General features: G+C 40.8%; 1 protein-coding gene across 2 annotated transcripts; it reads right to left on the reverse strand.

Moving 5' to 3' along the window:
* Positions 1-12,945: 12,945 nt before the first annotated feature.
* Positions 12,946-98,092, reverse strand: LOC126416493 (protein EFR3 homolog cmp44E). 2 transcript variants are annotated; one of them, XM_050084233.1, is made up of 17 exons: positions 97,705-98,092; positions 97,119-97,195; positions 96,890-97,017; positions 92,724-92,874; positions 92,472-92,624; positions 92,288-92,394; positions 85,266-85,409; positions 79,236-79,314; positions 75,435-75,570; positions 74,554-74,843; positions 57,465-57,637; positions 55,947-56,178; positions 55,729-55,857; positions 40,227-40,404; positions 30,929-31,056; positions 13,540-13,698; positions 12,946-13,458 (listed from the first exon to the last, which is right to left on the reverse strand). In XM_050084233.1, the coding sequence occupies exons 1-17, from the start codon at positions 97,784-97,786 to the stop codon at positions 13,288-13,290; spliced, it is 2,517 nt and encodes an 838-aa protein (XP_049940190.1). In that variant the 5' UTR covers positions 97,787-98,092; the 3' UTR covers positions 12,946-13,287. The 2 variants fall into 2 exon arrangements, with proteins under 2 accessions (XP_049940190.1, XP_049940191.1); XM_050084234.1 differs by lacking the exon at positions 97,705-98,092 and adding an exon at positions 97,480-97,586 and having other exon boundaries at positions 12,947-13,458.
* Positions 98,093-144,179: the final 46,087 nt, after the last annotated feature.

The raw sequence follows: 144,179 nt of genomic DNA on the forward strand, positions 1-144,179 counted from the left end.
AGAAGAAAGATTAAGGAAAGGCAAACCTATGTTTCTAGCATTTGTAGACTTGGAGAAAGCTTTTGGCAATGTTGACTGGAATACTCTCTTTCAAATTCTGAAGGTGACAGGGGTAAGGGAGCGAAAGGCTATTTACAATTTGTACAGATACCAGATGGCATTTATAAGAGTCGAGGGGCATGCAAGGGAAGCAGTGGTTGGGAAGGGAGTAAGACAGGGTTGTAGCCTCTCCCCGATGTTATTCAATCTGTATATTGAGCAAGCAGTAAAGGAAACAAAAGAAAAATTTGGAGTAGGTATTAAAATCCATGGAGAAGAAATAAAAACTTTGAGGTTCGCTGATGACATTGTAATTCTGTCAGAGACAGCAAAGGACTTGGAAGAGCAGTTGAATGGAATGGACAGTGTCCTGAAAGGTGGATATAAGATGAACATCAACAAAAGCAAAACGAGGATAGTGGAATGTTGTCGATATAAGTCGGGTGATGCTGAGGGAATTAGATTAGGAAATGAGACACTTAAAGTAGTGAAGGAATTTTGCTATTTGGGGAGCAAAATAACTGATGCTGGTTGAAGTAGAGAGAATATAAATTGTAGACTGGCAATGGCAAGGAAAGCATTTCTGAATAAGAGAAATTTGTTAACATCGAGTATAGATTTAAGTATCAGGAAGTTGTTGTCTGAAAGTATTTGTATGGAGTGTAGCCATGTATGGAAGTGAAACATGGACGATAAGTAGTTTGGACAAGAAGAGAATAGAAGCTTTTGAAATGTGGTGCTACAGAAGAATGCTGAAGATTAGATGGGTAGATCACATAACTAATGAGGAGGTATTGAGAGAAGAGGAGTTTTTGGCACAACTTGACTGGGAAAAGGGATCGGTTGGTAGGACATGTTCTGAGGCATCAAGGGATCACAAATTTAGCATTGGAGGGCAGCATGGAGGGTACAAATCGTATAGGGAGACCAAGAGATGCATACACTAAGCAGACTCAGAGGGATGTAGGTTGCAGTAGGTACTGGGAGATGAAGAAGCTTGCACCCTGTGCATGGAGAGCTGCATCAAACCAGTCTCAGGACTGAAGACCACAACAACAACATCAACCCTAATGTGACAAATATTTCACCACCATTTACCATTAGCCTATTCTTTCAATATCAACTTAAATTTTCCCCAAATATCGCACTTCTATAATTTTATATTTCAACCAGTTTTTAGGAGAGCTTTAAACTCTGGCACTTTGTCGCATTTTCTTTGGCAGTTAATCTCTAGGATTTTAATACTCTAGACTGTAGGAGGCACTTCTTTGTACCTTGTACTGACACTTCTGGGTCCCCTACAGCTATTGTTATCTGGGATGGACAGAGAGTTGCCTAATCTAAAAAACCTTTATGTGCACCTCACACACATTCAGCTACCTGGGTAGCAGCCTTTGATGTGTAGTGCACATCTGACCCATTCAGGGGGGACGTCATATTTCTCAGCCCTATGGCACAAGTCCAGGAAGTCACAGAACCTGAGACGTCTCTGGTTGAATCTTAAACTCCGTTTGTGAGGCTGGTCTTCTCAACAGTCTTTGCCAGCCATTGAAATGGTCCACATGTGACCTCAGAGCCAAAATGACAGGCACCGTTTGCTCAAAAGTGCACCACAATCTGCAGTTGATTGCACCTTGTTCCCTCAATAACTGCAGGAATAGCCTCTTCATTATGCAGAACGAGGCCCCCAGACATACACACTGAGTGCTTGTGATATTTTTTCCCATTTCTTGCTACCAATTCCTTAAGGGGTACCATTACTCGCAATATGTTTGAATAGCTTGCAATTAGTAGCCCCTACCCGTTTGTGTTTGCCTCCTCTCAAAACAGGTTGCAGCAGGTTTCCCAACAAGTGAAGTGAGAGTTGGTGGCTCCGTTTTTGTTTTACTGAAAGACAGCACATTGAACTTGTTGCTTAGGGAGACTGGTGTAACACCCTGAGTTCTCCCTGGTCCCTGTTTCCTCTGTACAGGGAGCCTAATCCTGCCACTGATGTGTCACTCACAATCAAATGGATGAGTTGCAATGGATCCTGTACTTGCTGCAGAGGAGACAGGATCTCCAGAAGAGGCTCATACTTGAGGTATCTTACCTCTATTACAAAAACTGGAGGAATCACCCGAACACATCTGTTTGCAACAGCTTCCAATCTTTTGACAGTAGTCCGGGTCATTTCCATCTGCTTACGAATGTCAACTCACTCATCATGTGTTCGAGAACAGCATTCACATTGAGACTTCATTGGAGCTGGTGCATCATTTCACAGAACAGTAAACAACTTTAAAAAAGGCTGCTCATTCTCTTTTAATTTCTGGATAAAAAAAATGTTCAAATGTGTGTGAAATCTTATGGAACTTAACTGCTAAGGTCATCAGTCTCTAAGCTTACACACTACTTAACCTAAATTAGCCTAAGGACAAACACACACATCCATGCCCGAGGGAGGGCTCGAACCTCCGCCGGGACCAGCCGCACAGTTCATGATTTCTGGATCAATTAAGGTAGAACTATTACTAATTTCCTACAAGAATTGAAGCAGTTTATATGTAAAATTACATTTATATTATGGTAAAACAAAAACCTGGGATAAAAGTTACTAATTTTCCGAAACTGTTTTTGGGGTTATATATATATATATATAGACACACACACACACACACACACACACACTCAGTGAGATTATGTGAAAATTAGGTGACTGGAAAGATATTGGAATCTAAAATTTAGAATGGGCACAAGATATGGCACAAGCTGTCTCACAAAAAATATTTGGAAGATGGCTTACATATGTAAATAAAAGTCAAAGTTGGGCGGGTGTTTTAGTTAGCTGAATTTGTGACACCTTCTATACTGATGTGCCAAGCTGAATACTGCAGTATTTGTTAATCGCACTGAAAATTTCAAAAATTGTGAAGTACCAACATAGCATGTCTTCTGCTTGGAGCTTCTAACAATGCAATGATTCATAAGCAAGAACATAAATATAATACGGCAACACAATCTGTATAGAAGACAGTACTTTCTAGCAATACAGATGGAAACACTTCTTAACAGCATGTGGTGTATTCAAATGTGCAACAGATAAGGTGATCAGACTAATCCTCACTAATTTTTGAGAAAATTTTTTGTGGAGAACAGCAGTTTTTTAGTACTTTAAAATGAAGTGAACAGTCTCGACCATTTGAGACTGTTTGTGTTCATTTTAATCCTCACTGAACTGAGGTGCAGCACTTTGTTTTGCCAATCCCTGCAGTTATCTGGTCATTGAAGGCCATGGCTTCCTCATACCAAACCACTTATCAAGCATACCTGTATTTCTATTGAAGTTTGCAGTGGAGTTCATACCTACCACAAATACTTGGGAATTTTAGAACTTCAAAAAGTAATCAGAGTCTGCAGTCAACTAACAAACTTAGATGTTAGAATATTTCGAATGCTACTGGTTTCTTAATGTGTGGTTTGATGTACATGGAAACACATATCAAAAGTGCAGTACACCCAAGCGCCTCCCCCCCTCCCACACACACACACACACACACACACACACACACACACACACACACACCAGAGGTACAAGTCAAGAGCTCCACTATAGTTCTAAACAGATGAAACTGAAACATTTACCAGGTGAAGATAGTGAACGGCAAAAATACATGTCATACTGCAACAAGGCAATTCATAAACATAAAATTTTGTTAAAAATCTGAAAGCATGGTGATGGAGAAGCCTATAGTGTTTGTGCAAGTGTGTGGAACAAGAACCAGGAGCCAAAAATGTGATTAAGACTTGTTCACAGACTTTTGGAATTCGTAGCTAACCACTGTGAAAATGCACCACATTTAAGTTTTCTGCCAACGAATGTATAATATTGATAATAAATTTAAGACTGATATTGCGGGAATTGGGAATTAGCAAAAAAGTGTTAAGACAACGAAACTTCCTGGCATATAAAACCTATATATGTATTGTGGTGTACAGCATGTTCAACAACTGGATAGTCAAGTCTGCAGTTTGCCACATTTTGAGGGTGGCCTTTCATGCAAGTAGACATGCCTTTAATTGATAGTTAACGTCTGTGATTGGACTGCAGTAGAAGGCGGAGGGTTGATGTGCAGGTAAGGTCTTATACCTGGGTCATCCACAAAGGAATGTCCCATGGGATGCAGGATTGGGTTAGGGATGGAGAAGGGTATTTTGTAGGTTGGGTGAGTGGGAACCCACAATTGTTTCACTTTTGAGGGCCAAATCAATAAACACCCCCCCCCCCCCCCCCCCCAAACCCCCTACAGGAAAATTAAGAGACCTCTGGAGAAAAGAGAACCACTTGTATGAATATCAAGAGCTCAGATGGAAACCCAGTTCTAAGCAAAGAAGGGAAAGCAAAAAGGTGGGAGTATATAGAGGGTCTATACAAGGGTAATGTACTTGAGGACAATATTATGGAAATGAAAGAGGATGTAGATGAAGATGAAATGGGAGATATGATACTGCTTGAAGAGTTTGACAGAGCACTGAAAGACCTGAGTCGAAACAAGGCCCCGGGAGTAGACAACATTCCTTTAGAACTACTGATGGCCTTGGGAGAGCCAGTCATGACAAAACTCTACCATCTGGTGAGCAAGATGTATGAGACAGGCGAAATACCCACAGACTTCAAGAAGAATATAATAATTCCAATCCCAAAGAAAGCAGGTGTTGACAGGTGTGAAAATTACTGAACTATCAGTTTAATAAGTCACAGCTGCAAAATACTAACGCAAATTCTTTACAGACGAATGGAAAAACTGGTAGAAGCGGACCTCGGGGAAGATCAGTTTGGATTCCGTAGAAATGTTGGAACACGTGAGGCAATACTAACCTTACGACTTATCTTAGAAGAAACATTAAGAAAAGGCAAACCTACATTTCTAGCATTTGTAGACTTAGAGAAAGCTTTTGACAATGTTAACTGGAATACTCTCTTTCAAATTCTGAAGGTGGCAGGGGTGAAATACAGGGAGCGAAAGGCTATTTACAATTTGTACAGAAACCAGATGGCAGTTATAAGAGTCGAGGGGCATGAAAGGGAAGCAGTGGTTGGGAAAGGAGTGAGACAGGGTTGTAGCCTCTCCCCGATGTTATTCAATCTATATATTTAGCAAGCAGTAAAGGAAACAAAAGAAAAGTTCAGAGTAGGTATTAAAGTCCATGGAGAAGAAATAAAAACTTTGAGGTTCGCCGATGACATTGTAATTCTGTCAGAGACAGCAAAGGACTTGGAAGAGCAGTTGAACGGAATGGACAGTGTCTTGATAGGAGGATATAAGGTGAGCATTAACAAAAGCAAAACGAGGATAATGGAATGTAGTCAAATTAAATCGGGGTGATGCTGAGGGGATTAGATTAGGAAATGAGACACTTAAAGTAGTAAAGGAGTTTTGCTATTTAGGGAGCAAAATAACTGATGATGGTCGAAGTAGAGAGGATATAAAATGTAGACTGGCAATGGCAAGGAAATCGTTTCTGAAGAAAAGAAATTTGTTAACATCGAGTATAGATTTAAGTGTCAGGAAGTCGTTTCTGAAAGTATTTGTATGGAGTGTAGCCATGTATGGAAGTGAAACATGGACGATAACCAGTTTGGACAAGAAGAGAATAGAAGCTTTCGAAATGTGGTGCTACAGAAGAATGCTGAAGATAAGGTGGGTAGATCACGTAACTAATGAGGAGGTATTGAATAGGATTGGGGAGAAGAGAAGTTTGTGGCACAACTTGACTAGAAGAAGGGACCGGTTGGTAGGACATGTTTTGAGGCATCAAGGGATCACAAATTTAGCATTGGAGGGCAGCGTGGAGGGTAAAAATCGTAGAGGGAGACCAAGAGATGAATACACTAAGCAGATTCAGAAGGATGTAGGTTGCAGTAGGTACTGGGAGGTGAAGAAGCTTGCACAGGATAGAGTAGCATGGAGAGCTGCATCAAACCAGTCTCAGGACTGAAGACCACAACAACAACAGCAACATCAATAAACAAATATGGGCTACTGCCTTAGGTACTGACATGGGCCATCCTATGTTAAATTACTTATTGCCCATTTGAAGGAATCCTAACACCTAAAATCCTTTGCCTGGTTCAGAGTCACCGATGACATTTTCATGATCTGGACTCATGACACAGGAAGCTTTGCTCTTTCTCATTAACCTTAACTACTACTCGGTAGGTGTAGCTTACTGTAGGTCACTGTTTAATTCGTTAATAATATTCACTAGATAACCCCTAGCAGTTTACTGTAGGTCACTGTCTTATTCTTTAGTATTCACTAGATAGTCCCTAGCAGTAATATAAGCACCAGATCTAGCTTCTATCATAAAATTTTATTATTTGTAATTATTGAGTGTCCTTTCTGCCAACTACAGTGCAACTGTTAACCTTGTGTGGCAGTAGGTTTCCTCAAGTATTTTATAGTAAATCAGTTATTAGCTAAATGGATAGATCTGTGTCTGTTGTGTGCAGATGCAGGAGGAGTTGGCCACAGTCCAAACACAGCTGGAAGTTTTGTTGGCCACAGTCAACAAGCTCCAGAGTGCCTCCTTGAGGTGCGGTGGGGATGGGGTGCCTGGGGCAGCCTCTGCTGTACTAGATGTGCAAGGGGGGGGGGGCGGGGGGAGGGGGGAGGGGGGGATGTCGCAGCTCTTTGTCACTGAGCCGACCTCAGGTTCAACTGAGCCGGCTGGCCCGGTGTCACCTCAGTGTGGGTGGTGGACTGTGTCGAGGTCTCAAGCCTTAAGGCGAAGGCTGCATGGGGGACGCAGGCTCCTGCCAAATCCCACGCACTTTGCTAATAGATTCAGTGTGCTATTTATGCTGGGGGGGGGGGGGGGGGGAGGCTGAGCTGGATCAGAATGCACCTTCTGCCAGGATAGTGGCCGCTCCTTCAGCAAGGTCTGGACAGGCATGTGAGGGTAGGTGTTTGTTAGTTATTGGGAGCTCCAATGTTAGGTGGGTCATGGAGCCCCTCAGGAACATGGCAGCTAGGGTGTTCACTCAGTCTGTTGCCTGGGAGCCTTGTCCGGGATGTGGAAGAGGCTCTTCCGGTGGCTATCGAGCGTGCGGGGTGCAGCCAGCTGCAGATTGTTGCACGTGTCGGCACCAATGATGCCTGTCATCGGGGTTCTTGGGAAATCCTTGGGTCCTTTCGACAGCTGGCTAAATTGGTGAAGGCGGCATCCATCTCTTGAGGAGTGGAAGCCAAGTTAACGATCTGTAGCATCATACCCAAGGTGGACCAGGGTCCTCTTGTTTGGAGTCAAGTGGAGAATCTAAACCAGAGGCTATGTTGACTCTGTGACAAAAATGGTTGTAGATTCCTCGACCTACGCTATGGAGTGGAAGGCTGTAGGACACCCCTCGATAGATCAGGGGTGCACTACACACAGGAAGCAGCTACAATGGTAGCATAGTACTTGTGGTGTGCACATGGGGGTTTTGTAGATTAGGTTCCTCCCCACAGGAAACAAACCATTGGCCTAAAAAATTACCAGTTCATGGCACTGATGTGGGTGTGCCAACTGTAAAGATTGTTAGTTCACCTAAACAGGTCATTCCAAAGGATTTAAATATGCTAAATCTCATGTTAGTAAATTGTTGAAGTGGCTGTAGCAAGATCCCTGAGTTACTCTCCGAAATAAACAGGAGCAATGCCAATATTGTATTACGTACTGAAAGCTGGTTGAAACCAGACATAAATAGCAGTGAAATTTTGAACTCTAATTGGACAATGTTTAGGAATGATGGGACTGATGCTATGGGAGGTGGTGTGTTCATTGCAGTTAAAAGCTGTTTAAATGCAGTTGAGATCGATACTGGGTCAGACTGTGAAATAGTGTGGATAAAGCTGTCAATTAGACAAGGATTTACCATTGTATTAGCATGTTTTTATAGACCACCAGCATCTGTAACAAACACCACAGAATGTTTCAGGGAAAGTCTTGAGTACATAGGAAATAAATATCCAAATTATCCATTAGTTATAGGTGGAGACTTTAATCTGGCATCCATTGACTGGGAACATTACATGTTTATCACAGGGGGCAGAAGCAAAGACACATGTGAAGTTATTCTAGTAGTGCTCTCAGCATACAACCTCGAGCAATTGGTTAGAAAACCAACTCGAGATGGGAACATATTAGATATCTTGGTGACAAACAGACCTGATCTTTTTGAGGAAGTTAATCTAGAAGAAGATATTAGCGATCATAATGTCGTTGTGGCTTCTATGTCAGAGGAAGTTGCAAAAAAACCAAAGAAACAGCGTAGCATTTTCTTGTTTGGGAAAGCAAATAAAAGTGTCATTAATGAATATCTTCATAGTCAGCTCCAAGCATTCACCGCGGGACACAAAGATATTGAGCATCTTTGGTCGGAATTTAAAGGTATTGTCCACCATGTGCTAGCGAAGTATGTGCCTAGCAAAAATATAGGGGAGGGAAAGGATCCACCTTGGTACAACAAACATATTAGAAAGTTGCTGAGACAGCAGAGAATTTTGCACAGTCGTTTTAAACATAGTCACTGCCCCGCTGACAAACAGAAATTATGCGAAATGAAAGCAGCTGTCAAGAGGTCAATGAGAGATTCTTTTAATGAATTTGAAAGCAATATTTTATCTGCGAGATTCTAAAAACAACCCCAAAAAATTTTGGTCATACGTAAAATGTATGAACGTTACAAATAATTCAATACCGTCTCTTGCTGTCAGTGTGGGTAATGTAACTGATGATGATAAACATAAGGCCAAAATTCTAAGCCCAGCTTTCAAAAACTCGTTTATGGTAGAGGACTGCAGCACCATTCCCCCTTTCAGTTATCAAACAAATGCAAGGATGGCTGACATAGTGTTTAGTGTATCTGGGATTGTAAAACAATTAAGATCCTTAGACGCCAGGAAGGCATCTGGCCCAGACAGTATCCCTGTAAGACTATATGTTGACTATGCTACAAATATAGCACCATTCTTATCCATCATCTATCAGAAATCATAGGAACAGCGGAAAGTTCTACGGGACTGGAAGAAGGCCAAGGTCATAGCAATCTATAAAAAGGGTAGAAAATTGGATGCACATAATTACCGGTCAATTTCACTGACCTCGATTTGTTGTAGAATCATGGAACATATTTTTTGTTCATACATAATAATCTTTCTAGACTCTGAGAAGCTCATCTGCAGAAACCAGCACGGTTTTAGGAAACAGCGGTCATGCGAGGCACAGCTGGCTGGTCCTCTTTGTGGGTGCATGATGTACAACAGGCTCTAGATACCGGCTCCCAGGTTGATACCACATATCTCGACTTCTGAAAGGCGTTCGACTCAGTTCCACACTGTCGCTTGCTCCAAAAAGTGCGCACTTATGGTCTATCCGATGACATATGTGGTTGGATAGAAAGGTTTCTAACAGACAGAGAACAGTATGTTGTCCTGATTGGGGTGACTTCAACAGAAACAAGAGTAACTTCAGGTGTGCCCCAGGGCAGTATAATAGGCCCGCTGCTTTTTATGATTTACATACAAAAACAATCTCGTTGATGGTATTTACAGCGGCATTAGACTGTTTGCAGATGATGCTGTAGTCTACAGGAAAGTAGTATCACACGAAAGTTGTGAACAAATCAATGAGGATTTGCAGAAAATAAATGCATGGTGTAATGACTGGCAGTTATCTCTCAATATTAGTAAGTGTAACCTATGGCGTATAACAAGGCGAAAATCCCAATTAATGTACAAGTAAAAAATAAATGACCAGTCATTGGAAGCGGTAACATCTGTCAAGTATTTGGCTGTGACTATTCGAAATTATCTCATATGGAATGATCAGATTACACAAGTAATGGGCAAGGTGAACTCTAGATAGTGGTTTATTGCCTGAATCCTGAAGCGATGCAGTCCTTCAACAAAGGAAACAGCTTACAATACGTTAGTTTGTCCAGTCTTAGAGTACTGTTCATCTGTATGGGACCCTTACCAGTTGGGTCTGATTCAACAGATTGAGAATGTCCAAAGCAGAGCAGCAAGATTCATGACTGGTACATTTAGCCATCGCGAGAGCATTACAAATCTCATAGAAAGTTTGAAGTGGGACACACTTGCAGATAGATGGCGTGCTAAGTGGAAGGGGCTGCTCGCTAAATTCCGAAATCCGATCTTCATCGAGGATGTACAGCATATATTATTACCACCAACTTTCAAATCACGCGATGATCACCATTCAAAGATAAGGGAAATTAGAGCTCGTACTGAGGCACTCAGACAGTCTTTTTTCCCTCGCGTGATTCGCGAGTGGAACAGACGGGGGGAAATATGACTTTGGTGCAAATTGTGCCCTCCGCCACACACCGCTTGGTGGCTAGCGGACTAAATATGTGGATGTACTCCCAAATCCGCTTCACCTGGTCCTTCTCAACTCAGTGAGCTACTTTCTCATATGGCTCCATAAACAAGTCTGTTCATGTCAAGTGTATCTACCACCAACAGTACGTCCACTCTGACGGCTGTTACCTGTTCAATATCAAAAAGTCTTTTCCTTACAGCCACTCCATCCATGTATGCCGCATCTGCAATGGAAAGCAGAAGTTACTGAAATATGCTAATAACCTTACCAGAGCCTTTATTGACGGACAATATCCAGACTAACCCATCTACAAACACATCTCTTGAAACAGCTCCTCCTCTGACACCAGCAAATCTGCTAACCAGCTCTCAACACTGATCACCTAGTATCATCTTGGCCTTGGAAAGCTCAGCCACATCCTACACCACAGATTTGACTAACTCTTGTGCCCTGAGACAAGAGAGATCCTACCACAAATGGTTCAAATGGCTCTGAGCACTACGGGATTTAACATCTGAGGTCATCAGTCCCCTAGAACTTAGAACTACTTAAACCTAACTAACCTAAGGACATCACCCACATCCATGCCCGAGGCAGGATTCGAACCTGCGACCGTAGCGGTCGCGCAGTTCCAGACTGAAGTGCCTAGAACCGCTTGGCCACTCTGGCCGGCGATCCTACCACATCGCCCAAAACGGTGTTCTGTTGCTGACCCAATCTACAGAATATCTTCATCCATACCTATTCCAATCCTGCTCCCAATCCTGCACCACATGAGTCATTCCCTTGTGGATGACCCAAATGCAAGACTTGTTCCAGACACTCAGCCACCACCTACTGCAGTCCAGTCGCAGGGATTTTCCACCCAATAAGATGGAGGGCTGCATATGAATGCAGCCATCTACGCTGCAATTACTGTGCAGTATTCTATGTGGGCACAACAGATAACCAACCATCTACTCACATGAACGATCAGCACCAAACTGTGGAAAACCACACACTTCACTATTCAGTTGCTGTATATGCTGCGGACTTCAGTACAGATTACTACAACTGCTTCACTATCCAGGCCATTTGGATACTCCTTTCCATGACAAGTTTCTCTGAACTACGCAGATGGGAACTGTCTCTCCAGCACACCCTGTGCTCTCACAATCCCCCTGGCCTAAACTTCCACTAACCTGTTTCTCACAGCCTCACTTTACCGTTTCCCTCCACTTTTTTGTAGACACTACCCCTTCTATGTCTAGATAGTGCACTGCCTTCTCTCACCACTCTTCCCCCAACCCCATGTGGGCATATTCTCTCTCTCTCTCTCTCTCTCTCTCTCTCTCTCTTTCTCTCTCCCTGTTTTTTGCCTCCTCCCTCCCTTCCTCCCCTCTCCCTCTCCTCTTTTGAACCCCTCTCCCTTCTCTGTCCATCCATTTCTCCCTCTTTATCTTCACCTTTCTCCCCCCACCCACTCTACACATCTATACCTCTAACATGCTCTAATCCATCAGAATTCCTTTCATCTTATTGTGCAACTGCTGAGTCATCTGTCTTTCCTCTCCCGCTTTGCACTAACCTGCTGATCACTCCTTCCAACTGTATCCTTCCCTATCCCTTTCTCCAATCCATCAGGCCAGGCTACTGCTGTCTAACAATGAGTGTCGCAAAAATCACAGTAGTGTGAATTTGAGTGGCTGTGTGTGTGTGAATGTGTTACTTTCTACCAGAAGAAGACAGGACTCAAAAACTAGTTAATACTGTGTTCTGTTGTGTGTGCTTATGTGCCACACATCAGTCTGCTAAAGGTGAGCCGTTACCATTCCTTTGTTTTATTATTCTTGTGAGTCATGCAAAGGGGATGTACTAAGTGTTAATATAAGCAAATTGTAACAATTATGCTGTTAATATTTGCAGTTCCTATCTACATGATAAAAATATAGAATTAAAACATTATTTTATTTTTATTAGTGTTAAAGCCTAAGAAACTGCTTTATGTTAAAAGTAGGAGTGACTGTAAACCCCCTCACACCAGAACCCAATCCTGAATCAGGGGTTGCCACCTGTAGATTTCAATTTGTTTCTCTGCTTCAAAGGAAATCAGAAAAGTGAATTTTTTTACAGCCAATGAATCTTCAAATACACGCTCCACCAGTGCTTTGATTCAAGAACAAAATTTTTGTTGACAGTTTCTAGTAGTTTCAGTGGAGTCTGAACGTGAATGAAGGCAGCTAGTTTGTATCTTCAGTCTCTCAGTTTTATTACACCATATACTGACCTTTTCTCACTCTTTTTGTATCTCCAAATAAACTCAAAACAAGCAGGAAGGGAATGCATGGGACACATAAAACAGCATTTGTGTTGTAAATATAGGCGCTAAGAAATACAGATCAAGAGCAGTGATATCATTCCAATTTCAATATTTATGGGTGTACTGTGAACATCTTGGTCTGAAACATACGAAAACAGCAGTGGAACAGGGAATAGTCTGTGGGAATAAAACTATTTTGTATTCTTTCACCCATTGTCGTAAGGATTTTATTTCAGTAGTATGTACAGGCATTCATTGATGTTAATTGCCTTTGTACAAAACATTATAAATGCAATAGTTCACTTTAATAACAAAGATGAAAACTGTACACATGACATTAATTACCTATATAAACAATGACATAATAAATTACAGGTTAGGCTGCAAATGACAGTATATGTAATTGCTGTACATAAATGTCAAACAGCATAAGGTGGATTTGTCTTTTATCAGTCCATAATACTGTTAAGCATGGTTGCCATAATCTGGCTGTAACAAACATATTTGGTTCAAGTATCTATACTACATTATCAACAATGCCTCCCTCATAAAAAATCTGAGGAACTGAATAACAACAAAATATTTTAATACACAAAAAGTTCTGGGAAGAGAACTTCATAGGCAGGTGGGTTTGTACGTACATTCTCATCCTGTTTCAAACTAGGCGTTGGTGTTGGAGGTGCCCTAATTCCATCTATTGGTCCAGCAGTTAATTTACTGAAGATCTCATTCAGTTTGTTCTGAAGAATATCATTCTGAAAAGAAATTGTGCAACTGTATTTAGAGCTGATCTTTATATACTGAGCACTTACTACTCATATCAATTCTTTCCAAACCTTGGCCTGTGTCCTTGAAAATAATTCTTCAAAAGCAGCTGTTCTGAAAGTATTGTTCAGCTGTATCTTCTTCTCCTCTTCAGCTTCCTTCTTGCTGTCTCCGGGGTCTGACAAGATCTTCTTCATTGATTCAAATGTCAGCTTCTCCTCCGGCTGTTTCTACAGACAAAGATAATTCATATAACTCTCTCTTCTCAGAATACTATTTAAAAATTGGAGAAAAAGTTTTTCACACAGATTAATATCTCCTTCTACTACAACAGTATGTGTTTCCTACAGTTATGTTGAAAATAAGTGAAAACTGACACCATACTTCTACCTTACTACTACACAGGAGTAAAACTGATATCTAGAAACTAATTGCTCTAAATATGTATCATTACCTCTTGTGCAGAAAATGTCTTACATTGCCAAAGCAGGAGCTGTATTGCATGGAGGGTAAGGAAGGACTTTGGGATTCAGAAGGGAAAACAAACCAACTTAAACTTCCTTCCATCACAGTCTTGGTAGCCTGCAAGCAATGATTGAAATACTAAACTCAAAAGGTATATATTAATTTTATACAGACAGGTCAGAATAAATCTTACTGTAGCTTCTCAAAAAGTCATGCAACTGACTTATATCATAATGGTTTACTAAACAACCACCAATGCCACAATTTTGGTGACATTTTAACCAGATGTTCAGTACTGTTAAATAGATATACTATTTAACTTTTTTTACAGAATGTTGAAAGTGCATTTGAACTCTTCTTATTACAGTCCTCTTCTCCATTCAGTAAACATTTTTCGACAAGTAGCCAGTGAGCAGCTCATTAAATGTTGATGGTTGATACTGTCATCTTGTAAAAGACAAGGTGGTATTAGCTACCATACTGGATCAGTTCTTATCGTTCACTTATAAAGTTAAAATTTTAATATGGCTGCAAATTGCAGCAAAAGTTGATATTTGTCGTATACATACACACAGAAAAAAAGCCTTAGGACCAATTGCGGACTGAATCCTACATCTCCAGATTTTAGGTCTGACGATTAATCCACTTGGCCACGTAACCAGTATGTCAGTGTACAATAGATATTCTGAGGACAGAGTAAGGTGGTGTATCCAGTGGCTCTGAAAACTTTGGTAACACACAATTTTCATGAGGAACAGTGTCACAGGGGGCAGCATAAAGCAGACATAATCATTAATATCTGATGTGGATGATTTTCCCGAGAGTTTTGTTAACTTACGCAAAAACTGCCTTTCTACTACGTGTTACATCACACAGGATATTCTGCAGGCTCAAATTAGAAGTACCAGCTCGCTGATATGTAAGAAACTTTGTATGGAGTTGAGAAGGGAATGCGAGACAAAACTGTGGCCTACTCTTGGTGTTATTCATTCTACACATTTAGCACACTGTGGAGGAATTCAAGTAAACATTTGGAAAGGCATATGAAGCTCAGGGAAAATAAATAAAAATTTTGAGGCATGCCGATGAATTATAATAATAAGAGATGGCAGAAGTCTTGGAAGACCAGTTCAACAGAATAGACAGAATCTATCAACGACATTGTAAGATAAACAACAATAAAGCATAGTAAGTATAAGGTAGGGGAGTAAATCAGGTGATGATGAGGGAATTAGATTAACAAATGAGACATGCAAATTAGTAGACGAGTTTTACTATTTGGACAGCAAAATAACTATTCATGGCTGAAGCAAGTAAAATAAAGCTGTCATCAATCTGAAGATTGGTTTGATCACCAGTGGGCTTTACTAGTCATGATTCTATAAGAGGTAGTATGCTGTTGCCTCCCTCCATCCTTTGAAACGACTTGCTCAGCCAGTTATACAGGGACCTAACAGTTTACTGTAGGCTTTGAACCACAGTGCAACTTGGCATTTTCACTGCAACGAATGTGGCCAGATGTGAAAGCACTAATAAATGATATATAAATCATAGGATGTAATGGGGATCAAACCAGAGACCTGTGGATCCCCTGTCTGCCACTTTACCATTGAGCCCTTGAGCTGCTACAGTCAAAGCAGAGAAGTTATAAAATGCAGACTGGTACCAGGAAAATCATTGCTAAAAAACAGGACTCTATTAATATCTAATATGAATTTAAGTAGTAGGAAATCTATTCTGAAGGTATTAAGTATTTACCTGAAGAGTAGCTTTGTACACAAGTGAAACATGGAAGATAAAAATTTCAGACACGTAAAACAAATGCTTTTGAAATGTCTTGTTATATACAAGAATGCTGAAGATTAAATGGGTAGACTGGATTACAAATGAGGAGGCACCAAATCAGATTTGGGAGAAAACAGATTTCTAACACAAGGGATAAGTTGTTAGGACACATACTGAAGTATCAAGGAATATTCAATTTGGTATTAGGAGGAAGAGAGTGTGTAAGTGTGAGGGTATAGAGTACTAATTGTAGGGGAGACTTTAGCTGATTACAGTAAGCAGGTTCCAGTGCATGTAGACTGCAGTAATTATGTAGAGGTGAAGAGGCTTGCACATGGTAGACCAGGTATAGACTAGGTATAGAGCTGTGCCAAATCAGTTTTCAGCCTGAGAGGCCACAACACGACAACATATCACAGCTGTTAAACAGGTAACTTGTTGAGAGAAACTGCTGCTCAAGCAGCCTATGTAAATATTGGCTGACAATCCTGCTAGGTCATACTGCTGTTTAAAAAATACAACTGAAACACTTTGTGATAAAATTAGTTCCAAAAACTCCATCAAATCAAATTCTTCAGGTAAACTTAACTGTTTACACTTCATAAGTTCATTTCTTTAGTTACTGTAACAGTTTTAGCTACTGGGAGTTTTGTACACATTTTGAGGGACGTAAATTTTATAGCTGGAGGAATAATTTTTTTAAAAAAGATGGGATCAATAAGTTTTTGTGTTACTTGAATGGCAAATTATGTTTCAAAAGTCTTATTGGCTGGGAAGAGGTCTCTTATGTTTCTGTTAATTCCATATCCAGGGCTGCCTTTAGAATTCACAGAAGGGGCAGTCAGTCAGGTTTCAGTATTTGGTCTTGGCAGTGTAGTGCTCAAAACAGGGCAATTATGTATGTTGTGATGAAGCAAGTTAGGATAATTTTAACTCCCCTCTTGTTTTGCCATCTGCCTCCTTAGAATTAATTTTTTTTCGATTTTAACTGATTACCATTAACATACATGAGTATAATCTGCATTTTCATAAAAGAGAACATTCCCTGGGCATACAGTCTGAGGCGGTGGGTGGGGAGCATACAGTTTTCTTTGTTTCTAGTATCATGTGAATGGACAAAATGGTTTCCCTCAAATAACTCAACAAAAATATAATAATCTCATATATGTACAAGGATGGCAGAGTTAATATTTCAAGTTTTCTAAATAATGGCCGACATGGTTCTTTGTGATTTGCAGTGCACATATTTCAAACGATTTTTTTTCCTGTATTTTAGTATCCACACTATGTTTGTCGAGTTACACCAAAAAAACAATGCCATACCAAATAATGGGTTCAAAGTAGCTTGTATATGCTACTTTTCGTGTGTCCATGTCAGTTGCAGTCGATAATATTTGCACTGCAAATGCAAAGCTGCTCAGTTTGTTTGCCAGGTATTCAATGTGTGTCTGCCAGCTCAAATTTTATCTACATTTAAACCTCATAATTTGACTGAGTCAACTTCTTCTATATCTTAGTTGTTGTGTACAATCTTAATCTGCTCATATTTTGACTGTTTGGTTTTGAACTGCATCACGCGAGTCTTAGATATGTTTAGATTCAACCCATTTAGCTGAAACCAAGTTTTTAAGGTACTGAGGGTATTGATGACAGATTTGGGAATTTTTTCTGAATCCTTATCTTCAACTAAGAAGTATCATCTGTAAACAGAACTGATGGGGAGCTGATATTTAGTGGTAAGCCATTAACATAGGAGAGAAATAGGACTGGGCCTAATATGGAGCCTTGTGAACACCCTGAGATGCTTTTTTTTTTACCAGTCAGAAAAATAATATGCACCATTTGAAGAGATGCTAACTCTTTGCTTTCTGTTGGATACATAGGATTTAAGCCATTGTAGGGCACTGCTACTAATGCCTTACTTTTCAAGTTTGTAAACAAGCAATGCATGGTTTACAGAATCAAACGTCTTTGAAAGGTCGCAGAGAATTCCTGTCACCTTATTTCTCTTGTCCAATGATGTACTTATTTTCTCAATGAAACTGTTTACTGCATCTATGATGTTTTCCCCCTGCTGAAAACCAAATTGACTGTTTTCGATTTGTGGCACCAGCAAGTTTTTCAAATATTTTAGATAGGACTGGGAGAATCGAGATAGGACAATAATTTCCCATGATCTCTGGGACAATCAAGATAGGACAATAATTTCCCATGATCTCTCTTAATCCCTTCTTGAAGAGTGGTTTGACTTCAACATATTTCATTACCTCTTCAAAATATTGATTTATTATTTGAGCTAGTGGTTTGCAGTTCTATTGTGTACCACTTTAATAACTTTGGTGGGTATCCCATCCCAACTTACAGATTTTATGTTTCTAAATGTTAGAATAGCATTTTCTACATCCTCCACAGAAACTTTTAAGAATTTTGTAAAGTTTTCTGAGTTTCCACCAAGGCCAAAGGGATTTACTTTGTTGTGATAATCTGTTACATCTACATCAGACTTTACTACATTTATAAGGAACTCATTAAAGTACTCTGGTATTTGAGTTGGATTTACAATCGTATTTCCTTCAATGTCAATTTTTGAAATTTCTTGGTTGCAGGCTTTAACACCTAACTCAGATTTAATGACTGACTACACAACCTTTGTCTTATTTTTATGATTTAAAATTAGCCTGTTATTTGCCAATTGTTTTGCTGCCCTGACAGCTCCTTTAAATGTGGTTTTATAGAGACTAACATATTTAATGACATTAATATCTTTATTATATTTTAGTTCTCTGTGCAGTTGTCTTTTCTTTACACTGGAAATTTTTATGCCCTGGGTAATCCATTTTACTTTATTTGTCATTTTATTGCTGCAGAGTTGCAGAGTCTAGGTGGAAATGTTTCATTAAAGACACCAAGAAAAATATTTAGAAATTTCTCAAAGTTTTCGTCACTTGAGTTAGAATGATCAAAAGGCCATGTTTTCTCTTTTAGCTTCTCACTAAATGTTATCAAGTTTTCATTGCTAAAGTTCCTGGTCATATGGGTTCTCATACGTGAAATGTTTCTGTCTGTCTGTGGCAGCTCAATGAACAATGCACAATGATCTGAAATACCTAGATCTAGACAAAATTTATGCACATCTTCATACACATAATTAGTTAGAACATTCTCAATACATCCTGCTGATTGCCATTGTCTATAGCATATTCAAAGAAATTCGATTTGAAAGCATATTTCTTTGCTAAGTCAATGAATCTTGAAGCATGGCTACTATCACGTGCGATATCAATATTAAAATAAGCAGCTATTACAATTTTTTCTTCTTTTTTTCTGTACAAAGGTCTTCTAGCATAATTTGAAGCTTAGATAAGAATAGATGTTGTTGACATTCCTGGAATTCTGTATACTGAGATTATTATGACATTTGCTAGTGAGTCCACTATTTCTATACAACAGCTCTCAAACTCACAGTAGATTTATTGGTGGCCAACTCCTTCTACTCCATTGATGAATTTCTTAGTAAAACCAACTGATTTGTATATAAGTACAACATAACTTCTGCACAATTTCAGTGCAGTAATGTGTTCACTGAAAATTTGTGTGTGTGTGTGTGTGTGTGTGTGTGTGTGTGTGTGTGTGTAAGTATAATCTAACTTCTGCACCATTTCAGTGCAGTAATGTGTTCATTGTAAATAAGTATTACAGTAGTTGTATTACATGTTTATTACCTTATAAATAAATAAAAAACGTTTTTTATTTTAAATTCAGTGCATTATTATTTGTAAAATGACTCTTAGTGTTCATTAAAAATGACGATCATTCCACTTGGGACCTGTGGAATGGTACATTAGCTTATTTGTTTTAGTTGTAAATATTTGTCATGTATTGTTGTTTTTCTGACATGTTCCACATCCAGGAGGACCTCCTCACTACGGATCAATTGGAATGAAAGTAAATCAAAATCAAATCAAAATCATTCTTCAATGTATCAACTTAACAGTGAAATAAGTGTTACACCAATAGGTGGTGTGTTAAAGCAATGACAGTGACTGTTCAATTTATTTGAAGGACTGTGAACTATGTAGTTATCTTTTTACTGCTCGTAGATGTTCAACATAAAACTATTAATGAGGCTTATGGAAAGTTTAAACAATAGTGCACTGGCCATACATATATAACTGTGTATTATTGGGGGTGGTGCCAAATGAAAGGAAAGTATGGTGAAACGCAAATGTGTACCTGTCGGCTACAGTATTTACAGTAGTCAGTCTCCAAATTACGAACCCCATTTTTCAGCCAATGTAGTAACGCAGTACATCAACACTGAGGACAACAAAAGAAATAAATAAATGCAGGTGGAACCGCTACAATGTCAGTTGTAATGAGCAGAAAGTGGCACTTATTAAGAACTTTTTTAGCTTATACTGAAATTTTGTAGTTGGGGTCAGAATGTATTTCAATAATACTGCTGTTGTTCAAAAAGTTTTGCCAGTGTAGTCATGGTAGTACAGTTGCTTCCATCTGGTTTTACTATGAGAACTTTGTTTTCTGAACACTTACAGTTGATGTATTTGAATGATTAATGGAAAATCTCATATATAAAGATGTGAAACAAATACTAATAGAGGGGCTGGCCAGTACTTACCTCAGCTCAGTACAGCCGATAGATACACAAAACAGAACAGAAAATTTACATTCCTAGCTTTCGCAACTTTGTTCCTTCATCAGGGAGGAAAGAGGGGAAAAAGGGGATAAAGGGAAAGTGGATTCAGTTACTCACAACCCAGGTTATGAAGCAACAGAGAAAGGTAAACAGGGAGGGTAGTAAGGATGGAGGCATGGTCGTCAGAGGGAAGCCAAAGATATCCTGCTGAAGTACTGTGCCAGGTTCAAACCAAAGATGATGCATACAGAAGTAAAGAGGTATATAGTATAAAGATAAACACAACTACGTAGGAAGAAAAGATGCGTGAATGGCTAAAGAGGAGAGGGGAAAAAGAAGAAGACTGAAGAGTAAATGGGAGTGAGGTTGGTTAACGTAGGTTCAGTCCAGGGGGATGGCGGGACGTAAGGATGTGTTGGAGTGCAAGTTCCCATCTCCGCAGTTCCGAGGGACTGGTGTTGGGTGGGAGAAGCCAAATGGCACGTACGGTGTAGCAGGTTCCTAGGTCCCTAGAATTATGCTGGAGGGCATGCTCTGCTACTGGGTATTGGACATCTCCTAGGCGGACAGTTCGTCTGTGCCCATCCATGCACTCAGCCAGTTTAGTTGTCGTCATACCAATGTAAAAGGCTGTGCAGTGCAGGCATGTCAGCTGATAAATGACATGTGTTGTTTCACATGTGGCCCTGTCTTGCACTGTGTATGTTTTACCAGTAGCGGGGCTGGAGTAGGTGGTTGTGGGGGGATGCATGGGGCAGGTTTTGCAGTGGGGTTGGTTACAGAGGTACGAACCGCTGGGTAGAGAAGGTGGTCTGGGAATACTGTAGGGTTTGACAAGGATGTTACGGAGGTTAGGGGGGTGACGAAAGGCAACTCTGGGTGGTGTGAGGAGAATATTGTCAGGGGATGATCTCATTTCAGGGCATGACTTCAGAAAGTCATATCCCTGGCGGAGTAATTTGTTGATGTATTCGAGGCCAGGATAATATTGGGTGACAAGGGGGATGCTTCTGTGCGGTCTGGGGGTAGGAACATTGTTGTTGGATGGGGAGGAATGTATTGCTCGGGAGATCTGTTTGTGCACAAGGTCTGCAGGATAGTTGCGGGAGAGGAAAGCACTGGTCAGGTTATTGGTGTAATTGTTGAGGGATTCATCACTGGAACAGATACGTTTGCCACGAATACCTAGGCTGTAGGGAAGGGAGCGTTTGATGTGGAATGGATGGCAGCTGTCAAAGTGAAGGTACTGTTGTTTGTTTGTGGGTTTGATGTGGACAGAGGTGTGGATGTGAGCTTCAACAAGATGAAGGTCAACATCCAGGAAGGTGGTTTGGGTTTTGGAGAAGAACCACGTGAAATTTAGATTCGAACAGGAGTTGAAGTTATTGAGGATATTAAAGAGTGTTTCTTCACCATGGGTCCAGACCACAAAGATGTCATCTATAAACCTACACCAGGCCAGGGAAGCAACTGTTGGGTCTCCACGAAAGCCTCCTCCATGCTGCCCATGAAGAGGTTGGCATAGGACGGAGCCATCCTGGTTCCCATGGCCATTCCCCTGATTTGTTTGTAGGTCTGGCCTTCAAAAATGAAGTAATTATGGGTGAGGATGAAGTTGGTAAGTGTGATAAGGAAGAGGTTTTTGGAAGATCTTCAGGTGGGTGTTGGGAGAGGTAGTGTTCAAGAGCAGAGAGACCATGGGTATGTGGGATGTTTGTGTAAAGAGATGTAGCATCTATGGTGACAAGAAAGGTTCCAGGTGGGAGGGGAGTGAGAACGGATTTGAGGCGTTCTAGGAAGTGGTTTGTGTCTTTGATGTACGATGGGAGTCTGCGGGTGATAGGTTGGAGGTGTTGGTCTACCAGAGCTGAGATACGTTCTGTTGGGGCTTTGAAGCCTTCTACAATGGGACGGCCAGGATGGTTCTCTTTGTGGATTTTGGGTAATAGGTAGAAGGTGGAGTGATTAGGTTTATGGAAGCCGTTGTGAGGCCTTGTGAGAGACCTTGGATTTTTAGGATTTTCTGCAACTCAGTCTGGGTGGAGGGAATGGGATCCTGGGTAACAGCTTTGTAGGTTGAGGTGTCGGAGAGTTGATGCAGTCCTTCTGCTACATACTCCACACGGTCAAGTACCACAGTTGTGGAGCCTTTATCTGCCAGGAGGATGACAATAGAGCGACCTGTTTTCAGCTCCTTAATGGCATGGGAATCAGCTGGGGTGATGTTGGGGGTTGTCGGGATGTTCTTCAAGAAGGACTGGGAGGCAACACTGGATGTGAGGAATTCCTGAAATGTCTGCAAGGGATGGTTTTGGGGGAGGGGAGGAGGATCCCTTTGAGAAGGTGGTCAGAACTGTTCTAGACAGGGTTCAACACTGGGTTTAGTATTTGGGGGCTGTGTTTGGGTGGTGAAGTGATGTTCCCAGTTGAGGTTCCGGGTGAATGGGAGGAGATCTTTAACCAGGGAAGTGTGGTTGAATTTAGGCATGGGGCTAAAGGTTAAGCCTTTTGATAGAACAGATATCTCTGGAGGAGAGAGGGATCTGGATGAGAGGTTTAGAACTGAATTGGGACTGGTGATATGTGGAATTTGACTGTGGTTATAGCTGAGATTTGGTCTGTGTGGGGTATGTGCTGGGATTGGGAGATTGAGTAGGGTGGCCAGGCTAGGTTTGTTGGCTATGAGGGTGGTTTGTTGAAGGTGCTATTGTGGTTGGTGTTTGTGAGGGATAGGGAGAGGGACCCCACTTCTTAGGTGTTGCACTAGCACTGTGGATAATTTTTTCAGGTGGTGTGTGGCATGGAACTCAAGTTTACAGCTGGCTTCTAGAACGATGTTCCTGAGTGTGTTCTCCAAGCAGGGGTTTGAGGGGTGGATGAATTTGAAGAGAGATAGGAGCTGTTGGGAGTGGTGGTTACACGAAGTAGTGTAGAGATTCAGGACAAGTTGGGTAAGGGCTAAAGATTGAAGGTTCTGGAAGTCCAGGAGAGACTGGTGGAAGGAGGGATTGCACCCAGAGATGGGAACTTTTAAGGGAAGGTAATTCCAAAGGTTAAGCACGCCCGGAGGAAAAGTATGTGGGATTGCGGTTTGGCTAGGGTGAATGCATGTTTCCAGAATGAATGTAAATAATGTGGTATAGGATTAGGGTACATATTGGGTAACTGGTGGTTAGGGAAATTAAATAACTAAAGTTAAATAGTAATAATAAGAAGGAATAAAACAAGGAGGGAAGGACGAGAAAGAAAATGTGTTGGTAATGTTCAATACCAAAGGAAGACCACTAAATAAGAAAAGTACAGATAAAGGTTGACCAGACCAAGCAATATGTCCAAATCAGGGGCAACGAACACACGTTGCTCAAAAAAAGATCGCAAGTGCTGCAAAAAGGATCGAGAGTGGAAAAAAAAAAAGTGAGTGATAAAAAAAGATCCTTGTCAAACCCTACAGTATTCCCAGACCACCTTCTCTACCCAGCGGTTCCTACCCCTGTAACCAACCCCACTGCAAAACGTGCCCCATGCATCCCCCCACAACCACCTACTCCAGCCCCGCTACTGGTAAAACATACACAGTGCAAGACAGGGCCACGTGTGAAACAACACATGTCATTTATCAGCTGACATGCCTGCACTGCACAGCCTTTTACATTGGTATAACGACAACTAAACTGGCTGAGTGCATGAATGGGCACAGACGAACTGTCCGCCTAGGAGACGTCCAATACCCAGTAGCAGAGCATGCCCTCCAGAATAATTCTAGGGACCTAGGAACCTACTACACTGTACGTGCTATTTGGCTTCCCCCACCCAATACCAGTCCCTCGGAACTGCAGAGATGGGAACTTCCACTCTAACACATCCTTTCATCCCGCTATCCGCCTGGACTGAACCTATGTTAACCAACCTCACTCCCATTTACTCTTCAGTCTTCTCGTTTTTCCCTCTCCTCTTTAGCCACTCACGCATCTTTTCTTCTTACATAGTTGTGTTTATCTTTATACTATATATCTCTTTACTTCTGTATGCATCCTCTTTGGTTTGAAGCTGGCACAGTACTTATAGTAGAATATCTTTGGCTTCCCTCCGACGACCATGCCTCCATCCTTACTACCCTCCCTGTTTACCTTTCCCTGTTGCTTCATAACCTGGGTTGTGGGTAACTGAATCCACTTTTCCTTCATCCCTTTTTTCCCCTCTTTCCTCCCTGATGAAGGAACAAAGTTGCGAAAGCTAGGAATGTAAATTTTCTGTTCTGTTTTGTGTATCTATCGGCTGTACTGAGCTGAGGTAAGTACTGGCCAGCCCCTCTATCTCTTTGTTAGCAGTTGATGATTTTGATCATTTATAGTGCATGACTGTTTGATATGTGGTTATGTATAATATTACTACCTTTAAAGTCTACTACATTTTTTTCACTTGAGTTAAATTTTGCTACATCACATGCCACTTTGGTGTTTGCAAGAGATTTTAATATTGTTTTTAGTGTAGTGGTAAGATTATGTTTGACCCCACTGTTCATGAGCTCAAGTTCATCATCAAAATTTGTGCCAGTTTAATTGATAAATATATTGTAAAATTTATGTGGACACACATTTGTTCTTCCTAGGGCATGGCTTCACTGTTTTATATTTAGAGCTCTTAATTCTCTTTGTGCCAAGGTAAAAAATATTGCTGTTTTTGTTAACCAGACTATTAAAATTATGCATTAGGAAATCTTTCTTTTATAGAGTGCCCCGATTTCATTTTTGGTCTACAAAAAGCAGCTTAACAGTTACAACATTCAACACAGAAATAGTTTATCTCTGTCTACATTTTGACATTCTGCTCAGCAAATAACTGCAATATATTTTAACATAGCGCAAAAAGAAGTTAGAAGCTCTAAATATGAAACATTAACATTTTCCTAAAAAACTTTCAATAGGTTCTCTCTCAAATGGTACCATAGCTTACCGTATTTACTCGAATCCAAGCCGCACTTTTTTTCTGGTTTTTGTAATGCGAAAAACTGCCTGCGGCTTAGAATCGAGTGCAAAGTAAGTGGAAGTTCTGAAAAATGTTGATAGGTGCCGCCACAACTAACTTCTGCCGTTGAATATATGTAGTGCTACACAGGCATGCTTTGCAGGCACAAAGATAAATACTGGCGCCAAAATGTCTGTGTCAGTAAATAAATTAAAAAAAGGGTGCAAGACGAGCTTTTTTCCTCCGTTCCGAGTTTCGACCACTGTATTTTCATACATTATCCAACGAAGTAAATACAAATTAAGTATAGTTCATCTTCGAATTTAGCAGCATTTCAATGTACTACGAAAATCCGACTGGCAAGACTGTTTGGGATATTTGTCAATACGGCCAACTCTATGTTCTGAATTTTTTCTTACCTGTGAGAAGAGATGGTTGCTAATAGGAACTTTTATGAATTGTGAATCACATGCAATATTCTCTTCACCATAAGAATAATACGAATATAAACATTTTGCCATGTATTCTTTCGTGTTTGCTGCTTTCTCATTTAAAACCTGTCTGCCTTAGAGTGAGACAACAGCAAACGCAGAAGAATATACATATCATGTCATTATCAGTAAACTCTTCCGGGCTAAGTTGCCGTGGTCGATCTATAGAACTTCTTCTCCCTGACGTTTCGTTCTCAACTACGGAGAACATCTTCCGAGGTGAGTCGACGACTGGCTGCTAGGAGCTGGGGCCGCCGCTTATATAGAGATCGTAGGGGGCGCCACCACACGTCACATGGCGTCGATGTGCAGCTATCTCTGGCTATCGTCTGTTCTCTCGATTGCAGGCAATCGATTGTCACGTGATTGATGCAACGTCGACCGCCATATCTTATCCAATTTTAATCCTTCTTCTTTACGATTAAAATTGTATTGATGTTTGTGGATTTCAATTGCCTCTCTATACATACGTGTATAATAGTGCGACGTCCTCGCTAGCACGCTTGTTTCACCAAATTTTATGTCGTGATCTCCATCCTTAAAAACATGTTCCGCTACTGCCGATTTGTCGATATGTCCCAAGCGACAGTTTCTTTTGTGCTCCGTCAACCGTGTATTGATGCTTCTTTTGGTAGTTCCTATGTAAACCCTGCCGCAACTACAGGGAATTTTATATACCCCTGGGGTGGCTAGGGGGTGACGAGCATCTTTTGTTGATCTTAGGCATTCACTAATTTTCTTAGTAGGTCTAAAAATGGTCTCTACCTGGAACTTGGCTAGTACTTTTCCAATGCGATCCGTGATATTATGGATGAACGGAAGAAATACTTTTCCAGCTGATGGTTGTTGCTGTCTCCTATTTTTAGGCATTTTTCTATTTGGGTGAAGTGCTCGATTAATCTCGTTTTCTGTATAACCATTTTTTGCAAAGGCCATTCGTAAATGATTTAATTCTTCTTGTAAGTAGCCTGGTTCACAAATATTATTGGCCCTATCCACTAGTGTTTTTATGACCCCCCTCTTTTGCCTAGGGTGGTGGTTTGAGTTCTTATGGAGGTAGCGATCGGTATGTGTACCTTTCCTGTAGACCTTATGGCCTAAGGTCCCATCCGCCCGTTTGATAACTGATACATCCAAGAAGTTAAGTTGTCCATTCTTCTCCTTCTCCATAGTAAATTTAATCTTTGGGTTGATGCTATTTAAGTGTACCAGAAAATCATTCAAGTCTTCTTCCTCATGATCTATGAACAGATCGATGGGGTAGCCATGGGAAGTCCCCTAAGTCCCGCAATTGCGAATTTATTCATGGAATATTTTGAACATCAAGCATTGCAGTCGGCCAAAAAAAGCCCCTCGAAGTGGTATCGGTATGTGGATGATACCTTTGTAATATGGAATCATGAGGAAGAAGACTTGAATGATTTTCTGGTACACTTAAATAGCATCAACCCAAAGATTAAATTTACTATGGAGAAGGAGAAGAATGGACAACTTAACTTCTTGGATGTATCAGTTATCAAACGGGCGGATGGGACCTTAGGCCATAAGGTCTACAGGAAAGGTACACATACCGATCGCTACCTCCATAAGAACTCAAACCACCACCCTAGGCAAAAGAGGGGGGTCATAAAAACACTAGTGGATAGGGCCAATAATATTTGTGAACCAGGCTACTTACAAGAAGAATTAAATCATTTACGAATGGCCTTTGCAAAAAATGGTTATACAGAAAACGAGATTAATCGAGCACTTCACCCAAATAGAAAAATGCCTAAAAATAGGAGACAGCAACAACCATCAGCTGGAAAAGTATTTCTTCCGTTCATCCATAATATCACGGATCGCATTGGAAAAGTACTAGCCAAGTTCCAGGTAGAGACCATTTTTAGACCTACTAAGAAAATTAGTGAATGCCTAAGATCAACAAAAGATGCTCGTCACCCCCTAGCCACCCCAGGGGTATATAAAATTCCCTGTAGTTGCGGCAGGGTTTACATAGGAACTACCAAAAGAAGCATCAATACACGGTTGACGGAGCACAAAAGAAACTGTCGCTTGGGACATATCGACAAATCGGCAGTAGCGGAACATGTTTTTAAGGATGGAGATCACGACATAAAATTTGGTGAAACAAGCGTGCTAGCTAGGACGTCGCACTATTATACACGTATGTATAGAGAGGCAATTGAAATCCACAAACATCAATACAATTTTAATCGTAAAGAAGAAGGATTAAAATTGGATAAGATATGGCGGTCGACGTTGCATCAATCACGTGACAATCGATTGCCTGCAATCGAGAGAACAGACGATGGCCAGAGATAGCTGCACATCGACGCCATGTGACGTGTGGTGGCGCCCCCTACGATCTCTATATAAGCGGCGGCCCCAGCTCCTAGCAGCCAGTCGTCGACTCACCTCGGAAGATGTTCTCCGTAGTTGAGAACGAAACGTCAGGGAGAAGAAGTTCTATAGATCGACCACGGCAACTTAGCCCGGAAGAGTTTACTGATAAAGACGCCGGCCGTGAAAGCCTACATGGAATGATATCATGTCATGTTTATACTCGTATTATTCTTGTGCCTAATAGTGATACAGTCAGAAATGAAGCACGGCAATTGACTAGACTTTTAAATCTAAGATGACTCTAATTTCTGTGCAGAATGCTATGTACTAAAGAGGCGTATGCAAAGATTTTCAAACGGAGAAAAATTTTCGCTAAACTCTCGTTCAGAACATCTTCTATCATACGCATTCTATTATTTGGTTCTTGTTGATCATTATCAAAGAAAGCAGCATGTTGTTATCAATGGAGAGACGTCTACAGACGTTAAAGTAACCTCTGGCGTGCCACAGGGGAGTGTTATGGGACCATTGCTTTTCACAATATATATAAATGACTTAGTAGATAGTGTCGGAAGTTCCATGCGGCTTTTCGCGGATGATGCTGTAGTATACAGAGAAGTTGCTGCATTAGAAAATTGTAGCGAAATACAGGAAGATCTGCAGCGGATAGGCACTTGGTGCAGGGAGTGGCAACTGACCCTTAACATAGACAAATGTAATGTATTGCGAATACATAGAAAGAAGGATCCTTTATTGTATGATTATATGATAGCGGAACAAACACTGGTAGCAGTTACTTCTGTAAAATATCTGGGAGTATGCGTACGGAACGATTTGAAGTGGAATGATCATATAAAACTAATTGTTGGTAAGGCGGGTACCAGGTTGAGATTCATTGGGAGAGTGCTTAGAAAATGTAGTCCATCAACAAAGGAGGTGGCTTACAAAACACTCGTTCGACCTATACTTGAGTATTGCTCGTCAGTGTGGGATCCGTACCAGGTCGGGTTGACGGAGGAGATAGAGAAGATCCAAAGAAGAGCGGCGCGTTTCGTCACTGGGTTATTTGGTAACCGTGATAGCGTTACGGAGATGTTTAATAAACTCAAGTGGCAGACTCTGCAAGAGAGGCGCTCTGCATCGCGGTGTAGCTTGCTCGCCAGGTTTCGAGAGGGTGCGTTTCTGGATGAGGTATCGAATATATTGCTTCCCCCTACTTATACTTCCCGAGGAGATCACGAATGTAAAATTAGAGAGATTAGAGCGCGCACGGAGGCTTTCAGACAGTCGTTCTTCCCGCGAACCATACGCGACTGGAACAGGAAAGGGAGGTAATGACAGTGGCACGTAAAGTGCCCTCCGCCACACACCGTTGGGTGGCTTGCGGAGTATCAATGTAGATGTAGATGTAGAAAGCAGCAGTGTAAGTAACAACAAATAGCAGTCTCTTGCCATTGTTTTTTTGCTAATGAGACAATTCCTCTCTCTTTTTTTTCTTTTAATTGTAAGCAGCGCTCACAAAAGCAAGCCATGCCACGAGCGGCGACAGGCCGTAAACACAGAATGCAACAAACAATGCATGACACAGTATAGTAATACATTTTTTGCTCAGAGTGACGTAAACACCTATAACAAAGAGAATGGCACTTATCATATCAAAGAAAAATAAGCAATCAATGCAAACCAGACGAAGCACGTGAAAAAGGAAGGGTACCCCTATAAATACGGACGGAGCGCCTGACACACAGCAATGGCTACCTAGTACAGCTTAACTGCTAAGCTTACGACTCAAACCAAACTACTGTAGCTGTATTGTAATTCATTCAACCTAAATTGTGTCTCATATTACAATGGACCAACATTGTTTCGATTTGGAGGTGTGGCCTAAAACTTTTCTCTCCCCTTGAATTTCGAGTCTCAAATTTCACGTGCGGCTTAGATCGTGAAAATTTTTTTTCCTTGATTTCGAGTCTCATTTTTCAGGTGCAGCTTAGATTCGAGTAAATACGGTAATGTATTCCATATGGTTTATGCCATAACATATCGGTAACATCATGCTAAAATCTTTTAAGCTATGTTTTTGCCTTATTGAAAACAAAGCGGTATTAGAGTCACATCTTTCAACATGCATCCGACAGCTAATCTAAACAATCCATATCTTTGCTTTGTAACATATCTGTGTGCAACAAGTGCACGTTAAAACACTTGGTATTAATTTATGATCTGGCTGTGTCCATGTGCTAATTGTGACCTGCTCTCTTGAAAGACTACAGATTGTGTTGACACACTACAGCAATAATGGCACTGATGCCATATTTTGCACTAGAGAGAAAATGCCAGTATTTACAAATAATTGGGATTTTTTATTGTAAGTACAAAGACCACACATTTATGCTGTTGTTTTAACTTAATTTTAATCACAGCGAGCGTGCGCGCGCACACACACACACACACACACACACACACACACACACACACACACACACACACACACAAAAAATCCTAGCTATGCTTTCACATCCTGAAGAAAAAGGACCTACTTAAAAAAGCTTAAATCTCTTTAGTGACATTCACACTTAACATTTCCAATCCACGGCGAAAGATTGGTGATTCATGCTGCTCAAATTATATAACATTCTGATAGTATTTTGCACTTTTATCACTGTGCATAAAACTATTATTCACCGAAGGGTAACACCACTTTGACATTCAGAATATAACAAGAAAAGTACTATTTATTATGGAACATACCCTTTCAATTCCAGGTGATGACTGAGCACTATCAACATCCACCTGGAAAGATCCAAGATCAGCTACACTGCCACTGCCACTTGGACGGACAGGAGCCGATGCATCAGCCCAAGAGTGTCTATGTTGTCCTGGGGACGAAGATACACAAACTCCGCATTGATAAAAGAGAAATATCTATTATATGAAACAGTCAAATCAAATAAAATAAAATCCTTATCACCACATAACATGCCTCAGATGGTCAAAAACTGTGGCATAGGTAACTTGTCGATTCTAACATTATACAGAGTAACGAAATTATTCTAAGTTTACAACACATATGGTGTTACTTCCTGAGTGAGATATTATTTTACAAGGGTGTCATTCTAGAAATCTTCTACACATTATACAATTTCTTATCAGGTATTTTTCCAAGTTTCCTTCAGTATTTTTTAGATGTGGGTCACACTTTCCTTTTCAGATTTTATTTATAAATTTTATGTTCATACAATATGGAGTTTTTAATCTGTGGCTAGGTGATAATTAACTTGTTCTATGTCTAGTTTTCTTGTAGTGTTGCCTCCTTTTAGCTCCCATTGTGGCTAAGATGATCTATTTCAGTAGTCTAAAAGCTTTGGGCTGATTAGTTTTCTCAGACCAAAATATACATAACATAGTTTTTTTTTTTACTATTAAATTGGTGATTCTATACGAGGCATTTCTACCAATGAGACCTTTCAGCTGACTCAGCATGCTCTCAATATGAATACTCCACAATGTAATTTTATTTACTATTGCACCAAGGAATTTGATAGTTTGCAATGTCAAGTTTGTTTTTGTCTGTATAGTGTTTTTCAGTTATACATTATGCTGTTTGTTTTGTGGTGAAAGGAATAGTTTCTGTTATAGCAAAATTTAATTTAAAATTATTTTTTCTGACCCATGTCTCTACTTCTCCAAGTGTCTGTTCAAAATGACAGATTAACTCTTCTCATCTTCTACAGCAGATTGTCATTTTTGAATCATCTGCATAGAGCACAATATCAGACCAAACTTGGAGTTGTATTTCATTGATATAATACAAAAATAGTACAGGCTCTAATATATTGAACCTAATACTAATCTTGTGGAACACCTAATTGTGTTTCCAGCCAGAGGAATTTCTTGCCACTATTAGGAACATGTTATCTTTGTTACTTGTTTGCCATATAGGCCTAAATTAACTTTCATCTAAGAGATTTTTCTTGAAAACTGTAGATTATTAGCTTGGGGAGAATAGAGTCATGATTTACAGTATCAAAAGCTTTAGTGAGGTCACAAAAAATACCAGATGCACACACATTCTATTTGCAGACATCTCTGGCATTTGTGACCACTTCATTTATTGCACAAGTTGCACTGCAGCCTTTCCTAAAACCATATCAGTTGTGCAAATTAAACTGTATAATCAACTACAATTTTCTGTTTGATCATGTGCAGTCCTTTCAAAAATTTTTGAGGAAATTGGTAACAATGAAATGCGTCTATAGCTGCCAGTTTAATCTTGTTTGCCCTTTTTGGTTGAACTTCAGCATATTTTAATTGATCTGGAAAACGTCCCTCAACAAAAGACTGATCAACTGTTATAAGACAGTGGATGTGCAATACAATGACAGACATTTTTATTATTCAGGTGGGAACCTCATCCTAATCCACAGAGTTTACATTTTTTTGGACCTTTATGATATTTGTAAGTTCAGAGCTCTAAACAGGGGAAAACTTATGGCCTCTATTATTTCTGTCTGTCATAATGAAATTTCCAGATTTCTATTTAGTGGTTTTAAGTCACCAATTGTACTACAATTTCTGGAGAAGTCCTTGAAGGATTCATGTATGGAACTGGGATCTCTAACAGCTCTACTGGTTGTCATTAGTTCAGAGGAGTATTTTCCTCTCCATTTCATCGTCAACTTCATTTCTTATAACAGAGCAAATAACCCCTTTTTTGTATACTTGTTTACAGTACATTTTGCCGGTTTAACTAAAACAACCTTAAGAAAAATATTTATGTCGATCTAAGAGGTAAGACTATACCAAATACATGCATCAGCTGATGAGTCTTCACAAAACAAAAACTTTCACTGCTTTACTCTAATCTTGTAGCCTCCATGACCTTACTTGTAAGTGGCATCTATTGTGGTTTTGAGTCAAAGTCCAGTTTGATGTACCTGTACATGCTACTCTACCATGTGCAAGTATCTTCATCTCTTTGTAACTGGTGCAACCTTGATCTGTTCGAACCAGTTCCCTACAGTCAAGCCTTGGCCTCCCTCTACAATTTTTATCCCATATCAACTGATCCAGTCAAGCAAAGTTGTGGTATAAGTTTCTTTACTCCGCATTTCTATTCGGCACTTCCTCATAAGTTATCTGACCTTACACATCAACGTTCAGCATTCTCCTGTATCATTAGTGCCACCTTTCAAAAGCTCCTGTTCTCTTCTGATATGTACCATTTATTGTCCAAATTTCACTTCAGTACAAGTCTCAACTCTAGACAAATACGTTAAGAAAAGATTTCCTAATATTTTTTTTCAATTCTCTCAGCACTGATATAATTTGAATACATTGCATTACTCTTGTTTTACTTTTGTTGATTTTCATCTTAAAACATCTTACAAGATACTATCCTTTCTGTTTAATTAGTTCTTATATCAAATACTGAAGTTTAATTCACTTTCCAAATTTCTCTTTGGTTTCCTTTACTGCTAGCTCCATATACATCAGGGACAGGCTGAAAGCCTCTCCAGCTCCCTTCTCAACTACTACTTTCCTTTCATGTCTTGATTTATTACTGCAGTCAGGTTTCTGTATAAGCTATAGATGATATTTTGCTTCCCGTGTTTTATCCCTGCTGTCTTCAGATTTCAGAGAGTGCATTCAAATCAACATTGTCAAAAGTTTTCTCCCAATATCATAACTCCAGGTGTAGGTCCAATATGTCTGTGGAATGCACACCTCAGGGCATCTAGCATGAAGCTGTCCTTGAAGTAACCAAAATGTAAAAGTTTGATGTGTCACTGTGGTGTCAACTGCTGCTGCAAACACAGTAGGATGCACCACAGCTATACATTGAACATGATGGTCTTCTCTTTTGGTAGTGCCATGTGATCATCCAGAGCCTGGTCTTCTTGCAATTACATATTTTCGTAACCACTGGTGCCGGCAATTGTGCACAGTTGACAATGGCATCTTTGTCGCCTTACAGGCATTCTTGAGTAACATCAATTCATATGTCCAGTCTCACAGGTAACTAATGCTTATGACCGTTACAGCATGTATTTAAAGCAAATCTGATTTTCATCTTCACAGTGGCACTACTAGCACCACTCTTAAGAGAGCGGCACAAAATTTTAATAAACATCGTCTTTCAGTTGTAGAAAGATGCCTACCAACTTCTGTTGATGTTGCACAACTCCTCCTTGGTGTCAATTTTTTTTCCATCAATGTATTAATGTGGAATCCAAACTGATCATCCCCAAGGTCAGCTTCTACCAGTTCTTCTTGACTTAACTTGACTTAGTTCCTGTCATTCCCTCTGGAACATAAGGCCGTGATGACATCCTTTCACTTGGTACGATTTCTAGCAAGTCTCTTCACTTCACTCCAGGTGTCCCCATCCTCTGCAGCTTCTCTCTCGATCGTCCTTTTCTGGGTCTGTTTTCTAACTCCTTGAGGGTTCCAGTCTAGAACCTCTCTTTCAACAGCTCCATCTAGTTTCCTCAATGTATGCCCAATCCAGTTCCATTTTCTTTCCTTGAATTGTATATAGATTGGTTGCTGATTTGTCTCCCTCTAAAAAACTTCATTTGTCATTATATCTGGCCATCTCACATTTAAAATACGCTGGAGACAACAGTTGATAAAAACTTGGAGCTGGTTTTTAATGTGGTTAGTCACCTTCCAAGTTTCGCAACCATACAAAAGAACAGCCTTCACATTGCTAATGAAAAGCCAGAGTTTGGTCTTCTTTGATATGTTCCTATTTCTCCAAACAGGGTACAGTTGTACAAATGCACCATCTGCTTTGTGGATGCAACTACGGATGTCCTCCTCAGTGCCTCCTGTAGTCGTGACTATACTTCCGAGATAGAGGAAAGATTGGACCTGCTCTATGTCCTCTCCATTAATGGCCAGCCTATTCGTGATGGTCAAACTTATCCACATTTCTTTAGTTTTGCGAACATTTATCTTGAGGTCTGCAACTTCTGCCTCTCTCTGTAACCTGTCCAGTTTCTCTTCAATGCCTCGATATCGTTGTGTCATTAGGCAGACGTCATCTGTGAAATCTAAATCTTCGAGCCTATTACGCATCTGCCATTGCACACCTCTCTTCTGTCCCCCCCATAACTCTCTTCATCACATGGTCCAACACCAAAAGAAATAGTGTTGGCAAAAGAATACACCTTTGTCGTACTCCCGAATTAACTTGGAAAGGCTCTGTTACTTCTCCATTATGTAGTACTTGGCATTCATTCATAGTTTCCATACATTTCCTCGATGATGTTAATAATCTCCGTTGGAATGCCATATTTTGCAAGTGTATCCCACATGACTCTTTGACAGAGTCGAAAGCCTTTTCAAAATTAATGAAGGTTAGGTACAGGGTGTGTTGCCACTCCACACTTTGTTCCAAAATAATTCTGAGAGTATTGATAAGGTACACACAGCTATGGTGTTTTCTAAAACCTGCCTGCTCTCTCCTCGGTTGTGCTTCCACAGAATCCTTAATGCAGTTAAAAATGATCCTCGAAAGTACCTTACTCGGTACTGACAGTAGGGTAATACCCCACCAGTTGTTGCAGTTAGTAAAATCTCCTTTTTCGGGTATTTTCACAATAATACCTCTTTTCCAATCTGTGGTCCTTCTGACCTTCTGTAAATGTTTAGAGTACGTTTCAGCCATGACCTACTATTGTTCAGTAATAGTCACAACTGTCAATACTTGCCTTCTTTGGAATTGAAATTATTACATTCTTCTTGAAGTCAGGGTATTTTGCCTGTCTCACATACCTTGCATACTAGGTGGAATAGTATTATTACAGGGTGTCCATACTTCTTAGGGAATGCCGTCTACTCCACGTGCCTCTCCTTGACTTGTCTTTCAGTGCTCTGTCAAATTCTTCTCACAGTACCACAACTTCCATCTAATCTTCACGTCCTTCCTCTTACTTTTCATTGGACTTGTCTTTTTGCCTATTTGATCCTCTGCTCCTTTCCCTATTTAATCTCTCAAAGCTACCCATTCATCTTCCATTCTGTTTCTTTTCAATTACTGCCTGGTGCTCCCTTTGAAATTCTCAATGATCACTAGTTCTTACAATTTATTCAGGTCTCATCTTAATTTGCTTACCTTTTTGGGATTTCTTCAGTTTTAATCTGCAACTCATAACCAAAAAGTTATGCTAAAACAATCCTGTTGGAGGAACATCTGCAACTGAGCATTATACCAGAGGTTGAAAATATCGCTTCAGTTGTAAAGTTCTTTTATTATCACACAACCAGTTTCCAAATCTGATTTTGAAATTTCTGTCTTAGCATTAAGTAATCTATATATTACTTACTAAATACTCTATTTGAAATTTTCTAGTGTCTCCAAGTTTTCTTGTATGATTGTTAAAGCAAGTGTTAAATCGTGCCTGTGTAACATTCTACCATGTGGCTTCCCCTTTGATTGCTCATCCCCCCCCCCCCCCCCCCTGTCTAAGTTCTTCCATTATGTTTTTCCTCCCTTATTTCTCTTCCTATCAAATTCCAGTCCCCCTTTACATTTAAATTTCCATTTTCCTTAAAATACTGAATAATTTATTTTATCCCATTCATTTTTTAAACCTCTTCATCACCTACATGGCTGTTATGCATACATACTTGCACTACTGTGGTGGGTCTTGGCTTTATGTCTATCACGAGGCCATTCATATTAATTCTCCCGCATCCCCATTTTCTTATTAATTATCTGACCTGTTCCCATATTATGCCTATTGGACTCTGTGTTGATTATCAAGCACTCATCTGAACAGAAATCCTGTTCTTCCTACCACTGCCCTTCACTAGAGCTCCCTTTATCTAACTTCAACCTATCCATTTCTCTTTTCAAGTTCTCTAATCTACTTACCTGACTACGGGATCTAATACCCAAGCTGCTATTTCTAGAACACCTGGTTTATTTTTTCTGATGCCAACATCCTTCTAACAAGGGAACCTCCCCATCGCACCCCCCTCAGATTACCTATAAGTTGGCACAGTGGATAGGCCTTGAAAAACTGAACACAGATCAATCGAGAAAACAGGAAGAAGTTGTGTGGAACTATAAAAAAAATAAGCAAAATATACAAACTGATTAGTCCATGTGCAAGATATACTCCATCAAGGAGAGACACGATTGAGGAACACCGTGGTCCCGTGGTTAGCATGAGCAGCTACGGAACGAGAGGTCCTTGGTTCAAGTCTCCCCTCGAGCGAAAAATTTTTCTTTGCAAAGTTGTGATCTGTCCGTTCGTTCATTGACGTCTCTGTTCACTGTAATAAGTTTAGTGTATGTGTTTTGCGACCGCATCGCAAAACCGTGCGATTAGTAGACGAAAGGACGCGCCTCTCCAATGGGAACCGAAAACATTTGATCGCAAGGTCATAGGTCAACCGATTCCTCCACAGGAAAACACGTCTGATATATTCTATACGACACTGGTGACGGCATCTGCATCACATGACAGGAATATGTTGTCGACCCACCCAACTTGTACACTTGGCGAATGGGTAAAAAGATTCATCTACGTTGCCCGATTTAGGGTTTCTTGTGGAGGTGATAATCACTTCCAAAAAGTGATGAAAACATCAGAGTTTGTCACAAACTGCAACAAATGAATCCAAAAGTCTCACAGTCGCACACTTTTCCCTGCGCGCTGTCAAAACATATCTTTTTAACTTTTTCAAATTTTTCCGTGTGTAGACCGCCAAATCCTGCATATGTCCAAGCAAATCTGAACATGCCCTAGAATTTTGGAGAGCGAAGTTGATTTATGTATGAGTGCCTGAACTTTGATAATTGTCTGAAAATAAAAAATTAAAATTTTCGCTCGAAGTAAGCCTCGAACCAAGGACCTCCCGTTCCATAGCTGCTCACGCTAACCACGGGACCACGGCGCTCCTGAGTTCTGTCTCTCCTTGATGGAGCATATCTTACACATGAACTAATCAGTTTGTATATTTTGCTTATTTTTTCATAGTTCCACACAACTTCTTCCTGTTTTCTCGATTGATCTGTGTTCAGTTTTTCAGGGTCTATCCACTGTGGCAACTTATAACTAAATCTGAGGGGGGTGCGATGGGGAGGTTCCCTTGTAAGCAGTTCCTGCCCAGAGATCTGAAGGAAGGACTATTTTACTGCAAAAATATTTTCCTCAGAAGGATGCCATCATTGAACAGAGCTGCTGGCCCTCAGGAAATTTAATGGCTGTAGTTTCCTCTTGCTTTCAGCTGTCACAGTACCAAGACAATGGGGCCATTTTAGCTAATGTTACAATGCCATATAAGTCAAATATCCAGACTGTCGTCCCTGGTCCCTGCATCTACTGAAAATAAGAGCGTCTATGTGCCCTTGACTGAAAAGACTGCCACCAATCTTCAGGAACCATATGTCTGTCTGTTCTCTTGATCTTCAATGTGATTACACCTATGGTATGGCTGGCTGTATTACTGAGGTGCAGAAGCCACCCCATGGTAACATGCTCCATTGTTCATGGGGAGATGTGATACTTATGGATCTTATTGTTCCTCTGGACTAAAACTATTCTATTGCCATTTTACTGACAAGTCTTCCAATACTGTTCATCACTGTGGACCAAAAGCCAAGTGTACACTTAAAAAAAAAGTAACAACGTACTCAAATAATAATTGTCTAACAGAGATTTCCCTCAAAAAAATAGATTGATGAGACAATGAGAGTCAGCATACTTAAAAAGGGTTGTTAAAAGAGTAATTCTTAAATAACACAAGGTATAAAGTCAATCATTATTGCAAAAACACAGAGTAAGGGTTGGTCAAAAAGTAAGAAACCATAAACTAACAATAAAACACTTCTTGCTTTAAAATATAAAGCATCCCATTAGATAATCTGATTCTCCAGATCTGTATCCTTCCATAAGCCCAACATTCCTTTCACCCTAAGGAATGCTGACAATATTTGCATATAGACAACTCAAAGAAATTAACAATGTAGTCCAAATTCAGTATTATCACAACGCTCTTGATGTGTGTGCATTTTACTGGGTTGTTATAATTAAAGTGCAGTTAACACGGAGGTCCAGCATGGGCTGTAATTATTGCATGGCAGTGAAACCTGATAGACATCCTAATGTGTTAATGTGGGACTGATTTATGCTTAAAAAAAATTAGTTCCAATTTTGGCCATCAGGTGAAAATCTGGCACTGTACAGCACCTTGTCGCCACCTCGAGTGCTCACACTAAACAAATGAAATTGTGTACGCACCAGTTAATAATAAAAACAACATTACGTCTTTCTCACTAGCTTGACATTTTCTGCTCACGTTCAGTTCCTAATCCATTACCTATGGAAACATTTCTATATAACTTTGCTGTTGCACTTACAGTGCCAGATTTGCACCTGGTGGCCAAAATTGGAACCAATTATTTTCCAGTGAAAATCAGTCTCGCATTAATGCATTAGAATATCTACCAAGTTTCGCTACCATATGAAAATTGCAGCCCACACTGGAGCTCTGTGAGTAGCTGCACTTTAATTATAAGCACTTGGTATCAACGACAACAATGGGTCATAAAAGAGTAGTGTAACACTATTTTTATACAAAAGAGCACTGCACACAGCATGTCAATCTACCCCTGTAAGCACCAGTATACTTGAATAGTTAACTTTTGATTGAAATCTGTTGATGAATAAACAGTTATTAACATTCCAGTTCTGAACTGCATAGAGGAGAATGATGAAGATTTCTCACCAATACAATCATTAATTGTAGTTTACATTCCTCCATGCCATAAGTGAAAGTGTGAATAAGGCAGTCACCACTTACATTTTTTTTATAACTGACTTCTTGCTTGTAATAATGCACAGGAATAATTAACTCCTTCTCATGTTAAGACTTATTGCTCTGATTTTTATCCAGTTCATGATGAGCAATGATACTACTTAAAATGGCAAAGACTCAAAGCTGAACAATGTCGTTCTCTGATGTACATTGGCAGCCAGTCCAATCCAAAGACGTTCTCTATACTCTAGTTTAGTTGGTCACAGTTGCATACCTGCAAAAGGAGCGGCTGACTGGAGCCGTGTAGCATCCATGCCTGCATTCCTGAGCTTCTCAGCAACCACTGCCTGGTCAACCAACAGCTCTGCCGGTATAGGGCCTGGCTCCACATCATACCTTGCCAACAACTCCGGTAACAGGTAAGGAGCCATAGTTTGTCGTAAGATGATGATCTGTCAAATTATTCACATTAAAACTGATCATTAATGACCAAATATTACATATTGAACACATGTAAAACATTTAGAAATACATCTATCTGCAAGTTTTGTAATTTGATAAATAAATCAAACAATTTGGTGGAAAATTTAAATATATGTACTTTACTTGACATCTATTATCACTATATGTATTATGAAATTGTCAAATGCTTTTGAGAGTGGGACGTGGTTCAACAGAATTCGTTAATGATTATTTTATAGATGATGGTTCTTTTATGGAAAGAACCCATAGCAGGCTGAAGAGTGCCAGTACGGGGTGGGATGGGGGTGTACGGGAAAAGTCCTTCCCACTGCTCTGTTCCAACCCCCATGGCTACCTACGGTCAGCAGTACTGGGCGTACAAAAAATATTGCCTTACTACCAGACGTCATTCTCAGCATTTTGTGCCATGTTCTGTAGTTCTCTGTGTAAGCTCTCCAGTTTTATTTCATTTGTGCATTATATTACCTAGTTAATATAATAGAAGGAAACATTCCACGTGGGAAAAATTATATATAAAAACAAAGATGAGGTGACTTACCGAACGAAAGCGCTGGCAGGTCGATAGACACACAAACAAACACAAAAATACACACAAAATTCAAGCTTTCGCAACAAACTGTTGCCTCATCAGGAAAGAGGGAAGGAGAGGGGAAGACGAAAGGAAGTGGGTTTTAAGGGAGAGGGTAAGGAGTCATTCCAATCCCGGGAGCGGAAAGACTTACCTTAGGGGGAAAAAAGGACAGGTATACACTCGCACACACACACATATCCATTCACACATACAGACACAAGCAGACATATGTCTGCTTGTGTCTGTATGTGTGGATGGATATGTCTGCTTGTGTCTGTATGTGTGGATGGATATGTGCGTGTGTGCGAGTGTATACCTGTCCTTTTTTCCCCCTAAGGTAAGTCTTTCCGCTCCCGGGATTGGAATGACTCCTTACCCTCTCACTTAAAACCCACTTCCTTTCGTCTTCCCCTCTCCTTCCCTCTTTCCTGATGAGGCAACAGTTTGTTGCGAAAGCTTGAATTTTGTGTGTATGTTTGTGTTTGTTTGTGTGTCTATCGACCTGCCAGCGCTTTCGTTCGGTAAGTCACCTCATCTTTGTTTTTATATATAATATTACCTAGTTATTTATATCTGTGTGATTGCTGTGTTGTTTCTCATTTGCAAAGAAAAGTGCTTAGTTCAGTAATTAGTAAATCAGTGTCCACCAGTATAATTTCATCTGGCTCCACAATGTTGTGACAAGGACGTCAGATCACAAGAAGGGACAGATGAGTAATGGTGAGTATAGGAAATAACAAGAAATATTATAAAATCATGTGATCAGAAAGCTAGGGAAAGAAGTTTTACACACACTGATTGGCAAAGAAGCAGCAGCACTTCAGTTTCCTAAACATTTTTTTTTATTTAAATTTTTTATTTTAAAGTCCAGTCCCTTTAATGGCACTAATCTACTATTTTATGATAAAATATTGTGGTACAGTCCCATCTAGGTGGAACAATGGAAAAAGATTATAAACAAATTAAGTCACAGATATGGATGTAACTTGTATGGATTGAAATTTCAAGCAAATTTTGAGGACACTCCTGAAGGTAATGAAACTCTCTTTTGGATTTTTATACTTCAATTTACAGATTTATCTTCGCATCTTCAAAAGCCTTCCTCTTGAGGGCCACCTTAGGTCCTGTAGGGTCTCTGAATGACGAGAGTACCTTCTACCCCGCTGGTCCCACACTCGTTCAACAGGATTCAAATGAGGACTTTGAGTGGGCTAAGCCACATCATGAATCTTACTTCATCCAAAAACTCTCGCACAATTCTCACAACAGGTGGGCATACGTGGCCGTGCATTCATGTCAAACCATCATCAATAAATGACACAAAAGGCACAACATGCTCCAGAAGGATTTACTCCATACACTGAAGTGCTTCAAGGCCCCCTTGCTCCACAAAGACCAAATCTGTCCTTGCAGTCATAGTGATTCCCACCCATGCCATCATCCTGGATGAGAATGTACAAGAGGAATTACTTTCCCCTAGCTTTCTTCACTCTCTCTCTGTACTGTCCAATGATGGCAGGCAAATCACGACTTATCAATGAACAACACTTGTTCCCATCGTCGTACTATTTAACCGTGATATTCCCTTACAAAATGTAGTCGAGCTATGCGATGCCCTCCGGTGATTTCTGCAGTTTTGTAGTTTAGTGGCGATGGTGTGATGTTTGTGTAGAACTTAAAAGATGAAAGAAGTGGTTGTCTCTTGCTGGTGCTGCTCTTTTCAGGCCTGATACTGGTTTCTTTACATGGGCTCCAGTTTCCCTGTACCTTCTAATGGTTCTGAAAACTCAAGGAAGGTGTAGTAATCAACACTTTTGAAATGTAATCCATGCTATGACTATCTTCCACTACAGCAACAGAAGTTGCGGAATCCTCAGGACTTAATGGCATGTTTACTCCAGAAAACTGATAATGATAATCACAGATAGATCCTGCAAATGTGTGGTTGAAAGGGGTAAAACACAAGGTACAACAATAAGTGCTACAAGAGTGGGAAAACATCAATTCCTCACATTCAGTGTTGTGTTTTTCAGCTTGCAAGGGAAATAACAGTTAAGGCTAATGGAATAAGCAATTGATGTAAAGCATTTTTTGTGTCAGTGTATCTAGTCAAAGTAGTCAGCATGCTGTAAATTATGTTGGCACATCTGTAATAACAGAATACCACATTAGCTCAGTGGTATTATACCAAAGTACAGATGCATAGGTCTCATGTTAGATCCCTGGACAGACAGGATTTTTATCTGTCATTCTGTGTTTCATTCATTTTTGTCAATGTTTTTGAATATGAAAAATGCCAAGTTTTACTGTGATTTGGAATCCATATTGGAAGAAGGCAATGACATACCACTTCTAATAGCACAATGCCTAGTAAAGGACAGTGTTGTTCCACTCAACCTTACGGGTGATGACAGCTTTACTTACATGGAAGAACTACTACAAAAATTCAAAGGGAGGTAATTTCTACCAGTGAACCCTCCTTTAAATTCCTCGTAAAAGGCATCAAAGATCAACATAATACAAGTTTCACTGCAATTGTTCCAATGGCGATGTGATATGAGATACTGTAAGGCATTACTACTCAGTGGAGAAGAGAGTCCACTCTGCAATAAAGCTCCTCACAGCAAGCAGGTAAAGAACTGAATTACTATGGTGTGTTGACACATTAAGGAGAGTGTTGCACAGGATGGGGATCAAATTTTGACTACATTGTTTATTTAAGACACGAAGGAATTACAGACATTGGCTGTGAGTGTGCACTGCTTATATCAATGGGGCAAGTTGAAAATTTATGCGAGACCAGGATTCCCACCAGGGTCTCCTGCTTACTAGAGAGATGCGCTGACCACTGTGCCATCCTGACACATCATTCATCACAGATGTGTGGACTGCCCTAGCACATCTCCCATCAGATCCAAAGTCTTAACTTATCCACACGCTACTAATATAATGCCCCTTGCCATTATGCTCATTATTCGTGGCATTTTGCTGACTCCTGTAAGAGACTGAGCCAGGTGTGCATTAGCACTGAAGAGATCACTGGCTGTCCTCACTTCAATTATATGTGATGTCTGTTCTTTCGGAACTTGAATAAACAAGTATAAATTTGAAAAGCTGGTATAAAGACCTTGTTGGGCAAAATCTAACTTCCAGAGTCTTTTTGTTGTGCCTCTCTGTGACTCAGCATCCCCATTAGATGGTGAATAGTCATCCTCAGTGCACTTAAACCAAGCCATGTAGATTCATCAAACTTCTGACAAAACTTTACTATACAATTTTCACGCGTAGATAGCCAGATTCTAATCCGACTATCTACATGTTCAAGTCGTATAGCAACATGTTTTGTCACAAGCTTGACGAGTCTATGTGACTCAGTTTAAATGCATTGAGGAGAGCTATTCAACAGCTGAAACCTAGATCTGCAGCAAAATACAGATTGAAGTTGAGACAGATTATTGAATTCCTTTGCCTTTTTTGTTACATATGTTGGCTTGGATTCAAGAGAGGCAGAGAATTAATAAACAGCCCTTATGTAATTTTAAAAAGTAACCTTACTGTTAAATACAGCAGTTGGACAAAAATATGGAAACACTGAACATAAATGGAATTGCTAGCCAAGCCACAGGTTGCGCTGATGTATTTGTCTGTGAATGGCACCTGCACTACACCCTCAACACGCTGCAAGTGTCAGTCATGGTCAGAACAATGTTCAGTGTAATTGTGGTGCATTATGTTGGACATAAGTGAATTTGGACAAGGTAAAATTGTTGGTGTTCCTAAGGTGGGTGGTTCTGTAATCAACATAGCCAAAATGTTGGTGTTTCAAGAGCCATTGTATCAAAGATTTATACCACACACATGGAAAGTGGAAAATCATCATCTGCTATGTCACAGCTTGACGAAAATGTGTGTCGAGTGATCATGATAGATGGTCAATGAAGAGATTTATGACTACAGTTGCAAAGGTCACTGCAGATTGGTTGGTTGGTTTAAAAGAGGGGGGAAGGAATCAAACTACAAGGTCATCGGTCCCTTGTTCCGAAGGAAACAATACCACAAGGATGACAACAAGACAATGAGACAACACAAAACAGAATGAAAGGAAAAACCATGAGAACTCAAGGGCAACAAACACTTAAATGGACAAAAGGGGCAAGAAAACCACGAAGGCACAAGAAACAGATAGAATGGGTTAAAACAAGAAAGCAGGTTACCATGGATGGCTGACCATGAAGATAAAAAGGAAAAGCCAACCACTCTGCAACACATTAAAACTCCCACCCTGAAACCACTAGGGTGGAGGACACACAGGGACAAACGACATGTGCTAAAACTTAGAGCAAATGATAAAATTCACCCACACAAATAAAACGTAAAACTAAAGCTGCTGTTGAGGCATTGTCACCCAACAACAAAGGTAGGGTGCTGGGAAGGTTAAAAGCCCGCTGTAAAAGTGGGCAGTCCAGCAAGAGATAGACGACCGTCATTCGTGAGCCACAGCGACACCGAGGTGGGTCCTTGCGACGGAGGAGGTAACCATGTGTCAGCCACGTATGGCCAATGCGGATCTGACACACAACCAAAGAGTCCCTGCGAGAGGGATGCACAGATGTCTTATACACATTCATAGTTTCCTTAATGCCACACAGCTTGTTCTGTGTACTCAGGTTATGCCATTCGGTCTCTCAAAGCCGCTAAACCTTGCAGCGTAATACTGAACACAGGTCAGTTTCAGAGAAGACGATCTCCATAAGCAGTTTCTGTGTAGCCTGTTTGTCCAGCCTGTCGGCAAGTTCGTCGCCTGGAATTCCGACGTGATCTGGGGTCCAGACAAACATCGCTGAACAATTGGACTGTTCCAGGGCATAGATGGACTCCTGGATGGTCGCCATCAAAGGATGAGGAGGGTAGCACTGGTCGATAGCTTGTAGGCTGCTCAAGGAGTCAGTACACAGGACAAATGACTCGCCTGGGCATGAGCGGATGTGCTCATGAGCACAAGATATGGCCGCCAGCTCTGCAGTGAAAACACTGCAGCCATCTGGCAAGGAGTGCTGTTCTATATGCCCCCATGAACATAGGCAAAGCCAACGTGACCATCAGCCACTGAGTCATTGGTGTAAACCACTTCATGGCCCCGGGACATGTCGAGAAACGAGAGGATGTGAGAGCGGAGAGTCGCAGGTTTAACTAAGTCCTTAGGGCCATGTGAAATGTCCAGGCAAAGCTGCGACCTAGGTGTACACCATGGAGGTGTTCGTGAATGAACCTGAAGATAAGTGGTAAAGGCAAAGACTCCAGTTTGGAGAGAAGGGATCGCACACGAACTGTAATTGGAAGCACACGAACTGCAATTGGAAGCCCTGACCTGCGCAGCTGATGCAGGAGATGAACTGCTGTGGATGGGAAAAGGAGACGCTAATTTGGATGCGCAGGAGAACTGCAAAAGTGTGCAACGTAACTGGAGACCAATTGCGCATGCCTAACCTGCAATGGAGGGACTCCGGCCTCCACAAGGATGCTGGTCACCAGACTCTTCCTAAAAGTTCCTCTCGATAGCCGATCACCACAGTGGTGCACTGGGTCAAGTAAACGCAACACTGAGGATGCCGCTGAACCATAAACGAGACTCCCGCAGTCAAGGCGGAATTGAACAAGGGCTCTGTAGAGGTGCAGCAGTGTAGAGCTATCTGCACCCCAGTTGGTGTTGCTCAGGCAACGGAGGGCATTGAGGTGCTGCCAGCACTTCCACTTACGCTGACAGAGGTGAGGAAGCCAAGTCAATCGGGCGTCAAAAACCAGTCCTAAGAATTGGTATGTTTCCACTATAGTGAATAGATTGTCATTAAGGTAAAGTTCTGGTTCTGGATGAGCGGTACAACAGTGACAGAAGTGCATAACACACGACTTTGCGGCCGAAAACTGGAAACTGTGGGCTAAAGCCCATGACTGCGCCTTGTTGATGACTCCCTGTAGGCGCCGCTCAGCAACACCAATACTGGTGGAGCAGTACGAAAGGCAGAATTCATCTGCATGCAGAGATGGTGAGACAGACAGGCCTACAGCTGCTGCTAGACCATTAATGGCCACTAAAAATAGAGATATACTCAATACGAAGCCCTGCAGGACCCCATTCTCCTGGATATGAGGCAAACTATGGGAGGCACCAACCTGGAAACGGAAAGTACGAAGCGACAGGAAATTTTGGATAAAAATCGGGAGCGGGCCTCGGAGGCCCCACTCGTATAATGCGGCAAGGATATGATGTCGCCAGGTGGTGTCATACACTTTTCGTAAATCAAAAAAGACGGCAACAAGGTGTTGGCGTCTGGAAAAGGCTGTTCGGATGGCAGACTCGAGGCACACAAGATTATCGGTGATAGAGCGACCCTGGCGGAAGCCGCCCTGACATGGAGCCAGCAGGCCACATGTTCCAGGACCCAACTCAACCGCCTGCACACCATATGTTCCAGCAGTTTACAAAGAACGTGGGTGAGGATGATGGGCCAATAGTTATCCACATCAAGCGAGTTTTTACCGGGTTTGAGCACTGGAATGATGTTGCTCTCCCGGCATTGCGATGGAAAGATGCCGTTGTACTAGATCCGGTTGAAGATGATGAGATGTTGCTTGTAATCAGATGAGAGATGTTTAATCATCTGACTGTGGATCCAATCTGGCCCAGGAGCTGTGTCGGGGCAATGTGCAAGGGCACTGAGGAGCTCCCATTCTGTAAATGTGGCATTACAGGATTCACTGTAGCCTGTAGTGAACAAGAGGACTTTCCCTTCCAGCCGCCATTTGAGAGTGTGAAAGGCTGGAGGGCAATGCTCCAATGCTGAAGCCCAAGCATAGTGCTTAGCAAAGTGCTTGGCAATTGCGTTTGCGTTGGTAGATAACACACCAAAGTGATGTACGGCATCCAATGGTCGAGACATATCTCTCCGAACACTCCTGCTTCTGTCTTTTGATATGCTGGTGAACGCGGGCATGAAGCTGCTTAAAGACTATGAGGTGCTCCAGGGAAGGGCGCCACTTATGCCGCTGTAGAGTTCGCCAATGCTCCTTAATTGTCTCTGCGACTTCCGGTGATCACGAAGTGGCGTCTTTCGCCGGGGGCACCTGAAAGAGCGAGGGATCGTGTTTTCCGCCGCATTAACGATTGTTGTAGTCACCTGCTCAACCATGACATTGATGTTACCATATGGGGGAGAGTCAACGGTGACCACAGATGCGAAAGTTTCCCAGTCTGCCTTGTTTAAAGCCCTTCTGGGCAAGTGTCCATGGGCCTGATGCCACGGCAGTGACAGGAAGATGGGGAAGTGGTCACTAACACACATGTCATCATGTGCTCTCCAGTGGATGGATGGGAGAAGTCCTGGGCTGCAAATGGATAAATCAATGGCTGAGTAACTACCATGAGCCACACTGAAATGTGTGGGGGCCCCAGTATTTATTAAGAGGCAGAGGTCGAACTGAGACAGTAAAGTTTCAACATCTCTGCCTTGGCCAGTAAGCATGGTGCCACCCCAAAAGTAGGAAAGGTTTAGGGAGTTGATCAATCAGTGCAGCTAATACATCCAAGGGTACTGCACCATCTGGAGGAAGATATACATTGCAAACAGTTATTTCCTGTGTCACTCTTGTTCTGACAGCCACAGCTTCAAGAGGGGTTTGAAGGGGCACAGTTGCACTACAGACTAAGTTTAGGACATAAACACAAACTCCACCTGACACTCGATTATAGTCGCTATGGTTCCTGTAATATCCCTTATAGCCGTGGAGGGCAGGGTCAGCATTGCAGGGAACCAGGTTTCCTGGAGGGCAATACAGAAAGCAGGTGTAATACTTAACAGCTGCCATAAATCAGCCAGGCGGTGGAAAAAACAACCACAATTCCACTGGAGGATGACATCGTGAGACTGGGAAGGCATGGAACATTCAATGAGGCAGTTTACTCCTCAGGGTCACCTGCTGCCACCGCCTTATTGCCTGAGCAGTGTATATCCATTGTGTCTGAGGGTCTGGCAAGATCTAGGTCCTCAGCAGACGCCAGAATCTCCACCTCATCCCCAGTCGCAGTGCTTGTAGGTAGCATAGAGGTGGTGTGGGTGCCACCGCAATTTCCTTGGTCTTAGATGTCTTCTTTTTGGACTTTTTCGCTGCTCCTTGGGTTTCTATGACTGGGATGAGTGTGCAGCCCTACGACCAGCTGCTTTTGGGCACTTCAGCCACTGGCGGGTGTCATCTTTCCCACTAGCCACTCCCTGGGAAGGGAGTGACCCAAAGGACTTACGCTTCTCCGGCTGGGAAGTGGGGACTGGTGTCCCCGATAGTTGGATGGGCAGTGCTCCTGAGGTAGGTGGCGTGGGAGCAACAGTGGGGAAACTGCCCCCCGCCTCCTCACCATCAAGGGGGAAGGTGTAGCCTTCTGGCTCTGAGAGCCGACTGGAATCCGCAGAACTGATGGGGCTACAACTGTTCTCGTAACGGCAGCATATGAGAGGATCATAGCCACAGGATGTAGGTGCTCATATTTTCTCTTAGCCTCAGTGAATGTCAGTTGGTCCAGGGTCTTGTATTCCATGATTTTCCTCTCTTTCTGTAAAATCCTGCAGTCTGGTGAACAAGATGAATGATGTTCACCGCAGCTGACACAGATGGGAGGCGAGGCACATGGAGTATTGGGATGTGATGGATGTCCACAATCTCGACACGTGACACTGGAAGTACAGCGGGAAGACATATGGACAAACTTCCAGCACTTACAACACCACATCGAGGGAGAGGTCTACTGCTTGACATCACAGGAGTAGACCATCACCTAGACCTTCTCGGGTAAGATGTCACCTTCGAAGGCCAAGATGAAGGCACCGGTGGCAACCTGATAACCCCTCAGAACCCGATGGACATGCTGCACGAAATGAACACCTCGCCACTCTAAATTGGTGCACAGCTCATCGTCAGACTGCAAAAGAAGGTCCGTGTGGAATATAATACCCTGGACCATATTTAAGCTCTTATGTGGCGTGATGGTAACAGGAACATCCCCCAACTTGTTACAAGTGAGTAAAGCCTGTGACTGGACAGGGGATGCTGTTTTTAAAAAGACTAATCCAGAGCTCATTTTGGACAAGCACTCCACCTCCCCAAACTTGTCCTCTAAATGCTCTACAAAAAACTGTGGCTTCATTGAAGAAAAGGAGTGCCCATTAGTTCTCGTACATACGAGGAACCAGGTTGAATAAGGTTCGCTGCCATCCTTAACCTAGCACTCCTCCCATGGTGTGGCCAGGGAGGGGAATGATTTAGGGTCGTACTTTCTTGCATTGTACTGAGAGTTGGAACGCTTACAGACTGCTGGTGTCACCAGCAAGTGATGACGTGGTACACTTCATTGCGCGTCATCTGCCCTGATGCCACCCACTCCGACCAGGAGCCCTCCCCGCAGGCGCCACCCAGCCACAGCAAAAGCCACAAGGCAGGATGGCCTTTGCTGCGAGTCCCGATGCCCCAACTTGTTACAAGTGAGTAAAGCCTGTGACTGGACAGGGGATGCTGTTTTTAAAAAGACTAATCCAGAGCTCATTTTGGACAAGCACTCCACCTCCCCAAACTTGTCCTCTAAATGCTCTACAAAAAACTGTGGCTTCATTGAAGAAAAGGAGTGCCCATTAGTTCTCGTACATACGAGGAACCAGGTTGAATAAGGTTCGCTGCCATCCTTAACCTAGCACTCCTCCCATGGTGTGGCCAGGGAGGGGAATGATTTAGGGTCGTACTTTCTTGCATTGTACTGAGAGTTGGAACGCTTACAGACTGCTGGTGTCACCAGCAAGTGATGACGTGGTACACTTCATTGCGCGTCATCTGCCCTGATGCCACCCACTCCGACCAGGAGCCCTCCCCGCAGGCGCCACCCAGCCGCAGCAAAAGCCACAAGGCAGGATGGCCTTTGCTGCGAGTCCCGATGCCCGAGGGCGACGGGCATCTAGTCCTTGGCATATGTGGGGACTTAACGGCACAGGCATCAGCAAAGCGATCCCTGTGTTGTCAGGGGGTACAACCAACAGGGTACACGGTGGCCCCATCACAACGGACTGGCTACCGTGCTGGATATGAGGTGCAAGGAAGTCCACGGCCATCATTGGTGCAGAAAGCGACACTGCATAGTGCATGGTGGAAAACGCACCCAGGAAGGTGTCCTCACCCAAGAGATGGAGAATGAGCGGGACTGCAGTGAGACGATGAGAAAGTGGGCTAAAGGTCTCCATGCACGATGGATACGATGCACCATGTAAGACGCCCTTCCCCAACTCGCTCACTCTTCGGGAAAATTTTGAAAAATGGAGGTCAAACCCTACAAGGGACCATTTTAGTCGTCTCTTATGACAGGCAGGAATACCTCGGGCCTATTCTAATCCCCAGACCTGCAGAGGGAGGGGGTGGGGGGTCACTGCAGAATGAATGTCACACTCATGAAACCTTCCAGTGCAAAAACAAAAACTACACAATGAGAGCTCCAGAAGCAGGGAATTGCAGGGAGAGCTGGAATTCCAAAACCAATCAGTGATTCAAATGCCCATAACAGGTAAATGTGATGCTGAAGTCATAAAATGTGAATGACAGAACAAAGGAAGAAAGTCATTTGGTCAGATGAGTCTTTTGTCACACCATGTCTAGCTCCTGGCAGAGTTTACATCACAAGAGTGAAACATGGCAGGGGTCAGTGATGGTTAGGGCAGCCATGTCATGGTATTCCATGCAGACCGTGGTTTCTCTGCAATGTCACATTACTTTCCATGATTATGTACCATTTTGGAAGATCAGATCCATCACATGGTACAATGTTCATTCCACAATGGTGATGCTGTGCTGCAAGATGACAGGGCTCTGTTCACGCAGCTCGTATCATCCAGAACTGGTTTTGTGAACACGAGGATGAGTTATTGCATCTCCCCTGGCCACCACAGTCACCTGATTGAACCTTTGTGGTCTACTTTGGAGAGAAAGGTATGTGATGGCTATCCACTTCCACTCTCATTACCTGAACTTGCCACTATTTTGCAGGAAGAATGGTATAAGATTCTCTTGAAAACCATTCAGGACCTGTACCTATCCATTCCACGATGAATGGAAGGTGTTTTCAATGCCAACAGTTTTCCTACAGTGTATTAAGTATGATAATGTCTTGTGTTTTTAGTGTTTCCATATTTTATTTACACCTGTAAAAACAATACAACAACCAAAATAAAAGCAGTAGGTTTAAAACTTCATGTGTGACATCAAAATCTGCTACCAGGTAACATTCAAAGTTATGTTGCTCTGTTCTGCGCATTGTTAACATGCCTGAATCCCCCTTGGCATGCTGTCTACAAGGTTGTCAAGCTGCTGCTATTCGAACATGCCACTCTGCAATGACAGCCTTTGTGAGGTCATTCAGTTTGTGAGGAAGACCCCTGTGAGGACATGATTCAGGTTTCAATTGCTCCCAAACGTACTCAATTGGGCTGATGTCAGCAGATACCACAGATGGTTCCATCCAGTTGATTCAGTCCTTCTAGAGGAAGGTGTTTATCAGGTGGCTGCAGTACAATAGGTTGAAGGATCTTGTTACAATAAAGTGCAGCCATCAAATTATCCTCAGTAGGGAATTAGAGGCACCTGACATGCATACATGGTAGCAGTCCAATACTTGATTAAACTACCTACTGACCTACCTCCCTGCTGAACCAATGGGACTGTATGCCTTTAACATGTATTAGTATCTGGCCACCTCTACACTCTTCTACAACATCAGGCATCAGACAAATCCTGGATTTGTTGGTGAAGAAAATCCGATGCCACTAATCCAGGTTCCGTTCCAGGTTCTCTCTCATCCACCTTCTTCGCAGACTATGATATTTGAGGAGGAAATATATTGTTGTTTGCAACAGACACTTAGAGGCCAAATTGATCATGTGGAGATAAATGCATAGTGTTGGTTTGACACAGCCATTCAAGATGGCAGTGTGCTGTTCTCCTTGGAATATTCATGAGCCATGATTTTTAGACTGTGGCCATTAGCACTGATTGCGGGTGACCACTATGAGGCAGATCTTCAGTGTTTTATGTTTCATGATGGTGGTTGAATGTCCATTTGACACCACTGTGGTGTATGCCAATTTGGTGGGTAACTTCTCATATGTATGTGTATTCTGAATTAGTTAGCTCTGCGGAAAGACATCATCCAAAAGCTTAGCGATGTCTCCACTTTAGTTACAGGCTAAACATAAACTATACAGTGAATTATTGCATTTACTCGTGTGCATAAATGTAATTGCACCTGCAATTATTTTAAGAGGAGTTTTCCCTAAGTTTGATATCTAAGTGCTGGACAATGATGCAGCCTTCTGTTGAAAAGTTTGGCCTGTGACAGGACTTACCAGTGTGAATACCTGTGCTGGCTTCGAGTGTGCTGTGAAATTACAGTAAGGCAAGTTCTACACAGTTGTTATCTCAGTATCACTTAGCCGTGAGCACCTGGCACAGCTAGAAGGAGCTTAGCATGATGGGTAAAGTGCTTTCCATATAGGAAAGTCTTCGGAAAAGTTACCTTTGAGTGGAAACAGGAACGAGCAGCTGCCAATAACTGAGAGCTGCTTATTCTACTGGGCTGGGGCAGAAAGGATTAGCGACAAGCAGTGAAGGTAAGTTGTTGCAGCCTCTGTAAGGAGGAAAACCCACACAAGCACGTATTGAGGACTTACATAAAACAGCTAAAATTGATGTTCCAAAAATTTCCAACAATGAGATGTAAATTCTGCTCACATAAACTGGGTGACGTATTAAAATACACCACGGCATGCAAAATTAGAAATCTCATTATCTTTATCCAACACCCACTATGCAAATGTAACATCTGTGCAGTATTATTACGCAAATGTCTAAGCTATATTTTAAAGGTAAGGAAAGGGCACAGATGAAATAAAGGACCATACATTGCACCTTAGTAGTAAGTTATATCTATAATTTCTAGTGATTTAATCTAGTAGGTGTGAAAAGATGAACTTAGAAATGTTGCAAACTACTAATTTAAAATGACATACGAAATTATTTATACATTGTATAATATCAAATTAACAAGTGTTTTAGCATGATTCATAAAAGATGTCATATATGTAAATCAGCCAACTGGTTTGAAAACTGTAAATTTTATGCTGTGTTAAGTTATGATGATGCTGTTGGTACCTAGGCAGTAACAGTGATAGCCAATGACAGGATACATAGCTGTGGTGGTAGAGGAACACACAGGAAGGAAGGCAAGAAGAGTTGTTTGTAGATGAAATGGACACTTCATCCTGGGAGGGAGTGAACACTTCACGCTGTGAGATAGTGGTGGGAGGACTTCATGTGGAGACACAGTACAGACAAGTTGGTCTTGTTACCTCCTAAGTGATAGACAGCCACATATTCAAAAGTCACCAGTGTCATTACAAACAATGGAAAAGGAAAGTTGTTACTCACAATATAGCAGGAGTTATGCATGTATGTGTGAAATCAGTGTTGAACATAGAGGTTTTCATGAAGCTTTTTATGATGTGATTTCTAAAGTTTTCATATAGTGTCATACAAAATGAGTAATAGGTTGTTCTTCATTTAGCGAAACACTGTGTGCATTGGCTGCCAGCTCACATTGGTATCTCAACAGTTTTTAGCCACAAAATTACTTTTGTTTGTTCAAAATGAACATTTTTATTTAAAAGAATAAACTACAGTGTTATCTAATTTAATTAATTGTACTGAAACCACCTGCTTACATTCATTTAAAGTTGCAGTTAATAAGCTCTGAAAATAATTTTTATAAACTTTGCATTAAAGGAGGGAACTGTTTTGCACCAGTTCATGTGACCCTTTGTAGTTATTTTTGAACCAGAGACATTATTTCACAACTCAATTTATAATTTAAATGTTTAATGCTAGGTGTTTAAGTGGTTGCACTCTTTTAATTATTTATATTTATACAATTATTTATCATTTAATACTAGTGATTCCCGAAAGGTTCTGGGACTTATTTATTTATGGACTGTTGGTATTAGCTAGAACGTTAGATACATAAACAGCACCATTCTACTGAGGCAGGTAGTTCAACTCCCTGTGTACTTTCTGTGTGTACTCAATACACACAATTTCACTGTGAAGCGTCGGCTCCTCCTGTCTGACAATACTGAGGTAAAGAATAAAAAATAAAACAAATAAAGTAATAAGAAAAACTTCAAGCAAACAGCTCACAGGTTCAAATATATTTGTTTGCAGTACGAAGTCAGTCAGTACTATTTGAGAGAAGTTTCATTTCCACAGTCACCCAGACTAATAGGAACAGAATGCTACACTGCAAAAAACATCTGTTACAGTCATGCAAACAACACAAATGCACATCATCCTAAAGAAATAAGAGAAGAACATTCTAGATATTTCCATTATCTCACAAAGGTGAATAAAAACATTCAGATTTGAATTAATAGCTTTGAAAGTACTTATAAAAGCAGGTAACTACTTGCAATTGACAAATATCCATAAACTTGCAGGCATGTAAGTGGACAATGTAAATGGAAAGTAGGCACTTCTCAAGATACTCTGTCAGATTATAAGCTAAGGAAATGTTCTCGGCTGACAATAAATGTGCGCAGCTATCACAAATAGTTGTCAAGTGCAAAATATTTTTATAAAAAGTAAAACTTACCTTTTCTGCATATTCTCTCAGTGAAGGTATTGGAACAACATTAGGTATCATAACAAGAAGACTAGCAACCACTGCATGGAGGTTGAACTTCTGAGCAGTACTCAGGGTTCCATTTGTAAGAGCCATGTCCTATTGGGCAAATACAGTATGTCACAGTTGTTGATACTGTCTAAGATTGAAAATAAATAAAAACCAAAAGGAATATTATTTCTGTATACCTGTATGCTTATGACAAGCCTCAAGAGATCCATGACAGTCTCTTCAGATGCCAGCTCTGCTATGAGAAGGGCTAATGTTGTATACACTGCTTCAATATTTTCCACAGTGTTGTTAGCCTGTTCTAAACTTTCATACAAACTTAGGTATATCTCATGGCCATGTTTCCTTATGAAGATTATATCTGGCCGTGAACTTTTTTCTAAGGTAAGTTCTAATTCAGAGATGTTCACCCTGGTACAGAGAAACAAAAGATACAGATGATTCAGTTCATTGAAACTACTAAGAAATTAAATAAGATTGGTAGCAATCATTGAAAGGTAAGCACAAAGTTTTACTGAATTCATATCTGAAAAATCTAAACTTCAATTAAGTTAAAGAGAGAACTCAATTTAGTCAGTTGGTCACATAGAGCATAATAGTCCACTTTGTATGTTAATATAATGAAATACAGGGTGTATCAAAAAGAATCATCCAATCTGGCACGTATATATTTCTGAAACTAATAAACATATACAATGAATATTGTTTTTTGATGAATGGGAAACTAAAAAATTTTTTTCATATCTTTTCATGGGTGTTCAATACGCCCCCCCCCCCCCCCCCCCCCGAAATGCATGGCACATGTTAATGTGATATTCAGATTGTTTCCACTCTGCAGCGAGTATGTCTTGAGTTACAGCTTCCACAACTGCTGTTATGTGATGTCTCAGTTCATTCACTGTTGTTGGTATGGAGGGACATAAACAGAGTCTTTTATGAACTCCCACAAGAAATAACCACATACAGTCAGGTCTGGTCAAATAATGTATGGCTGACTCACCAGTGCAACTGATCCATTGTTCAGTAATCTTATGATTTAAAAATTCCTGCACTTCCAGATGCCAGAGTGACGGTACCCCATCCTAATGAAGTCATTCAAATCAGTCTCCAATTGAGGGAAAAGAAAGTTCTTAAGCATATCGAGATATGTGCTTCCTGTAACAGTGTTCTCGGCAAAGAAAAATGGACCATATACCTTTTCCTGTGAGACTGCACAATGGGCTGTCGAGCTGCTTGGCGAATGGATTTCTGCAGACGCCTTGTGAAACTATGGTGGATGCGTTTGACGTCTGTGTCAGGAGATTTGCCTTTACACAAACAATCTATTTCTTGGAATTGGTCATGCCATCGTCTAATGCTCTGTGCTGTAGGAGGGCCCACACCATAGGAAGTACGAAAGTCACACTGAACTGTTTTTACTGACCCACACTGAGCAAAATGTAGAACACAAAATGCTTTCTGTTGTCCCTGCACCATTTTTACAAGAACTGAAGTGGGCACACACTGCTGCTACCTACTGAGAACCATGTAAAACTTGAGAGTCTGCTCTTTCCGACAGTATGCTGATCATGCACATATCCCAAACAACATAGTAGTTATGAATTTTTTTTACATTGGATGATTCTTTTTGATACACACTGTATTTTATCAAAAGTTGAGAGCATGAGAATCCAACACACTGACAGAGATGTACTTACGTGGGCTTCAGGAGCTTATCAAGATTTTGGTGTCTGTCAATGAGTGTATGAAGAATTTTTTGTACCAATAATCTCATATCAGGATCTGCTGCCAATGACATCCTAAGTAGGGGCTCCAGAAATGACATAGGGAATGTTGTGTTGAAATGGATGGTTTGGTATTTTGTGCCTACCTGCAAGAATTGAAAATAGACTATAAATATATGCACTAATACAGAAAACACTATGTAAAGTTACCATCACTCCCATTTTTTTCAGGACCATTACAATTTCTTTCCTGAATTTTTTCAGAATTAATTCCGGACACCTATTTGAACAGCATTTAACAATTATGAAACGACTTATCCCAAACTAGATTTTATATTAGCTGTACCGATACATTTTATTATTAGTTTTGGTAAAGTTGGCAAAACTGTTTGATAAAGAGATTCTACTCTTACCGAAGAGTAGCTACTTACATTATTTCTACCACCATATGTCATTTGCACGTGTGAAATTGTATCAGGCTCTGTTTTGTGCTGGGTAGTGTACTGCTGTTTTGCATTAGTTTAGTTGTTTTTCTTTATTGATAACCGTACTTCCTGACAACAACATGGTCAGTTCTTTGGACTCTAAAGGGAATGTGAGATTCAATAAATGTGCTTCCAATTTCTCGATAAATACCAATGGAGGTAAATATACAACTCCACTTAGAAAGTGAGAATCATAAAAGAGCAGTCTCTGCAGCAGCAATTAGTGCAGCATTAGCCCCTTAACACGTTGATATTTTTTTACATCCTATGTAACAAAAAATTGTAATTTTTTGTTAATTAAAAAACCCTTTAATGACTGAAATTACAAAAGATGTATAAAGACAGTTCATAAAGCTCCAAATAACAAGTTAAATTTTTTTGGAGATCACCAATAATAAAACCCCAAGTATTCACGTCCCCTGCACTTTGGCTATCCTGAAACTTCAAGTCATTTGTTTGTTTTTGTGTAGATGTGAAGTCAAACCACGTATTTCATGTATTTCACAATGGTTTCCTGTGAATGGAAACCTTGGAGGAGCTGGATGGAGCACAGTAGTTATCTTGTGCCATGAGCGAGCACTTGTCCCTCACCTGGCTAACTGTCATTACTATAAGTCTCCAATGAATTAACATGATATTCTTCTTCACTTTTGAGCCCTGAATTCAGTGTCAAATTCAGGATCATTACAGCTATCCATTTTTGGAAGCACTGTCTAAACAGTATCAAGTGACTTCCGAATTAACCATAAAAATCATGAACCTAGGGAAGCAGAATCTGTCAAATTCCTGGGGATATTTTTACAAAAAAATTATCCTGGTCTTTGCACATAAGTTACATGGCAAACAAACTAAACTGTCTAAGGTATTCACAATGACGATATTGTTCTATGCAAGTGAAAGTGACACTAGAAAAGTTGTTTGCCACAGCTTTATTGAAGCCATTGGCAAGATACAGAATAATGTTTTGGAGAAATGCAAGGAGTGTAAATAGAATATTATTACTTCAAAAAACTATTATTAGAAACACTTGTAACATTAAGCCTAGAGAGTCACACCGGCCTTTATTCAGGGATTTAAAAATTTCAACTATTTCATGTATTTGCATTTCTGAACTGTTAGTCTTTATCTGAACCAATCCAGAATTATTTATTGAAAACCCTTTTCAACATATATACGACACAACAAACAAAGCTAATCTCATGTTGCCAATTCATAGACTAAAACTCTAACCCTGGACTCCTCATTACATGGCTACTGAAATCTTCTCATCCCTATCTGAAATTCCTTCCTCGTGTCAACATGCTCTTATGACATCAATTTAGTTCGAATTTTTAACTTTCTGGACTTTATGCTGTTATGTCTATAGTTATGTCTATACCTAGTTCCAGTTGTAAACTGCCCTTTAAAAATTAATGCAAGTGAGTTTACTATCTCAGATTAAATTTTACATTAATATGTTATCCAATTTATATTAGCAACGAAGGGGAGTAAGATATTTGTTAATGACCCAACTTTTAAATTTCATGATATGAACTGTGCAGCCATGTTGCATCACATATTCTTGAAACTTTACTTCTGCCCTATTTCTGAAAAGCTATGATATTTATTCATTATGATTATTTAAAATGATAACTCTACTTGAGAGCTATCCAAAATAACCTTAACAATATTTTATTAAAAGTGTTTATAATTTACTAATATATAATTTAAATTGTTGTACTGTCAAATTCATTGAAATTGTATCTGTAATTAAACTTTTCCAAATTGTAGATCAGAACATGTAAGACAATATGTGGCCCATTTTTGGTGTAAGTAACAAAAATCATGTAATGACTTTTAGTTGTTACTCTGTAGATCCTACATTTAACAATGTATTCATTTATTTAGTTTTATGTAACAATTAATGGCACATGAGCCACAGAGGCAGTAGTAAGTCGAAGTGAGACAGTCAGAGGCAGAGAGTGAGTCTGCATTACGGTCTTTCAGAAGCTGTTCATGTTGTGACGGTTTCCTCAGTGTCGACATACTGCACTGCTATACTGGCTGAAAATTTTGAGGGTAGAAGTCAAACATGGACTATTTTAAATGATGTAGCTGACAGGTGCACATTTGTGTTTCACGGTTGTTTACTTTCACTTTTCACAGCGCCCCCGTATACACATTTAATATGGCCAGTTCACTATTGTTTAACTTTTTATAAGCCTCATTAATAGTTTTCAGGTGAACAATCACATACTGCTACAATAGTTTACTGTTGAATATCTACAAGCAGGAATAACATAACCATATAATTCACAGTTCTTTCGGAATAATTGGGTACGTATGGAACAGACACTGTCATTGTTTTAACAAATGGCCGAATTGTGTTACACTTATTTCACAGTTACATTGATAGATTGTTGTTGTTCTAACCTACACAGGTTTCTCGTTTGAAACTCAGCCATGGACTGACTGTCTTGGGACCCATATTTGGGCCCTTATATATCCTCACAATTATAGGTGCTGAGACAACACATTGTTTGGAGTTAAATTTACAGAAATTACAATTAAAACTTAACTCATTAAATTAACTGAATACATCGAAAAATTGGTTCTTTTTAACAGTTTCTTCTACTACAGAAGTTAGGCTGAATTATTTGTTTGAATGATGAAATTAACAAATATCATTTTGAAAAAAAAAAAACTGTTAATTGCTTTGGAATTAATTAAGGGCTGGCTTTGCTAACATATTTTCGAATAGAGACAAATTGATACTTTGAGAATACTATTAGTTGTTCCTTCAAATGTTTATAATTAGTACAGAATTTATATTTGTTTGTATATCAACAATAGAATTTAAGTTACGAAACCATCATTGATTTCACTCGATATTGGAAGTATTAACTAAGAATATTCAAAGTAAATTAGGATATCAATTACACACATAAAACTAAGCACAAAATTTGATCTGGTGTTATATTCCTTAAAACTGAGGGCCAACCTTTCTGTTTTATGAAAACACAGGCTATATTCATGTATGTTAATGGTAATTAGCTAAACTCGAAAAAACGAATTTAAGTAGGCAGATGGCAAAACTAGAGGGGAAGTAAAAATATCCCAGCTTGCTTTGTCACATCGTGAGCCTCTTTCAGAGGGTGTCAGACAAGAAATGTATATCTCAGCACTGTACACCCAAATCGGTCATAATATAAAACAAGAAAAGTGATATACTCTGTGTTTTATTTAAAAATTTATACATCAGCAACTTCAAATGCTGGGACTTTCTGAAGCAACAATCCTGGTGATATCAAAGTTCATAATATGGAGCAACTAAGTTATTACGTGACCTCTTATTAACTCTGAGTGAAATGTTCTAGTTTTCACTCATCTTCATGCCTGTGAATGATGGAGGCCCATACCACTAAGTCGCGCTGATGGTATGGTTGAGAATTCACTATTACCAATGTCCAATTACAGACAGAACTACAAAAACTGTATATTTTATTCTCACGCAGCGTCAGTGGTAATTAAAATGCTTCCCTCCTCTCACAAATTTAAGGGTGGAATTTACTATGAAAATTTATAATAAATTAAAAATGAAAATCTTTCACAGTATGGAATGAAGTTTACTGAAGATACGATTACATGCCATACTAGTGCAAAAATGTTATTATTTACTTATGGAATTTTTAAATGATGAAGATTTCTTTATAGACTAATAAACAAATTTGTAATTATTTTTCTTAATTAAGATTGTTTTTGTTAATTGTTTGGCACATTATATGTATCCCTGATACATTATCTATACAGACAAGTCTTCTGCCCTTTAAATCAATGATTTGTGTGTGCATGTTATGAGACAATAATATTACGATTCTGATTCTGAACAATACAGGAAAGAGGCTGAAAGCCCACATTTTTTGTAGAGTATTCACAGCTGCATATAGTAAAAGCAATGTCTAGTTGCAACCACCTCAACCAAAACACAACAGCCAGGCTACAAAAGTATGATTGGATGCCTTCTAATGGCCGAATATTTGACTGTTAGCACTGAAACAATTGTAAGTGAGGTTTTATTTTTTCAAAAGTTTGTTATTAAGTTGCCTGGTATACTCAGAATTTTAAGCTTCTGTAAAAATTGTAAAAACAAGATTAGTTGGGATTTTATGTTAAGGAATTAAAGTCATTCTTTTAGCCTGAGCCACTGGCAGTGAGGAGACAGGTGTTCCCCTGCAAGATATGCCACAGGGAAATGAAATAAGCCACAAGGTGGCACTAGCTACTATATGTTGAACGTCAAGCCCACCTTTCTGCAGAATGTATAGTTTAATTACATTTTCAGTATTTCATATGGATAATTACACCTGAAATTCTCGATGCTTTCTATATAGTTAATGGTGCATTGCTCTGCAGTTTAAATCAAGGCAGTCACCTGTTTTGAAATATCTATTTCTGACCTTTCTTTCAAAGCGTAAAACATAAAAACTGAAAATACTGCTCATATTTTTGGTTTTTATGTCTGTTATGACTTATGAATGGATGGTTCTTTCACTTCTGCATTTCATCGTAATGTTGACATCAGTCTAAGCTTTCCTGCGTCATTGTTCAATAAAATTAACATGTACTCTGTCCCTGCCCACTTGACTAAGTGACAAGTGTGTCTGAAATTCAAGTCACAATATTCTTTAGCACATCTCAATACTTTCTTGCTTAACAAATTTGTTGACATTGTTGTATCTCTGCTGTGTTCTCAATGCAGGTTACAAGTTCCAAAGATGATAAACAACATCTTCCAAATTTCATATTTACTTGCAGACAGGCAAATTAAAAGACATGCGGAGCTTTTGGCCACAGCCTTTGTCAGTAAAAGCGACACACACACACACACACACACACACACACACACACACACACACACACAAAAAACTGGCAACTTCAGCATCATGCACCAGAATGTAACTTCACAAGGGATTCAAGCAGCACCAGAATGTAACTTCACAAGGGATTCAAGCAGCACCAGAATGCAACTTCACATGGGATTCAAGCAGCAATCTGGAGGGGGCGGAGAAGGGCATGGGATGAAGTGTATGGGAGGGGAGACAGAAAAACATTATATGGTGGAGTGTGCAGAACTATACTGCCAACAGGCACAGCGTCTGGAGGTTGTGGGGCAGGGAGGTGGAGAAAAAAGAAGCAAAAAAGGAGAGGCACAGGGAAAGACTGGTAGATGCGTTGGCAGAGGGCTAGAAATAAATAGGGTGGGAGATGACAATGGGGAGGATATACAGGATGAAGGGGGTGAAAACTGTTGGATAGAGGGTGTGGGGACAGTATGTTACTGTAGGCTGAGGCCAGGATAATTACAGGAGTGGAGAATGTGTTGTAAGGGTAACTCCCATCTGTGCATTTCAGAAAAGCTGGTGGTGAAGGGAAGGATCCAGATGGCTCGGGTAGTTAAGCAGCCATTGAAGTCAGGTGTGTTGTGTTCAGCTGCATGTTGCACCACAGGGTGGTCTGCTTTGTTCTTGGTCACAGTTTGGCAGTGGCCATTCACTTTTTATTTATTTATACGTCAAGTTCCGTAGGACCAAATTGAGGGGCAAATCTCCAAGGTCATGGAACTTATCAGTACATGAAATTACAACATAAAAGTAATAACAGATAAAAATAAAATGTTTATGAACCCAAAAAACGTCAAGCCATAAGTTTAAGTAAATGCAATCAACAATACAATAAGAATCGGCTTAATTTCTTAAGGAACTCCTCAACAGAATAGAAGGAGTGACCCATGAGGAAACTCTTCAGTTTCAATTTGAAAGCGCATGGATTACTGCTAAGATTTTTGAATTCTTGTGGTAGCTTACTGAAAATGGATGCGGCAGTATACTGCACACCTTTCTGCACAAGAGTGAAGATGTCTGATCCAAATGCAGGTTTGATTTCTGCCGAGAATTAACTGAGTGAAAGCTGCTTATTCTTGTGAATAAGCTAATATTGTTAACAAGAAATGACAGTAAGGAATATATGTATTGAGAGGCCAATGTCAAAATTCCCAGACTCGTGAACAGGGGTCAAAAAGAGGTTCATGATTTTACACCACTTATTGCCCGAACTGTCTTGTTTCTGAGCCAAAAATATCCTTTTAGAATGGGATGAGTTACCCCAAAATATAATACCATGTAACATAAGAGAAGGGAAATAAGCAAAGTAGACTAATTTCCATGTCGAATGATCACTTACTTCAGATACCGTTCGAATAGTAAAAATGGCAGCATTAAGTCTTTGAACAAGATCCTGAACGTGCGCTTTCCACAACAGTTTACTGTTTATCTGAACACCTAGAAATTTGAACTGTTAAGTTTCACTACTCACATGTCCATTCTGTGAAATTAAAATGTCAGAACCGAGCGAGGTGACGCAGTGGTTAGACACTGGACTTGCATTCGGGAGGATGACGGTTCAATCCCGCGTGCAGCCATCCTGATTTAGGTTTTCTGTGATTTCCCTAAATTGCTCCAGGCAAATGCCGGGATGGTTCCTTTCAAAGGGCATGGCCGACTTCCTTCCCCGTCCTTCCCTAATCCGATGAGACTGATGACCTCGCTGTCTGGTCTCCTTCCCCAAAACAACCAACCAACTAAAATGTGAGGTTTTGTTGAATTATGTGTTAGAAGCTGTAAAAATGGAGTCGAACTGTGATTTAGCATTAGTTTATTTTCTAAAAGCCATGAACTTAGATCATGAAATGCACTATTTGAAACGGAGCCAATGTTGCACACAACATCCTTTACTACCAAGCTAGTGTCATCAGCAAACATAAATATTTTAGAGTTACCCAAAACACTACAGGACATAGCATTTATATAAATAATGACCTTTTGCTGTCTGTTGCTAAAGTAAGAGGTGAACCAATTGTGAGCTACTCCCCGTATTTCGTAATGGTCTAACTTCTGGAGAAATATTTTGTGATCAACACAATCAAATGCCTTAGTTAAATCAAAAAATATGCCTAGTGTTCAAAACCTTTTGTTTAATCCATCCATCTATTTCCCTTCTCACCCCTATGACACCTTCTACATGCTCCCCAAAATTCACAAACCCAACAATCCTGGACGCCCCATTGCAGCTGATTAATGTGCCTCGCTGAAAGAATTTTGACCATCATGGACAAAAACCTCCAACCAATTGCCCATAATCTAGCCTCCCATATCAAAGACACCAACCACTTCCTTCAACGACTCTCCACCATCCCCACCCCTTTACCTCTTGGGTCTCTATTCATCACTGTTGACGCCACCTCCACATACACCAGCATCCCTCAAGCCCACGGTCTTACCGCTATTGAACACTAATTTTCCAAATGTCTTTAACACTCCAAACCAACTACCTCATTCCTCATACACCTTATTAATTTCATCCTAACCCACAAATACTTCTCATTTGAAGGTAGGTTTATAAACAAATCTGCGGCACAGCCAAGGTCATCCGCATGGCACCCTCCTAGCCTCCCAAAACACCAAACCCCTAGTCTGGTTGTGATATCTTCATGATTTGTACTCAGAGCCACTACACCCTATCTTTGTTCCTTCACAGCACCAACACCTTCTTTCCCATCCTCTTCATGTGGTCTTCCTCAACCCAGCGTGCTACCTTCCTCGATGTTGGCCTCTTCCTCTCTGACGGCTCCATCCACACCCCTGTCCACAATTAAACCCACAAACCATCAACAGCAGCTGTCAGAATGTTGATGGTCTCACAAAGGCCTTCAAAGATGAGCGCTATCTCCCAGAAATAATATGCCAACAGATCTCCCATGCCATTTCCCCTACATCCTCAATCCTCCCACCACTCCCAAGAACCAACCACAAAGGAGTGTCCCCTTCATCATCCAATACCGCCCTGGACTGGAACAACTGAACCACATCCTTCACCAGTGCTTTTATTACCTATCATTGCGCCCTGAAATGAGGAATATCATGCCCAAGACACATCCCACCCCTCCCCTACAGTAGTGTTCTGTTGCCCACCCAATCTCCACAGCATCCTACTCCACTCCTATGCCACTCCAAATCCTAGCCCCTTGCCACAAGCATCATATCCCTGTGGAAGACTCAGGTGCAAAACCTACCCAATCCATCCACCCAGCACTTCCTATTTCAGTCCCGTCACAGGTTTATCCTACCCCGGGCCACCTGTGAAAGCAGCCATGTCATTTACTAACTCTGCTGCAATCATTACACAGCTTTTTATATTGGTATGACTACCAACCAGGATGAACTGCCACTGCGAAACTGTGGCCAAGAGCAAAGTAGGCCACCTTGTGGCATAACATGCAACTGAACTTAACACACTTGATTTCAATGGTTGCTCCACTACCCAAGCCATCTGGATCCATCCAGCTTTTCTAAACTGCACAGATGGGAGTTACCCTTAGAACACATTCCTCCACTCCTGTAACCATCCCGGCCTCAACCTACGGTAACATACTGTCCTCACACCCTCCACCCCATGGTTTCCACGCCCTCTGTCCTATCATCTCCTTCCCATTCTCATCTCCCACCCATTTATTTGCAGCCCTCTGTCAAGACATCTGCCAGCCTTTCCCCACTCTTCTCCTTTTTCTGCTCCTTGTTTTCCCACCTCCCTGCCTCACAACTTCCTGATGCTGTGCCTGTTGGCAGTCTAATCTCTGCACACTCCACCAGACAGTGTTCATCCGTCTCCCCAGCTGTACCCTACTATCCCATCCCCTTCTCCGACCCATCCAGATTGCTGCTTGAATCCTATGTGATGTTGCATTCTGGCGTAAGATGCTGGAGTTGGCGGTTGTGTATGCATGCTTGCATATATATGTGTGTGTGTGTGTGTGTGTGTGTGTGTGTGTGTGTGTGTGTGTGTGTGTGTTTAACTGACAAAGGCTGTGGCCGAAAGCTTTGAGTGTCTTTTAAATGTGCCTGTATGCAACTTGACATGTCTTCTTTACTGTAAGTAGCACTCTGTCTTTTCCTACATTGTTCATATTCCTACCTGGAGTTTCCATTGTTTGAATTATTTTGTATTTACTTTGACTTCACATAGAAACTCACTATGCCCCTATGTAAAACTTATATTGTTCGCGGTGAAGAGTTTTCAATTCATATGCAAAATTGATCTCAGAAAATATTGTTGGATGGTGAACATTTTGTAATTGTGCTGGTATTCATGAATGGACAGGAAGCTGTCCATCCACAGATACAGGATGGGCACTGTATTACTATGTTTCAAGTGTAGACTGTATCCTGCAGTCATGGACGCATTGCCAAGTACACACAGCACACGCACGAACATGCCACACTGTGAGAGTCACTGGATGTACAGCAGTATCTCCGTTACACCTCCCCTCCCACGGAGACGTAGCTTACTGACATGAGGACTATATCCCTACCTCCTACTCTTCTTTGGCAGTCATCATGGCTTTAGCGCCTTATCACAGCCTTCTACCCACCGTCTGCCACCTTGCCTTCACATGGTTTTTGTTGATATGTGCCTTCGAATGATGTTTGACAGTTCCCAGCCACATGCAATTTCTATCCTGCACTGTGTCATGTATGGAAGTAAGTTATTAACAATTTGAGCATTGTTTTGAAACTGGGTATATTCTTTTCTTTTCTCTATATAATGTTTACAGTACTATTTTGCAGTTTGACTAGGATTTTAAAAAAATGACTACTTTTATACACTGAAGTGGCAAAGAAACTGGTATAGGCATGCGTATTCAAATACATATATGTAAACAGGCATAACACGGTGCTGCGGTCAGCAATGCCTATAAGGCAATGAGTGTCTGGTGCAGTTGTTAGATCGGTTACTGCTGCTACAATGGCAGGTTATCAAGATGTGAGTGAGTTTGGACATGGTGTTACAGTCGGCATGAGCGATGAGACACAGCATCTCCGAGGTAGTGATGAAGTGGGGATTTTCCTGTAGGACCATTTCACGAGTGTACCATGAATATTAGGAATCCAGTAAAACATCACTGCAGCCACAAAAAGACTCTACAAGAAAGGGATAAATGACGACCAAAGAGAATCTTCAACATGACAGAAGTATAGACCCTTCTGCAAATTGCTGCAGATTTCAATGCCGGGCCATCAACAAGTGTCAGTATGCGAACCATTCAACGAAACATCATCAATATTGGCTTTCAGAGCTGATGGCCCACTTGTGTACCCTTGACAACTGCACGACACAAAGCTTTACGCCTTGCCTGGGCCTGTCAACACTGACATTGGACTGTTGATGAATGGAAACATGTTTCCTGGTTGGAGGAGTCCCATTTCAAATTGTATCAAGCAGATGGATCTGTACAGTTATGGAGACAACCTCATGGATCCATGGACCCTGCATGTCAGCAGGAGACAGTTCAAGCTGGTAGAGGCTCTGTAATGAGATGGTGCGTATGCGGCTGGAGTGATTTGAGACCCCTGATATGTCTAGATATGACTCTGACAGGTGACACATACGTAAGCATCCTGTCTGATCACCTGCATCTGCTCATGTTCATTGTGCATTCCGACGGACTTGGGCAATTCCAGAACGACAATACGACACCCCACACATCCAGAATTGCTACAGAGTGGCTCCAAGAACACTCTTCTGTGTTTAAACACTTCTGCTGGCCACAAAACTCCCCAGACATGAACATTATTGAGCATATTGGGGTGCCTTACAATGTGCTGTTCAGAAGAGATCCCCACCCCCTCATACTCTTACGGATTTATGGACAACGCTGCAGGATTCATTGTGTCAATACTCTCCAACACTACTTCAGACATTAGTCGAGTCCATACCATGTATGTTGTGGCACTTTCGTGTGTTTGCAGAGGCCCCACACGATATTAAGCAGGTGTACCAGTTTCTTTGGCTCTTCAGTGTAAGATATACTGTTTAATTAGAATTTAAGTTGGTACTTACATTTAACTCACATGTTATACTTTTCTGATTAATGAGCAGTTTAGAAACTTGTAATTTTATTCCCAGCATGAAGGAGAAAAATACATTTAACCCTTAGGTGCCTGCAGCAGGTCAATAGGCAGAGAGTTTTTTTTTCTGTAGCTGATCTAGCTACAGTACAGTAGCACCTCCCCCCCCCCCCCCCCCCCCCCCCCGCGCCCCTTCCGAGAACTGACCTCATTAAAGATGTAAAATATTATGTTTATAGTCCAATTTATTTTCCCTAATAACTCTCACCTAACTCTCGAGCAGCTTTTTCCACTTGGTTACCCAACCACTAAAACAGTAGCATTGCAAAACACCTTTTCCAATTAGAAATATTGGCTTAAATTTTTTTTTATAAGTGCCACTAATCAATTAATCTTTAAAATGCATAAATGCCTGGGCATTTATGAATTTTGAACATTTGCCCAGGCATTTACTCTGGGCATTTGCCCCAATTTATAAATGTCTGTGCATTTTACAACAATACTGTTCACTAACTGAACTCATCATATTGCCATAGCAAGAACGCTGATGTCAGTTAAGAGGGATAAACTTGTTTTTGAACCAAAATTGAAAGTGACAGTTGATTTCTTTTTATTCACTGCATGGCAAAGGATGTTCATGATTCTGCTGTAACTACCACTGCAGTTCATGCTATTCACTAAACACTTCATCTGGGTTTGATCATTTTTAACTGTGTAAATGCAGTTGAGGAAGATATACAACACAACACATTACCATGCCTAATATGTAGCAGGAAAACCGTTGGCATTCAAAACAGCTTCCAGTCATCTTGGAATGGACAAATACAGGTTCTGTATGGTTTTTAAGAAAATATTATACCATTCTTTCTACAAAATAGCAGCAAGTTCAGGCACTGATGATGGATGTGCAAAGTGATCAAGCACTCTTCTCTCCTAAGTCAACCACAATGGCTCAATAATATTGAGATCTGGCAACTGTGGTGGCCAAGGGAGATGCAATAATTCAATAATTCATCCTCGTGCTCATGAAACCAGTCCTGGATGATGTGAGCCTTATGAGCAGAGGCCCTGTCATCTTGGAACACAGCACCAACATTGGGGAACTAACATTGTATCAATGAGATGGGCCTGATCAGCCAAAATGGTCATATAATCCTTGGCAGTAACACAATCTTGCAGAGTAACCATGGGGACCACGGAACACCATGATACAGCTGCCCAAATCATCACCTAACCCCCGACGTATTTCACCTGTGGGATGTAAGCTCAGCCCGAAGCTGGAAACAGCGTGAAACAAGACTCATCTGACCAAACAACAGTCTTTGATTGTTCTACAGTCCAGGTTTTATGATTCCGGCATCATATTTTCCTGTTATGGTCATTTGCAGAACTGATGACTGGTTTTAGAATCCCAGATCACCCTGCAATTCCCTTCTTAAGGTGTTCCCTTTGTGTTATCTTGATGCTGAGAAGGTTTGTGAGTGCGAATTTTCAGTTCTGCAGTGACCTTTCCCGCTGCTGTTTTCTTATTTTTCATTACTATACATCTACATCTACATATACATTTATACTCCGCAAGCCACCCAACGGTGTGTGGCGGAGGGCACTTTACGTGCCACTGTCATTATCTCCCTTTCCTGTTCCAGTCGCTTATGGTTAGCGGGAAGAACGACTGCTGGAAAGCCTCCGTGCGCGCTCAAATCTCTCTAATTTTACATTCGTGATCTCCTCAGGAGGTATAAGTATATAATATATTTGATGCCTCATCCAGAAATGCACCCTCTCAAAACCTGGACAGCAAGCTACACCGCGATGCAGAGCGCCTCTCTTGCAGAGTCTGCCACTTGAGTTTGCTAAACATCTCCGTAACGCTATTACCCTTACCAAAAAACCCTGTGACAAAACGTGCCGCTCTTCTTTGGATCTTCTCTATCTCCTCTGTCAACCTGCCTGGTACAGATCCCACACTGATGAGCAATACTCAAGTATAAGTCGAACGAGTGTTTTGTAAGCCACCTCCTTTGTTGATGGACTACATTTTCTAAGGACTCTCCCAATGAATCTCAACCTGGCACCCGCCTTACCAACAATTAATTTTATATGATCATTCCACTTCAAATTGTTCCATATGCATACTCCCAGATATTTTACAAAAGTAACTGCTACCAGTGTCTGTTCCGCTATCATGTAATCATACAATAAAGGATCCTTCTTTCTATGTATTCGCAATACATTACATTTGTCTATATTAAGGGTCAGTTGCCACTCCCTGCACCAAGTGCCTATTCGTTGCAGATCTTCCTGCATTTCGCTGCAATTTTCTAATGCTGCAACTTCTCTGTATACTACAGCATCATCCTGAAAAGCAGTATGGAACTTCCGACACTATCTACTAGGTCATTTACACATACTGTGAAAAGCAATGGTCCCATAACACTCCCCTATGGCACGCCAGAGGTTACTTTAACATCTGTAGACGTCTCTCCATTGAGAATAACATGCTGTGTTCTGTTTGCTAAAAACTCTTCAATCCAGCCACAAAGCTGGTCTGATATTCCGTAGGCTCTTACTTTGTTTGTCAGGCAACAGTGCGGAACTGTATCGAATGCCTTCTGGAAGTCAAGGAAAATGGCATCTACCTGGGAGCCTGTATCTAATATTTTCTGGGTCTCATGAACAAATAAAGCGAGTTGGGTCTCACACGATCGCTGTTTCCGGAATCCATGTTGATTTCTATAGAGTAGATTCTGAGTTTCCAGAAAAGACATGATACGTGAGCAAAAAACATGTCCTAAAATTCTACAACAGATTGATGTCAGAGATATAGGCCTATAGTTTTGCGCATCTGCTCGATGACCCTTCTTGAAAACTGGAACTACCTGTGCTCTTTTCCAATCATTTGGAATCTTCCGTTCCTCTAGAGACTTGCAGTACACGGCTGTTAGAAGGGGGTCAAGTTCTTTTGTGTACCCTGTGTAGAATCAAATTCAATGACTGTCCATCAGAGTCACTCAACACACAATTTCGTCCACACTGTGAATTATTGACTGATGTTCCTCCACTTTCCATGTATGTGGCATAAATCTGCAAATACAGTGCCTCTTGAAACATCATGCAATTTGGTTACCTTGGTTATGGAAACATCCACTGTAAGAGGACCAAAAATTTGCCCAGATTCAAAGTCACTTAGCTCTGACATAATACATTCACAAGTACACAGAACCTTGTTCTGACCACAGTTGACACTTGCAATGTATTGAGGACATTGCACAGATGCCGTTGCAGTCAAACACAACTGTGCAACCTGCAGGCTTGTCTAGAATCTACATTTATGTTCTAGCATGCATTTCTCATGGTGATTCCATATTTTTATCCAACCCCTGCATTTAATATTGGATCTAATTTTTAAAATTAATCCTACTTATAATATTATAACTTTGTTTTTGTTCATGAAAAATGCATTGACATTCATATTTTATTCTGTTCTATATGCTCCTTATTACTAAGCTTTTAATTAATATTAACTAAGGCAATTAAATTAAAATATCAATTACTACATTTAGCATTCAAGTATCATATTAATCTTTAATACTTTCCCCGTGGACTTAGCTCTTATTAATAACAAAACTGTTGCAGCTATTGTTTCTCTTTAACCATTCAATTCAACAGACCGGCCTCATTAGCAATCACTAGATCTGAAAAAGACACCAGCAAAACTGGCTATTGTACAGTCCAGAAAATAATTATTTTATGTGCACAGTTTCTCATATTTCTTATACTCTAATGTAAAGCAAATTCAAATATTACCAAACTCTGTTACCTCTTAGTATACAAGTCCCTAACAGGACTTCTTCATGCCAGTATCATGGGCTTTTTGAAAGAGGGAAAGGGTTGTACATTCCCAGTAATGGTATGTACAACCAAAGCTGTCAGGCGCACAATAGACCCCAAGAAATTAATGATTTTCATTGTTTCCCTACCTCACTAAGATTTTACATCCAGTACACAGTCGTTCCAGCCAACTACACATGCTGCTATAAGCATGCTGAATTGACAGACCAAAAGTCCAAAGGCAGTACTAAGACATTACACAGTCCACTTTTCTCTGAATAACCAGTCAGGAACCATGGGACAAGGCCGTGCAACTGCCTCCCATGTTTGCCTGCAGAGAGATGCTTTTGAATTTCACTGTCTGGTGTCTGAGGCCACTTAGAGGGCAGACGGCTTTATGCCTTCTGCCTCTGTCCCTCTTGTGATTTGGATCTGCTCCAGTGCAGACAGCTGTATGACATCTGTCCCTGCCTATGTCTCTCTTGTAACTTGCACCCGCCCTTTGCTATATATTCAGCTTTCGATCCTGTAATAACACTGTTCCTTTAAAATTGTCAAAACTTCTAGCCCCTGTTGCCATTGTGACTGACATATGGGATAACTAATAATCCTTCCTGAAGGGTCCCATCATAAGCCATATCTGCAATAAATGCAGACATTTCCTTGGATTTTATGATCTTCATTTGCACTTGATGATCCATACTTCCATTCTACCCATGTCCAACTTGTACCATCTTGTACACTTTTCAGCAGTTTTTCCTTTCCTTTCGTTCTCCTCTCTTTACTCTTATCCATCATTTAAACAAAGTTTCTGTTCTTATATTCCTGGTGGGTTATCTACATAGCAATGCTGAGACAACATCTACACTATGAGAGGGGACCCAAAAATAATGTATTGTGTATTTGAAGGAACATTTACAAAATTTAAACACCTCTGAAATAGTGTTCATCAGACATAACACACTTGTCCCACTGTTATTTCTGTTGGTGGAAACAGTTTTTTAAGTTGTATGAAGTTATGCTGTTTAGGGCCTCCAGCGATTTTCTCCCCATTTCTTCGACATCTTGAAAATGCTTCCCTTTAAGAGTTCTTTTCATTCTCGGTAATGAAAAAAGTCACATGCGGCCAGGTACAGTGAGTAGGGTGGGTTAGAATCTGTTCTCATTTGGTTTTTGGTCAAAACTTGCCTGACACTCAGTGCTGTTTGGGCAAAAGCATTGGCATTACGAAAATGACAATCTCATGATTGCCACAATGGGCCCTCTTTTCCTCACTGCTTCATGTAATCATTTTAGCAACTGCAGGTAGTAATGTCGGCTGACTGTCGTACTCTGGAGAACAAACGGATGGGGAATGATCCCCTTGATTTAATTAAAAAAAGAAAAAAAAAAGAAGACATTGCCTTCACATGGGATCTCATCTGCCTTGTTTTTCTTTGGTCTTGGTGATGAAGGAGTCTTCCATTGGCTGGATTTTGGCATGGTTTCTGGGTCATATCCATAACTTCATGGCTTGTTGACTAAGATGGGAGAATTCAGAACTAGTGTTCTACTAACTGTCACAGAAAAGTTCTCGTTAACATTTCAGCCCTTCTTGTATATCCTACTTTTTGCAGTACTGTTTATGCGCTAGGATCTGAATCTCTGCTACTCTCTGTGCACTCAGATCTCGGTCCAGGTTGTTGTGAAGCAAGATGATTAGGCAAGATTATGGAAAAAATAAACAGACAGATGGAAAGCAGTAAATTATTGCTAGTGATTTAATCAGTAAATTTGATTTAAAAATAATTGGTAAATTACACTCACCTTCAACAATGATTTTAGAAGAATATTTTGTAACAGTACATCCCCTGGTCCACTAAAGCCACGAAGATGGTCCAGTGAAGGGTATGGCACTTTACTCATGATGAACATCATTATTTCGATTTTCTGGTAATCGGGCAAATGGTTGGCAAATTCACCTAGTGCATTAATCAAAGCCTCCTGGTACAATTTCTCATCTCGCTGGGCTTGTGGGTCATCTGATGGTGCTTCTCGAGTAACTGATACACGGAGGTGCATCAAAAGGGAGTTAATGATTTCAAGAACAGAAGGACCTGAAAAATAAATTACAAAGAAAGTCTACTATTCACTACAATCACAACAAAGGCATTTATTGCCAAAAGCACATCGCAAAATTTTCCAGGCAAAGTAAGAACAGGAACTCAAATGTACGTAACTGTAGTGATGTGGTTATTTAAAAGCATATGCTGCAGCACTTGGGAAAAACACACTGCCTCTTTTACTGACAGATGGGGCTTCAGATATGTGAGTCCTTTGTACAGGAATACAGTGAATTTTACAATTCCACATTTAGTATATATTCAGTGGGTGTTCCATCAACTCTACGGAAAGATTACATTAGTGTTTGGAAAATCAATTAAATGTTCCTAAATGACTTGTTACAACTTTATGAGCATGTAGTCTGTTGGAATATACATAAAATATTCCTCATTTTGTCATTTACTTTCAAAGATACAGGAACCAAAAAACAAAAGAATGAAATGTGTGTGGCTGTTGACAAGAAATTATGAACACACACATATTAAACATGGGAAACAAAGCCACAAACTATTATATTTTGCAATGTATTTATTGTCTTGCACTAAGGTCCTCAAATTTTTTACTATATATTTTGGAACACTTACCAACACTTTCACCTGCTGCAATTGCTATTATCTTGGAAAGAACATCAGCGATACTTGTTCGAATTTTAGGGTTGGATTTTGAATTATCATCGAGATGAGCCATTAGTGTTTCCACTACAGTGTATGAATACTGAGCCTGAAACACAAAGGGTATTGTGAAAGCACCTTATAAGCATCAGTCCTACAAAGTTACATGGCTGTAAGTCGACGATAAAATATTTTTGGTAATATATGTTAAAATAGCAAACTATCACATTTTTCTATTGCAGAATATAAAAATATTTATAACTAGTTGAGACATGTGGCACTGTCCAGCTATTTGTTTATAGACATGCCTGAGACTTTGTACAGGTAGTATTTATTTTTCATTTATAAAGCTTCTTTGTATACAATGTCTGGAGTAGTATGATTGAAGACATTAACAAAGAGCTTGTTTATTTTACTAACACATCACACAGTGTCCAGGTTTTTGCTTTGTTTACGGCCAAGGCGTAACATAAGCTAACTGGTAACTGCATATTTTTGAAATGCGTTGGTAATTTGTCAGGAATACGTGGAATACGAGGTATAAAACCTCACTCGCCTGCTCCACTTCCCATTAAAATTTCCACATCGACAATGTTATGTTAAAGAGAATTAACTTCATGCATCTGTGAATGAAGGGTTCTGAGGAACAAGATAATGCGCGATGCTCTTAATCAGAATTACAGTGCTCCCTTGCAGCCTGATGTTCTTGAGCCGCAGCAATTTTCGCCTCATGATATTCATTAGATTCTTGAGACCACATAGTCCTGTCTTTTAGCCATTCTGATGTATTCAGAAAGACGACCATTTTTTAGGAATTTTTATTTATAAAAAAACGAAATAACAATGTAATGAGTAGACAACCAAATCACAAAGCAAACTTAATACATTTACTAGCAAATAATATAAATAAAAACTAACAAAAGAAGCAAAGCAATGTCATTATGTTTTCAACATACAAAGCAAAAAAGGTAAATGTATATATCCTAACCAAATAAATTCAATGTTAGTTTGCAATTGTAAAGATAAAATTGCAGCATTTAATTCTGTCACTGACATAAACTTCTGAAAATGCTTCTGTCGCGGACGTAAAAAACTTTCCTTGGAAAGAAATCAAATATAAATGAGACTTTTCAAAATAAGAAAAGCAATGTTGTTAAGTTTTCAATACACAAAGTGAAATCAGTAAATCTGTACATCCTACCCATATAAATTCGCTGTTAGTTTGTATTGCAGTGCTCAATTCTGTTAATAGAATAAACTTCAGAAAATACATCTGTCACTGAGTCAAAAAAACTAACAGTACCATCTATTGGTTCTTTTGTGTACTATGGAACTACTGGTGCCATCTACTAATTCTTTGGTGTTCTATGCCATAATGATTAAATATCTCCACTACTAAGCTGAGCAGATGAATTTTAGATAAAACCTTAAATTATGATATCTTTTTTTTGTGTTGTGATTGTGATGGTGTAAAGCCTATACATTGCCTCAAGATATGCACAAGGTACCTGTGAAAATCCATTTAAAACTTGTCTAGTAGTTTTGGAGATTTACATGTTGAAATAGACAAACAAGACAGACACAACAGTTTTAGATAAAAAACTTTCAATAGCCAAGATGGCATAAATTAGTCTCTGGTACTGACAATTGGTTTTCACAGTTGCATCTGTCATCTTCTGGACTTCAAAACGATTTTTGTTATAAAACCTTTTGTTGTAAAACTGAGCTGCACTGTATACGTTAGCTAAGGCGAATCCAAAATGTATATAACATGTCACGCAAATGGAAAAAGGTGTACAAATGTGCATTTTAGTGTATATCAAGCATTTTAAGAATTAACAGCCCTCTGTGAGTGTTATGTGCATGAACATGCCTGGCACACAGGGTGCATTTTAATTGAAAATGGTTTTATTCTTGGCAAACACATGCATCATGTGCTGTACTTTATCCACCACAATGACAACAGGGCATGAGGCATGAACTCACATTGGAACATGTTTTATAACAAAAAAATTTTGAAAACCAGAAGATGACAGTTACAACTGTCGAAACCACTAGTGAAGAATAAAGAGTAATTTATGTGATCTTGGCTGCTGAAAGTTTTTTTCCCCATGTAAAACAAAGAGCTCTCCTTCTAAGTCCTCAATATGCAAAATTCAGGTGTTAGAAACTTTAAATTACGATATCTTTTTTTTGATGAAATAAGCCTATATGGTACCACAAGCTACACTCTGGTTACCTGTGAAATCCATGCGACAATATCTCTATTAGTTTTGGAGATCTGTGTGTTCAAAGAGACAGAAATGACAGTTTCACAGCTTTATTACTAGCATAAATGGATGCATTGAAATAGCATCACACTATTTTTTTAAATGTTCTCCTAATGTTCATTCCCACAGGCAATGAACAACACAACATACAAATGATATGTTGCCTTCTGCAAAAAGCATGATGAATGTCTGAAGTAGCACTCCACAGAACTCTCTCCTTTGAGCATGCTAGTAATTACCATGAAGACTTCTTAGACCAATTTACATAATGTTTATCAACTGTTTTGCAGATGGATGAAAACCACTAGGCAGAAAAGTGAATATTTTTTTAAAGTTTTCTCCACACCTAAGTACATAATTTAGACACATGCAGAAAATATTCCTGTTTTTAAGTGCTGCAATTGAAGAAATCCCAGCACTCAATTCTGCCTAAAGCAGCTAGCACTTAAGTTTAATGTGGATGGTTTTCAAGGTGAGTACATTTGAGAAAGGATGGCATCTAATAATACAAAGTGCAATACAATTTGGAATATTATTACAAGGGAGACAGGGCAACCAAGAGTACAGGATGACGATATTACCATCAAAGTGAATGGAAACGTGAAAAACAACAAGCCGGAAGTTGAAAACATTTTGAATAATCATTTTTTAAATGTTGTAGAGAAAATAGGATCTAAATGTTCATTGGAAGAAGCAAGGCAGTTAATGGAAGAGGCCTTACCCACACCATTTGATACAATTGAAATTCCACCCACCTCTCCTTCTGAAATTAGGAAGATAATAAACTCTCTCAAGAATAAAAGCTCATGTGGAATTGATGGCATTTCCAGCAGGATAATAAAAGCTTGTTCCCAAGAGATAAGTGGGATTCTTAGCCACATATGTAATAACTCTCTGAAGCAGGGTATTTTCCCAGATACACTGAAGTATGCCATTGTTAAACCACTGTATGTATGTATCTGGGGTGTTTCGTAACTGATGGTATCCTTCATTCTTTAGAAGACTAAAGGAAATGGGCAAAGAATGCTATACTACCGTCTACTGGATTACTGCAGAGACCAATATGTGATGTTCTCACATCAGCAATTACAAAACAGTGTGTGTGTGTGTGTGTGTGTGTGTGTGTGTGTGTGTGTGTGTGTGTGTGTGGTTTGCTTCAGAAGGCCTTTTACTCTAAAGCTTACTTGTTTAGCAGTCTTTTTGTTGTGCCTCTCTATGACTCAACATCTCCACTTTATGGTGAGTAGTAATCTATCCTTTTGATAATATTGTCAGAAAGCACATCAGATTAGGTGACTCTGGAAATTTCTACAACTAAGGATACTGTTTTAATGAGAGCAGCAAAAATATCAGCAATTGTGATTCATGAAAGGGTACTGTTTATTGGTTGAAAGTACAACTTCAATGGGTCATTCAAAAGGCTACATATTAGATTTAAGGTGTGTATGTACCAAGTATATTCTTTTGTAACTAGAATACATTCTTTTTTATTGCAAATTCTTACCTGTATAGAAAACATGATGATTCGGAATGTGTGTATTGCAAACTGATTTGGCACCCACAGCTCATGTAAATCCAAGTGCCTGAAATGTATATAACCATTGCATTATAATACAGTTATCTGATATAGAATTGCTGTAAATACTTATTTCAGTATCTAAATAGGTAAGTTTCGTGCTGCACAGAAAGATATATGTGTCACGAAAATAAAGCACTACCTTCAATTGCTGTGGTAAAAATGTTTACATGTTATTCAGAACATAAAATACTCAAGAATGGGAAACAATAATTTTACACATGCAGCATCGTGAAGAAACAATGAAACAGGAATTTACTGCAAAGTAAATATGATTAATAACAAGAAACATACACAACTTAGGTATGGGATCTTGCAGCCACCTTTTATGTGAAGCAGAGCCCACTCTTTCTGTTTATGAGATACAGTAGACTGTAAGTAATTGTACCGAACTGAACATACCAGTATTTTCTTCTGGGAAGCTGTCTACATTATCCCATATTGCTAGTGTCTGTTAAAAAGCCAGAGAGTGGACTGAAGATGTCAATTTGTCTTATACAGAACACAATATGTTGTTCTTTGATGGTGAAACATAATCAAAATTGAAAGTAGCATGAGGTATACTACAAGGAAGTGTAACAGGGAAATTATCAAACCCCCCCCCCCCCCCCCCCTCTGTCTCTCTCTCTCTCTCTCTCTCTCTCTCTCTCTCTCTCTCTCTCTCTCTCTCTCTGAGGCTGTTTCCAGCAATACATTTGGATGCAGGGAGGGAGCATAACTAGAAAATTGCTCCATAATACAAAAAGACCTGCAGATGATGCAATGGTTTCCTACATAAACATAAGCACCAAATCATTACAAAAGAGAGCTAGTACTGTATAGCATTTTGTGGAGCTATGATTAGTACCCATCATTTGGTAATATTTATTTCAGTTATTAACAAACACAAATTTTGCTCTCATTTTGTTGTGACACCAGGTTTAGCTTTTCTGTTGATATGGCTGTTCAAGTTGTGTGCGCATGGGCCTTGAAAGACTGCCATCACTACAGTGCTTGAGGAACATTTTTCTGTCCACCTGAAAATGGCTTGGAGCCAAAATCACTGAAGTGTGATTAATAAATGCACATTTGTCAGTAAATACAGCAAAAGTGGAAAAGGAATAATTCTATTAAAATTTGTTTGGCCAAGGAAACCAAAATGTTGAAACTTAAACTATAAAATCCTCCATCACACAGTGTGATGTAGCAAGCTGGGATCTCTTTACTTCCTCTCTTGTTTTGCAATTTCCTCCTTCAATTCATTTTATTTTCATTTTTGCCTAATTACCATTAACATGCATGAGTATAATCTGCATTTCACCAAGAGAGATATGTTGGCACTCAGTCTTAAGGACTATAGCACCAGGTCTAATTTTGTATGTAATTAATTTCCTAATTTATTTTGACCATTCCTAGTTAATATCTTTTGCTATAGATCATTACAGTTTGAAATCAGTAATTGTTTTGTGACTTAGATTCTACTGTTGACTTATAAACAAATATAAATTCTGTACTAATTATAAATATCTGGAAGAAGAACTACTAGGATTCTTAAAGTATTTATTTGGCTCCATTCATAAACATATTAGCAATGCCAGCCCTTAATTAAGTCCACAATAATTGCCAGGTTAGTCAAAAATATTATCTGTATAACTATATCTGTTAATTTCATTATTTAAACAAAGAATTCAGTCTAACCTTTGCAGTAGAAGGAACTGTTAAAAAGAAGGAATTTTTTGATGTATTCAGTTAGCTGAATAAGCTATGTTTCAATCGTAATTTCTGTAACTAAACATTGAACACTGTATAGCCTATTATTGTGAGGATATATAAAGGACCAATTTTTGGTCCCGAGACAGTCAGTCAGTCCATGGCCAATTTTCAGACATGAAACATGTATCGGTTAGATTAACAACATGCATCAACTTAACAGTGGAATAAGTGTGACACAAATAGGGTGTGTGTTAACAATTGATGACGATATCTGTTTAATTTATTTGAAAAACAGTGTCACATATAACGCATTACTCTGCAAGAACTGTGAACTGGTGGTTAGGTTTTTACCGATCATAGATGTTCAACAGCAAACTATTGTAGCAGTATGCTAATGTTGCCTACAACCTATTAATGAGGCTTATCAAGATTTACCAACAGTGAACTGGCCATATAATTGTGCAGTATTGGGGGGTTGTGAACAATGAAAGTAAAGAACTGTGAGACACAATTGAGGAATTGTCGGCTATATCATTTACAGTGGTCAGTGTTGAACTTCCACCCCCAATGTTTCAGCCAGTATAACAATGCAGTACATTGACATCAACGAAGAAATAAAGCAGGCAAATGTCACAACAGCATACAGTACTTTGCAGAATAGAGGTGTGAATTATAAATGTAGTAATGACAGACATAATCAGTAGTGTGGAAACTAGGAACAAATGTTTTCTGATCCACAAACATAGAAACAGTACAATCTGCAGCAGAACACAATCTGAGAAGGAGTACTGGCTATGCTGTCTCCATACAGAAGAGGGCTCTGGGTAAGCAGCTTGGTGGATGGTGTGCCATGTGCACTGGTCTTGTGACCCACTGCAGGTGGCCTCTGGTGGCTACTCTGGGCGGCTGACATTGGCAGACTATTCAAAGCGTAACACACTGGCGGACTGGTGCCACAGCTGCTATCTGGGTGTTGCGTACACCATTATAGCAACCTTCCCCTCTTGAGGAAAGGACACTCTTCTGATGTGCACGTCAGGGAGACTGTTGGCACAACTATGGCCTCTGCAGCAGCCCCCCCCCCCCCCCCCCCGTGCCAAAGTATCATAAAGGAGGAAAGGCAATAAGGGGGCTGGCAGCACCCCAATGTCCGGATCCTCAATACAGGGGGGAAATATGCCAACAGTGAAAGCAGCAGGCTCTTGCACAGGGGTGCCAGGAACACTAATGGTGAAGGCAACATGCAATCCAGACCCAAGAGGAGAGGCAGGAGATGGCGACATCCATAAGGAGAGTGGATCCAGTCCCCAGCAGGGACATCCCACAAGGCCAGGACAGGTGCTGAGGGAGGAGGTGAAGGTCACGACAGTAGCCTCGCAGCCTTTGCCAGTGTGCAAGGACACAGTTGAGATGATGATGGCATGCCACCAGTCCCTCACTGGTGCCATCGATAGAGAGGCAGTGGCCACAGCAGCCGTGGAGCATGATTGGAATACACTTCAGTTAGCAGACGAACCCAGAGACCAAACTACAGAGCCAGAAGTGACCTGCACTGAGGTCCACGCAAACAGACTCTGGTGGAGCAGCATGAGTATGTGCAGGAGGGTAGTCAGCTGGTGATCATGAGGTATCTCAGCTGGAATCCGATCCCCTGTCACCTGTAGGAAGCACGTCATCGAATCTTGAACATGCAGATGAGCCATTCTACTTGCCGTTAGATTGGGGATGGAAAGCAGGAGCCATCACATGGTGAATGCCTTGATGGGCACAGAAATCGTGGAACGTCCAAGAGACAAGCTGTAGACCCTTATTATCACAAGCTTATAAGGCAATCCTTCAACAGCAAAAAGTTTTGAGAGGGCCTGAACTCTAAGCATGGTGGAAGAACAGTGGATAACATATGGAAATTTAGAGTAAGCATCGAGAAACAACACCCAGTAGGAAATGAGGAATGGTTCCATGAAATCATCAGAGATGCATTCCCACAGACGCTGTGATGCGGGCCATGGGGAGATTGTTGCCCATGATGCCACCTTTTGTGTAGCACACTGACAAGACTACAACAAGCTGGGCGATGTCAATATTGATACCAGGCAAAAACGTGTCAATAGTCCAGTGACTTGGTAGAAGAGCCACATTCCATCGTCAGGTGCAAAGGATCACAACTCTAGGGGACAGCCTATCCGTAGCTAAAACAACAGCATCAAACACTGAAAGACAGTGGAAGTGGGTAAAGTAGTTACAAAAAGGATCAGAATTCCCGCCTGGAGGCCTGTCTAGCCAACCATGCTAAACCAGGTGAACAACTTGGTGCAAAACTGGATCAGCAGCAACAGCAGCTGCGATCTGGGAGCCCATAATAGGAGAAACCTCCACTGTATACTGAGCCTCAACATCCAAGTGAAAACATAGATCATCCTTACCAAAAGCAGGATCCGACCCCATCGGAAGCTGGGACAGTTCATCGACTTTGGCATGCTGTGCGGTAAGCTGAAAATTTATTTCATAGTTGCAACAATACATAAACAGGGCCCAATGCTGGAGGCATATGCTGCTTTGGTGGGCAATGAACCAGAAGGATTAAACAATGAAAACAAGGACTTGTGGTCTGTAATGAGGTGGAACTTAGACCCATAAAAGAATATGTGAAACTTCTTGAGTGCATAGACGATGGCAAGCACTTCTTTTTCAACTTGCGAGTAGAACTGGTGAGGAGTTGAGTGTTTTTGACACATAAGCTATCAAATGTTTGGAACGGAAAATTATTCCATAAAATATCCTGACATGATTACTGTACATAAAACAAGCCTTATGCCCACTTTTTATAATTTTTGTGAAAAATAATCATGTTGATTTCTGAACAGCTATATGTATTTCTCCTAATTCGAACACAGTTTAATAAAAAAGTTCTTTATGAAAATTTATGTGAATTCAATAGCAAAGTGTTACCTACTGCTCTGAATTAAAAAATTTTCAGGTACACATATTATAAAGTCCCTCATGTTCTGCTATCTCTATGTGAAGGCTAATGTCACGAACTACTATAGGGATTTTGACACTTTTTCCACTAATGGATATAGACCCATTCACAAGCAAGTTTTTTTATACAATGCCAGGCAAGTTGTCCAGCTGTTAACCATTGGTGTTTACCCATGTGAAGTCAGGGCAGTTCGCCAGTTAATGGTAATTTTACATTACCGTATTATGATCTTTCTAATAATCTTTCTAATATGGTTTCTCAGAAGAGGTTCTGGTTGCGGTTTGGGACCAAAAGTGTTAAATACGTAGCAACATCTGAGAATGTACTGACAGTTCCTGTTATACCATATGATCAGAATTTTAGTCACTAATTTACTTGGTTCAACTATTTTATCACCAAAACACTATATACTGCTAACTGTAAAATGAACAAGCCATGTAAGTTTAATTTCAATAGTTTAAGCAAAATGTTTTACAACTGAAAGGTTGTAAAAAAATAGTTAATTTGTAATTATACTGTACTATAAAGATTGCAGTATTCATGAATATAATTTTTAACCTTTCCCAACCTATCCCTCTCTACTCTCTGGAAAAGCACCTAAGGGTTCTGAAAGTCATGAATGTGATGTGTACTTTTGTATGTACCTATCAGCAGTACTACGTATTTTCAATGGAATGAAAAACTGGTCCAAGTTGCAAATTTTTTATTTTTTATTCATTTGATGACTAGTTTTGGGCCGAGACCCATTTTTGAATCAACAAAGCAAAGTCGAAAATGGCAGATAACTGTGTGCATGGTAAATGTTTATTGCATATTTTGTGACATCTTCGGAAATGCCATTTTTGACTTTGTTATGTTGATTTGAAAATGGGCCTCGGCCTGAAACTAGTCAGCGAACGAACAAACAAAAAGTAAAAAATTTGCAACTTGGACTGGTTTTTCATTGCACTGATTAAAACAAGTTGCTGACCCAAGCTACTCCAGCATACTGGAAGTTTGTAACTACGTATTTTGCCTCCTGAAACCAAGCAATTATGTCTTGTAATTTTGAACACAAATACTGTCAGTTGTGAAAGCACACTTTAAATCATGTATTCCTATGTTAAACTTATTTACAATAGATCCTTTCCAATGGTTGCACAAAAAAAAAAAAAAAAAAAAAAAAAAAAAACCAATAGCAAACTGCCTGTTTAATTTTACTGTATTATGTTACATGTTTAGGCAGAGGTACTAAGCATACATATACTTCCACAAGAAAATATATGAAATAGAGTCTAAACATATACCTTAGCACAGGCCTCAGGACACTGCGAATATGGCCAAAAGAAGCCTTGCCCACAAGTTCTCGCATACACGTCTCTGCAAGTGCAGGTGGGTCACAGTTCTCCTCTTGTGGTGGCTCGGGGGTGTCTGCCTCCTTCGTGTGGTACCTATAACAGCAATAATGTCTTGTCCAGACTGAAACTGAATGAATGCAAATGAGAAAGTATGTCACAAAGATACTGTACCACTACTACAGGTGACAGGGAATTAATGCAGCTTGGAATAACTAAGTGAAAGCAATTTCTAGATGTCGCACTGCAATGAGTCTTAAGTTCCTAACATATTAAAGCCAAATATGATGCTACATAACACTTCCGATTAACTGAATTTAATGACAAAGTTTTTTTTTTTACATCCATTGATTTTTATTGACAGTTTTGATCCTAAAATAAGCTTTACTTTGCTGAGAAGTGGGAGAGAGTTACTGGAAGTCTGAAGCTGTGAAGTTGACCACAGTTTGCATTTGGATACCTCAGTTCATAATAAATGAAATGGTCCAGCTTCATGTCCCAGTCTAGCATGCAGTTTTAATTTGTCAAGAAGCTTCACAACTGTGTTTACTGTATTTCTGAGTGAAAGGGTTGTTGTAGTTCAAGTTTGACAGTCATTTACAGGAAAGTGAAAACTTTTCTTTGTTACAATACAGGACAAGCCTTAGAGCAGTTTTTTCAGTTTTGAAACAAAAGCACGAGGGTAATAGCTCATTATGGAGTAATAAGCATTTAATCTAGAAGCACAAATATTGCACAAAAGTTCAGAAGGAAAATTGTGACTGAATATGTGCCTCCCCTACAAACAAACAAAAAACTGCATCACCAAACTTCTGCAAAATGAACATTGATAATTTTTATTTTACTTCTATACTGCTTTTTTAAATATAGACAATGGTGACAGAATGTATATAGCATAGCCCAATGTCTAGATTCATTAGGAAACTGACAGTTTGGTTGTGGCTTTGCAAATCCACCAAATATGAATATGAAAGCTTAGTTCTGTTGACATACTGAAGCCTGAGGTCTAGATTAGTTTCACAGGTTGTGAGTTAGAGAACTAATGAATGTGATGTCATGAATTTAATTATCATTCATGTTGGACATGGATTTTATGCAATACAGAATTTCAATCTGCAACTTTTTGATGACACTGTGGATCAAGCAGATAGGTGGTACCAGTAAGTTCAGTATCTCTACTGCATCTCAGTGTAAATTTATGTGTATATGTTTTCAGTATACCAGACAGATATTTTCACTCTATGATACCATGAGTGCATACGTCGCACATGTAGCGAGAATCATTTGGGTTGTTTGTTGCCAATAATCTTATGTTCTTTATTGATGAGAGAAGGGCTATCTAGATTCAGTCCAGAGGGAACAAAACAGACAAGTAAACCAGATGACACTTATATAGCATAGTGGAAAGTGAGAAAAGGTACAGAACTAGCCAATATTAGACAAAGAAACTGTAAAATTGTTATGGATGGGACAGAGGGTATTAACAAAATGGGCTCAAGACTGTTTACATGACAGAAAGCAGAACTGGAGATAAGGTTGTCACCAGCAACTACCAGTACTCAATTTTGACTACAGAGATATAACATAGTATAATAGGATTTAGCACTGTAAACAAATTGTTTGAAATTGGAATGAAAGATATGCATATAGGAGAGTAAATAACAGAACAACTTCATTGTCGAAACTATTCAGTATCACCTGCTTTACAAAAAACATGATGAGGGATGACTAGGATTTGCATTTCTGTTAATGAAGAGGTCATTACAGATAGTGCACATGGCTAGATTGGAAAACAATAGGAAACGAAACCATGAGTGGTCTTCCTGAACAGATACATTACAGCATTCCTGTTAAGCAATTAGAGGTGCCAAGGAAAACATAAATCTCAACAAATAGCTAGGGATTTGAATCCCACATGATTCACAACCTAAGAAATGTGCTTTTCTGGAGCCCAGGCTACTGGTATCATGTCTATAATTGAGCAGGTTCACTATAAAATGTTGCTATTCAGCAGGATAGAGTCTAACTCTTGAAGTGTTAGAATGATTATCAGTGAATGAAAATACACCAATCTAAAATTTTTAATAACGTCTCATTATTATGCATTTTGGGATATCCTCATCATCAGATCTGTAGTAATATACAATATAAGACAAGAAATAAAATTTAAAGATACATATTTCAACACACAGTGAAGTTGACCAATGCACTTGTCAAAAACCAATGCAGTCGTATGTGACCACCCACTACATTTCGGCAGACCATCAGTGTCCTAACTGACACAAACAAAAAAGTACAGCATGGCACAAAGTAAGCAATTTTGTCAGTAGGTGGCATTTTTGACAGTATGCTGGCTACTGTTTTATGAAATGCCTTATAGAAACTTGAATTATTTAACTAATACACAAATGAAATTTTGTTAGTAAAAGAATATTTTTTTTTAATGATAAATGAAGCACACTGCAATAAAGCCGCAGCTGTTACACTTCAAGTTGCTGGATTTTAAACATAGGAAGTTACAGGATGTTAAAAGCAATGTTGTGTGGCACAAGAAAACTACAAGTAATTTGTAAATAAAGATTGTATGCAGACAATAGTATAAGCAGTAAAATAATAAAAAGCCTGGAAATGTACTTTAAAAAAATTTGAACAGGAATGGAGTAAGAGCGTCTTATAAAATTACATTTATGATATTTTATTATTGTGTCTGTTACATACTATTGTTTTATATACAAACTATTTGTAATTTTCTCATATTATGTATCACTGCTTCTAATGTTGAGTCACTTCCTATATTCAAAATCTAGCACCTTTATAATGTAACAGCTGCGGCTTTATTACATTGTGCATCTTTTGTTATATATATATAAAAAAAAAAATCTATCCTGTTATTAACTAGTCGAATAATTCAAATTTCAAGCAATGGAAACTTTATGGTAAGTAGTAATCTATCTTTTCCTACATTTTTGATTCAAATTTCAATAAGCCTTGTCATAGAACAGTAGCCTGTCACAAGTATACCATCAAAAATGTGGCCTACTAACAAAATTGTTTACGTTGTGCACGTTGTGCTGCTGGTGTCAGTTTGAGCACTGATGATCAAACTGAATGATGTAAGGGGCACCATACAACTGTATTTGTTTTTGACAGGCACATTTGTCAGTTTCACTGCGCTGTTGAAATATTTATCTCTAAATGGCATGTATTGCCTTACATTGTATGTTTATACACAGGTCTGATGATGGGTTATCCTGAAATGATGAGATGTTAATAAAAATTATGCTGATCACCAAGGCTAGTGTAATTCCATTCATTGCTAAATATGGTTGCAGATCTCTTAGGAGACTTTTTGTCGGAAGTGGTGAAAAAGCAATGATTACTCAATTCAAAACAAGCTATGGTTTTCACAAGATGCTTGTGCTGAGAATGAAAAAAAGACTTTTGAAAGATTCTTTTATTACAGGGAATAAAATGAACAAATTCCAAAACACAGTTGATGTGTTAAACTATGAGTGTTCAAATAAAGGAAGTTGTGCTCTACCTAATAGGAAGCCTCTTCTCTAAGGTTCTGTAATATGAATATTCTTAGAACAACTATATAAGTTTTCCAAACACTTAAAACATATTGAAACTTCTTGACTGGTTGAAACAGTTCACCAGACTGAGATCCCAAATCAGTACCTTGATTCACAGGTCGATGCTCTTATGGACTGAACTAATGAAGTACAGCTTCTAACACAGCTCAAACACCCAAGCTGCCAGAGCTTCTCCCCTACTTTCAAATTCCGCAGGTGGTCTCCAGTGTGTCTTGCTCTGAAAACAATCTGCAGGCTCTGAATAATTCATTCTACCACATTCCTCTCCTCTTTTTCCAAGTTGCTAGTCAAGCATTGTAGGTACTAAGAAATGTAAAAACGCAGTACGTGCAGATGTAAAATTTCAAATAGGCCATAAGGTGCCCACAATAACATGAATACAGAGGTCTGAAATTGGGACAGGGTCCAGTACCCAGCTATAAAAAGGAAGAAAGAATAGGGTTTAATGTCCTGTCAACATGAGGTCATTAGAGATGGAGCACAAGCTCAGATTGTTTATAGTATGGCGATGGAAATCAGCCTCGCCATTTCCAAGGAACCGTCCCAGAATTTTCCTGGAGCAATTTAGGGAAATCGTGAAAAACCTAAATCTGGATGACTGGATGCTGATTTGAACTGTTGTCCTCCCGTATGCCAGTCCAGTAACCACTATTCCACCTTGCTCAGTGTCCAGTTTTAGTCTATCATGAAGTTTTGCTAAAGTGTACACAGAAATAATGAAGCATTTGACACTAGCAGTGACTTTAACACATGACGTCATCACGATTGTGGACCCAAACACCTCAAACCATAGCAGACACACAACAATGACAACAACAATTTTGCAATGCACAATATATTCAAAATAATAAAAAAGAATATGAAATTAACAGTACAGCCATGGAGATTTGGGAGTTTTAGGCGGGAGACATAATTACCAGAGCCAAAAATTAAAAAAAAAATCCCTTAACCCCATGTTACGTAAATCCTCAAGAAACGCCATAATATTGTTATCATCACATTCAAGTAATCTATATGCGTAAACTGACAAGTTAAATAAAATCTGCTAGGAGTGATAAACTCAATTTACCCAATAGGTACAATGAAGCCTGTGACATTCACATCCAAAAAACTTGCCATTTATAGAAGTACAATAATTATAATTATGTCCAGTTTACATACAAAGCTAAAATACACCCCACAATATCCACATCTAAACAATGTTAACTGATACACCAAATAACACAACCATATAAACACATATGTGGTGCAAATAATTTATGTGGCTAAAATAAATCCATGATCTCCACAAAATACATATTAATACAATGAAAATAAAAAATGCTGTCTTACAAAAAAATCGAGACCAGTAAAAAAAAATAAAATAAATACTATTCAGTAACACAAAAACAGAACACAACCTAAAAAAAAAATACCAACCCAACCTACTTTCCTCCAAACAACTAGTGTTCCATTCAGCACCCATCACCCCCCCCCCCCCCCCCCGCCCTACTTATTTCAATACACCAAACACCAATAAAACTAAAATTAAACACTGATTCACCAATTTTAACAACTGCAGGTCCACATATCTATTTCCTATACTTAATTCTAAACACACATATCTATGAAAATGAAAGCAATCAATAACAGAGAGTTCACTAATCCCTGTCTTCTGGGCACACAGCCAACAACTTTCATGTTGTTACAATTAAACACTTGTGACTGTCATCTTAAGTAACACACCAGCTATGAAAGGCCCTCTCCTCACACGCCATATTACACTTACTTACACACACACACACACACACACACACACACACACACACACACACACTCTCTCTCTCTCTCTCTCTCTCTCTCACCACTGATATGTGACTTCATACACCACAACATACATGTGTCAAGGATCAAAGTCAACGCCCTGCACTAAAAGTTCTATGTGACCTGTATACAACCCATTGATGGGAGAAGATTCAATCATGCCACAACATCTTTCAAGAGCAACAAATATGATGAACATAAGTGATGTAGCGAGAAGTTGTGGGGTCTCAAATGAACAGAAGTGTACTTGCTTTATTGAATATGATGACAGTGCGGAAAAAAAATTGGAGGCTGCTGAAATGAATGAAACCAAATGACTATTTACAAGCTGCAAAGAATTACTGAAAACATAAATTAAAGTGTCATTGACCAAAAGGTTTGTTTGAACATCACAGATAACATATTTATTGTACCATAAAGTCTTTGCGTTCTTGAAACCTTTTCAGTATACGAAAAGTATAAAGAAAAATCCAGGATGGAATGTAACAATATTATGAGAAGGAAAGTTGCTACTCACCATTAGCAGAGATGCTGTGTTGCACATAGAAACAACAAAAAGATTTTTGCACTTAAAGCTTTTGGCCAATGACCTTTGTCAACAATAGACACCTATATGTGTGTGCACACACACACTCATGCAAACTGTGTGTGTGTGTGTGTGTGTGTGTGTGTGTGTGTGTGTGTGTGGGTGGGTGTGTGTGCGCGCGCGTGCGCCTGCTCACATGCACGTGTGTGTGTGTGTGTGTCTATTGTTGACAAAGGCCATTGGCCGAAAGCTTTAAGTGTGAAAATCCTTTTGTTGTGCCTATCTGCGACTCAGCGTCTCTGCTATATAGTGAGTAGCAACTTTCCTTCTCATTATATTGTAAAAGTACAAAGATTCTGTTTCAATTTCTGATACCATCGATACACTATTTCACTACAAATATTATGACTTTCTTGGATTCTTCTGCTGCTACTATTAGAAGAATTGAGTATGTTTACAGAATAAGAGCACAAAACTGTTACACGGTCTTCTATTACTTGTTTACTTTATAAACTAGGTGTTCTCTTCCAAGTCTGAAGAAGGCTTTGTAAGCCAAAACCTAGATTGTTCAAAATGGTTCAAATGGCTCTGAGCACTATGGGACTCAACTGCTGAGGTCATTAGTCCCCTAGAACTTAGAACTAGTTAAACCTAACTAACCTAAGGACATCACAAACATCCATGCCCGAGGCAGGATTCGAACCTGCGACCGTAGCGGTCTTGCGGTTCCAGACTGCAGCGCCTTTAACCGCACGGCCACTTCGGCCGGCAAAACCTAGATTGTAATACAAATAGAGTACAGTAGGGTATTATACTATTTTGTATTCATAAAGCGTACTGTTATCATTTCATGCTGTAGTTACTACATACATTTTATCAGTTTTATCGAAGTAGTCAGATACAATGATCAAATCTTGAAGTGTAGCAAATCTAATGGCAAGAAGTATACAATGCAATATGACCTATGTGTTTATTTGTCGGATCACTAATTCTATGTGGAATGCTGGTAGATACAGAGCAGCAGTATCACTGATTACGCAGATACAAACCGAGAATTCTGCATGTTGTAGAGCAATGACGGCACAATTTTATCCATATGTACTGGTTCCCAGATATTCTCCACCAAATCATCAGAAACAGTTTTCCGAACAACACCCTACAAGGGAACAACATTAGATCACTCTTTAGCCACAGAGATTCATGTGCTAGAACACATACATTACATTCACATACCTGAAGCCCCTTGATGCCAGCGGCACGAATTTTGTCTCTCATATCTGGTACATTATGGTTGCTATGACACATTGAAGAAAATTTTGACACAAAGAAATCATAGCGTCTGTGGTATGATGGTGTATCCTCTTCAATATTGGCGAACCTAACAAACTAAATATTTTGTTGCATTAAAAGCAAATATTTATTGTAAGACCAACTAATCTAACACATTTTGTCTCAATTTAAAATCTATAAAAAAAATATACTTACTGATTGTGTTGCAAGAATCTGAAGCTGTGGTTCTGTTGATTCAAGTAGCTTTTGTACCATCTTCAAAAAACTTTCAACAAATAAATTAAGTGTCTGTGCATGGCAAGCAACTAGGAGTTGGTCCATTGCTTCCATTGCTATTACAACGAACCTGAATAAGGTAAAAGAAAACACATCAATAAAATGTAGTCTTTTACAACTGCTAATGTGACAACAGGCCCATTTTTCTTTCTATGAACCTGCAGCTGTAACTGTTTAAATACAGATGAGTTACCAGTGCAGCACACCTGAGACCAATGATGCTGGCATTGACCAACGACATAGGAAACACAAGACAAATATTGTAAAATCTTGACAAATGTTGTAAACATCATGGTGACTATGATGTGATATCAGTGGCGATTTTTTTCAAATGGCCTAAGCTAAGGTCAGTCTGTCATCACTCGTAGGCCTTCTGTTTTCATATTTGTTGACTTCACCAGCTTACAAACAAACATTCGCCTTCCAATCTAACCAAGATCTTGGGGCAAAATACAGATCAGCCTGTCACCACAACCAGATTTTTGCCTCCCACACTTGTTGACTTTGCCAACTAGCAACCACAGTGTGAAAATACACCAAAAGGTGACACCACAGAAGTCATTAACAGTGTGTCACTGGTCAAAGCCGAAGAGTAGTATGAAATACTCCTCTTGACCCAGCACACCTTACATATCACTTCCAATCTGTTTTTGTAAGTTATAACAGATTATGCAGATCTACATTTAAATCAATAGGACAAAGGTGTCAATATATCAATAGGACAAAGGTGTCAAGAAATAGAATCGCTAGCATACTTTCACCCAAGCAGGCCCTACTGGCATAATATTCACGACAGTGTAGCAGTATTTACTCTACAGTAGTGTGTAGTAAGAATATTATGTTCAGTACGTAGGCCTAACGGTCATTCCTTGTAAACACACCGATATTTTGGTGGATCCTAAGGGGACCATTTCAGAATTTAGTCATGTCTGATACATGGGTAACTACAAGCCTTAATAGTAAAACTGCCAAATAGCATTGTTCTAAATTGAGCCAATTTTGATAAATTCAGGTTTGGAGGCTCAAAGGTGAGTACCCGCTCATAGTCTGTAGGCTACTAAGTTGGTGTAAAAAGTAGGATCCATCATTCAGCTCTTTTATAAAAACAATGAAAAACAAACCTTTTCCACGCTGTGCTTTAAATTTGTGACAAAAAAAAAAAAAAAAAAAAAAAAAAAAGTGAAAAGCAGTTGGCATTGCAATTAGTATTTCTTACCTTTACTTAAAGACTAAACATTCCATTGGAAAAAAAAAAAAAAAAGATTAAATTTGACAAACTTCAAAGTTCTGGGGGTGTATGGAGACAGTTGAATCTCAACTTGATTTTTTTGCTGAAATGTTTACGTATCCGGTAGTATTCTTAGGTGCAAAGAAGAATATCCATGCATCTCTAGTTTCTATAACTAACATCTTCCTAATGAACAGAATTTCAATAGCTGTAAATGGGAGAAGCCCATGAAAATGTTTTATGGGAACAGCGGCATGTTAGGCAATATAAGGCTTTCAGATATGATGAAAACTGGTACACTGAACTCATTTTCCAAGTATCATATGAATTTAAAGATGTTGAGATAAAAATGTATGTCTCCTGCTGAATCACAATCCCTTTCATGGTCCAGCAGGGAAGGTTCTGTCTGTGTCCCTTTCTCCAATGTTATATGTATTGTACATGTCCCTTGTTACAAAGTCAATGCACAGTTGAATAAACTTGACAATAAGTAGTTTGATAAAAGTGTATCTCTCACCTTTAAGTGAACTTGTTTTGTTTTTGGATCAAGATGTCACGGAAAACAAAAGTTGTATGCAAGGTGCAAGAGTTTTAAAAATACAATTTCCTTCTTTATATTTGAATTTATTTATAAAACCTGTTTTTTGTAGAATTGTATAGGTCTTTATATTCAGTATCTGTATAAAGAGTTGTTAATGTCAGTCATTACTGCTCGCATCTTTTCTTTTGTTTCATTGAAGTTTTCTTTTTCATTCACAGAAACGGAATAAGAGTATATCACTAGACTTATGTACCCAAGGTGTCTCTTGTAACTCTTTGCACTGCAAAGACATTTAACAGTGAAATAAAACATACACATCAAAAAAAAAATTATTGATAACTGTTTTCAGCTCTGACTTGTTTACAGTCCTGACCTATAGGTCAACAACAAAGATTTTCAGAACCTTTTTTCAAGGTATACACATGGTTTTTATTTACCCAGTTCCCTATAGTGTTGAATGTGGATGGAACGTGCAAGTGGTATTTTTATTTTATTTTTTCCCAATGAATAAAGTGAATTAGGATACTCTTCTTTGCACCTAAGATTGCTACAAGATATGTGATCATTTCAGCAAAAGAATCTGAGATTTAACTGTCTACATACAAACCCAGGCTTTTGCAATTTGTCAAGTTTGACCTCCTCTCTTTTTATTGCAATGCCAACTGCTTTTCATTATTATTTATACTTAATACTAGGACTAAAAAGTTGCAGTGTACAAGCTGAGTCTGTACTGTTTCCATGTGCAAAGTTATGACTTCTTTTTATTTCTATTTATTTTTTTTTTTTAATGCACAGCATGGAAAATGTGTGTTTTTCAACATTTTTAATAGAAAAGCTGAATGATGGATCCTACTTTATATATCAGCTAAGTAGCCTACATACTAGATGTAGCTATAAGACAATAAGGTCTGTATATCAACTCATTAATGAATAGTAGGTCTCTGAAAATAGAAAAATTGGTGCCTCACTAATGAGCGGCTACACGTCGTTGAGCCTTCAAACCTGAATTTATCAAAAATGGTTGATGTTAGGATGATGCTGTAATTGCAGTTTTACTATTAAGACATGTATGTATCCATGTACCAAATATGACTAAGTTCTGAAATGGTCACCTTATTACCCCTGTGGGATTACACGGAACGACCTGTACTCAAACACCTTGTACAAGTCTCTTCAGGTGATATGGGATTCTTATACTCACAAATCAATATATTTACTTAATAATGGTATTTGTAGTTAATAATAAGAGTGATTTAGGATCAACCGTGAAATTTGCATCCACGATACCACAAGAGGAAAAGAAATGTCCATATAGACTATGCAGTCCATGTCTACGGTTCAAAACAAAATTTTATATTCTGGTGCAAAAGTGCATAAGAAGCTGCCAGTAGGCAACAGTCACGAAATTGGAAATGTCTATATATTCAAAAACAACAGCACTCCACCTATAATTTATCAGGCTATTTTGATATGGGTATGCAAATTCTGATTAACACTAACTTATACATATACATTTCACTAGCAGGTATATTCCTCTAACATCATTAAGGCAGGAAATGCTAGACAAAAACAGCAACTGGGCAGCATAAGAGAAAAAAATGCCTTTTTGTAAATAATTGGTTTCAACAAATTAGGATTAATTCACTCAATTATCAGTTTAAGTTGATTAGCACTAATCATAATTTGTTGCAAGCGTACGTTATACAAGAAAGCTGTGTGTTTTGATGGTGTTTTCTGACCATGAGTGAATGATTATGTTTTTTCATACTTACACTGTTTGCTGTTCCACTGTTATTTCTACATGCAAACTTGCCAGTTTCTAACATGTTACATTTGTCATTCGCTACAAATTATGAACACACACACACAAAAATTGAAGATAAATTAGAACCCAGAGTCAATGATTTTATCATTACAGCCTGTACTCTTATGAAGTATTTTGTGTTTTTCTAGATATAAAGCTAGCTGTTGTTATTTTATGATTGTAATGTAATACTCACCTGACAACAGAGAATGAACATAGACCTACACTACAATGCGATCACTTGATCACAATATTTTGGTAAGGGAGACTCTTTAGTAAAGTTGAACTATGGAACTGCAGTATTAAACTAATACAAGAATGTAACAGACGCGCTAGTTTGAAATCCTGGATTTCTGTTCTACGAATGATCTCATTCTAATATGACTGTATAACTTCCGTCTGTACATAAAAACATTTGTTTATATCGTATCTTGTAGATACACAGAAGTATTCTGATTCCTCTATTGCAAAACAAGACGCGGAAATTAAATGTCAACATATTCTAAACTTACCCTGTTCGTCGTCTGTGGATATCCCTGCTTGCTCTCTGGAACAGGTATTCCCCTATTCTATCCAGCTTTTCAGGTGACGACAGAGAGTAAAATGTTAATTTCTCCATGTTGTTTTTCACTAGTCCATCCTTCAAGTTGATTCGAACAAAACAGGAAAAATTAATATCTTATCGCGTCTTATCTCATATTTTAGTCAGTAAGTGACACGGGAAACAAAATGTTTAGCTACCTGTGGAAGAGCTGGAAAAATATTGTCTACTAATCTCTTGTACCGTGGCCTCAAAGCAGAGCAACACACGCAACAACCTGAAAAACATTCAGAATAAAGCCGATAACGCTGATTAGAGTAATAGAAGTAAAAGCCGGATGTGAGTATTGCCTAAAGTAATGCAGGCAATCTATAAACACTTGGCCTTATATAGTTAATGCGATATAAACAATTATACGTCAGAACTCTGCTTCACAATTCAATGAAACACTGAATAACCATTATACTAAGGGTTTACAGGTTCATCTTATTTATCCCATACAACCGGGATGTGCAAATCGTTTTTAAGTTAACGCTTATCTCACGTATTAAAGATTAGTACCCCAATTCATTATTATTTTCTGTTCCTACTATACGGACAGAACAAAGTATTAGACACTTCACTACACAACAATAACAACTACAAACTGTCAACAGGTAACAGCTGATCTGCGGCAGTACTACCAACATGAAATATTCTAAGATTAAGAAACAATGCACAATGCGATATAATATATTTTTAAACTATTCTTGACTTTTACGAAAATAACAAAAAAATTCAACTAACATCCTGGATCTGTGCACTTCTGTATCACTGAGTCTACCACATCCGGTAACTCAGTATCGAAACAACACTTCATGAGACTCATTTCTTCCACTTGTTTACGGCTTTGAAATAGCTACTGGTACGGTACGTACAGAAGAAGACAGATTCCTGTAAAATTTTCTACTGCTGAAAGATTTTTGAATTTCAATAACTGCATTACACCAGTTTATTGTGACCTAATTTTCTCGAAGTAATTAGGAGATAACTAGTTAACACTTCACAGCCTATATAATCTCGTAATTATTGCACTTTTCAGGTACTACAGTATTTACTAAACGCCCGGTGGAAGAAGCAAAAGACGGAGACCGTCCCTTGCTTCTCCGCCGTAGCCTGTAACACTACTGGGGCTTCGGTACCCCGAGATCGGGGTGCTACTACTCATGTCGCAAACATCGAGAGTTAACGATGATCAATCTTAATACTGTTTGTAGAAATAATAACTAAATTTTTAATGTGTAGGTGTTACAGGCATAGTAGAACAAATGCTCTTCTACTACTGGTTTTGCCACAAATACTGGAAACCTGAGTTTCCAAAAGCAGTGTGGTCTGCGCGCGCTTCTACTGCGCAAAATCGATTGGACTATAAATACAGAACAATCCAGACTCTGCGAAGGAAAACATCGTCGCGTGTGAGTTTTAAGGTATTCCGAAGTTGCTTTGTGCACGTAACACGAATTTGTTAAAAGCATTTTCAATCAAAAATGTTTTAAGAACCGCTATTAGACGAAGGATCTGTGGATAGAGAATTGCTTTCTACATACCGCTCACGTAGGAACAACGAAGAAAAGATAGACGAATTACAGAGCACGCAGGTGCACTTATGCATCATTCTTCCCGCGCTCTATACGCGAATGGAATGGGAAGAAAACCTGCTCTCAAATTTTCTCAGCGACATTGTTAATAGTGTGCCTCCGGGTGTCGGTTGTAGAAATATTGTGCAGTAAATAGAAACAACACCTCAGCAAGATACCCAGAAGCACACTACTAATAAAACCTAATATGTTGTACAATGGGAAGTAGTTTGCAGAGTATATATGTAGATGAAGATGCAGAAGAAATTATAGAACGAGTTATCGCAGCAGTTAGCAACCGACAAAGGTGTAAGGGCAATCAAATGAAAGACAGATGGAGATAAGTAACTAAACTGTTTATTACTGCAAAAGTAATCGTCACGACTGTTAGTACATTTATCTGTGATTCGGGACGGTCAATGCCTTTACGGAAAAATGTTTGCGATTGCCTATGGAACCATGATTTTATCCATGCGTTTCTCTCTTCGTCCGCAACGGCCACGAACGTCTTTCTTCTCGACTCCAAAAACATGGAAATCGCATGGGGAGAGGTCAGGACTTTACGAAGGATGTGTAAGGACTCCTCAGCGAAACTTCTGCATTGTAGTCGAAACAACCCTGGCAACACGTGGCCCCGCAAACATTTTTCCATGAAGGCATTGAAGGCCTTGTCTCACAGTGCGATAAATTTATTAAGTTATGGCGATTACTTTTGAAATAATAGTTTGCTTACGTTTTCCACCTGTCTCGTTTTTATTTGAGTGTCGCTTTCGTGTCTAGCATTGTTTTGATCATTACCTCGAGATAATGTGTCGCGTGTGAGTTTTAAGGCATTCCGGAGTAGCTTTGTGTATGCAACAGAGAATTATAAGAAAGAGTTTCAGTCAAAAACGTTTTAATAATCAGTATTAAACGAGGGATCTAGGAATATACTGCAGCATATGTAGGCTGCATTCCAGTAACACTTGATTTTATCGCGTTTTGTACATGAGACATGGGCGGACCAACAGTAGTATGATATTTAAACTAAATAAATACCTCCACTTCTTTTAAGAAGGTTTCTGGTGGATTCTTAACCTCTCATATGTGATTCTTGAGCGTTTTCTTTTAGTTTTACTAGTTAATACACTTATAAACATCCATTATATTAGTTGCAATTTACAAATCTTGCAGTCTGCCGAACAGATGACGTCACACACTTTTCAACTGTGAGACATGAAAGCTGAACTGATTCTTTCGGTATCGATACGAATACTGTGAGACGATTTCATGATTTTCGGAAAGCGTGCGCTAAACGACCTCTATACACTACGAACGCTAAACAGATCAAACAGAAACAGATGAACGAAAAGACAGATTCAGATCAACGTGCACAAATTGTGAAAACTGCGTATAAGCATCATCATTATCATTAATTAAAATTATGATAGCAGAGTTTATGGTATACTAACAATAAGTTATTCCATTTGTAATGTAAACTTGAATCTACGCACTCATTATATGACATGTTCAGCATCCTCGTACATCATATCGTCTTTTCTTTGTTCTTCCCAAAGTCCTTCCATCCTTTGTTCAAAACATATGTCATCCGAACATTTTTTGAACTTTATTTCTTTTGATTCGCGGTCCACAATTTTCCGCATTTACAGATATATTCTGCGAGGCATCGTAACTATGTACGTGGTAGAGGGTATTTGAGGTGTCACTACCGTTTCCCCTCTTTCTTTTGCATTCGAGAATGGTGTACCAAAAGAACGACTGTTTCGGAAAGCCTGCGCATGAGCTCCAATATCTCTGATTTATTCTCCTTGGTCCTTGCACGATATTTACGTTAGTGGGAGTAGTATGTTTTGGAACGTGCGCTTGGTTTCAGATCCAAATATTGTCGTGATGCACAGCTCCCCTCTTGCAGTGTTTGCCACTGGAAGGTCTCAGTGACGCTCTCACTCTTATTAAACGTATCCATGACGAAATGTGCTGCTCTGCTTTGAGTTGCCTCTACGTTCTTTAATAATCATTACCTAATAAGGGTCGCAGACCAACGAGCAATCCTCGACACTAGTTCGAAAGAGATTTTGTAAACTACCTTTTCCCACGGTTAATTACATTTCCTCTGAATCCTGCCGTCTGCGATTGTACCTAACGGTTTCATGGTGCTCAGTTGCTCTTCTAAACGGTGTGCGGACATTTGCCACGCCGGACATTTGCCACCATTTTACCTGCTCCGAAGGGTTTGGTCCCTTGTCTCCCCCTCCTCCTCCTCATCATCATCGCCTACTGAGCCTTTCCGCTGGTTTACTTAACATAGGACCAGAATCTCTTTGGGTTTTCCGCCACATTTCTAGAGAGAGTTTCGTTGTAGAAACTATTAAATGCATCTCCCATTGAAATCCGCACCAAATTTCGAGCCTCAGTAAAACTTCGCCAATATTGGAGATTTTGCGTTCGTCTAAATTATACATGCCTTTTTCGGTGCTCCTGCAGCAGCTTTCTGTAGTGTGTTGTGTACCATGGGGGATCAGTTCCGTCTCTTATTAATTTATTTGATATGAATCTCTCGAGTGCTGTTGATACTATTTCTTTGAACTTAAGCCACATATGGTCTTCACTTACATAGTTTGGAAGGATTGGAGGCTGTCTCTTAGAAAGACGTCAACCGAATTTTTAGTTGCTTAACATAGGTATATTTCGCGTTTAGTTTTGGTGAATTTCTTTGTTACGGAATTGACCCTCGCTACGACTGTGTGTTCACTAATCCCTGTATCCGTCGTGATGCTCAGGGTTATTAATGGCTAAGAGGTCAAGTATGTTTTCGTAAACATTTACAATTTGAATGGCCTCGTGAAGTAATTGTTCAAAATAATTTAAAAAAAAGCATTTAGAACAATTACGGAAGTCGTTTTCTATCTACAATAGTGTCTGAAAATGTATTTTTGTCAACATACGGAAGGTAGATTGAAGTCACCGCCAACTATAATTGTATGAGTAGGGTACCTATTTGTGATGAACTGTTCAGCAACTGTTTCATCTGAGACCGGGGATCGGTCAAAGGAGCCAGTTATTAATTTATTCCGGTTGTCGAATATAACCAGGAACTTGTGAGCTGGAACACACATTACATTATTTTTCCTTAAGTTGTGCTTCTTGTATCTGTTGTAGTGCAGATCATTACAATTACGGCTTTTCCCTCCAAAACCTGGGATGCTTTCTCTGTGACCCTGTAAATACCAGAGCTAAACAATGTAGAACAACAACGTACGTTACAAGCATAGCATTCTGTATCGCTTCATTTTCTTATTTTTAACGTTTTAACATTGTACGTCGACTTCAGATGACATGTCAATCATATATGTTCTTATCTCTATTTAGTGAACATATTTTCAGTCATGTTTTGAACATTGTCCCACTACGCTTTATTAACTAATGTTTCGCTGCAAGGGATATCGCATTTTAGAGAGTAAATTAATATGGAGTATGTCGTTCTTCTTTTCAAACATTCACATACCCATTTCTTCTTTCCTTATTGTCTTTAGGCATACAGTTGTAGTAATTAAAGTAGGCACAAATGCAATGATCAAAAAGCAATGGTTAGCGTACATTCGCATTCTCTTTACATTGTTCCTTTCTTGTTGCTCCCATGGCGATGGACTGTTTCTATCGCAGTCAGTAAGCGTGAAAGGAAGCTACCGTACAGACAGAGGGATCTATATTTATACTTGGCAGAACTAATTACATACCGACATAATCGTCGGTATTGCTTTCGTTTCCCAAAAGTTATAAATATTTCGATTTGGGAAAAGAAGCTCTGTATTTGGCCAAGATGTCGAAGAAGAAGGTGCCCTTACGTACTGGTTGTATCGAGTACGATGTGGAGACGGTGGTTTGAAAGCGGACGGAAGAAGTACGAGGAAGGGCGTCCCTTACCGGGGGGGGATCGCTACTCAAGATACCTCGCGAAGGGGCAAGTGCGGCAAATGTGCGGCGTGGCAAATGTCCGGCATTCCTTCTGAACAGCATGCCATGCGAGCAAACCAGTTGCATCTTCACGTAAGGTTACTTGTGCTTAAGGCACTTGGGCTATGCACGGCTCTGTTTAAAGAAAATAGCTCGATGTAGTGATAGGGTAGAGCCGAGCACGTCTCCTTTCATGCCCCGCAGCTAATTCGCTGCAGATAATAACCTGAAGCTGTGATCCTGCAGTCAAATAGTTTATGCATTGGCTAGAACTGCGAGTTAATAAAGTAAGCAAAAGTGCAAAATAAAAGTTAAATAAATAAATTAACAAGAAGGTATCTCTATTGTAACGTCTACAGTTGATGTAGACGACAGAAAATCATGTCGAATAATGTTTGTTCAAGAAAGAACATCTCAAATAAACCGGAAGTGGTCCTACGATATTCAGTGAAAATACAGAGAGAAAATACCCTTAGCAAATGCAGTAAAGTTACGTTGAGAGTGTTTACAAACGTAAAAATGCCCAGAATCGCTCTCTTGAGCTCCTCACTCGGAAAACCGTCCCTAACTTCTTGACTCTTGCAGTGTTCCGCTATTGTCTGATCTTCCATTGACTGAAGGCCGTCCCCACCAAAAATACAACGTTCTTAAGTTTTACAGATGCGATATGACTCATCTTGACCACTTCCAGGACTAAACTAATATATTACACAATATTTAAACATAGAAAGGTTATAAACATTTGGGTCACACTCAGACCAACTCAATATAAGCATAAAGAAACGTTTTGGCCATAAATAAATAAGCCATGATAAGTGACAACAGATCGTCGTTAAATATTGTTTAAACATTTATATAGGAGGGTTTGTCAGAAGCATCTTTTGGCATTCTTTTACAAAGGTAGCGTCAGCTGACTCACACAACTGACCACGTCTTAAATTATCATGATTTTTTATTATCAATTGTAATTGATATTTAAATAAAGTGACTGGGAAAATAGTACTTTGTTCATTAAAAAAAAAACAAATGTGACAAAATGTGAGGAATTCATGCTGTATTCATTTGCTGTGTAATTGTGGAGGATATGTGATCCGACAAATATTTAGGTAATGAAAATTATAAAAAAACATAATAAAGCAAGAAACAAAATAGATACAGATGCATAGCTTTCAAAGATGATATGTAGAGTGCAATACTATTATCTGAGGTATCGTATGTTGAAATCGCATGAAGTGTTTACATGTTGTTAATTCAGAAGTTCGTTGTCAAAATGTTTAATCACTGTGAAATATTAATTCCTGTAGTATTAAAGGTACTGAAATTTTGTTGTGCCATTGGACATTCAATTTAAAGATCGCAGAGTTATTCAGCTTTGCTTTCATACTTGAATGTGAAATATTATACAGGGTGGTCCATTGATAGTGACCGGGCCAAATATCTCACGAAATAAGCATCAAACAAAAAAACTAAAAAGAACGAAACTCGTCTAGCTTGAAGGGGGAAACCAGATGGCACTACGGTTGGCCCTCTAGATGGCACTGCCATAGGTCAAACAGATATCAACTGAGTATTTTAAAATAGGAACCCCCATTTTTTATTACATATTCGTGTAGTACGTAAAGAAATATGAATGTTTTCGTTGGTCCACTTTTTTCGCTTTGTGATAGATGGAGCTGTAATAGTCACAAACGCGTAAGTACGTGGTATCAAGTAACATTCCGCCAGAGCGGACGGTATTTGCTTCGTGATACATTACCCGTGTTAAAATGGACCGTTTACCAACTGCGGAAAAGATCGATATCGTGATGATGTATGGCTGTTGTGATCAAAATGCCCAATGGGCGTGTGCTATGTATGCTGCTCGGTATCCTGCACGACATCATCCAAGTGTCCGGACCGTTCGCCGGATAGTTACGTTATTTAAGGAAACAGGAAGTGTTCAGCCACATGTGAAACATCAACCACGACCTGCAACAAATAATGATGCCCAAGTAGGTGCTTTAGCTGCTGTCGCGGCTAATCCGCATATCAGTAGCAGACAAATTGCGCGAGAATCGGGAATCTCAAAAACGTCGGCGTTGAGAATGCTACATCAACATCGATTGCACCCGTACCATATTTCCATGCACCAGGAATTGCATGGCGACGACTTTGAACATCGTGTACAGTTCTGCCACTGTGCACAAGAAAAATTACGGGACGATGACAGATTTATTGCACGCGTTCTATTTAGCGACGAAGCGTCATTCACCAACAGTGGTAACGTAAACCGTGCATAATATGCACTATTGAGCAACGGAAAATCCACGATGGCTGCGACAAGTGGAACATCAGCGACCTTGGCTGGTTAATGTATGGTGCGGCATTCTGTGAGGAAGGATAATTGGCCCCCATTTTATCGATGGCAATCTAAATGGTGGAATGTATGCTGATTTCCTACGTAATGTTCTACTGATGTTACTACAAGATGTTTCACTGCATGACAGAATGGCGATGTATTTCCATCATGATGGATGTCTGGCACATAGCTCGCGTGCGGTTGAAGCGGTACTGAGTAGCATATTTAATGACAGGTGGATTGGTCGTCGAAGCACCATACCATGGCCCGCACGTTCACCGGTTCTGGCGTCCTCGGATTTCTTTCTGTAGGGAAAGTTGAAGGATATTTGCTATTGTGATCCACCGACAATGCCCGATAACATGCGTCAGGGCATTGTCAATGCATGTGCGAACATTACGGAAGGCGAACTACTCGCTGTTGAGAGGAATGTCGTTACACGTGTTGCCAAATGCATTGAGGTTGACGGACATCATTTTGGGCATTTATTTCATTCGTGTGGTATTTACAGGTAATCACGCTGTAACAGCATGCGTTCTCAGAAATGATAAGTTCACAAAGGTACATGTATCACATTGGAACAACCGAAATAAAATGTTCAAACGTACCTAAGTTCTGTATTTTAATTTAAAAAACCTACCTGTCACGAACTGTTCGTCTAAAATTGAGAGCCATACGTTTGTGACTATTACAGCGCCATCTATCACAAATCGAAAAAAGTGGTCCAACTAAAACATTCATATTTCTTTACGTACTACACGAATCTGTAATAAAAGATGGGGGTTCCTATTTAAAAAAAAAAACGTAGTTGACATCCGTTTGACCTATGGAAGCGCCATCTAGCGGCCAACCATAGCGTCATCTGGTTTCCCCCTTCAAGCTACACAAGTTTCGTTCTTTGTAGTTTTTTCGTTTGACGCTTATTTCGTGAGATATTTGGCCCGGTCACGATCAGTGGACCACCCTGTAGATCCTTGAAGATCTGTAAGAAGCCATATTTCAGCATGTCTGACACTCTGCCATTTCTTGGGGCATTGTTTGTCCTCTTCTGGGTTGTGGTTTGCTGTAGTGACATCGTGAGCTACAGTTCACACTGGACACCACAAATTCTACGTTATTGCACAGCTTTCAACATGGTGTCAATTGAAATGATATGGGCGGGTATGAAGGGCGGATATGGCCTTAGAGCTGTGACAAGAGTTAAATACAATGAAGACGAAACCCAAATGTTGGACCTGAAAGTAGGTCTCGTACAGGGATAAATCGAGGGAAACAAACACATTTATAAAAGAAATGACACTCAGAGACGAAAATGCTGTCTGCAGTAGCAAACTAACCAACAACTGGTACGTTAGTATCATCGTCAGACACGCCATTCTCCCAAGATTTTAGAATCTTCTTATATACGTTGATTCAGGCATTTCCAGTTATTCATTTTTAATTTAACAGCTGCCACTTCACATTCTGTAACTGTTTCCTGCGTATAATCCACAATTTATACAATGGTTGGTCTCACAAATTACGAAGTTTATACAACTCGTTTTTTTGGTTAAATATATTAAGTTTCTTTATTCTTTCAAAAATCATTTAAGACTCTGGGATACGTCATTGGTTTGCGAATATTGGATACACACACACACACACACACACACACACACACACACACACACACACAACTGCAGAAAATCAAACATAGGTTGCTGTTCTTGTAGTTCTAGAAGCTGCAGAAATGTCCCTGCCGACCACTGTTTTCACTTTTTTTCAGAAATAAAGTAAAAAAAAAAAAAACATGGAAATCGATTGGCTTATAGGAGCAATTACACTACGATAACTGCGACAGAATGTTCGTGTTTCCCAATACCATCAACAGGGAGCAATGGTGGTAGGGAAGTGGAGCAACGAAGTACAACCAAGCTAAACATTTTGTGCCGTTACAAAAGTTTCGCCTCTTAAGTTGCACCAAAAAAACTGGGAGTTCACACATTCAACTGCAGTATGCCACTAGCTGTGGCGACACTTTTGTTGCGTGTGTGAAGCCGGCTTTAAGTGTCAAAATTCCTTGTACCGGGATTTACCCATTTCCAGTCACACGCTCCTTGTCTCTGCACTTGAGGCTGTCTGGAATGGTCGCGTTCTGTCCTCGTCCCGCCCACTCGCACCCAGCCAAGCCAGCAAATTCAACTCTAAGCCCTAGGTGGACAAATAACTCTCCCACATACTTGTAATGTTACACGATGAATCTCAGCCTGCCAGCTATGTTTGTTACAATTGAATCGCTGATTGCAAAAACCTCCTGAGACCACTTTTTGTGAAAACTGAGCTAAAGGCAAAAATGCATACTCTGCACATAGCTCCACAAGATTGTGCACGAAAACAGCCGAAGTCATGGTTTGTTGCAGTTCAAACAGAGGTGGGAAGTCTGAGCTGAGTGCAGAGACGTCCGAAGTCCAGGACTTCGATTATTTTTCTTCTCAACTGTTGGCACTACAATAAAGTGCGGTACAACTGTACGGAAGAAATTGGCGTTGTTGATTTTAGTATTCTTATGAAAATGGATGAAATGGCGTGTACCAGCAGTTATGAGAAGAAAAGGGTGAAACATTCTTCGGAAATATTATGAAGAAAGTTAAAATTCATGGAGAGGAACATGTGAATTATAGAGGCAAAGCAATTCCGAAAAAGGTGACAGGAGAAGACTGAAAGTGTCGAAGATGCTGTGTTAGTGTTATTGCAGAAGACAACAGAACTCAAGCATTAGCACATTTTTTGAACATGGAATACCAGAATGACTAAGACCTTTTCCTGCAAGGACTGATCACAGCTAGTCTACATCTACATCTACATTTATACTCCGCAATCCACCCAACGGTGTGTGGCGGAGGGCACTTTACGTGCCGCTGTCATTACCTCCCTATCCTGCTCCAGTCGCGTATGGTTCGCGAAAAGAACGACTGCCGGAAAGCCTCCGTGAGCGCTCGAATCTCTCTAATTTTGCATTCGTGATCTCCTCGGGAGGTATAAGTAGGGGGAAGCAATATATTCGATACCTCATCCAGAAACGCACCCTCTCGAAACCTGGACAGCAAGCTACACCGCGATGCGGAGCGCCTCTCTTGCAGAGTCTGCCACTTGAGTTTGCTAAACATCTCCGTAATGACGAAACGCGCCGTTCTTCTTTGGATCTTCTCTTATCTCCTCTGTCAACCCGACCTGGTACGGATCCCACACTGATGAGCAATACTCAAGTATACGTCGAACGAGTGTTTTGGAAGCCACCTCCTTTGTTGATGGACATTTGCTAAGGACTCTCCCAATGAATCTCAACTTGGCACCAGCCTTACCAACAATTAATTTTATATGATCATTCCACTTCAAATCGTTCCATATGCATACTCCCAGATATTTTACAGAAGTAACTGCTACCAGTGTTTGTTCCGCTATCATATAATCATACAATAAAGGATCCTTCTTTCTATATATTCGCAATACATTACATTTGTCTATGTTCAGGGTCAGTTGCCACTCCCTGCACCAAGTGCCTATCCGTTGCAGACCTTCCTGCATTTCGCTGCAATTTTCTCATGCTGCAACTTCTCTGTATACTACAGCATCATCCACGAAAAGCCGCATGGAACTTCCGACACTATCTACTAGGTCATTTATATATATTGTGAAAAGCAATGGTCCCATAACACTCCCCTGTGGCACGCCAGAGGTTACTTTAACGTTTGTAGACGTCTCTCCATTGAGAACAACATGCTGTGTTCTATTTGCTAAAAACTCTTCAATCCAGCCACACAGCTGGTCTGATATTCCGTAGGCTCTTACTTTGTTTGTCAGGCAACAGTGCGGAACTGTATCGAATGCCTTCTGGAAGTCAAGGAAAATGGCATCTACCTGGGAGCCTGTATCTAATATTTTCTGGGTCTCATGAACAAATAAAGCGAGTTGGGTCTCACACGATCGCTGTTTCCGGAATCCATGTTGATTCCTACAGAGTAGATTCTGGGTTTCCAGAAATGACATGATACGCGAGCAAAAAACATGTTCTAAAAATCTGCAACAGATCGATATCAGAGATATAGGTCTATAGTTTTGCGCATCTGGTCGACGACCCTTCTTGAAGACTGGGACTACCTGTTCTCTTTTCCAATCATTTGGAACCTTCCGTTCCTCTAGAGACTTGCGGTACACGGCTGTTAGAAGGGGGGCACGTTCTTTGGCGTACTCTGTGTAGAATCGAATTGGTATCCCGTCAGGTCCAGTGGACTTTCCTCTGTTGAGTGATTTCAGTTGCTTTTCTATTCCTTGGACACTTATTTCGATGTCAGCCATTTTTTTGTTTGTGCGAGGATTTAGAGAAGGAACTGCAGTATGGTCTCCCTCTCTGAAACAGCTTTGGAAAAAGGTGTTTAGTATTTCAGGTTTACGCGTGTCATCCTCTGTTTCAATGCCATCATCATCCCAGAGTGTCTGGATATGCTGTTTCGAGCCACTTAATGATTTAACGTAAGACCAGAACTTCCTAGTGTGTCCTCGTTGGAGACATTTACATCTACATCTACATCCATACTCCGCAAGCCACCTGACGGTGTGTGGCGGAGGGTACCCTGAGTACCTCTATCGGTTCTCCCTTCTACTCCAGTCTCGTATTGTTCGTGGAAAGAAGGATTGTCGGTCTGCTTCTGTGTGGGCTCTAATCTCTCTGATTTTATCCTCATGGTCTCTTCGCGAGATATACGTAGGAGGGAGCAATATACTTCTTGACTCCTCAGTGGAGGTATCTTCTCGAAACTCCAACAAAAGCCCGTACCGAGCTACTGAGCGTCTCTCCTGCAGAGTCTTCCACTGGAGTTTATCTATCATCTCCGTAACGCTTTCGCGATTACTAAATGACCCTGTAACGAAGCGCACTGCTCTCCGTTGGATCTTCTCTATCTCTTCTATCAACCCTATCTGGTACGGATCCCACACTGCTGAGCAGTATTCAAGCAGTGGGCGAACAAGCGTACTGTAAACTGCTTCTTTTGTTTTTGGATTGCATTTCCTTAGGATTCTTCAAATGAATCTCAGTCTGGAATCTGCTTTACCGACGATCAACTTTATATGATCATTCCATTTTAGATCACTCCTAATGCGTACTCCCAGATAATTTATGGAATAAACTGCTTCCAGTTGCTGACCTGCTATTTTGTAGCTAAATGATAAGGGATCTATCTTTCTATGTATTCGCAGCACATTACACTTGTCTACATTGAGATTGAATTGCCATTCCCTGCACCATGCGTCAATTCGCTGCAGATCCTCCTGCATTTCAGTACAATTTTCCATTGTTACAACCTCTCGATACACCACAGCATCATCTGCAAAAAGCCTCAGTGAACTTCCGATGTCATCCACAAGGTCATTTATGTATATTGTGAATAGTAACGGTCCTATGACACTCCCCTGCGGCACACCTGAAATCACTCTTACTTCGGAAGACTTCTCTCCATTGAGAATGACATGCTGCGTTCTCTTATCTAGGAACTCTTCAATCCAATCACACAATTGGTCTGATAGTCCATATGTTCTTACTTTGTTCATTAAACGACTGTGGGGAACTGCACCGAACGCCTTGCGGAAGTCAAGAAACACGGCATCTACCTGGGAACCCGTGTCTATGGCCCTCTGAGTCTCGTGGACGAATAGCGCGATCTGGGTTTCACACGTCCGTCTTTTTCGAAACCCATGCTGATTCCTACAGAGTATATTTCTAGTCTCCAGAAAAGTCATTATACTCGAACACAATACGTGTTCCAAAATTCTACAGCTAATCGACGTTAGAGATATAGGTCTATAGTTCTGCACATGTGTTCGACGTCCCTTCAGCAAAACGGGGATGACCTGTGCCCTTTTCTAATCCTTTGGAACGCTACGCTCTTCTAGAGACCTACGGTACACCGCTGCAAGAAGGGGGGCAAGTTCCTTCGCGTACTCTGTGTAAAATCGTACTCGTATCCCATCAGGTCCAGCGGCCTTTCCTCTTTTGAGCGATTTTAATTGTTTTTCTATCCCTCTGTCGTCTATTTCGATATCTACCATTTTGTCATCTGTGCGACAATCTAGAGAAGGAACTACAGTGCAGTCTTCCTCTGTGAAACAGCTTTGGAAAAAGACATTTAGTATTTCGGCCTTTAGATTGTCGTCCTCTGTTTCAGTACCCTTTTGGACACAGAGTGTCTGGACATTTTGTTTTGATCCGCCTACCGCTTTGACATAAGACCAAAATTTCTTAGGATTTTCTGCCAAGTCAGTACATAGAACTTTACTTTCGAATTCATTGAACGCCTCTCGCATAGCTCTCCTCACACTACATTTCGCTTCGCGTAATTTTTGTTTGTCTGCAAGGCTTTGGCTATGTTTATGTTTGCTGTGACGTTCCCTTTGCTTCCGCAGCAGTTTTCTAACTCGGTTGTTGTACCACGGTGGCTCTTTTCCATCTCTTACGATCTTGCTTGGCGCATACTCATTTAACGCATATTGTACGATGGTTTTGAACTTTGTCCACTGATCCTCAACACTATCTGTACTTGAGACAAAACTTTTGTGTTGAGCCATCAGGTACTGTGTAATCTGCTTTTTGTCACTTTTGCTAAACAGAAACATCTTCCTACCCTTTTTAATATTTCTATTTACGGCTGAAATCATCGATGCAGTAACCGCTTTATGATCACTGATTCCCTGTTCTGCGTTAACTGTTTCAAATAGTTCCGGTCTGTTTGTCACCAGAAGGTCTAATATGTTATCACCACGAGTCGGTTCTCTGTTTAACTGCTCAAGGTAATTTTCAGATAAAGCACTTAAAAAAATTGCACTGGATTCTTTGTCCCTGCCACCCGTTATGAGCGTTTGAGTCTCCCAGTCTACATCCGGCAAATTAAAATCTCCACCCAGAACTATAACATGGTGAGGAAATCTACTCGAAATATTTTCCAAATTATCCTTCAGGTGCTCAGCCACAACAGCTGCTGAGCCAGGGGGCCTATAGAGACATCCAATTACCATGTCTGAACCTGCTTTAACGGTGTCCTTCACCCAAATTATTTCACATTTCGGATCTCCGTCAATTTCCTTCGATACTATTTCACTTCTTATCGCTATAAACACGCCTCCCCCTTCACTGTCCAGCCTGTCTCTGCGGTATACATTCCAATCTGAGTTCAGGATTTCATTACTGTTTACGTCTGGTTTCAGCCAACTTTCTGTCCCTAGTACTATATGGGCGTTGTGACCGTTTATTAATGAGAGCAGTTCTGGGACCTTTCTACAGACGCTCCTGCAGTTTACTATTAGCACGTTAATATTGTTATTCCCTGTTGCATATTGCCTACTCCTACCTTGACGCGTCTCAGGAGGCGTCTTGTCGGGCCTAGGGAGGGAATTCTCTAACCTAAAAAACCCCCATGTGCACTCCACACGTACTCCGCTACCCTTGTAGCTGCTTCCGGCGTGTAGTGCACGCCTGAACTGTTCAGGGGGACCCTACACTTCTCCACCCGATAGCAGAGGTCGAGAAATTTGCACCCCAGATCTCCGCAGAATCGTCTGAGCATCTGGTTTAAGCCTTCCACTCGGCTCCAAACCAGAGGACTGCGATCGGTTCTGGGAACGATACTACAAATAGTTAGCTCTGATTCCACCCCGCGAGCAAGGCTTTCTGGCTTCACAAATTTCGCCATCCACCTGTACGAACTGAGGATGACCTCTGAACCCAGACGGCAGGAGTCATTGGTGCCGACATGAGCAACAATTTGCAGTCGGGTGCCACCAGTGCTCCCTATCGCCGTCGGCAGGGCCTCCTCCACATCTCGGATGAGACCCCCCGGCAAGCATACAGAGTGAACACTGGCCTTCTTCCCCGACCTTTCCGCTATTTCCCTAAGGGGCTCCATCACCCGCCTAACGTTGGAGCTCACAATAACTAATAAACCCCTCCCCCCCGTGTGCCTGCTCGGACCTTACTGAAGGAGCGGTCACATGTCCACTCACAGGCAGAGCGGGCGATGCCACACGGCCAGCCTCCACATTTACCCTCCGCCTCGTGCGCCGTGAACGCCGCTGAACCCGCCACTCCCCTTGGGGAGAGGGTGGCCCAACTGCGCCCGGTACCCGCGAAGATGTCTCGACAGCAGGGACAGTGGGTGAAGCATGTAACACCTGAGGTGTACCTTGCGACGCACCAGACTCCCCACTGCCGCTACACTCCGAGGCAGCAGCCTGAAGACCGCTGACCGCGGCCATCAACAAGTTCAGCTGTTCGCGTACAGTGGCCAGCTCCTCCTGCGTCAGTACACAGCAGTCACACATCCTATCCATCCTAAGAAATCAATTTACTGTAGAGAGACAAACGATATGAGGTATGTAGAAAAGCTTTTTTAGGTATTTAGACAGTAACTGATGCGAGAGTTAAAAGAATTCGCAAACTGCTGCGTAATGGGCAGACAACGAAAGACGGAAGAGGGAAATGTAAGAGTGTTAAATGCTATGCAGTCAGAGGAAACTGTCAGAATTACAGATCACATCAGATCTTTCCCCATTGAGGAAAGTCATCACGGTAGACGCACTATGCACTACTTTGACTGTGAACGATTTGTGAAAAAAATGCACCAACTTTTTATTGCCAAACATCCTAACTCGCCAGTGAAATACGAGTACTATACTAAGATTTTTCGTTAAATCGTTTCACTTGCTTTCGGAAGACCTAAAGTAGACACTTGCTGCACCTGCGAAGAGTTGACGTTGAAGATGAAGTCAAAAACACTCATGAAGTGGGAAAACGAGCAACGGTAGCAGAGAAGATTGTCCATATCAGAATATCTAAGAAGTTTTATGATACTCTACAAGATGGGAAAAGACAGTCGAAGACTAATCCTAGAACTACTGCTTTATGTTTCGACTACCGACTACCTGCAAAATGTTCAACTTCCTCGTGTCCGGCCCCATAGCTGTTCTACTTGCACTAGTTGACTGTTGCAGTATTTTGCATACATAATCTACATACAAGGTTTTCTTTTTTTTTTTATCTCTATCGCGAAGGGAATGCGAAGAACGGACCCAATGAAGTTTGTACTTTTCTATTAAGCTAGATCAATGAATATACAGGGTGGTCCACTGATAGTGACCGGGCCAAATATCTCACGAAATAAGCATCAAACGAAAAAAACTACAAAGACGAAACTCGTCTAGCTTGTAGGGGGAAACCAGATGGCGCTATGGTTGGCCCGCTATATTGCGCTGCCATAGGTCAAACGGATATCAACTGCGTTTTTTAAAATAGGAACCCCCATTTTTTATTACATATTCGTGTAGTACGTAAAGCAATATGAATGTTTCAGTTGGACCACTTTTTCCGCTTTGTGACTGATGGCGCTGTAATAGTCACAAACGTAAAAGTACGTGGTATCAAGTAACATTCCGCCAGTACTTCCAACATGATGGATGACCGGCACATAGCTCGCGTGCGGTTGAAGCGGTATTGAATAGCGTATTTCATGACAGGTGGATTGGTCGTCGAAGCACCATACCATGGCTTCGTGATACATTACCCGTGTTAAAATGGACGTTTACCAATTGCGGGAATGGTCGACATCGTGTTGTTGTATGGCTATTGTGATCAAAATGCCCAACGGGCGTGTGATATGTATGCTGCTCGGTATCGTGGACGACAACATCCAAGTCTCCGGACCGTTCGCTGGATAGTTACGTTATTTAAGGAAACAGATAGTGTTCAGCCACGTGTGAAACGTCAACCACGACCTGCAACAAATGATGATGCCCAAGTAGGTGTTTTAGCTGCTGTCGCGGCTAATCCGCACATCAGTAGCAGACAAATTGCGTGAGAATCGAGAATTTCAAAAACGTCAGTGTTGAGAATGCTACATCAACATCGACTGCACCCGTACCATATTTACATGCACCAGAAATTGCATGGCGACGACTTTGAATATCGTGTACAGTCATGCCACTGGGCACAACAGAAATTACGGGACGATAACAGATTTTTTGCACGCTTTCTATTTAGCGACGAAACTTCATTCACCAACAGCGGTAACGTAAACCGGCATAATATGTACTATTGCGCAACGGAAAATCCTCGATGGCTGCGACAAGTGGAACATCAGCGACCTTGGCGGGTTAATGTATGGTGCGGCATTATGGGAGGAAGGATAATTGGCCCCCATTTTATCGATGGCAATCTAAATGGTGCAATGTATGCTGATTTCCTACGTAATGTTCAACTCGCGTGCGGTTGAAGCGGTATTGAGTAGCATATTTCATGACAGGTGGATTGGTCGTCGAAGCACGCACGTTGGCCGGATCTGACGTCCCCGGATTTCTTTCTGTGGGGAAAGTTGAAGGATATTTGCTATCGTGATCCACCGACAACACCTGACAACATGCGTCAGGGCATTGTCAATGCATGTGCGAACATTACGGAAGGCGAACTATTCGCTGTTGAGAGGAATGTCGTTACACGTGTTGCCAAATGCATTGAGGTGGACGGACGTAATTTTGAGCATTAATTGCATTAATGTGGTATTTACAAGTAATCACGCTGTAACAGCATGCGTTCTCAGAAATGATAAGTTCATAAAGGTACATGTATCACATTGGAACAACTGAAATTAAATGTTCAAACGTACCTAAGTTCTGTATTTTAATTTAAAAAACCTACCTGTTACGAACTTTTCGTCTAAAATTGCGAGTCATATGTTTGTGACTATTACAGCGCCATCTGTCACAAAGCGAAAAAAGTGGTCCAACTAAAAACATTCATATTTCTTTACGTACTACCCGTATATGTAATAAAAACTGGGGGTTCCTACTTAAAAAAACCGCAGTTGATGTCAGTTTGACCTATGTCAGTTTGACCTATGGGAGCGCCATCTAGCGGGCCAACCATAGCACCATCTGGTTTCCCCCTTCAAGCTAGACAAGTTTCGTTCTTCGTAGTTTTTTCGTTTGACGCTTATTTCGTGAAATATTTGGCCAGGTCACGATCAATAGACCACCCTGTATAGCCCAAGATGTGAAAAACTTACTTCTGTTTTCCGATAACTGCCCGGGACAGAACAAACACAACACAATGATCCGCCTGAATTTAGCTCTTGTCGAGTTAGACCGATTTGAAAAGATTGAACATTGTTACCCTCTCCGATGCCATTCATTCCTGCCATGTGATAGGGTAATTGTGGTAATAAAGAGAGCTCTCAAGAAAGAAGAGAGAGTGTACACAATCCATGAATTAATGGAGTTTATAGTAACTGCCCTACCCCCAAGAACCATGGACCTTGCCGTTGGTGGGGAGGCTTGCGTGCCTCAGCGATAGAGATGGCCGTACCGTAGGTGCAACCACAACGGAGGGGTATCTGTTGAGAGGCCAGACATACGTGTGGTTCCTGAAGAGGGGCAGCAGCCTTTTCAGTAGTTGCAGGGGCAACAGTCTGGATGATTGACTGATCTGGCCTTGCAACATTAACCAAAACGGCCTTGCTGTGCTGGTACTGCGAACGGCTGAAAGCAAGGGGAAACTACAGCCGTAATTTTTCCCGAGGGCATGCAGCTTTACTGTATGGTTAAATGATGATGGCGTCCTCTTGGGTAAAATATTCCGGAGTTAAAATAGTCCCCTATTCGGATATCCGGGCGGGGACTACTCAAAAGTACGTCGTTATCAGGTGATAGAAAACTGGCGTTCTACGGATAGAAGCGTGGAATGTCAGATCCCTTTATCGGACAGGTAGGTTAGAAAATTTAAAAAGGGAAATGGATAGGTTGAAGTTAGATATAGTGGGAATTAGTGAAGTTCGGTGGCAGGAGGAACAAGACTTTTGGTCAGGTAATTACAGGGTTATAAATACAAAATCAAATAGGAGTAATGCAGGAGTAGGTTTAATAATGAATAAAAAAAATAGGAGTGCGGGTAAGCTACTACCAACAGCATAGTGAGCGCATTATGGTGGCCAAGATAGACACGAAGCCCATGCCTACTACAGTAGTACAAGTTTATATCAACTAGCTCTGCAGATGATGAAGAAATTGATGAAATGTATGATGAGATAAAAGAAATTATTCAGGTAGTGAAGGGAGATGAAAATTTAATAGTCATGGGTGACTGGAATTCGAGAGTAGAAAAAGGGAGAGAAGGAAACATAGTGGGTGAATATGGATTGGGGGAGAGAAATGAAAGAGGAAGCCGTCTGGTAGAATTTTGCTCAGAGCATAACTTAATCATAGCTAACACTTGGTTCAAGAACCATAAAAGAAGGTTGTATACATGGAAGAATCCTGGAGATACTGGAAGGTATCAGATAGATTATATAATGGTACGACAGAGATTTAGGAACCAGGTTTTAAATTGTAAGACATTTCCAGGGGCAGATGTGGACTCTGACCACAATCTATTGGTTATGAACTGTAGATCAAAACTGAAGAAACTGCAAAAAGGTGGGAATTTAAGGAGATGGGACCTGGATAAACTGACTAAACCACAGGTTGTAGAGAGTTTCAGGGAGAGCATAGGTGAACAATTGACTGGAATGAGGGAAACAAATACAGTAGAAGAAGAATGGGCAGCTCTGAGGGATGAAGTAGTGAAGGCAGCGGAGGATATAGTGGGTAAAAAGACGAGGACTAGTAGAAATCCTTGGGTAACAGAAGAAATATTGAATTTAATTGATGAAAGGAGAAAATATAAAAACGCAGTAAATGAAGCAGGCAAAAGGGAATACAAACGTCTCAAATGGTTGAAATGGCTCTGAGCACTATGGGACTTAACTGCTAAGGTCATCAGTCCCCTAGAACTTAGAACTACTTAAACCTAACTAACCTAAGGACATCACACACATCCATGCCCGAGGCAGGATTCGAAACTGCGACCGTAGCGGTCTCGTGGTTCCAGATTGTAGCGCCTAGAACCGATCGGCTACTACGGCCGGCAAACGTCTCAAAAATGATGTCGACAGGAAGTGCAAAATGGCTAAGCAGGGATGGCTAGAGGACAAATGTAAGGATGTAGAGGCTTATCTCACAAGGGGTAAGATAGATACTGCCTACAGGAAAATTAGAGAGACCTTTGGAGAAAAGAGAGCCACTTGTATGAATATCAAGAGCTCAGATGGAAACCCAGTTCTAAGCAAAGAAGGGAAAGCGGAAAGGTGGAAAGAGTATATAGAAGGTCTATACAAGGGCGATGTACTTGAGCACAATATTATGGAAATGGAAGAGGAGGTAGATGAAGATGAAATGGGAGATACGATACTGCGTGAAGAGTTTGACAGAGCACTGAAAGACCTGAGTCGAAACAAGGCCCTGGGAGTAGACAACATTCCATTAGAACCACTGACGGGCTTGGGAGAGCCAGTCCTGACAAAACTCTACCATCTGGTGAGCAAGATCTACGAGACAGGCGAAATACCCTCAGACTTCAAGAAGAATATAATAATTCCAATCCCAAAGAAAGCAGTTGTTGACAGATGTGAAAATTACCGAACTATCAGTTTAATAACTCACAGCTGCAAAATACTAACGCAAATTCTTTACAGACGAATGGAAAAACTAGTAGACGCCGACCTCGGCGAAGATCAGTTTGGATTCCGCAGAAATGTTGGAACACGTGAGGCAATACTGACCCTACGACTTATCTTAGAAAATAGATTAAGGAAAGGCAAACCTACATTTCTAGCATTTGTAGACTTAGAGAAAGCTTTTGACAATGTTGACTGGAATACTCTCTTTCAAATTCTGAAGGTGGCAGGGGTAAAATACAGGGAGCGTAAGGCTATTTACAATTTGTACAGAAACCAGATGGCAGTTATAAGAGTCGAGGGGCATGAAAGGGAAGCAGCGGTTGGGAAGGGAGTGAGACAGGGTTGTAGCCTGTCCCCGATGTTATTCAATCTGTATATTGAACAAGCAGTAAAGGAAACAAAAGAAAAATTCGGAATAGGTATTAAAGTCCATGGAGAAGAAATAAAAAATTTGAGGTTCGCCGATGACATAGTAATTCTGTCAGAGACAGCAAAGGACTTGGAAGAGCAGTTGAACCGAATGGACAGTGTCTTGAAAGGAGGATATAAGATGAACATCAACAAAAGCAATACGAGGATAATGGAATGTAGTCGAATTAAGTCGGGTGATGCTGAGGGAATTAGTTTAGGAAATGAGACACTTGAAGTAGTAAAGGAGTTTTGCTATTTGGGGAGCAAAATAACTGATGATGGTCGAAGTAGAGAGGATATAAAATGTAGACTGGCAATGGCAAGGAAAGCGTTTCTGAAGAAGAGAAATTTGTTAACATCGAGTATAGATTTAAGTGTCGGGAAGTCGTTTCTGAAAGTATTTGTGTGGAGTGCAGCCATGTATGGAAGTGAAACATGGACGATAAATAGTTTGGACAAGAAGAGAATAGAAGCTTTCGAAATATGGTGCTACAGAAGAATGCTGAAGATTAGATGGGTAGATCACATAACTAATGAGGAGATATTGAATAGAATTGGGGAGAAGAGGAGTTTGTGGCACTACTTGACAAGAAGAAGGGACCGGTTGGCAGGAATTGTTCTGAGGCATCAAGGGATCACAAATTTAGCATTGGAGGGCAGCGTGGAGGGTAAAAATTGTAGAGGGAGACCAAGAGATGGATACATTAAGCAGATTCAGAAGGATGTATGTTGCAGTAAGTAATGGGAGATGAAGAAGCTTGCACAAGAGAGAGTAGCATGGAGAGCTGCATCAAACCAGTCTCAGGACTGAGGACAACAACAACATAGTAGCTGCAAAGTGTAATTTCATCGTGCATTTGGCCGATGGAGATGAAATAGTAGACTTCAAGGAGTAGTGGCCATCAATTTATAAGAAGCCTTGCTTTTCTACTGAAACATCCAAGGGCTGACAAGGTATCACTAAATATTTCAAAGTTTCATCATTTACGTTATAAATAATCAATGCCAGGAGTTGTGGAAGCAATAGAATTCATTAATGGGCTTCAGATCAATAACTTCTCCTTGAAATTTGACCAAAGAAAGATACCACATTTGCCAGATGAAAAGTGTTACAAGGATGCGAAAGTACCTATTGGGGCGAAGAAAATGAAAGATTTTAAACAATGTGTACGATTCGTTCCTGACAGTGACAGTGTGTCATTCTTCTGGAATGAAATATTAACTTGGCCTACAGCAAATATACAAGAAACGTTGGGTAGACATCTCTACTGTAAACATTAAATACTATTATGCTTTATTATTTGTTTTTTCCTTTTGTAAACAGTGTCAATTAGCAAAAGCATTCAAATATGTCGTATTACAGCCCTGCAGAAAACGTAAGAACAATGTACTGTATTCTAAATAAAAATAGTGAATTTTTTTGTATTTTTTGAAATTTATCATCAAATGCATTGATTGCAAAAATAACCTAAATCCACAGCATAAAAGTTTTTGCAATGCAAACGGGTTAGCATGCAAGTGTGAGATGTTGACAATGAACCTGTTGAGTGCTATTTAATCTTCAGCTTAAGTTTCACCTAATTCTAATAATTTGTATAGTACTTATATTGTTTTTCTCATTTTCCTTAAAAGCAGGTGAATGTGACTTGACGAATTTCATTATTAAATAAGCACACTACTAACGCTGCATTCGAACGTTAAGTGATTGTTTTTCCTATTGATATGCATTAACTTAAATTTTTCTACATTTAGAGCAAGCTGCCATTCATCATACGAAATAGAAATTTTGTGTAAGTCATCTTGTATCCTCCTACAGTCACTCAACGACGACAACTTCCCATACATGACAGTATCTTCAGCAAACAGCTGCGAGTTGCTGTTCATAGGTGTAGCCAGGATTTAATTATTTGATTTCTGGGGGGTTCAATAAATGAACATCGTTATAAGGTTGACTTGTAATAGAACACAAGACGGCGGTGTGTAGTGGCATAATTTCAAACAATAATAAGTCAATAAAGGGGGAAGCAGCACAGTGACCGTCACGAAGGGGGAAGTACATGAAAAAAATTTCCATCTTGCTCAATACTGACATCACGTGCATAGCTTCCACTTTGTAGGCTCATTGATAATCTGCTATAATAGAAGTAAGGAAGTTAATTTATTGTTTTATAATTTTGGTAAACATTTTTGGAATACAGTGATCAATTGTTATATTTAGATTAAAGTTCAGTCTTGATCACGTTATGTCTGTTTTAATGGGTAACCGGTTTCGGTTTTTTTTCTATAAAACCATCATCAGACCCATTGGCTCCCTTGGGTTGGTAGGTGGAGCTCTCCTTGCTGCTGTGGCAGCAAGGAGAGCTCCACCTACCAACCCAAGGGAGCCAATGGGTCTGATGATGGTTTTATAGAAAAAAAAACCGAAACCGGTTACCCATTAAAACAGACATAACGTGATCAAGACTGAACTTTAATCTAATTATTGTTTTATGTCTCGTCGACAGCTGAGGTTATTAGAGACGGAACTTTCCTCAGAATTTTTATTATTGCAAGGGAAGGAAGCTGCCTGCTCTTTTCAAGAAGGCCCCAGGCATTCGCCTAGAGTGAACCTACAAACCGCGCGAAACCCAAATCTGGATGGCTGGCTGTGAGGTTGACCCCGGGTCTTCTGAATGCGATTCTAGTGCATCAGGGTTCCATGCCACCCCATTGAGTGCTACGGTAGAAACAATAGAGGAAAATCATGAGGTCTTATGAAAACACAGAATAAGGACGTTTAAGTTCAAAGGTGGTTCTTATTAATAACTATGAATATCAAATTAAATTACGCTTGTTGTAACAACGTTAAATCGCTAAGTTTCGCAATGGCTGGCTATTGCGCAAAGTTTACCGAGTTTTGCAGACACGTAGGCATACTAATTTCAACTATGTTTAGTAACAGTTTTCTTGGGACTTTCACCGTGCACCCCTTTCCCTTCCCCCCGCCAGTTTTCTGAATAAGTCGGAAGTCGTCGTGCCGTTTGCGCTCTGTTGGAGACCCCTGCTAACTTAAGCAATCAGCTGCACGACTAATTTAATTATATCATCATTACTACAAATAAGCATCACATCTGAACGTGAACGTATAATGCACTTTCACAAGACGTAGTTACTCCCACGCCTTCCATGCTACATCAAAAAACGCTGGTTTGCCACCTTTCGATAACCACGTGTTTCGTCACCATGAGGAGTGCACTATCTGAGAATTGGCCAAGTTGATGAAAAAATTTTTTTGGGAGGAAAGTTATAGTGCATTAAAATTTGTTCTCAAAAAGTCACAGAAAATGTAAAAAAAAAGACCTAGCTGCTTAGTAAATAGACTTGAAGCGCGAAAGAAATTGGTTTAGGCATGCGTATTCAAATACAGAGATATGTAAACTGGAAGAATACAACGCTGCGGTCGGAACCCCCTGTATAAGACATGTGTCTGACAGTTGTTAGATCGGTTACTGCTGCTAAAATGGCAGGTTGTCAAGATTTGAGTGAGTTTGAACGAGGTGTTATAGTCGGCGCACGACCGATGGGACACAGCGTCTCCGAGGTAGCGATGAAGTGGGGATTTTCCCGTACGACCACTTCACGTGTGTATCATGAATATCAGGAATCCGGTAAAACATCACGTCTCCGACACCGTTTCGGCCGGAAAAAGATCCTGCAAGAACGGGACCAACGACGACTGAAGAGAATCGGCCAACGTGACAGAAGTGCAACCCTTCTCCAAATTACTGCAGATTTCACTGATGGGCCATCAACAAGTGTCAGCGTGCGAACCATTCAACGAAACATCATCGATATGGGCTTTCGGAGCCGAAGGCTCATTCGTGTACCCTTGATGACTGCATGACACAAAGCTTTACGTCTCGCCTCGGTTCGTCAACACCGACATGTTGCTGACTGGAAACATGTTGTCTTGTCGGACGATTCTCATTTCAAATTGTATCGAGCGGACGCACGTGTACAGTTATGGAGACAACCTCACGAATCCATCGTCCCTGCATGTCAGCAAGTGACTGTTCAAGTTGGTGGTGGCTCTGTAATTGTGTGAGGCGTGTACAGTTGGAGTGATATGGGACCCGTGATAAGTCTAGATACAACTCTGACAGGTGACATGTAGGCCTACGTAAGCATCCTGTCTGATAACCCGCATCCATTCATGTCAATTATGCATTCCGACGGACTTGGGGAATTCCAGCAGGACAATGAGGCACCCCACACGTCCAGAATTGCTACAGAGTGGCTCCAGGAACACTCTCCTGAGTTTAAACACTTCCGCTGGCCACCAAACTCCCTAGACATGAACGTTGTTGAGCATATCTGGGATGCCTTGCAACGTGTTGTTCAGAAGAGATCTCCACCCCCTCGTAGTCCTACGGATTTATGGACAGCCTTGCAGGATTCATGGCGTCAGTTCTTTCCAGCACTACCTCAGACATTAGTCGAGTCCATGCCATGCCGTTTGCGGCACTTTTGCATTCTCGCGAGAGCCCTACACGATATTAGGCAGGTGTACCAGTTTACTTGGCTCTTCAGTGTACCACCATTTATTATTTTTATGGAAATCGCATGGCTAATGATCGTCCAACTTTTCCTTTCCATTCAGTATTTTTTTCGAGTTTTAGCTCTCGTTGTTTAATTTAATTATCAGTACAATCATTCTGCAACAGGCTTTTTACTGTAGGACAGGAGTGGGCGAGTAGTGGTTCTCTGCTGGAGGTTGACATTGGAGTGGGCGAAGAAGTCAGTTAATAGAACAATTTATCGATGAACACGAACAGAGACGGTTCGGCTCGTCTGAAACAGATGAACAATACTCAAGAATCTGTCGAACAATCGCCTTATTAGCTACTTCGTTCGTGGATCAGTTACATTTTCTTAAGATTCCTCCTGTAAATCTGAGTCTGGCATCTGTTTTCCCACTATTTGTTTTATGTGGTCATTCCACTTAAGGTCGCTCTGGATAGTTATTCCTACATATTTTACGGTAGTTACTGTTTCCAGCGGATTGTCATCAATAGTGTAGCTGTACAGTAGTCGATTTCTTTTACTATGTATGCGCAATAAGTTACATTTATTTACGTTCGGGGTCAACTGCCAGAGCCTACACCATTCATCAATTCTCTGGAGGTCATTCTGGAAAAAATGGTTCAAATGGCTCTGAGCACTATGCGACTTAACTTCTGTGGTCATCAGTCGCCTAGAACTTAGAACTAATTAAATCTAACTAACCTAAGGACATCACACACATCCATGCCCGAGGCAGGATTCGAATCTGCGACCGTAGCGGTCGCTCGGCTCCAGACTGTAGCGCCTAGAACCGCACGGCCACTCCGGCCGGCCATTCTGGAAAACTTTACTATCTTCTGTCGTTGCTACTTTGTTATAGACATCTACGAACTGCCTTAAAGAACATCTGGCGCTTTCTACTACACACACACACACACACACACACACACACATACATACATATATATATATATATATATATATATATATATATATATATATATATTTCCGGAGTACCCTTACATCTGTCGATTCTATTCCGTTAAGAACGACGTGTTGAGCTCTATCTGCAAGGAAGTCTTGAATCCAGTCACAAATATGCTCCGATGCTCGATAAGCTCCTATTTTCTTCACTAAACGGCAGTGGAGGACGGTGTCAAATGCCTTACTGAAGTCCAGGAACACGGCATCAGCATCAGCACCGTTGTCCACGGCGCTGTGGAACTCATGGAGGAACAGAGCGAGCAAAGTTTCGCAGGATCTCTGTTTGCAAAATCTATGTTGATTTTTATATAGGAGATTTTCATTCTCCAAGAATGTCGTAATTCTTGAACTTAAAGCATGTTCCATAATTCTACAACAGAGTGACGTCAACGATATTGGCCTACAAATGTTTGAATCTGTTCTACAGCCCTTCTTAAAAACGAGAATGACCTGTGCTTCCTTCCAGTCGCTAGGTTCCCTTCGTTGCTCAAGCGATCTACGACATATTACTGCTAAAGCCGAAGCAAGTTCTTTCGCATAATCTTTGTAGAATCTAATAACTATCTCATTTGGTCCTGACGCCTTTCTACTACTAAGCGATTGTGGTTGTTTTTTCTATTCCGCGATCTGTTGCACTGTGTGATAAAAAATAACTTGACACCCCAAAAAACATACGTTGTTCATATAAGGTGTATTGTGCTGCCACCTACTGCTAGGTACTCCATATCAGCGACCCCAGTAGTCATTAGACATCGTGAGAGAGTATAATGGGGCGCTCCGCGGAACTCACTGACTTCGAATGTGGTCAGGTCATTGGGTGCCCCTTGTGTCATTCGTCTGTACGCGAGTTTCCCACACTCCTAAACATCCCTAGGTCCACTGTTTCAGATGTGGTAGTGAAGTGGAATGGTAAGGGAGACGTACAGCACAAAAGTGTACAGGCTGACCTCGTCTGTTGACTGACAGAGACCGCCGACAGTTGAAGAGGGTCGTAATGTGTAATAGGTAGACTCCTATCCATACCATCACATAGGAATTCTATACTGCATGAGGATCCACTGCAAGCACTATGACAGTTAGGCGGGAGGTGAGAAAACCTTGATATCATGGTCGAGCGGCTGCTCATAAGCCACGCTGCTCATAAGCCACACATCACGCCGGTAGATGCCAAACGACGCCTCGTTTGGTGTAAGAAGCGAAAACATTGGACGATTGAACAGTGGAAAAACGTTGTCTGGAGTGACGAATCACGGTACAAAATGTGACGATCCGATGGCAGGGTGTGGGTGTGGCGAATGCCCGGTGAACGTCATCTGCCAGCGTGTGTAGTGCCAACAGTAAAATTCGGTGGCGGTGGTGTTATGGTGTGGTCGTGTTTTTCATGAAGAGGGCTTGCACCCCTTGTTGTTTTGCATGAGACTATCACAGCACAGGCCTGCATTGATGTTTTAAGCATCTTTTTGCTTCCCACCGTTGAAGACAAATTCGGGGATGGCGATTGCATCTTTCAACACGATCGAGCACCTATTCACAATGTACGGCCTGTGGCGGAGTGGTTACACGACAATAACATCCCTGTATGGACCGGCCTGCACAGAGTCCTGACATGAATCCTATAGAACACCTTTGGAATGTTTTGGAATGCCGACTTCATGCCAGGTCTCACCGACCGACATGGATACCTCTCCTCAGTGCAGCACTCGGTGAAGAATGGGCTGCCATTCCCCAAGAAACCTTCCAACACCTGATTGGACGTATGCCTGCGAGAGTGGAAGCTGTCATCAAGGCTAAGGGTGGGCCAACACCATATTGCATTCCAGCATCACCGTTGGAGGGCGCCACGAACTTGTAAGTCATTTTCAGCCAGGTGTCCGAATACTTTTGATCACATAGTGTATCTCAATATTTGCCATTTCGACGCTCGTAAGGCGATTGAAAGGAGGAATCGTATTACGATCTTCCGCGACGAAATATTTCGGAAGACCAAATTCAGTATTTCAGCCCTCCGTCTGTTTCAAGCGTCACAGTTCTCTGAATTTAGTTGCTCTGCTGTCGGAAACGTGTTTTTTTCCGGGTCTCTTGTTGACCTCTGCTAAATCTGGCAGACCGTTGTCTGGTTACGTTCCTCAGTGGAAGTCATTGCGATGTCTGAATGAGTCATTTGTGGGGAAAGTGTTATGGACGGTGTAGATCCGACACAATGAAGGGAACGTTTACTGAAAGGATTAAGAGGAGAAAGGATGGTAAACATGTTGTTTCGGTGAACTGTACAGCTGCTGTCGTTCATAAAAAGTCCTGGACATCGCATTAGAAATATCATTGTGATACAACGAATACAGCGGAAAAGGAATCCTATGCTTATCGGCCGTCACTTCAGAAGTGTTGTGGGGGAGGCGCATCACAGGATTACATAAAAAACGAGATGAAAAAAACCGATTTTCGTAAAGAACTATTGTTCGCGATCTGACATTTTCAAAATCGATAATGGATGATGAAACAGAATAATGGCTGGGGACATCAAGTACAATTTCGAGTAGGGCACACTGAAGATCTTCTTGTCGTTGAAGGTAGATACCAGGGTAATTGAGCGAAATTGTTTTTCAAAGCTAACGTTGCACATCACAGTAGCGTTGAATGGCCAAAAGGTGGTGAGATATCTGCTTGTGTGAATTTAATTTGAGAGCACTTGAAAGAAAGTGAAGATGAATGATAGTTCACACTCTAAGACAGTCTGATTAATTATAATGGTTATTTCCCAAAATTAGCGATGGTACAAGATCGGCTGTCCCATAATTTCTATGAAGATCGTTCGTTGGAAAAATAAACCAGCACAAGAAAACCATGATACGCCTTCGAAACATAGGCTATTCCGTCTTATATGAGATGTGGTATGGGGGTAACAATAAAGTTGTATGTGTGTCGTTTGAGTCCAGAACCAAAGACCAACAAAAGGAACTCATCTGAATTGTAGAAACTGCTGCTATAATGTGGAGGGCACTAGATCACGAGTTCACGATGTAAAGACGTACTGCACTTCATACACGTTCTTGATAATATTGAAAGTGACATCCAGAATCATTGAAATTACTTCTAAGAATTATGATTTGTCCAAAAAAGGAAGGAGACCGTTCAGATCTAAAGACGACAATGAACTGCCTATCACTGAGATCCTTCATTTATAATACACATCTATGTCTTGAGAAAATGGTGTACAAAATATGTATGAAGAGATCTTTTAGATGCACTATAAGCTTTTGAATTGACCCTGTAATGATATCAGACATTTTGAACTATTCACTATGCAAAATGCAAAGGAAGTCTGTCAAGGGAACTCTTTTATCCAATTTATGTTCAACAATGTGGACGTCTATACTGACAAAATTAGTAATAAGCTTAACTAGTACCGATGTATACAAACGTTTTGCCCTTTATTTAATGTTATTCTGTAGATTTCATTGTTTCCAAAACTATTATTATGGTGCATGCGATTTCTGTTACATTGGTAATCGGCTATATTCTCGTCACTTTCTTCTACTTTTTGAAAACCCACTATGATGCTCTGCAACTTATCTCTTCCAAAATTCCGCATCATATTGGCCAATTCTTAAATAACTGTGTGTATCATGTAAATGTTGGAAAGTAAGTGTAAAAAAAAAGCAGAGAATTATCGTATTGCGCACGCTACCCGTGTCTCTCTCTTACACGACATTGCTTAAAATAGACATTTAAAAAACACTGCTACAATTACAACAATTTCCGCAGTTTCCAGGAAGTCGATAGTAACTGTAAGCTGGTGCTGAGTGAACGAATGACTCTTCGTTGCACCCAGCCTCAGCAACTGACAATTACGGTAGCCTCACGCACTGACAGCGCTACCTGGACCTTCCAGTAACATCCCTGTGAATCTCAGTCCAAATACCGATGCCAACACTGACTCATGATTGCCGTATTTCCATCGCGCATTATGCCATGCTGGCAATAGCCGCGGTCTGATTACATTACAATCGATTTTATCTCCCTCCTTTTTGTAGCTTTGACAACATTTCAGGAGGGGTCTGGACGTACTAAACTTCCCCTGCCACCACATTCGTGGCTGCACATCCTGTCCTTCAGATCGCTTGTGTATTGTTTCATGCCAGTCTCGTATAGGGCAGTAGAACAGGTAAAATTGTACCAGAGCGGTTCTATCTCGCTACATTACAGCAATGCCGACACAAGGCAGCCGCAATGAAAACATTTCGCCACCAAGACTGGACACAACATCGGCCTGGTGAGCCAGGCAGCAGACTTCAGCAGTATGTAGTGGGTTAGAGCAGCCAAACAGGATCACGTCACCTTCGTTATGTGACGAAAGAAAGACTAAGGCGAATGCAACAAACGGTACGGAGAGCTTTTACGAACCAATTCTATACTATAACAAACTCGTTAAGCAAGCACGACAGACGGAAAACCGCTGATACCTTCGTAATAGCAAGACCTATGCTGTCATGACGAATGACGTCGGACAAATGTTAAACGGCTCAAATGGCTCTGAGCACTATGGGACTTAACTTCTGAGGTCATCAGCCCCCTAGAACTTAGAACTACTTAAACCTACCCAACCTAAGGACATCACACACATCCATTCCCGAGGCAGGATTCGAACCTGCGACCGTAGCGGTCGCGCGGTTCCAGACTGTAGCGCCTAGAACCGCTCGGCTACCCCGGCCGGCCGACAAATGTTAGCCAGTACTTCGTTCCACAAATACCCCAGCGGCTTAGCTCGCAAGGCAGTCGGTCAGATGAGTCGATGACTACATGATGTTCACACTACATTCCCTGACTGCAGCGAAGTGACGTCTGGGACAAGTCTGTTGTAGATTTCCTGCTCTCTACGACAACAGCCGCTACTGGGAGAGAGGGCTACCTCGCCATATTCACCAGAGACAGAGTTCAACACCACAGTGTGCCTCTGTCGCAAATGGGAGGACCTGGACGTCTTTCCTCCCCAGGATCAGGACATCAGCGTTCCTGAGATTCCGGCGGACTGAATAGTTTCTACCTGGACGGCAGGCCGATATCGTCGAACTTCACGGCTACTCGGCAACGGTCATCGCGGTACAGCGGATGACGAAGAAGGGTGGCGAGCGGGAGGGGGCAGAACACTCCCCAAGTCAGCGTGTGTGAGTTCAGCACCACTCACTGGCGCGGCGTCGCGGTACACCCTGTGCCGGGGCCGGCTGGAACAAAGTGTGCGGTGTCAGCTGCCTGGAGCGGCCTGAAGCCGCTTTACAACACGATTCCTCAGCGGGCACTGACAGACGATGCCAACCACGAGTCAAAAAGATACCTATATTTTTACGGACATAAATAACTAATTCTGAATCTTCATTCATTGCGCCTACCGGCGACCACAGGTTACTACCATTCTTCCGAGGAAAACTGGCAAGGAGCGAACTAGAAGAGTGCCTCCTGACACAGAACCAATTCTACTTACCCTCTCCGAATAGCCACCTCTTGCAGTATATAGAGTCTAAGGGCGACCCTCCCGAAAGTAACTTCTTCTAGTACATAGAGAATAAGGGAGATCCTATCATACTTCCCTGGAGCACTCCTGTCTGTACCTTTGTCTCTGATGAACACTCACGCTCGAGGACCACGTACTGGCTTCTATTACTTACGAGGTCTTCGAACGACTGACATATCTGGGAATCTATACTTGGCTCAAAATAACAAAGTGACTGACAGCTAGTTTTTAAATGAGCACACGGCCATTTGAATGTATTGTTGTTTATTTAATTACGACCCAGGATTCGGCCTTTTATACCATTTTCAGGTGATTGAGTTTATGTCATTAACATATATTACAGGACATCAAGCTCAAAATTGATCTTCTGCAATATACGTCAGTGACATAAACTCAATCACTTGAAAATGGCATAAAAGGACGAAACCTGGGTCGTAATTAAATTACCAACAATACAATAAAATGTATACAAACTTTACCATCTGGTGAGCAAGATGTATGAGACAGGCGAAATACCCTCAGACTTCAAGAAGAATATAATAATTCCAATCCCAAAGAAAGCAGGTGTTGACAGATGTGAAAATTACCAAACTATGAGCTTAATAAGTTACTGCTGCAAAATACTAACACGAATTCTTTACAGACGAATGGAAAAACTGGTAGAAGCCGACCTCGGGGAAGATCAGTCTGGATTCTGTAGAAATATTGGAACACGTGAGGCAATACTGACCCTACGACTTATCTTAGAAGAAAGATCAAGGAAAGGCAAACCTACATTTCTAGCATTTGTAGACCTAGAGAAAGCATTTGACAATGTTGACTGGAATACTCTCTTTCAAATTCTGAAGGTGGCAGGGATAAAATACAGGGAGCGAAAGGCTATTTACAATTTGTACAGAAACCAGATGGCAGTTATAAGAGTCGAGTGACATGAAAGGGAAGCAGTGGTTGGGAAGGGAGTGAGACAGGGTTGTATCCTCTCCCCGATGTTATTCAATCTGCATATTGAGTAAGCAGTAAAGGAAACAAAAGAAAAATTCGGAGTAGGTATTACAATCCATGGAGAAGAAATAAAAACTTCGAGGTTCGCCGATGACATTGTGCTTCTGTCAGAGACGGCAAAGTACTTGGAAGAGCAGTTGAATGGAATGGACAGGGTCTTGAAAGGAGGATATAAGATGAACATAAACAAAAGCAAAACGAGGATAATGGAATGTAGTCGAATTAAGTCAGGTGATGCTGAGGGAATTAGATTAGGAAATGAGACACTTGAAGTAGTAAAGGAGTTTTGCTATTTGGGGAGCAAAATAACTGATGATGGTCGAAGTAGAGAGGATATAAAATGTAGACTGGCAATGGCAAGGAAAGCGTTTCTGAAGAAGAGAAATTTGTTAACATCGAGTATAGATTTAAGTGTCGGGAAGTCGTTTCTGAAAGTATTTGTATGGAGTGCAGCCATGTATGGAAGTGAAACATGGACGATAAATAGTTTGGACAAGAAGAGAATAGAAGCTTTCGAAATGTGGTGCTACAGAAGAATGATGAAGATTAGATGGGTAGATCACATAAGAAATGATGAGGTATTGAATAGAATTGGGGAGAAGAGGAGTTTGTGGCACAGCTTGACTAGAAGAAGTGATCGGTTGGTAGGACATGTTCTGAGGCATCTAGGGATCAGCAATTAAGTATTGGAGGGCAGAGTGGAGGGTAAAAATCGTAGAGGGAGATCAAGAGATGAATACACTAATCAGATTCAGAAGGATGTAGGTTGCAGTAGGTACTGGGAGGTGAAGAAGCTTGCACTGGATAGAGTAGTATGGAGAGCTGCATCAAACCAGTCTCAGGACTGAAGACCACAACAATAACAACAACAGTGAAATGGCGGTGTGTTCATTTAAAAATTATTGTATGACTGTTGCTCAGGAACTCTGAACTGTTTACTGACAGCTAGTTGTTTATAGGACAGCGACCATAGAATCAACCAGTCAGACCACGAGTTTGATCACTCCTTCTGTTCTCTCCACAACTGTCACTTTACTTTTCTCTCTCAGCTGCCGGTTACCAGTCAGCTGCGGATGACAACCTCTGTCTTTATGATGATTGTTGGAATACGTGAAGATAGCTGTCATATTGCACCGGAAAGTGATAAGACTATTATTATCCTGAAAAGCGAACCAGTTCTGCACTTTAAAGCGAAACATACGAACTTACTCAGTACGGAACCTCACAGCTGATATTACTGGAGCTGGCCGGGGTGGCCGAGGAGTTCTAGGCGCTACAGTCTGGAACCGCGCGACTGCTACGGTCGCAGGTTCGAATCCTGCCTCGGGCATGGATGTGTGTGTTGTCCTTAGGTTAGTTAGGTTTAAGTAGCTCTAAGTTCTAGGGGACTGATGACCACAGCTGTTAAGTCCCATAGAGCTCAGAGCCATTTGAACCATTTTTTTGATATTACTGGAGCCATAGTGTCCATTTGCGAAACGGCGAACCGACAACATTTCCCCCTTGCATAACGGCGAACCGACAACATTTCCCCCTTGCATGCCCAACTTTCAATGAGTTTGTTACTTTGATCCAGGTGTAGGCCAGAAGCTCGTACTGTCGTTAACAGTCAGCAGTGTCAATCGGTTTCTGGAAATCTAGGAATATGGAATCTGTCTGTTGCCATTCATCCGTGTTTCGCAAGATATCGTGTGAGAAAAAGGAAAACTGAGTTTCGTACGAGCAATGCTTTCTAGACCCGTTCTGGTTTGTGCACAGAAGCTTTTCCCCCTCAAGGAAGTTTATTATTTTCGAACTGAGAATATGGACAAGAATTCTGCTGACTGTAAATGCCACACAGACTACACACAGATGTTTGTGAATATTACCCACTGTTTCTTTCCCCGCTCTGAGAAATTCAGCGATGAGACGTTGTTTGTAACGTATATCACTTACAGACGCCATTTTAAAACACTGCTGAACCTGCGCTGTCTGTCAGAGGAAACGGAAATTTTGCAACTGCACTCAAGGAACTTAAAAAAAAACCTTTTTGCATTTCGCACATTGTTGTCAGCTGAAAAAAAGAAGACAATCGTAATATCGTAGTTGATGGGGTGTAGGTGTTAGAAGTCGTGTAGGGTTGCAGCTAGGCAGGTGTGGAAATTGGAAAATTTTGGAAACTTGTGGTAAGATGAAATGGGAGATACGATACTGCGTGAAGAGTTTGACAGAGCACTGAAAGACCTGAGTCGAAACAAGGCCCCCGGAGCAGACACTATTCCATTGGAACTACTGACGGCCGTGGGAGAGCCAGTCCTGACAAAACTCTACCATCTGGTGAGCAAGATGTATGAAACAGGCGAAATACCCTCAGACTTCAAGAAGAATATAATAATTCCAATCCGAAAGAAAGCAGGTGTTGACAGATGTGAAAATTACCGAACTATCAGCTTAATAAGCCACAGCTGCAAAATACTAACACGAATTCTTTACAGACGAATGGAAAAACTAGTAGAAGCCAACCTCGGGGAAGATCAGTTTGGATTCCGTAGAAACACTGGAACACGTGAGGCAATACTGACCTTACGACTTATCTTAGAAGAAAGATTAAGGAAAGGCAAACCTACGTTTCTAGCATTTGTAGACTTAGAGAAAGCTTTTGACAATGTTGACTGGAATACTCTCTTTCAAATTCTAAAGGTGGCAGGGGTAAAATACAGGGAGCGAAAGGCTATTTACAATTTGTACAGAAACCAGATAGCAGTTATAAGAGTCGAGGGACATGAAAGGGAAGCAGTGGTTGGGAAGGGAGTAAGACAGGGTTGTAGCCTCTCCCCGATGTTGTTCAATCTGTATATTGAGCAAGCAGTAAAGGAAACAGAAGAAAAATTCGGAGTAGGTATTAAAATTCATGGAGAAGAAATAAAAACTTTGAGGTTCGCCGATGACATTGTAATTCTGTCAGAGACAGCAAAGGACTTGGAAGAGCAGTTGAATGGGATGGACAGTGTCTTGAAAGGAGGATATAAGATGAACATCAACAAAAGCAAAACAAGGATAATGGAATGTAGTCTAATTAAGTCGGGTGATGCTGAGGGAATTAGATTAGGAAATGAGACACTTGAAGTAGTAAAGGAGTTTAGCTATTTGGGGAGCAAAATAACTGATGATGGTCGAAGTAGAGAGGATAGAAAATGTAGGCTGGCAATGGCAAGGAAAGAGTTTCTGAAGAAGAGAAATTTGTTAACATCCAGTATTGATTTAAGTGTCAGGAAGTCATTTCTGAAAGTATTCGTATGGAGTGTAGCCATGTATGGAAGTGAAACATGGACGATAAATAGTTTGGACAAGAAGAGAATAGAAGCTTTCGAAATGTGGTGCTACAGAAGAATGCTGAACATTAGATGGGTAGATCACATGACTAATGAGGAAGTATTGAATAGGATTGGGGAGAAGAGAAGTTTGTGGCACAACTTGACCAGAAGAAGGGATCGGTTGGTAGGACATGTTCTGAGGCATCAAGGGATCACCAATTTAGTATCATCGCCCGAAAGAGAGAGGCGATGAAAGTTAAGCTGGCAAAGGATGTGAAGTGTTTGGATATGTGGAACGGTGGAACGTGTTGATAGAAGCGTGGCAGCAGACCAGGCTTCTGAAGATGATACAGTAGGGTGTTGAGGTTAGAGCTTTCATGAAATTTTGGACAGGAGAAGGTGTTTCAGGTATCTGATGAAATGTGGGAGTCTTGTGAGTTGGTACAGGAAACGGGACAGAGAAGCCAGTCGGATACAAAATGTTAGATGGAGTGCGTAGCGTTCTAGGATTTGGAAAGAGCGGTAATAGAAGGCGCGTAGGTTCATACAACGTTTGCAAAGGTCAGTATGGGTCGATGAAGGTCTAGTACGTATAAATGATTCCTCTGGTATTGATTACCCACGTTCGACTGGTTATGTGCTTTCGCCTAGTGCAGGCGTTATTTTGAACGGCGGTGATTCAAACTGTTTCTTGCCAAGTGATAGATCTAGGTATCCCAGCGCTTTATTTGATGGATTGTGTACTAGATGCCTTAAAGACGGAACACATGGTTGGTTTGAAATTTGAAGTAACGTTAATAGGAGTTTTCACTAATAATGCAGAATCTCAAACGAATTCTGTGGACATGCTTTTTTTGAGGTTGTCGGTTATCCAGGGTTGCAGGTCCGCGGCTTCATTTTTTGTTAGAGGTGTTTCTTAAGTCTACAAACAACTAAAAACTTTACGTAATGTCGATTTGTTTCCACGAATAAAATAGCGAAACAAATGAGATACACTGACGGTAAAAAAAATCGCAACACCGAGAAGGAGTTGTGCGTTATAAACGGAAGCTAGTAGCCGTTATTCTACAATCAAAGATGACGTCTATTCAAATTTCGCACCAGTCCCATATCAGCGGCTCTAGTAGCGCCATTATGAGGAAGAAAATCGGATTTGCTTCAAATACACGCTGTAACGGTCGTGAGCGTTAGTTACTTTGAGATGGACGTGGTGATTTGTTAATCAAGAAATGGAGGCGACGAAGACACCATGGTCAACACCCCATGAAGTTGTGTAATAAGGCTAGAAAAGCTGACTGTTTCTTCTGTTATATTGCAGAAAGACTTGGCACGAATGTAGGACACTGTACATGTTTTTTGGCTGCGGTGGTCACTAGAGTGTACGGACGCAAGAAAGCCGGGCTCCGGACGGCCACGTGGCACAACCTAGAGGGTAGTATGCCTTTGATTTTCCGGGCAGGAAGGCATGCCTGTCCCCGGCACGAATCCACCCGGCGGATTCGTGTCGAGGTCCGGTGTGCCGGCCAGTCTGTGGGTGGTTTTTAAGGCGGTTTTCTATCTGCCTCGGCGAAGGCGGGCAGGTTCCCCTTATTCCGCCTCAGTTACACTATGTCGGCGATTGCTGCGCAGATACTGTCTCCACGTACGCTTACACCATCTACCAAGCAAACATTTGGGGTTACACTCGCATACTTGTTCGCCCACTGCTTGAATACTGCTCACCGGTGTGTGAACCGTACTAGATAGGGTTGATAGAAGAGATAGAGAAGATTCAACGGAGAGCAGCGCGCTTCGTTACAGGATCATTTAGTAATCGCGAAAACGTTACGGAGATTATAGACAGACTCCAGTGGAAGACTGCAAGAGAGACGCTCAGTAGCTCGGTACGGGCTTTTGTTGAAGTTTCGAGAACATACCTTCACCGAGGAGTCAAGCAGTATATTGCTCCCTCCTACGTATATCTCGCTAGGAGACCATGAGGATAAAATCAGAGAGATTAGAGACCACGCAGAGGCATACCGACAATCTTTCTTTCCACGAACAATACGAGACTGGAATATAAGGGAGAACCGATAGAGATACTCAAGGTACCCTCCGCCACACACTGTCAGGTGGTTTGTGGAGTATAGATGTAGATGTAGATGTAAATGTCTGGTGTGAGACGTTCCCGGGGGGCCCACTGGGAACCGAACCACACAATAATTCTGGGTTTGGTGTGGGGCGGCGGTGGGGTGAGTGTACTGCTGTAGCCTGTTGTGGGGCTGTGTACTACTCAGGGCTGCGGCGGGGACGAAGCCTCTCCATCGTTTCTAGGTCCCCAGTTCAATACAGTACAATGCCTTTGTTGTACATACTGCACACGCAGCAGCAGTTTGAGCAGTAGTTGGCACCACAGTGACACGGCTGTTACAAATCGATTAGTTCAAGGACAGCTCCAAGCCAGATTCCCTGTAACATGCGTTCCACTAATACCAAAACCACCGCCATTTGCGACTTCATCGGTGTCAGGAGAGAGCTCCTTGGAGGGCAGGGCGGAGGTCTGTTGTGTTTTCTGATGAAAGTTGGTTCTACTTCGGTGCTAGTGATGGCTGTGTGTTGTTTAGGAGGCCAGTTTAGGGTCTGCACCCAACCTGTCGGTGTGCTAGCCACACTGGATCTACACCTGCAGTTGGTCTTGGGCGCCATATCATGTGAGAGCAATCTGGTGATTCGACCTGTTGTGCTGCCTGTGACGTCTCCTGGCAAGACATTTGAAAAATCGGTGTAATATATGTGAAAAAAGAAACATTTATCTCTATTTTTATTATTATTTCATTTCTGTATGAACGGTTGTCTATTATGTAGAGTCTGTAAAAAAAAAAAATCATTTTTCATTTTTGTGTTTGTGCAATATTTATGTATCTATATTTTTGCAAATAACGTCTGTGGTCGGCGAGTGTGGAAATCGAAGCAGCCAATGATAACTGAAAAAATTAACAAAGATATTTATTAGCATACTGAATTGATTATAAATAGTGGAGGCTTAAATGTTACTCTCTCTGTCTTCTTACAGCCGTTAAAGTTGTAAGAGCCTGTGACGCTCGCTTGAATGCTTGGTTAGCTTTCTTTTGTTCTCTGTTCGAGAAAGACGCCATTGCAGGCTGATGTATAAAAAAGGTGTGTACTTTGAATTTATGTTGATTTTTGAATATCGAAATTGTTAAAAATACTTGTAATAATCTATTGCTAGCTTGCCCAGTATTTCATTCCACATTTTTAGCCGTTTTCAGCATATTCAGAATTCTTCATGAAGCAGAACTGAGCCGCGATCGCGGGAGCCGCTGCCGCGGCAAATTCGAATTACAATTGAATGAAAGCAGTTTTCCCGTAATTAAGCGGGCAGGTAACGGTACATTAAAATTGTTTCTTTCAGCTTCCCGGAGGCCTCAGAGGAGAATTGTGGATTTTATTATGTCATTTTCAGGTGGACATGGGCAACTGCTATTACAATCTCAGTGATGTAAATAATTTACGTAAATTAGAGTGGTAAAACTTTACTTGCGTGATATCAAAGACTGCTGTGCTGAACCCTGTTCTGGCTAATAATAATAATAAAATCAAATTTCATTTTTTGTTTCATACTCTCGTGTTAGTCGTGGCAATCTGGCGAAAATAGCATACTGTAACTTCTGTACGTGTAAATAAGTGTAATTTTCAGTGCATTTCAGAGATGAAAGTAGAGAAGGACGTGTTTAATTTCATAATTAGTTGCAGTAATGATACCGTGTTCCATTTCTAACAGGCTAGATCAGGGTTATATGAAAATAGTTTGCAAATTAAAGATCACACGTTCACAGCAGGAAATCTTTTAGTGTTGTGCGTATCCCCACTTAATAGGTCGAGGTGCACAAAGTTCAAGTTTTTCAATCGCTTGTTATCTTTTGTGCTCGCAACAATAAGCAATATACAGTTTATAATGTTATGCAACATAAACTGCATATAAAATCAAAAAGTGCGCGGTGGGGAGACGCGGCATGCCATTCATGAAAAGCATTCGAGGGGCTGTTTTCCAATAGGATAACGCTCGCCCTCATAAGGCTATTGTATCCCAACATGCTCCATGTAGTATCGACGTGTTACATCCTGCTCGATCATCAGGTCGGTCTCCAACCGAGTACATACGGGACATCATCGTACGACAAGTCCAGCTTCATCCACGACCGGCATTAACAGCTCCTGCATTGACCGAACAAGTACAACAGTAAAATTGAAGTGATATCAGGTGTTCCCCAGGGAAGCGTCCTGGGGCCTCTGCTGTTCCTGGTCTATATAAATGACCTGGGTGACAATCTGAGCAGTTCTCTTAGGTTGTTCGCAGATGATGCTGTAATTTACCGTCTAGTAAGGTCATCCGAAGACCAGTATCAGTTGCAAAGCGATTTAGAAAAGATTGCTGTATGGTGTGGCAGGTGGCAGTTGACGCTAAATAACGAAAGTGTGAGGTGATCCACATGAGTTTCAAAAGAAATTCGTTGGAATTCGATTACTCGATAAATAGTACAATTCTCAAGGCTGTCAATTCAACTAAGTACCTGGGTGTTAAAATTACGAACAACTTCACTTGGAAAGACCACATAGATAATATTGTGGGGAAGGCGAGCCAAAGGTTGCGTTTCATTGGTAGGACACTTAGAAGATGCAAAAAGTCCACTAAAGAGACAGCTTACACTACACTCGTTCGTCCTCTGTTAGAATATTGCTGCGCGGTGTGGGATCCTTACCAGGTGGGATTGACGGAGGACATCGAAAGGGTGCAAAAAAGGGCGGCTCGTTTTGTATTATCACGTAATAGGGGAGAGAGTGTGGCAGATATGATACGCGAGTTGGGATGGAAGTCATTAAAGCAAAGACTTTTTCGTCGCGGCGAGATCTATTTACGAAATTTCAGTCACCAACTTTCTCTTTCGAATGCGAAAATATTTTGTTGAGCCCAACCTACATAGGTAGGAATGATCATCAAAATAAAGAGAAATCAGAGCTCGAACAGAACGGTTTAGGTGTTCGGGAGTGGAATGGTAGAGAGATAGTATGATTGTGGGTCGATAAACTCTCTGCCAAGCACTTAAATGTGAATTGCAGAGTAATCATGCAGATGTAGATGTATTGAACTGCTTTCCATGGACCTACATACGGTACCCGTGCAACACAATGCGTTTACACAGCTGCATGCTTGCATTCAACATTCTGGCCGTTACATCGACTATTAATGTACCAGCATTTCATATTTGCAACGGCTTATTTCGCTCTTGTTTTAATCTATTGTTCCGAGGATTATGGAACTGAATTTGGATTTAATTTGTGCGAAGCATTACGAGAGTTATCGATGTATCTTCATCGATGTTTTAATTCAAAAAATGGCTCTGAGCACTATGGGACTCAACTGCTGTGGTCATAAGTCCCCTAGAACTTAGAACTACTTAAACCTAACTAACCTAAGGACAGCACACAACACCCAGCCATCACGAGGCAGAGAAAATCCCTGACCCCGCCGGGAATCGAACCCGGGAACCCGGGCGTGGGAAGCGAGAACGCTACCGCACGACCACGAGGTGCGGGCGATGTTTTAATTAATTGTAATTAAAACATTGTACAGGGTGAAAAGTATTTAAACCGACAAACTCTGGGAGGTTGTAGGGGACATAAAAACAAATATTTTTCCCTAAAGTCATTTTTTCCCATGAGGATTATTTAAACCGGTGGAGGCCGTATTACGCTCTTCAGTTGTTAGAGGCCGTATTACGATCTTTAGTTGTTAGAGGGCGTATTACGCTCTTCAGTTGTAGGCAACTACTGTCCACCAGGGTAGTAGTGCACTGTCTCTGTTTACTAATGTAGCGATACACCTGGAGTGAGCACACTGATGTGGTTGCTGCGTACTACGTAGCGCACCACAACGGACGAGCTGCACAGCGGGTTTATCAACAACAATATCCTAATCGCCGTATCCCGCATCATACGACCTTTGCTGCGGTGTACCAACGTCTACGTGTGAGCGGGTCATTTAGCAGATTACCTGGACAGGGACGCCGTCGCACGGTAAGAACGCTGCAAGTTGAGGAAGCTGTCTTGCATCATGTGGAACGGGATCCTTCAATCAGCACTCGTGCAGTTGCACGTAACATGAGGACGTATCAGACGAATGTAAGAACAGTCCTTCGAGAGCAATTGTTACGTCCATTTCACTTACAGCGTGTCTACAACCTGGAACCAGTTGATTATCCACCCAGAGCACAGATTTCGCAGTGGTACCTGGAACAGTGTGAAATGCATCCTACATTTCCATCCTCTGTTACCGATGAAGCAACGTTCGGGCATGATGGAGTCTTCAACACGTACAATTCGCATGTTTGGAGTGAGGATAACCCACATGCCACAGTTACTAGCGGTCATCAAGCGCGGTTCTTCGTTAGTGTGTGGGTCGGTGTTGTTGGGGACTGTTTAATTGGGCCCTATCTGCTACCTAGTTGTTGTCTCTTGCTCATAAAAAATGGAAAACTGTTTGTTGGTTTAATTAATTTGCTGCCAGAGAAATCTTCCTCTACCGGTTTAAATACTACTCATAGGAAAAAATAACTTTAGGGATAAATATTTGTTTTGATGTCTCCTACAACCTCCCAGAGTTTGTCGGTTTAAATACTTTTCACCCTGTATATTAAGTAAAACAAGTTATCAAAATCGAGGTATTTTTACCCCGTGCTTCGAATGAATTTGAAATTATATCACACCCGGGAGACGAAGTTGCTAACAAGAATTCGGACAGATCGTTGGAACGGGTGACAAGGAAGGTGGTGTCTTCAACATGAGGCTGCTGTGTGAGGGATGCATAAAAAGAGGACTAGTCACCGAAGGAAACGAGAGCACGTTCTCCAACTACCGCCGTTTATCGCTGCGTGTTGTGAACGAGATGTCAGTCGCGGTGGCCGGGACGCTTTCCCGCTCCTTACGGCCTACACAGTTGGCGCTGCCGTACATTTCCCGAGCCGCCTGCCGTCCATCGTAACGCGGAGGGACGTCGTTTGCATGCGGGAGCAGCTGCTGCGGGTTTCTCCGAATACGACAGCCGAGCGTCGGCACACGCCCTGCTGTTTGTTAACGGCTTCCACCGGAAAAGTGCCAAGTTAAGCGGAGACTGGTTTGACACCACAGTGCTGCTACTCGAGGTGGCCTTTAAGTTCCGTATTCGTAGGCAGTGCAAAGGCCTAGTCACTAGTTAGCATCAAGACTGTGTCGTCGCCACCGCTAAGGAGGTTGCAGCCACTGCCATGCGCCGAAAAATAATTCACAGCTTCACCGACAAGAGGCCTCAGTTCTCATCGACACCGCTAACTGCACTCCCAGGGAGGAACAGAAACTGCTATACGCACTGTCGTTGGATCTAAGACGCTGTAGTTCTATCGCTATAGCTGCCCTACTGGTTGGCATCTATACATCCTTCCCTAGTAGTCATCGTCCCTTTCTACTCTCGCCAGTCTCTCTCTCGAGTACCACTACTGTTACAAGGAAGGTTAATTCCATATTTCTAGATTTCCTGGCAAGCTTTTGACACCGTTCCTCACAAGCGACTTCTAATCAAGCTGCGGGCCTATGGGGTATCGTCTCAGTTGTGCGACTGGATTCGTGATTTCCTGGCAGGAAGGTCGCAGTTCATAGTAATAGACGGCAAATCATCGAGTAAAATTGAAGTGATATCAGGTTCCCCAAGGAAGCATCCTGGGACCTCTGCTGTTCCTGATCTATATAAATGGCCTGGGTGACAATCTGAGCAGTTCTCTTAGGTTCTACGCAGATGATGCTGTAATTTACCCGAAGACCAGTATCAGTTGCAAAGCGATTTAGAAAAGATTGCTGTGTGGTGTGGCAGGTGGCAGTTAACGCTAAATAACGAAAAGTGTGAGGTGATCCACATGAGTTCCAAAAGAAATCCGTTGGAATTCGATTACTCGATAAATAGTACAATTCTCAAGGCTGTCAATTCAACTAAGTACCTGTGTGTTGGCCGCGGTGATCTAGCGGTTCTAGGCGCTCAGTCTGGAACTGCGCGACTGCTACGGTCGCAGGTTTGAATCCTGCCTCGGGCATGGATGTGTGTGATGTCCTTAGGTTAGTTAGGTTTAAGTAGTTCTAAGTTCTAGGGGACTGATGACCACAGATGTTAAGTCCCATGGTGCTCAGAGCCATTTGAACCATTTGAACCTGGGTGTTAAAATTACGAACAACTTCACTTGGAAAGACCACATAGATAATATTGTGGGGAAGGCGAGCCAAAGGTTGCGTTTCATTGGCGGGGCACTTAGAAGATGCAAAAAGTCCACTAAAGAGACAGCTTACACTACACTCGTTCGTCCTCTGTTAGAATATTGCTGCGCGGTGTGGGATCCTTACCAGGTGGGATTGACGGAGGACATCGAAAGGGTGCAAAAAAGGGCAGCTCGTTTTGTATTATCACGCAATAGGGGAGAGAGTGTGGCAGATATGATACGCGAGTTGGGATGGAAGTCATTAAAGCAAAGACGTTTTTCGTCGCGGCGAGATCTATTTACGGAATTTCAGTCACCAACTTTCTCTTCCGAATGCGAAAATATTTTGTTGAGCCCAACCTACATAGGTAGGAATGATCATCAGAATAAAATAAGAGAAATCAGAGCTTGAACAGAAAGGTTTAGGTGTTCGTTTTTCCCGTACGCTGTTCGGGAGTGGAATGGTAGAGAGATAGTATGATTGTGGTTCGATGAACTCTCTGCCAAGCACTTAAATGTCAATTGCAGAGTAATCATGTAGATGTAGATGTACACCATTCCGCCATTTTCACGTCCTCTACACATACTAAAGGACAACCTTATCCTAGCACCCCACCTTTACCAAAAGAAATAGGAGCTCCGCACCTATAGCTCTAACACATATTACAAGTTTTAGAGCACCATGTGCTCCGCCCCACCTATCGCATCGGTCCCTCCCTCTACCACTTGACAAATTCCATGATGTTTCCCGTCCAATCCCGCTCTTCTCAAATTCTTATTCTTACAGATCGTATATATCCCATAATCTCGAAGACTAAAACCCTATTGTATTCCCAACCCATTCCAGTCACAGAGTGCCTGACAAGGGATTTCAGATCGATTCCGTATTTCTGGATCTCCGGAAGGCTTTTGACACTGTACCACACAAGCGGCTCGTGGTGAAATTGCGTGCTTGTGGAATATCGTCTCAGTTATGTGATTTCCTGTCAGGGAGATCACAGCTCGTACTAATTGACGGAAAGTCATCGAGTAAAACATAAGTGATTTCTGGTGTTCCCCAAGGTAGTGTTATAGGCCCTTTGCTGTTCCTTATCTATATAAACGATTTGGGAGACAATCCGAGCAGATGACGCTGTCGTTTATCGACTAATAAAGTCCCCAGAAGATCAAAACAATCTGCAAAACGATTTAGAAGAAATATCGGACTGGTGCGAAAAGTGGCAGTTGACCCTAAATAACGAAAAGTGTGAGGTCATCCGCATAAGTGCTAAAAGGAACTCGTTAAACTTCGGTTACACGATAAATCAGTCTATTCTAAAAGCCGTAAATTCAACTAAATACCTAGGTATTACAATTATGAACAACTTAAATTGGAAGGAACACATAGAAAATGTTGTGGGAAAGGCCTACCAAAGACTGCGTTTTATTGGCAAGACACTTATAAAATGTAACAGATCTACTAAGGAGACTGCCTACACTACGCTTGTCCGTCCTCTTTTAGAATACTGCTGCGTGGTGTGGGATCCTTATCAGATAGGACTGACGGAGTACATCGGAAAAGTTCAAAGAAAGGCAGCACGTTTTGTATTATCGCGAAATATGGGAGAGAGTGTCACAGAAATGATACAGAATTTGGGCTGGAAATCATTAAAAGAAAGGCGTTTTTCGTTGCAACGGAATCTTCTTACGAAATTCCAATCACAACTTTCTCCTCCGGACGCGAAAATATTTTGTTGACACCGACCTACATAGGGAGGAACGATCGTCA

Source organism: Schistocerca serialis, chromosome 8, assembly GCF_023864345.2.
Source record: "Schistocerca serialis cubense isolate TAMUIC-IGC-003099 chromosome 8, iqSchSeri2.2, whole genome shotgun sequence".
In the NCBI taxonomy this organism is placed as follows: domain Eukaryota; kingdom Metazoa; phylum Arthropoda; class Insecta; order Orthoptera; family Acrididae; genus Schistocerca; species Schistocerca serialis.

Bases quoted from the DNA above. Each gene is read 5' to 3' on its own strand.
- LOC126416493 (XM_050084233.1), bottom strand. From the start codon at position 97,786: ATGAGTCTCATGAAGTGTTGTTTCGATACTGAGTTACCGGATGTGGTA. The intron at 97,018-97,118 runs GTAGCTAAACAT...ATCAACTTGAAG, and splicing joins TTTTTCCAGCTCTTCCACAG to GATGGACTAGTGAAAAACAA. The intron at 56,179-57,464 runs GTAAGTACATCT...TCTCTGTACCAG, and splicing joins GATAAGCTCCTGAAGCCCAC to GGTGAACATCTCTGAATTAG.